The sequence below is a fragment of the Fringilla coelebs genome (genome assembly GCF_963513975.1).
Source record: "Fringilla coelebs genome assembly, chromosome: 5".
In the NCBI taxonomy this organism is placed as follows: Eukaryota; Metazoa; Chordata; class Aves; order Passeriformes; family Fringillidae; genus Fringilla; species Fringilla coelebs.
In genome coordinates, this window is record NC_140033.1 from 36,760,317 (window position 1) to 36,882,628 (window position 122,312).

The 122,312-nt window shown below is 39.1% G+C and overlaps 1 protein-coding gene across 6 annotated transcripts; it reads right to left on the reverse strand.

The window, feature by feature from the left end:
* Nucleotides 1–6,435: 6,435 nt before the first annotated feature.
* KCNC2 (potassium voltage-gated channel subfamily C member 2) lies at nt 6,436–103,332 on the reverse strand (the record flags this gene model as incomplete). 6 transcript variants are annotated; one of them, XM_084206127.1, is made up of 5 exons in its annotated part: nt 8,357–8,493; nt 12,331–12,498; nt 14,432–14,563; nt 14,891–15,821; nt 102,700–103,332. In XM_084206127.1, 5 exons carry the CDS (start codon nt 103,330–103,332, stop codon nt 8,357–8,359), a joined length of 2,001 nt encoding a protein of 666 aa, XP_084062253.1. The 6 variants fall into 6 exon arrangements, with proteins under 6 accessions (XP_084062255.1, XP_084062257.1, XP_084062253.1 ...); XM_084206129.1 differs by lacking the exons at nt 8,357–8,493; nt 14,432–14,563 and adding an exon at nt 6,436–6,545; XM_084206131.1 differs by lacking the exons at nt 8,357–8,493; nt 14,432–14,563 and adding an exon at nt 7,607–7,668.
* Between the last annotated feature and the right edge of the window lie 18,980 nt (nt 103,333–122,312).

The following is a 122,312-nucleotide window of genomic DNA, read 5'->3' on the forward strand; positions in this document are numbered from 1 at the left end:
CCAACTGTGGCAGTTATACAAAAGATGCTGCAGAGAACTGCAAATTCATTCCAAGCTGGGCTGGACCTAACTGCAAAAGACAACATCTCCAACAAGTTTTAGTTGGCTTAAAAAGAAGTCTCAGTCCTGTGCTCCTGTCCTCGTCATTCAGGTCCAAGTTCACTTACCTTTTCTCTTCCCAGCAGCTCTCATGCAGGCTACAGCTGCACTGTAATGAGGAGACAGGCAAAGGAGCCATGGGGGTAAGTCCTGAATACAGGATGGGCAGCATTGAAGCTAGGAAAACTGCAAAAGACAGACAGCAGTGAAGGCACATGCAAAGAAAACAAGGGAATAATCTACATAGTAGGTTCAGTCGCCTGCTGAAGGAAAAAAATAAAAGCAAACTGGTAATATGAACTCTGCTTAAAGCTTCTAACATAGCCAAATGCTCTTCCACTAAGAGTTCTTGAAGTACACCTGGAGCTCACATGACAGGATGGTTTCACCAGAGACTTCCACTAAAAAAAGAGAAGCAAGCTCAGGAGTCAGGGTGGGAACATGTTCATCCCATGAGCACCGGCGCATGAGCTGCCTCCCAGGCAGGCTCTGGTTGCACACTCCTTTTTCAGAAGAACACAAGTGCTGAAAATGAAACTGTTTCTGAGGCAGTGGAGGGGAAATGTCCATGTCTTGGCACTGCACATCTGCAAGAGCAAGCAAAACACTGTGAGAGGCACTGCAGCGGGGCCATGTTACTTCACGCCACAGTTCCCATGTGAGGACAGAGACAGATCTGGATATTTTTCTGTCAACAGACACTCACAAAGAACAATTTATCAATTTGACCCATAATGAAAGAGGCATCTAACACAAAGGTAACATCAGTTTCTAGACATGAACCATCCATCTTCTTTATCTCTGGAGAAAAAAACCCAAGCAGCTTGCTTAGAGTTTGCACCAGGTGTGCACAGAGCAGAGGTGCTGCCAAACACTCTGCAGTTTTAGATGTGTAGATGTGGCACTTGCAGCTGGTCTAGTGCTGGACTTGTACTTGCTGTGTAATCAGTAGGATTCAATGATCTTAAGGTATTCTCCAACCTAGACTATTCTATGATTCTGTGATGTTGACAATAAACATCCTGGAAATGCCCATGCCACAAGAATGTTGCTACCCAAGACCTAGTCTTGCTTAAGTAAGCTAAGGACAGTTTTGCAATTCATGTTAGAGAGGTTATTTGACACTAGGACCTTGTTCAGATAATGTCCTGTATTGAGGAAACACTTCTGTAATTACAGATTGAACTATTAAATTTGTGCATGTGTTCTTCTCTGAGCACAGTCCTCATGCTCTTAAGGTCTCTAATTGCTCCATTATTCTGAGATATAAAGCACAGTTCTCAAAGTTTAAGTAGAGGTTATAAACAGCAGTAACAGAATAAATTTTGTTGCTGTGATTTCCAAACAAAACTAAGAGGAGTTTCAGAAATGTAAGAGTTACAGTCAATGTTATGACACTGACATAACAGGGAAAGCTGTGTATTTTTATTTCTATGTGGTCACAGCTTCACGTGGCAGATTTCATAACAAGAAAACCATGTTGTTCAGTGCTCCCTCTACCCTGCTTTCCAGTGTTCCAGTTCAGAAAAAAGCCTTATGCTAGAAAAATGCAAAAATTGCATCTAAATAATGGCATCCTCTGAAGACAATCAGACTGCCAAACTTCATTGCACCAAAAACATTCAAAGGCATGAAGAAAATAAGATTTTAAAACCTTGGTGCTGCATTTAGTCACAAGCAAGGAAATCCCTGTAAGGAACTGAAAATCCTTTCTATATTTAGCATCAGCTTAATAGGATAATGTGGCTACAGTTTAGTAGTCTTCAGATTGATGGAGTTTTGCATTGTTTCACTAAAAAGGCCAGACTTCTTCAGGAAGTCTGATCTTGCTACTTTTGCAAATAAGCTGTCTTAAGGTAAAGAAGAACAGCTTCCCTCTTTTGGTATTTCATTGTCTTATGCAAGTCTAATACTGCTCTGAGGAGGCCAACACAAAATTGCTTTCCATGTTTTAAAAAGGTGTCCATACCATTCTGCAAAACAAAGAGTTGTTAAGCTACAGTCGTCTTTTACAGCTTCAGTATTTCCCAGGGTCTATCTCCTTCTGCATAGAACAATTCATGCTTACAATCCCATAAGAATCAGAATTACTATGTTTGAAAAAGACCTCTAAGATCATCGAGTCCAACCATTAACCCAGCACCCCTTGTTCACCACATCCACCAGTCCCACATCTACATGTCTTTTAAATACCTTCAGGGACGGTGATCCCACCACTTCCCCGGAAAGCCAGTTCCAATTCCAATTTAAAGCAGTAGTCTCTGACTTGCTCTAGTATCTTATCTCAAAATCCCATTTGAGGAGGAAACTGAGAGCTTCATGTGATACGAAAACACAGCAATGCTCTAACCAGATGCAGAACAGAAAAACAACACATCCTAAAAGTTTCAGAATAGCCTAGCTGTGCCCAGTTTAAACTGATCTCCAGTCTTCCACCTGCAAATAATCCAGGAGATGTTAAATGAAATGCATAACATTTTTGTGACAAATTTTCAGAAAGTGTCCACCTCCAACTTCATTTTTTTAAATATGCTAGAATATTGCCATCTGCGAATGCGAAGCTGTGAAAGCATGAATCTGAAATCTGTCAGCTGTTCATCAACATGCTGGTAATAAAAAAATGCAAGTGACAGAAGGTTGGGTTTTGGGGAGGAGGTTGCGGAGGGTGAGGGAATCGTGCCTATTTTGCCAGAAGGCAATGAGAAGCTGCACCTAAACCAAACTTGGGAGCCAGGAGCTCTGCACCACTCATGCCTGGCTGGAGAGCATCCCAGCCTTCCCATGGAGACAGCATGTGACAGATCCCTGTCTCTGGGGCTAGAAATCAAGCACCTCTGCAATTTCAACACGTCCGAGGGATATTCACTGTAGTAGGAGAGAAATGCTCGTAATGGCACACCAGCTAGGTACCCAACACCCAGCACTAACAGTACTTGCTCTCAAGCCAACTCTTGACTTTTAAAACCCACCATTGTTAAAATAACTTTTCTCTTGGGAAACGAAAAAAATAAAGTTTCTTGCCAAGGGGAAGATAATGTATTATAAAAATATTAACAATTCTGCTAAATTTGACCTGGTAGAAACCTTTCTGCTTTTATATAATTTCTTCTCACTCAGTATTCAAAGGCCTTATAAAGGAATTGTTCAAGCCATTGCTTGTAATACAGCATATTAATAAATTAATTTTCTCTTTCTAATAGCAGTTTTCCATTCCAATTTCCTTTATCTGACTTCTGCATGCTTTTTTTAGATGATAAAATGCTCTCTTTCATATAGTTAATTCATTCATGACTTTTAAAATTCATATTTCACATAACTATGCTGGCAAGTCTGCTCACACTAGATGGATCCCTCTCCCCTACAGTTTTCAGTTACCCATCTGAAGAGATTCCTTAACTTCCCTCTCTTTTAGAAGCTTTAATTCAATCCAGACCTTTGGTAAGAGAACTTTTATGAATATCAATTTTTTCACACATGAGAAAGCCCCTTTATTCTACAGGATTATATTAATTATCATTAGCTGCATGCTTCTTAGCAATTCTCGCACCAGTTTGCAGTACACACCTATAAAAACTCATCATGCAATGTCTCAATTTTTGCTGGAACAACATTTTTTGAGTGCTGAATGAGGCTTCATAAGAACAATAACTGCCTTCAAAGTCCAAACATCTCGTAATCTGCTCATCTCCAAAATATAGCACAGCTTTTGATCTTGGCACAAACCCTGATGTTGTATTAGCTCATCTTTCAAAAGGATGCTCATTTTTGATATCTTGACTTCACAATTTAAAAAGGCAAATGAGTAACAGTTTCTCCTAAATTGTCTTAGTAGATGTACTGCTAGTAAATTCACAGCTGTTTTCTAGTTTTGACTTCTAACCCTTAAGTAATACTTAAACAAGGATTGAATAAGTTTTAAGACTCCTAAGTCAAGCTCAGAGATGGCCACAAGCACCCTTTGGTACCCACATAGCATCTTCCTGTTGCTCAGAGATGGCCACAAGCCCCAGAGTACCCACATAGCATCTTCCTGTTGCACCAAATTTCCTCTCTCCTGGTGCAGTTTTGCTTCTCGTCATTCATCTACTTTCCTTTAAAAGATGGCCAAAACCAGAAGTGAATGAGAATGTGCAGCCCAATCTTCATTTTGTACCTGAGACACAGGAACTGCAGTACCCTGAAGAGCAAGGTTTATGTTCAAAGCCTTCCACAGCCTGAGAAAGTGAAACCTTGATGTCCCACCTCTCATAAAAATGCCCTTTCACCCCTTCCTGGGCCTGGAAACAGGTGAGGAAGAGGAGGGGGCCACCTTTTTCTTCTGAGAATAGTCAGAGTTGGGTTGTAGTTTCAAAACACATGAACAGTTACCAGACTCACCATCAGCTCGTCCTCCAGGTGTATTTTAAAAGAAAGCATTTAAATATGGGCTTGGTTCTCTAGCAGAAAAACAATACTGAGTCCAGGATATTCTGGTCTCAAAGTCCGGTGTTGGTGGAGATCCATCCAGGCCCCTTACCATCCAGAGACAGTAGAAGGTGTCAGACACCATCTGGCCATCAGTGTTTTCTACAATCTTGACGGACAAAATGCACCCCCTTGTCTGCATCCCATCTGGGGATCATCACTGCCCCTGTGCAGCACTGAGGAAAGCCAGGCTCCTCACTCTAGGTGCTTGGGGCAGACATCACCCTGGGTGACTGGGGCTGGCTGTGAGCCTTGTGCTAGATGACCACTACACCTCTTCTTCCCTTGGGTACAGCTCACAATCACAGTACAGGCAACTTTTAACCCTTGGGCAAACAGCACAGTGAGCTTTCCTGACACATCGTTATAACACATTTTCTAAAATTGAACACCTGTTTTCTGATCCTGTTTTCTGGAACTTTTCTTACATTGCGGCACATATGCCAAAACACTGTGTTACAGCCTCTCAGATCATTTGTAAAACTGTACTAGCTACCTCACTGCTCTCAGACAATCTGCTTGTGTATTTGGGGATTTCTGGTTGCCACAAATACAGTATATTAGAAGCTTTAAGCAACCATTTATCACCTCCTTTTTTAGGTTTGACTTCACACCAGGATGCAACAAAACTCCCATCAGACTTAAAATACCCAGCCTGACAGAAACTTCCTCATGAGGCACAGGGTCATTAACAAGCTGATAAATTTTCAGTTGTTGCAGAAGCCAGCTCATGCTAGCTTTTGAATTAGCTCCTCATGCATTTCAGGAGGCTGGTTTGAGAACTGGGATGGCCAGTAGCAGGCAGGGGACCGATACAGCTAAAGAAAGCTCATGAGCCAGTTCAGAAGATATGTTCCAAGTTCCTCCCCAGGTCTTTTGCCTTTTATTCTCCAATTCAGGTATTACATTTCCACTGGTTTCCACCAGGATTGTGCATGCACCTTGACATGTTCACAGAAGTTCCACGATACAGAGTTTCACAACTGGGACAGGTCCCTACAATCAGGACACCAGGGTGACAAAACAGATTCTGGAGAATTTCCCACTGAATAGGATGGAGAGAACATAATTACCACATCGTAGCACTACAATGTCTCATAAACATAGAATAGACTAGATCCATTTACCACAAAAATCACAGAAAATAACTTATCAAAGAATATATATATATTTTCTGTAAAATATACATTTGTAGAATATAATTTTAATACAATTTTTATACTTATTGATGTTGGGTTTGCAACACTTCGAATTAAAAAAAAAAAACCCACAAAATATTCTTGCTGCCAGAATTTTATTTCTGATAATACTTATAGTTTGAGGTAACAATGAAAGAAGACTGTGTGCTGTGAACAAAGTTAGTGATGTTTGTCTGCAGTCACATTTTTGTTATCAAAGTGAAAAGTAAACTTAGGACTTGGCAAGTACACTACAATTCATAACAATTTAGGTCATGGCAAACTGAGAAAGCAAGGACTTAGGCAAACCTACTCTGTTCAAATTTGTGACTTTTGTAATATATGCCATTAGTATGACAGAAGTCAAGACAGATGTAGTTTACATCACTATCATTATTAAGCGTGTGTCTTTGTATGATCCACAGCACAGCTTACTGCAGGAACCAGGAATAATAGACACAGGGGTGGGGGTCTTTGCATGGAACCTTAGCAATGATGACATGAATTCAGCTTTCCTTGATATAGATAAAAACTGATTTTCCATGCACACACGTTTTATTTACACTGACTCATCAACAGTGACTAGTCACCCCTTCCTCTGGCAGCAGTAATTACGAGCGGTCTTTCATCTTCTTTAACAAGCTCTGCTTCGCACGCAAAGTCTCAGTGAGCTCCTCAAGGTGCGAGTCGTTTATCAGGGCCCATTCAGCAGCAGCAGTCTCTTTCCAGTACAGTCCTTGGTATGGCTAAATTCCATTGTCCCTTTTTCAGCAGTCAAAAATCCATGATAAATTCTGTACAACACTGTAGTTAATATAACAGCAGCACCAGATATTGTATTAATTCATTTGCTAAAAGCTGTTTGCAATTATCTCTCTATTGACAATATTTTACCAAAAGTAAATCAATGTACATATCTAAATATCAGAAATGTATACTTTGATAACTACATTATTGTACAAGAATTCTGACATGCAGGTCATGCTATCGGGCTTGGCTATATACAGAAAAACATGTTACATGGTCAACAATAAATTTAATTTCTTTTCCTAACAAAAAAGTAAAACATGACAGTCAGGTATTATTCAACAATTTCAAGGATCACTTAAGATTTCAGTCATTATGGTCTTCCCCGTGTAGTTCTAAAACTCTACAGTTTAAGGGTAATTTTTCCTCACCAGCCCAGAACCTCAAATTTGCCATTGCATTAGTCCTGTTGCATAAACAGAGGTTAATATTGAATGAAAAAGCCACTAGAGGAGATACAGTTTCAAAATTGTAATGAATGCTGGTTGCTGGGAGGAAGATTGATGCAATAGGCAACCGGTCAGTGCTGAAAAGCCGCTCAAAAAACCTTAGGAGTGCACACGAGTTAGTCTAGACGATACTAGCTGCACTTGAAAAATATGTATATTTCTATCTATACATGGATGTATAGTCCATATGAAAAAAGAAAAGGAGAAAAAAGTGTTCTTAGTTCAACTCAAAAGAGGGGGCATTTTAACAGTATCTCTGTGCTTTATGGAGACAGATGGAGAATACAAGGAGACAGGTTGCAAAACAGACAGACAAACAACACATAGGACAAAGCGCCTCAAAAAACATTGACTGAAGAAAGTTTTGAAGCCCACTGGCCAGAGGTATAAGGCTGGTCAAAAACCCGACTTGAGAACTACTACCCTCTTACAATGGTAAAAAAAGCCCCCAGTAACGGTTTCAATTTTACTTGGTACTCAGCTTCTGAAAATGTTGAAGAACCCTGAAGTAGAGAAAATACTACAGTACCAAGCAGCACTTGCTAGCTTAAAATTGCAAGTCTGGATGGCGTTTACCTTTCTTGCATGTTTTGTGCCTTCCCCAAGCCATTAAGAAAGAGATCTGGCTTCTGCTTGCGTGTAACCAGTAATGACAACCTCTTTGCAGTTATCTGTGTGCAAACAACCGGAGACATTCAGAACTCTGATACAGCAATCCAGTACCGAAATAAGTTAATCGCAAAATAAAGTCGTTTATAAACAAGTAGATAGTTAAAAAAATAAAGGAAAAGGTTAAACACAGAAAAACAATCCCACATGCAGACCAGTTTATCAGTGCTTTCATTTCAGCAGGATGGTAACAATGTGAGAACACACATCTAGAGCCCTCTGTGGTCTCCACGATCCGCAACACTCTCGTCAGGTGATGGAGACAGGATGGTCCATGCAAATGAGCAGACCCTTCAGAGCAGACATCTTCAGAATGGATTAGAGTCACAAGAAATGGAGGTTCAATGGAGTGATTGATAATTACTTGGAAGCACATTATTTTAAGTAAATCTCCCTGAAAATATGCTTATTTATTGAATATATGCACAACAGCATCCACTAACTGTCCTTTTATTGCCACAGGAAAGTAGGACAATATAGTAGATAAAAGGAGAAATGCTACCTGAAGTAATCTTTAAAAGCCAAGACAAAAATCTTCAGGTACCCAAGTGGCTTTTCTTACTACTGACAGCTGTATCATGCAGGAGTTAGACCATATTTGTGGAGCCTATGCTTAATGCTACATTTATTTCCAATATGTGGTAAACAGTATTTGATTTAATACTATGTAGCCGATTGACGCCATCTGGTTTACAAGATGGAAGGGATGGGAGACCGAGAGCGCCTTAGAGGACAAGGTGAGCTGTAGGGTGATGTTACTGGAGACAGTCGCAGAGCATTGCCTGTCAAGCCAGCTATGTTGTTTAAGCTCCGAGATTTTTCATAGCCTTGTATGAGAAAATGCACAGACATCAGTTGAATTCAGCCAAAAAAGAGACAAAGACAAACAGTACAATGTAATGTAATCCAAGGAGCTATCAGGGACTCAGAGGGAATCTGCCTGCAAAAGAACTCAGTGCTGAGACACATTACTACCAAAAGTTAGTAACAAATAAAATTATTTACAAATTAATGCATCCACTTTTTCCCCAAAAAATTAAACAGACCACCACAAAAGAGGTCTGACCTGCTCTTCTACATCCCATCTTGCACTTATTATCACACTGTGGGCTTCAGCAGGGTTGCACAGAGAGCAAGATAAGGGATCCCACCAGGGTGACTGAGCTATCTGGCTAAGCATAATCAAAAACCCATTAAGACAGACTACAGAAACTGTCAGAATTACATAATCTCAGCTACATTCAATTCCTAATATAGTACAAGTTTTTCTTTAAAATAAATAAACCAGAAACCAGATAAATTATACAGTATGTGTAAATCGGTTTTGCAGAGGACTGAATGATAATAAAAGAAGCTTTGTCTTCAAAAATATTAACCCTTAGGCTTTGCTTCTAATTTTGAAGTCTAAAAAGACAGCAGAGCTTGACGTATTTGTAAATGCCTCCTGAATGGCAAACTTAAAACATTGAATTTGTGCTTCTTTTCCTTGATGATTTGAACAAAATCAACGGTATTAATTCATATTAGCAAGTAGTAAATTATTAATCATTAAATGAGGCAACCACATAATGCTTCACAATTTGAAGGGAACATTGCACTTGCAGATATTTCTGTTCACATACACTGTGAGGTCTAACTACCCACTTTTTGCTACTGTGGATTGTTTTCACTTCATAGAGGCTATGCCATAAACCAATGAAAAACCACTGCTCTTCACTGCATCACTATCTTTATACTCAAGTATTTTCAGCAGCTGTTGAATAACCCCATTTGTTAGGAAACAGATCTGCTCGTCGGCCTGAAGATATCAGCAAGGAAATACAACAAAGATTGAGCCAGGCAGGATCTTGCTCCTGAAGAACATGGGTACATGCTTCAGTGCAAGCATGAGAAGTCTCACTGATTTCAGTGGTACTACTTATTTCTTTGAAGATAAGTATCATTTAAGCATTTTTCAGGTTAAAATATTCCGGTCTAAATTGCTTATAGGGAAATAATGAGACTCTTTTCCCCAGAAACCTTAAAATGCAAATGACAGTAAAGTTAAACACCACATGGAATGTCAGCAAGGCTTTTTTTTTTTTCTTTTTGATTGAAACAGTTACTGGCTCAAATTCCAGGTCTCTAGGTAACAGACAGTTAATAGCATCTTTAGGAGAAATCATATCTTAGGCTCTCCCCTTATGACAATTAACATATTCCTTACCCTGAAATCTGCATACTGTAAAACTATACTTAAAGCAAATGTATAACCTCATGTCTGCTAAAACATGGTGCAATGTTCTCTCCAGATGGCAAGGGCAGGCTAGACTGTGATACTACACAGAATTCTGATACATTTCGGAAACAGCCTCCAATTTCTGAGTTTCTATCAGTATTTACACAGACTAGAAAGAATTATGTTTGAAAAGGGAATCAAAGAGAAGCACAATGCTATTATATATATTTAAACTCCCTGTAAACATAAAGCTTATTGAAAAATCAAAATAATCAGGTAGCTTTTTCACATAGAAACTAGAAAAATAGTTTTAAAGATTATTTTCTTGCTACTCTTCTAATGATAAAAGGAAAGAACTGAGAGGAAGATGTTGACGATTATAAATAAAGTAGAAACTCCTAAAAAATTAAAACAAGATACACAAGATGAATAGTGAGAGATGCATGATCCAAAATCAGTACTTTTCAGGTATTTGAGTGGATCAGGTCTGAATCAGTATCATCTTGGAGATGGAGATGCAAGACGCTCAGAATAAATTATAACTGAACAACCAAGAATCAACCAAGGAACAAACCAAACAAGAAGAATGTACCAAAAGAAGGAAAGAAGGAAAGGGTAAAAATAAAATGTGAAAATAGTAGACTTGATGTGTGAATGACATTCAAGCATTCAAACCCATTTGTATATTATTTGAAGATATTTTCTGCTTATGGGCTAGCTTCCCCACTCTGTATAAAATACACTCCAAAGCCAGTGACTGAAACATTTCAGCCTCAACTAAGATTATCATCAGAGCCAGGCAAAGAGCACATTTCTCATCAAAAAACTGTCCATTCTGAACTCAAGCCCCAGTTTTCCAGTAAAAACTACAAAACCTACAAAAATGACCAAAAAAAATCTTTTAAATCTAGATTTACAAATAAAAATGTTCCAGGGTAAAATAGGTTTTACAGTTATATAAATATGTCTTTAGTGGCTGATGGGTAACTTCTTTTATTATTTCTGATCTGCTCTAGTCATGGTTACCACCATAACTTGCTGAGTGAAATCAAAAAGCTGATCATGCAAGATGCCATGGTACTCTACCTTTTTCAGGTGTTCTTGACCTCCTCAAAGACTCTTAGCATTAGAGATATTTTAAATAATCCTAGTTGTTGAGAAGACAGTGAAATATATGCTTAGTGAAAAACGAAGTAAATTTGTGCAAAAACATGCTTGCAATGATTTTTCATTTAAGCTACACATTATATGCAGGAGTATGTAAAATGCCCGAGCATGGAGTCATACTCTGCAAATGCCAGACACGTGGAACTGGTTGCATATCTGCCTTCACAGGTTTAACCTACTGAGCTTATACTTTGAAGTGCAAAAAGAGCATTGGCAGAACAACCCAAGAGAACTCCTTTAGATACATGGCTGGCTGGGACAGCTGTGTTTGCTATACACCAAGCAAGTTAGAAAAAAAAAAGCCAGAAAAATCTTGGGCAAAAATGTTTGTCCAGGGCCACACGGCTACTTCAGATGAACTCTGAGGTGAACAACTACACTTCAGCACTCAGGATTGCAAAATCTGTCTGAATGATACAAGGTCAGAGGAATATAATTTGCCAAGAAACAAAAGCAGCTCCTATCTAAGGAAATGGGAAGATTACTACTGGCACACTGATCTTAGGGCTGTGTCCTGATGTTAGGTTGGCAGCCACAGCCAGATGTGGCCTGCTGGGGTAGAAACAATGTGGGAGATACAAGCACAAAACAGTTTTGCAAACTCCACCTGGGTGCTCCCATCCTACTGAGCAACAAGTAATCAGATTTGAAGAGGCTAAATAACTAGAAAGGCATTTTTAACACCTTGAAAAGTTAAGCATTGTTTTACTACATAGCTGAATTATGAATTATGGCTGGGGCAGACAGTAATCTTTTAGCATCAGTGGTTGGAATTGCCAAGGGAAAAAAATAGGTTTTGGCATTATCAGCTCAAAATTTTGTTTGAAAAAAATCTAAATAGCATCTCAGGATATGCTTTTTTGTGTTCAGAAACGTTGCTTACTTCTGACATGTCAACCTTTAAAGTGTATTCAGCTGTCAATTTTATTAAGAGCAGACCACAGCTATAATATGATTAATTTGTCTTTTAGAATGACAAGTTATATTGAGTGATGAGTGATTGAATGAGCAAGGTCTGAATTGCAGGTTTTTCCACTAGAGATTACAGGCAAATGAAGACACAAGTGAAATGAGGGTCCAACATCAAGCACATTTTTTGAAGACTAAAGGGGATGAGTGTTTCTAAAAGGAAAAGAATGACTAGGAGTAAAGAAAAAAAGGTACATTGTGAATACAGTCTTTCCTCTTAGAGCATTGTGCACATCATTTTACTCTAAGGTTGTTTTTCACAAGCACATTGCTGAGTAACCTTTTATGATCTAATGAAAGAAGTCCATACCTTTCCTGATCCCTCCATCAGTAGCACACGTGTAATCACCTGTTGTCAGTAGGAAACATGTTCCCCCTCTTCTGTTTTTGTCTCTTGTACTAGAACGTCTGATGGGAGGGAGCCTTTCACCAGGTGAGAGTGGCTGCTCACTTCCTGCACTGTCTTCACCTGATAACACTGGTTAAAGCACCATGCCCATTTACAGACAATAATGAATGAGGAAATGAGACATCACAAAGAGCTTACGCTGAATGCCAGATATTCCCATCACTCAAAAAGTAGATATAAAGTAAATCATTAGAAGAAAACAAGATTGCAATTCATCATTAATCAGTACAAAATGGCAAAATACATATGCTTTGTTCAAGAATAAATGATCTTTCAACTTTCCTGTTCTTCTTCTAAAATTTGTATAAAATTAGATCACACTAACATGAACTAAGAAATAATGAATCCAAGGCTCAGTTATTCACCTACTCTGGACTGTAACTTATCAGAATACAGTCAGCCTTGTATATGTCAAACACTTATTTACTATTTAGGCTATCATTTTTGCTAAACAAGAGGTCCTGTTAGGCATTTTTGTTTAGAATATAAAGTTTAATGTTTTAAAGCCCTCAAAAGGACTATCTTTTCAATATTTGGCACTACACACTGTTTATTAACACACTTAGCTTTCATTTCCATATTTATTACACTTGCACTGCTTGTCATCGTAAGTACCCAACATTAAATGCTGTCTTGGTCTCTGTACTTTATTTTGTCAAACGGCAAAACTTGTACCTCTCCTGATTTGTCACTCCCAAAGAACTCTCTTTTAAAATTATCTACAGTTTCAAATTCAGGCCACACTTCAGGAAAAAAAAAAATCTCTTCTCAGTACAGCACATAACTTCAGCTTTACCTTTGCATATAAACCTCAGCATGTTTTTTTCTGAACTGGGAATGCAAAGGGCAGAATTCAGCCTTGAAGTTTTGCACAGCAATTCATAGTGACTCTAATAACATTCTCTTGTCAGAAATAAAGCTACAGTGCGTGATGTGAGCGGTGGCACTACTGAAAAGGAAGATAACTCTTTAAAATGGCTCCTTCTTGCATGTCTGCTTTCTCTCTAGCTTCAAGGACTATAACCCCTTGTAAATAAAGCTGTAGACACAAAAAAAAAAGGGTCTCTTAGTGAGAGACACAGTGATCACACTGCGCCGTCTCCATTCAGAATACCTTTGGCAGGACCTGATGGCATGAAAAAGCTGTTATCATTCACAATTTAAAGATGCTATCTCAAAGTGGGTATCAGTCAAAGCACTGAAAAATGAACTATATCGTACTGTCAGTCTGAGTATTTTCAAGTGTTCCCATCCTTTTAAATACATTTAGGATGTTCAAAAAACTGTGTTAATTTGTGAACAGTAACTCAGAGAGTGAAACCGAGCTTCTTTGAACATAAATGCTCTTCAGTAACAGAGCAATAGACCGAAGAAGGATATTGTTCAGAGATGGATTTTCCAGACTCTTCTTTTTAAAAGCTATATTTCAATTACTGAATTACACCAGTCATGAGTGGTTTTGCTCTTATTATTCTTTAGCAGCTTTACAGCTGGAGTCTCATGACTGGTATGTGAGCTTTTAAACAGATTGTGTTTGGCTTAAGAATAAATACACTTAAGAAACAAACAAAGAATATCCTTGCTGCTAAACTATTTAATTATACTGAGAGGTAAAATTTACTCTTTAACTGCAACAGATTTGGAACATGGAGCAATGGCTTGGAGGGACTGAGGCTGTCATTTGATATGCAATTTCACTGAGTAAAGCACAAAATACTCCTTATTCATCATTTGGAACTCTAACAAATAAGGTAATAGAAATCACAAAAATCAACTGTAATAGCGATGATGGTGCTAAGGGCTGTCATTTTCTTTTTTCTTGACAAGATTTACATCAGCTATGCTAGTATAATTTAATGAATAGTAAATATCATGCAATGTCTCATCTAACACAGATGAAGGAGATTCTTTTAGCCAGGAAGCAGAATGCCAAATGGAAAGAAAACTAGAAAGAAAATTTCTTCCTATTTCCTTTGAGTGCTGGGCTTTGGATGTAAAGCACCTGCTCCTTTTAAATGACTGCTTCTTTGTAGGATCTTGCTTAACAGGCCACGATGTGGCACAGGCAAAGCTGACACAAGAGACAGACACTGAGGCAAAACACCATGGAGTCCAACAGGGTGGGACACGGTGGCTGCTCAAATAGTCACAGTCATGCAGAAAAACAAGAAACATCCATACAACGCAACAAACAACAGGCAAAAGAAAAGGTTGATATCATCAGCAGGAAAGCATTCTCAACAGAGCAAGCAAAACTGTATAGACCAGCTACATAGAGGTTTGGGAACATCACTATACCTATTTTTGTCCTCTATGAGACTGACACACGCAAATGTTGGAGGGGAGAAGGGTGGGAGCTACATCTTCTCCTGGCAGAAAGACTGGCTGCTTTCTGACCCCTACCAAACATACTGGTCTATAAAGTGTTTTCAGAGGACATGCATTTCCAGTGGGGTCCTACCTGATGATCTGTTGTGTTCCATCAGCTGGTTGTCCTTGCCCAGGCAGATGTCGCCCTGCGTGCTATTGCAGGCCATGTTCAAGTCTGTCTTGCAGAAGGTGGGTGAGCTGGCTTGAGGAGCAGGAGGGATGTGCTTCTTTCGCTTCCTTGGCAGTTTCTGCTTTGCCATGGCCAGGGAGTAGTACATCCCAAAATTGTTAACTATCACAGGCACGGGCATGGCGATGGTGAGCACTCCCGCCAGCGCACACAGGGCTCCCACCAGCATGCCTGACCAAGTCCGTGGATACATATCCCCATATCCCAGGGTGGTCATGGTGACTACAGCCCACCAGAAGCCGATGGGGATGTTCTTGAACTGGGTGTGTTCACTCGCTGACGGGTCGTTCGGCTGGGCTCCCACCCGCTCTGCGTAGTAGATCATAGTGGCAAATATCAAAACACCAAGGGCCAGGAATATTATCAGCAGCAGAAACTCATTGGTGCTGGCTCGCAGAGTGTGGCCCAGCACCCTGAGGCCCACAAAATGCCGGGTGAGCTTGAAAATCCGGAGGATCCTGACGAACCTTACCACCCTGAGGAAACCAAGCACGTCCTTAGCAGCTTTGGAGGAGAGCCCACTCAGGCCCACTTCTAGGTAAAAGGGCAGGATGGCCACAAAGTCAATGATATTCAAGAGGTTTTTGACGAATTCAAGTTTGTTGGGAGAAAAAATAACACGTACTAAAAATTCAAATGTAAACCATACCACGCAGACTCCTTCCACGTATGTCAGTGCAGGATCTGTCTCAATCTCATACTGTAACACAGCTTCTGTCCCGTTGATGACCTGCTCGGTTTTGTTTATTATAGTGTTGAAAGCCTCGTGTGTTTCCAGGCAGAAGGTTGTGATTGAAACTAAGATGAAGAATAAAGAGGCAAAAGCGATGAACTGAAACACAAAGAGATAAAAAAGACATCAGAACCACACAGGTCTTAACATTAATACAAATGATGTCTGCGTTTTTACTAAAAGTTTTTTATTTATAGTAAAACTTTTACTCATTCTTCCCCAAATGGCTGACAAATTCATACACATAAAAATTTCCATCTAGGCCAGAGGAGAGCAGCAGACAGCTCTCATACACACTTCAGGAGTCCACGAGCAGGAAAAGTCTTGGCAATGGATTTTGCCAGTCATGACAAAATACAACTCATTAGGAAAGGGGAAATGAATTCTTTTATCTGTGCTAAACTGTCTGAATTTGATTCAGTTGTCAAGGTTCCTTTCAAGCAGTCCCCGTACACACCAGCCACAGCAGTACTTACACACGTCCAGCTCTCACACAGCGGAACATGTGGGCTGACCCTAACAGTCTTGAGATGATGGTTCAGAACTCACACCTGTCTTGAAGAGCACCTCACAGGGATCTAGGAGAAATCCAAACTCTTGTTTTTCCTTTAGATTTTCCTTTAGATTTTAGATTTACAAATACAGGATATTTACTGATAGAAAATGCCTTCTGTTACAGGCAGAGTTGGTTGCATAGCCTATTATTTTGTAGTCATCCATCACTGATTCTCTCAGGCAGCACTAAAAGTAAGCATTGCAGAACCTCACACACTGTGGTGGCAGAGCTTTGTCACATTCTTAGGATCCACAGTCCTGTTAACCAGGTTACAAATTCAGGGCAATCCAAACAAAAAGGGAAATATAAACTCAGTTCTAGTAGAGGCACATGAATTGATAAAACTCAGGTAAATAACCTGGAAACAGGCATCAGAAAAGATTATTTAGGACTTAAAGGACAGACTGCCTGATCTTCAACTCAGCCATCACAGTCAAGCATTGAATAACAGAGAGCATCCAGGACAGGTTCTCAAAAATTAACACTGAGCCAAACAGCTAGAGCAGGAGATAGATTTTCTTACACTGAGGAATATACACCAAATGAAAAGGTGTTTTGAGGTCAGCTGCTCCTTTGCTAGAATATGACATTACAATGACATTACAACCATATTAGCTAGCATTCAAACAGCAGTGGTGTGGTACATAAATAACACTAGTTCTTATTTTGAATTTGCACCTTAATAAATGTTTTATAGCCAATATTATTCTGGGGAAAAAAAGCTTTCTGGAGACATGAAGATTTTTGAAAGTGTTAGGGGCCCAAGGAGGCAAAAAGATACTTATAAAGGTTAAAAATATCTAATAACTAGTTACCACACTGAAATCTTGAATGTCATTGGAAAAATCTAGTTGCAAGGCAGACAAAATAACAGCCATAAGCAGGAATGCCTCTGTTCTGCCACTTTAATCCAAGACACAGCATTGTGGCAAAACTGATTTTGTGTGCTTCGGATATGAATGACTGAATTTAGTATTAGCATTCATATTTAGTGCTATGTGCCACAGGAACTCATTGGGGCTCGTACAATACTGAATGCTGGTATTTTTCTAGCATGGAACATTTGTTAGACAATAAAATATTGTCTCCACAACCTGTAAAGAGAATTCCTTTTATTCTGGAAACAAGCTTAAATTTGCAGTGCAGGTTTGGCAAATTTATTACATTCAGATTCACGAGCTGGATCTATGAAAAATCCCATATAACTACCTATATCAGATATTTGCAGGTTATTTATGGCTTCCTTTCCCCAGTCAAGGAAAGAAAAGTTATTACACCATGCCCTACAATTGCAAACACTCTAAATCTGTTACCTTTCAAAAAGTACTGACTCAGAGACTGAACTGAACACTTATCATCCAGTCTGGACTTCTAGCCACAAGCTAAGCAAACAATCTTACACTGTCTGATTTTTACTGAACAGGCTTTTCTGCCTTTGCCTTAACTACAAAATTGCTGTATGCTCATAGCTCACAGCACCTGACACCAACAAACACAAAAAAGCCTCAGTCTTGTGTGAGACAACTTGTGAGAGTCAGCAAATACAACCACTTTTATAAAACCTAAGCGAATTAATCTCAGCAGATCTTTGCAAAACTTCTCCACAAGACAGAAAGAGAATGTATAAGACTCTAAGCCACTGGTGGGCTAAGAATGACCCTTGGGTGTCTCCTAGAGCATCCTCCAGAATCCTTCTACACAGTCAAGGATGGAAAAAGCAAACAAATCTTTGGAGGCTGAGTCACTGAAGCTAAGTCAGCACTGCAGTTTGTAAACTGGGAGGGAACTTTTGACAGATAAAATTTTGGGCAACCTCTTCAACTGCAACACTGGTGATTTCAGACAACTGTGAAAATTTTTTTGTCTGAAAATAAAAGAAAACTACATTCAGCCTGACCAAAGTAAAATTTACCAACAAGCGAATAATTTAGCAACAACTCAGATATGACAAGGATTAACTGTGCATTCAACAGTGCAGTGAACCCAACAGTATGTAAATAATTACCACTGTTTTCTGGACTGTATTTCAGAGTCCATTCAGGTTCAGAAGCCTTCTAAAAAATGCCAAATACCATGAGAGTAACTACAGGTAGAACTGCCTGACAAGCTATTTATTACTGTTTTGCTTAACATTGACACTGCATTGACATTGCACTTGGCAAGGCAGATTGAAATTTTTAGCTGTGCACCTACATTCAGTGTTTTATTATCCCTAAAGGAAAAAGACATTCAGTCATGCCCAAAATCTATCCCAAAGACAGTCATGTTCCCGAGGTTAGAACAAGGACAAGAACACACTATCAATCTGGGGACAGATTTCTTTGTAAGCCTGCAATAAGCATTCATAGAAATGTAAAACAATAAGATGTACATATTTTGCCATGCAGATGCATGCCATCACTGATTTTGAGCAAACACACACACATTCCTTTTATCTCTCATTGCATTTGGTTCTAAACTGCCAGCTCCTTGGATCAGGACAGAGCTTGCATAGCACCTAGCAAGATGAAGCCCCATACACAAGAGACCTACACTGCTATTGCAATAATTAGAGGATTCAGAGAACATGCAAGAAGTAAATGCAAGGACCAACGCAAGCAGGAACATTTCATCAGTCAAACAAAAAAAGCTTAGGAACCAACCTTATATTAACAAAGATGCTTTGTTAGTATTATGTTACATATCAGGAAATGTGTTGAAAAGTTTTTCATACACAACTCAATGGTAGAAACTAAATGAAATCATGTGCTATCCCCATTTATGCTTTCCTTCTCCTTCATCCTAATTCCAGCTCCTCTAAAGCAATTAGCCTCTAAAAATACATCCAATTTTGTCATGTGGGCAAGCACCACATTTCAGAAAAAACTTTTGAACCACATTTGAACTCACAGATTCTCTGGTGGATGTGACCAACCAAGCTCTATTCCTCAGTCCTGCAACAGTTCCTCAGTCCACAACAGCCAACTTTCTCTTTCTTTCCTTTTTACTCTTATGAAGCACAAAAATCTCAAAGGAGCTAGCTTGATCATTATTTCAGAAAGGTTACACCAAGAGACAATTTTCTGTTTGAATCATTAGCAACCTTTCACTGTGAGAAGTTCTGAAAACTTTGGTTTTGACTAGTTGCAAGACAAGTTCAGCCTTGTCTTGAGAGAGCAAAACATCTTATTCACCCCTTTTTTAAACTAAAGATTGTAGCCCTAAAAAACATTTTTTGAGAGTCTTCAAAAAAAGCTGAAGAAAAATTTTCAAATAATATCTAAGTAATCGTGATATTTTTCTCACTTCTTAAAAAGGTTTTTTTGGTTTTTTTTTAAAGTAATTGCTTTCTCTTTGCTTCAATGGATGTGATAAAATTAACTTTCTTCATTTAGGTTTTCTTTTTTCCTCCTGAAGGAACCATTTTTCTAAATGACAGAATGGTTGCAGACACACTCTGGGGCCACTGTTTTCAAAATTGAAATTAACACAAATTGAATTAATAAAAAGTTCAGTCCATTTCTGACAGAAGAGAGCAGTTAAAAGTTACAAAAATGTTCAGTATGTAATACACAGCATGTAGAGCATTCCTTATGAGGCAGTTAAAGATCTCAGGAGGATGCTGATTCCCTCTGCTCACAGTCTGAAGGCAGTGTGCACCCAATTTTCTTCTTGTGTGTCAGCATCACACATTCAGACAGAAGAGATTCCATCTCCCAGCTCGTCTAGTTGACAGGATCACCAGCCAAGCTCTGTTGTTAAGTTCTACTAATGTTCACACTAAGTGGATTAATCATCTATAACTTGATTTTCAATGAAGCACATAAATCTAGAGTGTGAGGTGCCTGCAGATAACTTGTTGGAAGTTATAAAGAAAACTTTATGATTCTTACTTTGAATTCAGTGTTTCATGGGGGACTGAGTAGCTCAGAGCTTAAAGCAATTTCAAGATTGACCACCAATTCCAGAACACCAAATTGAGCAGTCTGTGGATTAGCAGAACTTTTATGAGTCCAAAGTCATGTTTTACCTTGAGTGCCTAGAAAAATTAAGGTCACTAAAAATTGTGGCTGCAAATGACCTGACAGCAATCTTACCTCATAGGCCATGTCTGGATTTCCCAGTAGGAAAAGGCACAAGGTCAGAGGATGCTGTGGCTCACACCTGATCACAAACATGTTTCCTTTCCAAGCAAACCCAGACATGGGACTGGTCATTATCCTGGGATGGAGCCAGGGCCTTGCTGAGCCATTCTAAGGCTCAACATCTTAGAGCCCAAACAAAGCAACAGTGGAGCTAGAAATTGATCCTCCCACTCAGGTGTATTATACATATTCATAAAATCAGACAGACCTTAGTCCATATTTAAAATAAGTTTCTTCTGTCCATCCCACACCCTTAAATAGGCACTTATTTCTACACAGTTATTTAGCCTTCCAAAGTGAACAGGTCATAGTCAGTGAAGAGGTTAATGCACAGCAAAGTGTTAATAGTCACAGTCATCCTTACTTCTTGCTTCATATTTAAGTTTTGAATGAAATCTCTCACCATATTTCAGTATTTTCCAAAAAAAATATATCCCAAAAAATATATTTCCCCAAAAAATATATATGTATCTTGTTTGGATACAACTTGTTCTGGGGTTGGATCTCAACACCTCCTCCTTCAACTCCCCTCCCTGTGTAATGTGTATTTTCTATCCTGAGCACTTAATAGCAGCTTTTAAGGATCCTCTAGTTTGAGTTACATTCCAGGACACGGAAGGTTTGCCCTTGACATACTTGACAATGGAAAAAGAAAATGACTGAATATTTAACAAGCCCTTGAAAATACAACTCTTCATATTCTCTAATGCAGGTACAGAATTGCCTTTAAAGAACTAAATGTTGCTTTAAATAAATTTCTTCGCAGGCACATTATGAGATTTAATACATGTGTGTTGCTAGAGCTTAAAATTATTTTCAAAAATCAATATTCCTCCCCGCCACACTCACAGACTAAAAATACAACTATTAAGCATCCAAGAAAAGAGACTGTGATTTTTTTTTTCTAAAGAAACTAACTCTCATGGTTTTTTCACTATTATAACTAAAATCCTACTTTCATTACAAAAGGTAAGAGTTTACTGAACAACTTATTTTTTCTGACCAAAACAAGAGTAGAGGAGTTTCTACTCATGGGTTCTTTGCTTTCTTAGATCATTCATGTTAACCAGAATCCTCAAAACTGGGTAACTTCTGTTGGACAACAGAAAACTTAAATGGAAAGCAGTATATTTTTTGTAGTACCATACTCATTTTGATTAAGAAAAAAGTCCAAATTTTGGAGATTTAAAAATTATTCCCAGCGATGTCTGTTCACATCTGTTAGTTTAAGCCTCATCTTTTCATATTTCAGAACATAAACCAAATTATTTGAAAAAAAAAAAACTGATTCAGTTTCTTCCTCTTACTAACCCTCTGACCATAAAAAGTAAGCTGATCTATGCATTACATGCACCCACTCTCACTGACTGCAAGAATTTAGTCAGATATATGCGTTACAAAATTTTATTTTACAAATTTTCTTCACATGTATTTTAAGATTCATAGAGCTATTTCTTAGGCTAAATCAGTTAATAGTTGTTATACCAAAATTATATACTTCCATCATAAACATTATAAGCTGATAGTGATTTTTTTTTCTCTCTCTCAAGGTTCAGGAAAGAAAACTATTTTTTCCTATAAATCTTCCATAATTTTTTCCTGTAATATTTTCCAGAAGCCTTTTTTATTCTTTCAGGAATTCAAACTGTCAGCTTCTGAAATCCCCCTAGCTCTGCAGGGGGACTGAATGAGACCCAGTGAAACAGGGAATGGAGCCAAAATAATGTACTGTTTCTAATCAGTCCTAACTAACTTGTAATGCTGATTTTTTAATCTAGTTTTATAGCTGCTTAGTCATATAAAACAAAAAAAAAATCCCATAAAAAATCCAATACATTTGAGGCATTTGGGCATTCATTGAGAATATGACTCAACTGTGAATGTTACTTATGCAGAAAAAGGAGCTTCATTTGTAAAGTACATGGCATGCTTCACTCAAAGTAGCAACTAACCTTGGTAAAGAAATCACAGAATTAGATACCACTTCCAGCTTTAAAGAGAGTTCTTTTTGTTTAGATTTGACAGATTTTCCTCATTTCTGATTTCAACATGATAGATTTTTTTTCCCTCTGTTCAATTCCATCTGGCTATCAGGAGACTGTTAAAATCCTAATGGGATTTTAGAAGGAGCTCTTGTGATGAACTTACCTCTCTGTATAGTTTAATGTTCTGTGTGGCAGAACTTCAATTTTAATGTGCATTTTACATAAACCCAAATACCTCACCAAACATGCCATCAGTCTCTTCACAACTCTTCTTCTCAAAGCTGCTATTCTTCCTTTGCTGTAAGTTGCCTTAGGAAAACTATCATTTCATGAAAAACTAAAAAGAAGGCATGATGCATTTTCAGTGCACTGTATCTCAATATACTTAGTAAGAAAACAAATATCATCAAAACCTACTAACCAGCCTACTGGCATTTAAATTATAAACTCAAGGCAAACATACTATCAATTTACTTCACCACTCATAAATCATAATCTCTCATATTATTTCTCTCCAAAGATTAAGGACATAGCATTTTAAATAAACCATCAAAAGACAAACAAAAACATGATACATGAAGCATCAGGCACTAAGACCAATTTTATGTCTTTAAAAATCTGTAAGACATCCTCCATCTGGGGAATAATGCGAAATGTCTGGGTTTTTTAATTTCTCCATAAAGATTTAACAGCCTAACCTCAGCACTTCAATTGGGAAACTCTGGTCATCACAATATCTCAACCAACATCAAGCCACAGTTAGAACAGTTCCTGCCAATATTTTTGTTTTTATCCTACAAAAGATAGGTCTACTCTTTTCAAATCCCCAGTGCAGTTCTACCTCATTTGTACCCTCTCTTGCTAACAACATTTGGCATTCAATCTAGCAGTTAAACTGCTGCTGTTACAATTCTACACATAGTCATAATTGAATGAAAAAAAAACCTGTATGTCAACACATTTTTATTGGTATACTGTCTAAGAACATGTCCAATGTGTAGGTTTATAGTGCAGTAGTATTTACAGCTGAGAGGGGCTACTGTCTGTATGTGGTAGTGAGAACACAAATGTTCTCTTGCTTGCTCATTCTTTTCTCATTTATTATAGTTTTAAAAAAATGTTGCTCTTCATTACCAGCTGGAGCACAAATAAAAAGGTTATTAATGCATCCTTTCATATTTAGAAATCCAGGCACAAAAGTAAGTCACTCTAACTAAGCTGTTAGGTAAATCAGCAGTCTAACACCAGTTTGACCCAGATACATGTCTGGCTCAACAAATCTTAGTCACATCTACATTTTAAAGCAGATCATAAAGAAAACCAGAGTTACAAATCATTGAAAACTCATTTACAAAGCTACCCTGATTTAGGCATATGCTCTCCTGCCCAGCATGGAAAACTTTTTCCTCTGCCAAGTAACTGGAAGGAAGACTTGAGCAAGAATTTCAGTGGCAGGACTACACTTCATGCAGTGGGAATCCCGGGGACAGGACTGATCTGCTGCCCAGGACGTTCCCTCATACTCCATCCCTCACTGCCTACCAGCCAAGATTACTAATTTCCTAAATGACCACTGTTGTTTCCCACTAGGCAAATCAAAATCATCTGACTTTGTTGTCCCATGGAGCAGCTAAGTAAAACATGCCCCACCGACACACAACATGCATTCCACTGCCTGCTACTGCCTCTTGGAGACTCAGCAGAAGTCCTTGAACAGCAATGACACTGCCTCCAGAAGCTTCCCTTTCCTTTCACTTGAATTTGTGAAGCTTGCTTCACTTGTGATTTTTCTGGGCTGTGACTGTTGCAGCAATGTTTTTGGTTTAACAGCTAGCTGTGTGCATTATTTTAACTAGGCTTGGCATTCATATTCTAGCAATCATTTTTTAAAAAGGCGCAGCAAGGCTCACTTTGCCCTTGTCTCACCGAAAAGGTCTGCATGGCTATGTGGCTTGATAAGCAAACCACTGCCACTCATTCATTAAACATTGCTATAAATCAAACAGGCAAAATATTTATAGCAGCTGCAAAAACGCAATGGATGTTCTTCCCAGAGTCAAAGCAAAGGTGAGAAAAAGGAATTCACGGCTTGTATTCTGGTATAAGACATTCAGAGGTTTCTTACTGCTAAAAGTGCACATTCCAAAATGAGCTAAAATTGTCTGGAGGGAAGAAGAATGCAGATTTTGAAGCGTGTGTTTCAGCCAATCCCAAATTTACATAATGTGTCAAATTAGCCTCCCTGTTTGCTTTGTTGCCCTTCTCTAGACTACCCGCTGTTCACATCATTACAGGAAAGATTAGGCTCTGGGACCTGGCAACTTGAAATACTACACAGGCAGTATTTTTCTTTCTGCACTTGATTTATCATGAGAAGTTCTCATTTGCCTCAATGGGTCAAAACTGGAAAAAAAATCTTCAGCATAATACCATTTATTATTAATAGACTTTTACACCCATGCAGACAAATGGAGAAAAGAGAGACATTCTTAATATAAATTAATGAAAATTCTATTATAATGTAGTTTGCCTAGTACATAAATCTCACATCCATTCAAATTACAGAAACATTTTCATCTGTATCATCTCCATCTCACTTAAGCACTCAGGCTCATTTATGTCTATGTTTCCTCTCCCTGAAAACAAGTCTGATGGCCTAATTTAAAATTACACTTGGGTGAATTCAGAAGAGATTTTGAAGCTTGACGTCCATTAAAATTTGTCATAGAGCCCATCCCAGATTTCATCAGAGAAGCCTTTTCACTAACTCATGTAACCTCTTTCTGCTATCCTGAAGCTAATCAAAACATTCTGGAATTATTTACTAGTTTTCCAGGCCTGTGTCTTTCCTGTACAATATAGTAAGACTTCTACTGCCAGTGCTGGAATGAAAACTACCAAACTACTTAAAAATTGAAGGGATGGAGTAATTTCCTAGCTACCCAAAAGTGTATGCAAAGTCCTCAAACTGCTGATTAACAGGTCTCATTTGACTGGAAGCTTTTCCTTCCATACACTATTCAAGTAGCACTGGGTTAGTTTTTCATACCTGCACCACAGTAAAAAAATTGATTTAATACTAACTAGTACCTCTGCTTCATGATTGCAACTTAGTTATGGGAAAGCAAAACCATAAGGAAGAGGATGCCCAGACTGTGGCGTTGCCTAACACTTAATTGCTTGGTAGGACAGTCCTAATGATGTGCTTCCAATGGAGCAGGCTTTGTGGAGTAATCTTGGCCTAATAAAAACAAACCATGAACACAGAAACTTCCACCTGTGGCTTCTTACAGGAACTGCCACAGTTGCAATCCTGTAGAGAAAACCTCTCTGCCCCTTGCACTAGCAGGGTACCAACAGCAGGAGTAGTTTGACTGAGAAATTTCACTGGCAAAGCGCACCGTCCCAAGACTCAGCAGTCTCCAGCTCCCTGGTTCTACCTTGAAAATCCTCTAGGAAGCACAGATTTCTTTCCCCCCACCTCAGATGCCAAGAGTTTGACCCTTTCTGCATTTCCAACTCCAATGTGTCCCTGCCCTGGGGCTTTCTCTTCCTGTCCTCCTTCCCTCCCTTTCTCAGCCCCAGCTCTGTTCCTCAGGTTCACTGCTGGATCCCAGATTTCCTTCCTCTCTTCTTCTGAGCAACCTGTTCTTACCTCCTATCCACATCCTATATCTCTAATCATAATTATTCTGTATTTCCATACGCAGCTGATGTGCCTCTGCTCCTCCAGGCCCCAGACTCAGCCTTCACCTCACATGCTACCTGTTTGTCCCAGGACACTTGCTCAGTTTGCTCAGTTTGTTAGTCTCAATCTCTTAATCTTTCCACCTCACTCCACATTTCTGGACCTTCATGCTCTTGTCCTTTACATAAATCACAAACACCTTCCTGTTTTCCATCTCCAAAAGTAAGAGATCTTCCTTCTGCTCCAGTGCTGATACCACGCCATGGTCCCCTGCTCCAGCCACCCACTGTCATGGATCTTTTCTCCTCATTTTGCAACCTCATCAGGATTTTTATGCCAGCCTGCACTCCCTGTGCAGTTTCTGTGACTTTTATATTTGTATATGTGCCTGGAAACTCATCTGATTTTTCCAACCGAATTACTGGCCTAATGAAAGATATTTTTTTCTTTCAAAACTGGTTTGACTTTGAGATCAAGGCTTCCTCCCCTGCATCAATTAGATTCTAGGAAAATGGAAGGGAGCAATAGAGCTGACACTAATTTTAAAAATCTACCTTCTAATAAAATTAGAATAGCTCCTCTTTAACTATAGAAATATTTACATCTTTCTATAGTTAAATCACTGGACAATGTATAAAATAGAAACAGTATCTCATCTTTACCCTTTTCCTAGGCCAGACAGGACAGCATCCTTGCAACTCCCTCCATGATCTCACACTACCCTCTGAAAAGTCTCAATATTTTTTTAAAAATAAATATTTGAGATACCTAAATCAATGCATTTTAACACTATGGTACAGGTGAAAGAGTACCAGAAATACTTGGAGAAGAATTCCAGGTCAGAAGGGTGTTTTTATGAGGGAGGGAAGGGTAAGACTGCTGAAACTCCTGAGCTTGATGTATGTGAGTATATTTCAAGTTCACAACACAATCACATAGATCAAAGCTAAATTTAGAGACCGTGAATTATTCATTGCAACTGTAGTCAGCTAGGCTTATCTGAACCCTGAGGAACCAAGCATATCACCCCAGATAACACTAGTTCACATGTTTTTTTCAGACCTATCTTTTGGCTCCACAGTGCAAAAAAATTGTATTGGTCAACCTGTTACCCAGAATCTTGTTGAAGGTTTTTTAAAAGACAGGTAAATAACTATATGTAGCTTATTTCCACTTTCTAATACATCAAAATTCTATTTAAACTTGTGTCTAGGAATGCAGAAGTGACAGCTCAACTGAGCAGAGAAAGCAAATGTAAGAAAGAGAAAAGCCACCAATGAAACAGTTATTAGGATACTCAGACAACTGTGACATTCAGATTTCATTCTCCTTTCAAAGCAGACACTTGAACTGAGATGAACAATAGTTCAAGGCTCTCCTCTAGAACCTGGGAGAGGCACACGAAAGAGATTGCACAAGTTTATGAGAGGGATTATATGACACTGGGCCTGTGATAAGAGAGGACTGGACTCACAGACCCAAGAGGTTCCCCCAGCCCGTTGCCCCCATGAATATTTCCAAATCCAATTTACACATCTATTTAATACACTGATTATGTTCTAAGCTATTGCCATTGCAAGCGTTAGCACCGACTCTGAATAGCACCATTTCAAACGTATTCCTATTATTTAGCTTAAACATTCTCTTAGAGCTTTGTCACCAGTTTGCCTGAGGGACTGACACTAATACTTACACTCAGGGCTGGACAATCAGCACAAGGACAAATTCCAGCAACATCCTGCTGAAGATGCCTTTATTCAAGAGCTTGCTGTTGATGAGCAGAAGCTTGCTAGCAGCAGAGGGGAACCATACAGGACTTGCTTTGGGACCTCAGAAAAACCCAGGAATGAATTCCTGTGTCAGACCTGTCAAGCCACCATGGCATATATATTTCTTCACAACCAGGTTCTGATATGGACAAGAGCATTCTTCCCAATCCAGTAGGGCTCAGAAGAAGCCTTCCCAAAGTGCCAGGGAAAGCTACTGTCTGTCTACTGCTTATGACAACTCACGTCTTTCAGAGGTATAACAGCTATTCAGAAAATAAATATCTTTATCCTTGTGATTCCAAATGCCACTTATTTTTTAATTTACATTATTAGCTTACTTAGGAAAAAATCAATACTGAAATACACACAGCGGACCCATTCCAGGCTCTTTTAATTACATTCTCCACACAAAGAAGTGTGGGAAGTAAAATAAACTTAATATAATTTAAAAATTGGATGTTCTGGATGTCCAAAAGTCACCTACAGTAAAGCAGCCAGCATTAAGAAGTACTCCAATTATCATTTAAGTCTCAGAGTGAACACACCATTGAGTTGGCTGGGGAAGATGTTTTTCTGTGCAACTAGGGTTTTGGGCAAGCTAAAGGCAAAGAATTCTGCACTGGTTATCTTTACAATGGGCTGGTATTTTTATTTATTTATTTATTTATTTGTTTATCATTTGGGCTGGTGTCTTTCCAATGATTCTCACAGCAATGAATTTGCAGCATTCAGTGCAACCTTTGTATTAAGGGAGTTCTCTGGAGAGCATTTCTGTGGTGAAACCAGAGTTAGGAAATCAGGCAGTAAAGGAGATCTTTGACATGTCTGGAGATCTTGTGGATGATTATGCACAAAGGATGAATTGCCACTGCTGCCACTACCAGGCAGATGATGCTCACTGGAGACCTTTTGGGAATGTAATCTGCAGAAGGAGTGGCACGCAATGCTGCACTGAGGCACATTTTGCAGTTTCTATTCCCAGTTTAAGCTCCACATGGCATATTTACTGCTGGCACTTTCCTTTCAAGACTAGTTACATCTGCCTGCATACTTCTCGTTAAAAAAAGAGCAGGTTACTTGTACATGGAGTTAAAAGTGATGTCACTGATGAAATATGCATGTAATATACCAGCAGAAGGTGGTCACTGGTGGTGTTTATGAGGCAAACCAAAAAAATCAGCAGGGTGCCAGTGTAGTTAACAGCCTCCTAAATCCACTTCTTGACCATTAAGACTCTTTTTTCCTTAAAGTATCCCTTCAGAACTGTAACAAAACTGCATTAAAACATCAGCAGTGGTGTTTTTCTGGAGAGGGGGGAGTTGGTTTTTGGACTGAAACTACTTGGACAGATGATGATCATTAAAATAGTTTAAAGCTTATCACTTGCAGTGTTCAGGATTACTTTGCCAAGCAAGAGCAGAGACACATTAATAGACTGTATGTAACAAACCAGGAAGACTGTGGGAAACAGAAGAAAACTTAAATGCATGAAAGCATTTTTTCTAGTTTGCAGCACATAGCAGACAGTACTCATTTTTAGGAATAAAAGGTTGGTTCTTCCTTTACTGAAGGAGATGCTACAAGATAAATGTTAGCCCAGTCAGTCAGATATTTCCCCTGCCCTCAACAGATGAATAGCTCAGAACGAAATCATTCAAGATTTTGTGTGCAAGACTTACCAAGTATTCTATGTCTATAATTAGATTTGCAGTACAGGTTACTTATACATCACTGTGTTTGACCTGCAGTTTTACATCAGGCTGCTCTAGGACCTGTCTCTCAGTTCAATTATGAATTTGGCCCCTGGGGTGCCAGGGTGCCAGGTGCTAGGTGAGCAAGGTACCAAGACTGAGAGTAGCATCTCCACCCAACAAATGGAAGAATCTTGTGACTAAGGGAATTTTTAGCACGGCAATAAATACATTCATTTGATCTCACAGCAGCCGTGGTGACTCCCATCTGTGAACCCAGTCTTCTCTAGAGGAAAACAATGAAGTTACTTTCTAAATTAGTACATAAAGAGTCACCTATACTGGATATTTTTCATCCTCCCCAGCTCAAGTACTCCAGAAAGATTCATGATACCACTTGTACTGTGTGGGCTTGGATTTTGAATCCCATGTGCCCATAGTTTTTCCTGATTCTGAGCTCAATTCCATTCCACTAGAGATAGAGCAGGCAGCTCTCAGGCCACAACACTATTATAGATTGTACCAGTACCAAAAAAAAGGACTATTTCTAGCTTCGTCATATAGAACAGAGATGAAAACCATCAAAGTTCAGATAAAAATAACCTGTCTCCCACATCTATGCAGTCTGGTTGCTTTCGAGACCTTCAGGCCTCTCACTTCTCTGTCACTGCATTCATTTCATCTAGAAATGAAAACTCCCTAAACTGTGAATGACATCCAGTTATAAGTGAGGGTGTTTGGATAATTCTCTGTGCTTGAGTTGATTTTTTTTTTTCCTTGGTCCTTCACCTTCATTCAAGTAAAGTTGAACCCTCAGTTTCTGCAGCAGTACCACACAGAGTGGACACAAAAGCAGTGCCTGGTGAAAGCCGTGAGCAATTCCAGTACCTTCCCAGCTTACTGTGAACGTTTGGAGGGACAGCACTCTGCATGGCATGCAGGATCTTTCACTGCCAACTTCTTGTGTGGAGACAAAGCTTCTGTCTCAGGCAACACAATAGATGCCCTCAAACCTACAGACATGAATAACACTCTTCTAGGAATATCTTTCTTTAAGCTGAATGTAGACGTTGATACAGACTTAATGAGTGAATAAAGCACTAAAATATTTCAAAACTTTCTGTGGCAGTGGATCTTCCAAGAACACTAAAAACTGTCAAACTTTTTCCTCCCATAAGTCTCAATATATTTCTGGGTGGGAGGACATAAAGAAGTGTTATACAATATCTGGAAATGTTCCAGTTTGAAAAATTATAATGTCTGGTCAACTCCCTTAGTTCTAGCACATCCTCTGCACACTGCTACTTCAATTTCTAGAATAATGTAATACAAGAGGTGAAAAGCTGCTATTATTAAGACAAGAACTGCTCATGACATTTTCACTGGGGATTCCAGTCTCCTCAGGAAAGAATTTAATTTCTTCACTCCCCTGTCTCAACCCCCACAAAAGAGGTGTCCCACCAAAAAAAAATCCAGTATCCAGGGGTCCAGATGCTCATGGGGGTGATGAAAGACCATGTTAAAGTCTCTCAGGAGTCAATGTGTGCCCAAACTGCAGCCTTCCAAAGTGAGACGTCCACCCAGATGAGAAATCCACCCTTCCTTGCCTTCCAAAGGGCTAAACAACTTCAAACCCCAAAATTTATTTTAAAAAAGTGTTTTCCAGTCAGCCATAACCATTATTTTATCCCAGTTCCCAGTGAGTAAGATTTTCTAACTGTAACACCCCAACATATTCTCTCTCATTCTTTTCCTCTCCATCTCTTCTTTCTGCATCAAGCACCATCTGAAGTGACAGACAATGCACCAGCCTTTTCAAATCCTACTGGGAAGCACATGGGAAAGAGAAGTATCAAAACCATCCAAAACCACACACAAAATATAATAGCAAGCAATTAATTAACCTGTCAAGAGAGAAGCAGACATTACTGTTCTGGTGAGCTTTTTAGATTGTGGGTTGTTTCCTCTTGCCAGGTGCAGCTGCAGTGATAGCAGGGGGGAGCTCACAAAAATACTATACTGCCAGTCCAGAACAAAATCTGGCCTTCAGACAAATGGCCTGGCCAGGCACTCAACTCAACTCAATACCAGAGCTTTGCTCCAGAAGAAATCAGACAAAGCAAGGGTGAGCCTTTTGTATAGGTTTGGGGTTTTCATTTTTCATTTTGCACAGCTGGCACCAATACTATTTCTATTGAGGAAAAAAAAAAAAAAGCAGCTATCTGGAACTGAAATGGAACCAAATATATGTAGCTATTTAGGCTCAACCCTATGAAATACTGAGCACCTCCTGCAGTGGAAACAGCTCTCACTGTTACCCACATTAACATATACAGCTTTCTCTTTTGGCCCACTCTGCAAAAACTTTCTGGGATTTGGAAAAGTCTCTATGTTACATGAGGTTACATCACTACCAAGATTAAGAAGGTTTGTTGAACTTGGCCATTGCACAAGCCTCCTTATTGTGGGGCCTTTCTTGTTCATAAGTTCACTGTAGTTTATTCAGAAGGTAAATGAGTAGGACGCAGCTAATCCTTCAGGTACAGATAATTGTGGTGCAAAGTGCACATAGTTATTCATTGGTGGGGGGTGTTTTTGGTTTGGGTTTTTTTTTTAGATTTCAGCCATAAAATTTCAGCTGAATCTCAATATCAATAGGCATCCTGAGGAACAGATACACAATATAGCCTCGGAAAATATTCCAAAAGCTATAAAATTATGGATAGCAAGAGCCTGGGAAGCAAGAAATATTGCCTCTCTTAGCAGACTACCAATATGGAACAGGTTATGAGAGTACTTTTGGAAAAACAGAGTTATGACCCCAACTGAAATACATGTCAGGACAGCTAAGATGGAGTTTTGATCACTGAGCATAGATCTACCATTTCCCATGTCACATGTAGGGATTTCATCAAACATTTTGGCTACATGCTATCATGTCATAGAATGCTTCAGATACGAAGTCTGAAAATGAATGTTTCAAAACTTCGCATTAACAGTTTCTTTCAAATGAATGAAAAATTTTGCAAGATATGACCAGAAAAAATATTCAAATATCTATTTTTAAATCCTTTTCCATTTACCACTAACAACCCAAATACACAGATGTTAGAAACTGAGGATGAAGCCTGAGAAGGCTTTTGTGCACTTGCAGATAGACCTGAGCCCATTCTAGATTAACCGACCACTGGTATATTGCCTTATCCACTGTCACAAACCCATGACCACACTGGACAACCAGAACAGGAAAAGTTGAAGTCACTACCTGTACTGGTTGAGTTAAAGTATTTTTTATTTTATTTTACTTAATCTGATAATAGTACTGTCTGAAGACATGATAAATATTTGCTTTCTGTTGCTCTCTGTTACCAAAATATGCACACTGCAAGAGCTAACAGGCCACAGTGTGGCATTGCTATAACTGATTTGACCGTGAGGTTCTTGAACTTTCCAAGGAAAGCACATAAGGTAGGTGGAAACCTTCCAAGCAAATTGAGTCAAATTCTGTGTAGACAGAGCCAAATATTAAAACATTTTTGTGGTTTCTTGGCTGAAAAAATGACAAAACATAAAACTGGCTCACGCAATATAGGGTCAACTTCCATTTATGAACAGATGCACGTGGACATCAGAAACAGCCCATTTGAAAACTTGGGCCCGTGAAAAAACATAGAAGGCAACAAGGCAAGTCACATGCCAGAGCAAAAGAACTTTTACCAGTTGAATGTGCATTTACAAGGCACACCAGGGAGGCAGGAGGCCATCAGGTGAGACTCAGCGCGGCATACACGCATCCACATTATAGTGCAGCAACAGCATGCACAGGCAAGGACATCTTTCCCTAGTTTCCTTCAAATCCAGGCTGCCTGTAATGCTCCCAGTATCAATGACACTATTCCAGAAATATAAGCTGATTCAGGCCTCTAGTCCTTTAGTGCCTGATCATCACCATACAAGACCTGATTACAAATGCAGCTGCACTGGTGCAATAACAAAATAACTTAGTACAACACAATGAAGTTCCATGCTGTTGGAATGGAGAACAGAAACCAAGCAAATCTCACAGAACTGGGGAAATGAGAGAGTAAGCCAAAAAAAGTAACCTAGGCTGGCAATGTCAGACCGCCTGAGACAGTGACTGCAATTCAGAGCTTGCAATGAGGCACATGCTTAAGAATCTGTCTAAGATAGCAATAAGCACATAGATTCTGGTAATGTGACGCTGACTCCACGTGCCCATGTATGCATAAATTCACTCAATGTGCATAGACTGCCGCTGTACTGGTCTGCAGCTACAGGGGGCAATAAAGTTATAGAGAAGCCATAAAACAAAACCTGACATCATTGTTCAGAACAGGGACTTTAGGATCTTTCTTTTACACCAAATAAATCTGGAAAAACTCAAGTAATTTCAAAGAACCCAACAAATACATTCAGTACAGTCTTGTAAAATATGCAGACACACAGCAAGATCCTGATCTGTGTGACAAGGTATGTGAGAAGGCTCCAATTCTCCCAGGTCCCGTTAAATATCTCCACTAAGCTAATGGCATGGTAAAAGCATTCACTGAACTAAATCTGGATGATATGTATGCATCAAGCCTTTGGAATCTTTACATACCAAACCAGCCAAATTTAAAGTACTCAGTTGTCGCTGTAAATCAGGCATGAGAGGATAGGTTGGTGCAACAGAAAACATCAGTAAAATAAAACTTACCCATTTGTCCCCAAGGCACTTTTACGCGCACTTTTACTTTTAAGACTATGACACTGCCCTTTTAAAGATTACTAGCTAGAATGACTTGTAGGAGACAAACAGTTGATGCTATTTCCAAACATTATTTTCATAAAGTGAGTCCTAATTTCTAAAAATAGTGCTAATAATTATGCCACATAATGTAGCTCAGTACAAATGAAAAAATGAACACAGCCTTATTCAACCTCTGGTGATATTCTTATCTTAGATGCAACAGAAGTTGATGAAATGCCAGCAGAAATGTTCTGAATTAAAGGCTGATTAGAAGCCTCATTTTGATCTTCAGCATGAATTTACTCTGAACCTCAGGCTAGACTTGAGAGCTGCTATCATATGTGGGCTAACTAAGCTCATGGAGGAGACAGGAGGAATTCCTAAGTTAGGAGTAAAAGGAAGGCTCACATACTTGATATAGAAAAATAAAACTTTTTTTCAATTCAATATCCTTTTATTTACTTTTTAGTAAGTAACATGCAAATAGGGCACTTTACTTCAGAGGCTTGCTGCCACCATGCAGTATTGAAGGAGCACTTCTTCAGAATTTCCTGTTTGTCAGATACATGCAATTTGGACAGTTGGTCTAAATCACAGGTAAAAAACATAGCGAGGCAAAGGTTTAAATTTTCTGCAGGTCTTCCTGCTCTGTGTGTGTAAGTGTTCTTGTGCGTGCTTGAATATTCTGCGCAGTTCAAACATATTTTAGATTTTCAGCCTACATTCTCATTAAGGAGAAAATTCTAAGAAATGAAGAAAATGCAAGAACCAAGAAAAGGTAATAACATGTTTCATGTTTTGACTACTGTAACAGAGATTTTCTTACAATTGTAGAAATACAAAATAAATTCCAGCATTCAAAAGTTTATTTTCTCAACCTGGTGGACTCAATGAAGAAGTAAAGAAGAAGGAAGAACCCACCAGGTTCTCCAAAAGCAACACTAAATATTGGAATGAAACATTAAAATAGGAGCTAGTCTACATGAGGGAACATGTCAACAAGCGGGAGCTGGAGGGGACCTTTAAATGAGCTAGTTTTAGCCCAGCAGTGTAGAAGTGCACCACAAATAACTGTAATCCCTTTTCTTAGAGCCGACCTTCAGTCAGATGATTATTTACAGTTTTACCCCTGGGAGAAGTATCCTCATTCCTCAAGTAGACAGCCTGGTTAAGGAACCTATGGACAGAACCTATGTTCTGATCACTAGCACCTGTTTAACATAATAAGCCCTTCACACGTGTTTTGGCAGTCACTTGTGCCACAATCAAAACCAAGCTTTCCATAAACATCAACCAGCTCCCACAGAAAGACTGGGTTTAGATTTGTAGTTTAGACTCAGATTACTAACTGTGTGTAGATGAGATCAGACACTTTTAGTATTGCACAGGCATGTCTGCAGGTGCTGAATTAACACTGAAAATTCGTGAGGAAGGATCTGATCACAATTACCATAACTGGAAAACACTGAATGAAAGAAATGTTTCCTTCTGTTGGTGCATTTGGGACTTGCTCTTGTAACAAAGGACAGAGAGAAAGAGCTGCTCCTTAGAAGGCAGTATCTCTCCCTGGTAAATGTACATAATTGAAAAGATGCCATTGCTACAGGCTGCTCTCTAAGTTCCTCAGCATGCTAGATGCTCAATTCCTGTTGGTTTTAGAGTACACCTAAAGAGAGCCCATATTTTCACCAGGAATGTTAAAAAATCATCTTGTCTTTAACTTGATCATGCAGTAGGCACTTAATTTGTCTGCTTTCCTAATGAAAAGGTAAATAAATATGCCATAAACCTCCAATCTGCAGTCCTTCTCTCTTGCCAGTATGTAGTTGGTTTCTCATAGCAACAACAGCCGTGCCATTGTCAGCAACAGGCCACTTGAGTTACTGCAAGCCTGGACTAATTCCACTGAGTGTAACAGTCCTGTACCTCCAGTCTTTCATCATAGCTGTGCCCCTGGTGCCAGCTGGAAAGCCTGGTTCGTTGTGGTTCAGCAAGTCAAAGGGCAGCAAATAGCCCTGGACATAAGGTCCTAGTCCCTAGTGGGACATCCCAGTCCCTCTCACCTTCTCTGGCTCACCTCCCTCGATGCTGCTCCCATGGGGATGCAGGAACTTGTAGAGATAAAACCAGATAGCTACATGTGCTCCAGAAACCACTAAGAAATAGCTATGCAACAGTGAAAAAAAAGGGCAACAGAAACCCAGGTTGGTTCAGCAATTTCAGAAGTCCAGATTCAAAATGGTGTGTCAGGAGCAGCATCTGACCCACCATCAGCTCACTGTGATGATATTAAATCTTTTATCTTTGTAGCCCCTACTTCATTCTTCCTTTTGGCCATCAGTCATGTAAATTACCTGATTTACTCCTGCAGATTATCAGGCCATTTACTGGTAAAACAATTTTCTGCCCATGACCTTCTCCTTAATGTCTAGTTGACCTTGTTCAAACTCCCAATTAAAGATTCTTCCTTCACCAGAAAACTGTTTATATACCATGTTTTCAGTATAATAGCACATCAGTCAAAATGCCAGCAGTCACTAAATGCAGGTTTCATGCTTCACACTAGGTAGCTGTTTGTTTCTCTAGCTGCCTATGAATTTCACAGCAACTAATAATGCATGAAAGCAGCTAAATAGGAGGAAAATTATAACAATATGAACTATAATGAACATTTTATTGCAGCTTACATTGCCAACATCTGGAATTCTGGAAATACGACTGTTTAAAACACTATTATTTCAAATAATGGCACATAACACAGTGAATTATTCCATCTTAATATTTGACTCTAAAAGAAACTGTCTAGATAAACAACATGCAGCATTCCAGAAGACACAGATTTAATCAGAAATCAATCAGCATATGTGCCCTTTGAATTTAAAAATGAAAAACTGTCACTGCAAGCTGAAAATTTCCCAAGTTAGATTTCACCATAGTTACTAGCCTGTTAGAAGAATAAAAAATTTGATCTTAAAAATCCCTGTAACCAATTGACTACAAGTGTCAACTTGCCTTGAAAGATTAACTTAATTATGTAGAAAGGGGGAACCAGAGCTTGTAGGATTGGTGGGATTTAAAACTCTTTGATGTATGTTTCTTAAGTGCTGAAATAGGGCAGTTGAAACCACATATAATACTATGAAAATGTGCTTTGAAATTCGTTGAAAATATGAAGTGCTACAGAGCTGCTATTACTGTATCTAAAATGTCCACGCACAAACCATCTTTGAACGGCAAACGTTACAAAATCCTTAACCAGGCTGGAAGTTATCTCAAAGATGTGCTTTTAAAGGATGTTTTCTAACATCTTGTAAGTCCCTGCTACTGTAGAAATAATAAATCTCATCAAAGTTAGTGGAAAATAGGCTTGCATTGAAAATCTAGCACTTGCCTATTTTTCTCAATTGGCATCTCTGTGCCCATTCCTTCCAAGCTAAAAACCTCTACCTTCCTCAGGTTCCTAGGTTAATAAGCCCAAATTCAGAGGTAATAGTCACATGTGACCATGTGACTTACAGTCCTCAAAACTATCAAAACTATGATATAAAAGAATCTCCTTATCTGTCCTCTGAACTTGGAGGTGCACAAAATTACCAGCTGACTCCTTATTGTGTCTTCATAATTTTCTAGGAAACATAGAGGTTCTCCTTATTAAGAGCTGCCCCACTTGGGGAACTTTAAGGTCTATGTTCTCCTTAAGCTCACTGGGGCTCCAGAAAATAGATATTCTCTGACATTTACCATGAGTCCGCACAGAATTCCTACTTTCTAGCCTCTTTTTATAGTCAATAGAGAGAGTGGGGCAATTCTGAGTTACCATACATCTGGCCCATGAAGAGGTCTCCTTTAGAACAGAACTCCAGGGCATGAGAGTGGACATCTGACTGTGGATTATGGAAGTAAATCAGTCTGAACAACCCTGTGCACACCAACATTTGAGAAAATGCATCTTCACTTCGAATGCACTTGGGATACAAATACCATTGAAACAACCTGAGGATACTTCATATTCAGAAAGCAGATTTCTTCAGACAAAAGACTGATAGTGACAGCAATTGTACTTAGAACTGTTAGGCTTCAGTTACCCTAGTTTTGAGGAGAGGGAGAGGACAGATATAAAGTTTACATAACAGAAGGAGAATCTGAAACACTGAATAGGAGATTTTATATTGGAGAGAAGATTTAAAATGTTTACAGTCTTGTAAAATTTCATTCAAAAAAAATCAGTGAGATTATTTTACCTCTGTAATAATTTCATTATGACCAGACAGCATCACATTCTTCAGAGATCTCTAAAAGTCCATTAATTTTTTTTAATTTCAAATCAAAATGTTTGCCTCAGATCCCAAAACACAACAGAATCATTTCTGCTTGTTGCATTTCAGACTATAGTTATACAGTAGCTATAAATTTATGTCCCAAAAAAATTTCTGCTAAATTAGGAATTAAACTGTAATATAAGAGCAGGTTTTCAAATACTTTTTCCCAGTACACTGTTAACCCAGATCAGAAGAAATTTTTAGCAAGAGAATGACATTGCAATTTCATCAGGAAACAAAGTGTGACATCTTAATTTGATCTTGAGATACAGTCTATTTGGTTGAATGACTGGCCCATTTTTTCTATTTAAAAGCATTTATACAACCTAGGGTAGAGAAGCAATCAGTTATTAATAAGTCTACAAATGAACCTCTATCTTAGGGCCACAATGCACTCTAATGAACAAATATTCCTATTTTAAATACAAATTGAGAAATATTTTGCTCTAGAGAACCAGCACACAGGAAGGTTTAAGAGAAAAGTATCTTTGATACAGTATGATTTAAAGAGTGCTTATAACCTCAGGGACCAGTGACATTTCCTGTTACACTAGCAAAATTCTATTTAACAGGGGCAAACCCATTAAACCAGAGATTTCCTGGCTATTTCTCAAGCTAGACATCATGACTAAAAGAACATGAGTTCCCCAGAGACCTACCAACAAGACTGGATTTTCAGAGATTGCTTCATTGGAAATTCAAAGGTGTCTTAACACACACACTCACGTGAAACCTTTCCAAAGACTTTGGGGCTGAGAGTGGGCTCTTCAGAGGCACTGAGAGCTGCTGAGAGCAGGAGTGACTGCAACACAACAAACCTTTTCCACAAACATTAGCAAACCAGCACACCTCTTTTGCATCTTGGTTTTAAATATTAAGAAACTGACGCTCAATAAGGTGAAATGAGTTTACTAGCAGGAGGCTGGAGTGAGTTTCCCTCCCATCCCATGCTATGCAGCCAGGTGTAGTACCCTCGCCAGTCACTTATATCAATTTTCAGAAGAATGTCTCTAACTCACTAAAACTGCCATCAGATTTTCTGGTTTACCCAAATTCAGTCTAATCTGGCTACTTCCCACTCTGATTACAGAACAAATAACAAAGCCTAATTCTCCCTCATGTTCCCAAGGTAGAATGCCACTGAATTCAAAGATAAAAGTAATTATAGAACACACAAATTCTTTTATGAGAAAAAACAAAATAAATACTTTCTTTTTCAAAAAGATTCTTCATGTTTTCTCCATTGTATCAATGCTTTGAAGATATGAAATGCTACATAGCTGCTATTACAATTATTGTAGCTAAAAATAAGCTATTTTGGTATCATAGAAAAACTAATTAAAAAAATACATACCACAATACTCTATCTCTATAAAAATGCACTATTGAATGTTTTTATGAACTTGTTTCACAAAATACATATACATAGCCAGTATACACAGAGGCCCCCTTCAAAATATCTGATAAATGAGTCAATAATATTCACAACCAACGTCCTGTTTCCCAGATGTGCTATCATTACTACATTTTCCTAAGTTGGATATATTTTATTGTGACATATTCTGCATTTCTTGTTTGAGGACTTTATATGCATGTAACAACAGCAAAAATAAACAGATGAACAGAAAAGAGTAACCACTTAAATATGCCTACAACAGGTGGATGATTATTTTGCTACTTGGTGAACTTTTCCTGTGTAAGAAACGGCAACAGGTATAAACTAACATAAGCAGATTTATAAGCACTGAGTGCAAGCATTAACTGAAATATTGTCCCTCTGGATTGGAAACTTAAGTTTTCAGATTACTGATCTTTAGAATCACTGATAAATGCATCTATTTATACTCCTAGGTTTTCAGCATATGAAGAGAAAACTTTGACTTGTTGCCTGGCAGATGCACCTTTAGCCTTTACATTCTCTTTTTTGTTCTGGAACACATGGGAAAAAATAATTATAATGAAAGTTCAAAAGAAGCAAAAATGCACTCTTTAAATCTTCAAAGCTTAGAAATTATTAGCAATTAGGAATTAGAAGCATTTAAATTAATGAAATTCAAGTAAAAATAAAAAAAAATTTGACAGCCTTTGAAGGCATTATTTAACTTCATTCTCTAACAAATAAATACGACTTTCATATAATAAAAAAGTATCTGTGATAATTTCCTTTTTATTTTTACATCCTTAGCCTACACATACAAAGACCGCATCTTCCTAGGGAATTATGAATGCAGGACAAAAAAAAAAATCGAATGTTCCTTGGTTAAAGAGGAAAATCAAAGCAAAAAATTCAGTACCTGATCAACTCCTTTCCCTATTGCTTCAGAACTGATAGTGAAAAAGAAAGCCAGCACTCTGCTCTCTCACTTGATTCCACCAGTAAGCCTCCCAAGGGGAAAGGATGTCTGACTCATGAACTAATGCCTTGGGAGTTCTCAGAATTCTTAAAAGTATTTAGTTGCCTTACTCTCCTTGTCCTTCATCCCTAGACATCACATAATGTTAAAAAACTGCCTGAGTCCTAACAGATAGGTTTATATGTGAGTTGAACTGCTACAGTGTTCATTTTTTGCCATTCACATACCAAACAGGGATTAACTATCAATATGCTGTAGAGAACTAGAAGCAACTTCAATTTAGGGAAGGGAATGGTGGTACAACATCGTTTGGTTTGACTTTTAAATTTGCTCTCAGATAATGAAAATTCCTTCAGTGGCAGTTTCATTTTAACTGTAAATTTCCCATACATTTATAATTCCATGAAACTTTCTTTCTCTCTCCAAGAAGGCTTATCTTTACCTCTCTTGTACGGACTGTGTCCACCTGCTAACAAATATTTAACAGTAATTAATTAGACATCAAACCAGGTGCCTTCCTTTTGCAGATCAAAAAATAATCAAATTGTGCTTGCCCTTGAGACGTTGTACATCAAAGAGGCTCTTTGAGCATGCTAAATGAACAAAGATCAGAATGATCAGCTCACATTTCACATGAAGAGCTGTGATATTTGCAGCATGCTTCATTGGCTTACATTGGCTCTTTGAGCATGCTAAACGAACAAAGATCAGAATGATCAGCTCACATTTCACATGAAGAGCTGTGATATTTGCAGCATGCTTCATTGGCTTACTTACTATTACCTTTCTCATGGTTCGTGGGGTTGAAGGTGGCATTTCTGACTCACCACCAAAGCCAGCAGGAAGCCAATGGAAAGGATGAATTCCATCAAACATGCTACCATATAATGTAAAACAGCATTCCTCCCCTTGTTTCATCTGCCACCACTCAGTTAGAGGGCTGAGAAGTCTCTATATTTCAGGGTTCAAAGCTCAGAAGATAATTGTGACAAGCCCTCCCTGAACCTTCTCAGTAATTTCCACCTCTGCAAGTTATAAGGGCAAATTTATTTGTTGCTTCACAGGCAATTTCTCCTCCCCTTCAGGAACATGCCTCTTAAAATATGGAGGGGGGAAGAGTAGAGAAGATGGAAAAGATAAATTTTTCCTAACATTCAACAAAACCCTGTTTTTATACAATCCTCTCCAGAACTGTATTTTCCTTGCAGGTCTTCTCAATGAAACATTGGTATTGTTGATAGTCAAGGAGCTGTGAAGAGTTAAAAGAAGGTCAGAGAAGCCAGTAGGAAGGAAAAATGCAGCAAAAGGGGCACTGCCACAGAGCTGGAGGGTGTAAGTATCAGTACAACTCCAGCACTGTAATTTTGGAAGTTCGTGCTATGAGCAGTCAGCAGCTTGGGTAGTGAAAAGCACGTCCCATGAGACAAGCACGCAGGAGGTGAGGCACACTTCAGCCCACGGAACACCTACATGATTGCCCATGACATGTCAGCATCTGGCCCTCAGAGTACATTACCATGGTGAGTAAGATCATTCAGCAGTAAGGTTTACACTTCACAGGAGGTGCTTCACAGCATGGGAACAACATGGGCATGACACCAACTGGAATGGCTTACACAAGACACCACGAAAGTCAGGACGTTGCCACTCTGAGAACATCCATTTGACTAAGGGGGTTAGATGGGCAAAAGAAGTGAAAGAAAAAAATAGAAGGAGGCAGGGGAATGTTTTTGCCATTGACTATGAAGGTTGCATGTAAGATACCATTAAGAAAGTTTCAAAGGACAACAGATGGTTTTTGCACAATTTCAACTCTACTGGACTCTATTGTGGATCTATCATTCAACTATTGTTCCATTTGTCACGTAAATGAGGAATAAAGGAAGATATTCAAATGCTTGCTTTGATTGCATTTCCTTTTTGGTATTGAAATGGTTGCTTTACATAATTTCACACACCAGTGGACTCACTATGATACTCATTATGAAATAAAGTATGAAATAATGAGTTATAGAAAACACACATTTCTGCAATGGTCTCTTAGGACACATGCTTGGGGCTAGCCATAAAATCACCTTTCTGTTGAAGGCTTTGGTCTTGAATACTTTCTTCTAAATTATTCCTTAAGGCATTGACATACACACAACCACAAGGATTAGAAAGTTATGTCTCCATTCCTTCTCCATACCCTCTCTGTGTAAAAATATATAACATGTATTTGAAGTGACAGTACATATACCATCTCAAACTAAATCATTTCAAATTACCATCCCTGTATAGACATGCATAAAGGCATATTTCTCACTTCCAAATAAACTTCTTCTGTATGTTCCAATACAATATTTGCAATCCTATAACAGATCCCTTTCTATATGAAACAATTTTCTCTCTATGCCTCTACTGTATTAAAACCAATCCTCCAGTTAAATAAGGAGAAAGCAAAGAAAGAAGAAATGCCGCTGGCTGATCCCAGTTATCAAAAAATATTAGCCAGGATGGACCCACAATTTCACCTATTAAGTAGCTCCTATGTACCCTCTGCAACCCATGGAGTCAAAAGCAGTCTTCCTTCCTAGCAAGAGATATCATAATAGGCAAAGAAGTCTGATATTGAATATGGGGGAGAAAAGAGACAGGAAGCTGCACAGTTTTCTTCACCTCCTTCTGACTATTTGGGAAGAGCTGAATCTGCTGGCTCTCAGCTGTGCTTCCAGCAGGGAAGGGCGCAGTGACCATCCCCTCACCTTGGACAGCGGCTGAAAACCACAGTTTATTTTTAAACACTTTAATAATAGAAGGCTGAAATAACCTTCTGAGGTCTGAGCTGGATCCAGCATGCACATCTGACGGCACGATAACTCACAGGGCCAGCACAGCTAGTCAGAGGCACTTTGAAATAGACTTGATTGAAGTCACCAGCCAAGTGCTAGGTGCATTTTGAAGGCAAACCCCTCAGGCTGTGTCTTCTCACTTCTCCTCTGCCCAAAGCACCGGCTCAGTGAGCAGGCTCTGAAGCAGCTGCAGCCAGAGCACAGCGACTATTAATTGCAAAGAGCAAAAGCCATCACAACAGCCAGGGGATGAGAAAAACCTCAGAAGTCTTAGGCATGAGGAGCTGCTAAAGGAGAAACACAAAATAGCTTTAGGTTACATCATTTCCTCTCAAAAAGCATAGAGAGAGAGCAAATACCACTGAAGAACTGAAGGTAAAATGAATAAATGCAAGAAAAAGATCCCGTTTGTGCTCAGGTCATTGGCAGCAACTTGGTTTGCACAAGATACATGATGCTACATATTTTGTGAGCAAAGGAAGGCTTGGTTAAAAAAAATCCATAATGGCAGCCACAAAGCAGGGCTTTCATACTTACAGTTCCTCTGCTGTTTTATAATACATGTGGACACCAGTTAACTTTCAGCCACTTCCCTCTGTGCAGTTAAAAGAATTACCAAGGAATCACTCATTCTCTTCACATAAAACATAAGGTTCCTCAGATGATCCTTTGAATTTGCCAGTGTTTTCATCAGAAACACTGCTTTTCTGACTTGAATTTTCCCAGCTCACGCACTTCTTAAGTCATTCACTTCCAAAACTAATTCACAGCACAGCTGCACAAAGCTTCGTGGCAAAACTGCAAAGGGAGCAAAGTCAGAGGGAAAATGATGGGACCATGACAAAGCAGGAGTGCCACAGGCCAATAGCACATATGGCTTTGTCTGATAAACCCTTGGCTGTGGCTGGTTATTGAAATGCCTGAATTTGGGTGATGAACTCTCCTCTCTTCCCCCCCAACTTTGTGATTAGAGGTGGAAAACAACAGCAACCTAAGGGCAAACAAGAGTTGCTGCATTAAGAAGCTGTTCCTCTCTCACTGTAGCCAGCCTGTGCCTTTCCACAGCAAGACACATCCTGAAACACCCAGTGATCAACAAAAAATGATCTATTTTCAGCAATAAAACTTCCAGCAATATTTACCAGAATAATCAATCTGCCACAGAATGATCTATACTAGTTTTGCAAAATACTGAGCATGTTACATTCCCTATATTGACAAGGATGCTAAACAGTGTCGCCCCCTACAACAAGCACTTAAAGGCAGTGAGAAATTATAATTGTCAAAAGGAATGTGACAGAGCAGCATTCATGAACAAACAAACGTAACCAGACTCTTCTTCCCTCCAGGATAAACCAGATATGATTGTGACCAGGAGTCACAGAGGTCTTAGTCCTGATTTAATGCAGTGAAAACATCATTATCTTACCAGGCTCTAAGCAGAAGAGATGGAAGGACAGAAAGCCACAAAAAAAATCACCCTGAAAACTGCACAGGGCATCATACAGTGATTTACAAAAGACAATTATCTTTCCCCTGCTTCATGAAAAGCATTTTTCCTTAGGTATACCTGTGGGGAGATAAAGCAAATTCACACAGCTCCTTTGGGTTTCAGTGTTAGCTGTTAACACTCAACTCACAAACCAGAGGCCTTCAAATGGGAGATGGACAGCTAAAGTTGCATCTTTTTAATTTTACTTCACACCACTTCCAGCATCTAAGGCAACACCTTAAAGGTTGTTGACTTGGCTTAGCTGTACAGCTGGAGATGGTGCAGAAGAGAGAAAGACTTTTTTTCCCTTGCTAATGAAATTCAGTAAAGCCTTCATTTGCATCAAACTGACTTTTCATTGATGAATAAAGAGGGAATATTTAAAAAATCCAGCTCAAACAGCTTATTCCAGCAATGGAAAGTGACAGCATATGCACACATATAATCACATGGGAAATAATAATAGTACGTCCCAGTGCACTGCAGCACATAAGAAAGCCAACTGCCTAAGGGATATGTCAAGAATGATTTATTTGTATACAGGGCTCTCTTTCCATGTGTCACTGCCTGATTTCTTCACCAGAATCGCCAAACCTTGGTAGAAAACAGCTATAGTTTCTTCCCCTTATAATTTTAAAATAATTTGAATAGTCCTTTAAGAGAAATACAGGATTATCCTCAGCAGCAGAAAAATTGGAGGGAGCTGTTTAAACTACTTTGTTTCCAACTTACATTCACATATGTAATACAATAAAATGTTTAGATTCTACCAAAAATACCAGTATTTTATTTGAAAAAGACATTGCTAATTCAGAAATTGATGGAGGACTTTTCCTTTCTCTCCTGTAGTTGTTATCTCAAGTGACTTTTTGTTTAAATATTTTCCATCTTTTGCAATGTGATTGTTTTGATTCTGTATATCTGGTATATTATTTCAAACCAAACAGATGTATGGACAATATATCCATGCATAATAGTTAAAAAGTGAATATCTTCTCATAAGACTACTCTCTCCTTACTATCTTCTTTTACTTCTTTGTTTCCCTCATCCTCCATTGCATCCTCCCTGAAAAGTTTAAAGGAACCAGAATCTACTGGACAAGGAATTGAAAAACCGGCAACATAAGGAGTGGTAACATCTGGCTTTCCCTGTAATAATTCCTTCTGGAAGTGTGTGGTTAGTCAGAACTTTGACAAAGATTTAGCAACACTATCTGCAGTATGAATTTTATCCGATGCACCGGAGAGAGGTGCTTATGAAATAATGGTACCTCATTCAGTCGTTTGACAGATAAGAGAATATTGTGTTTTCAAATGCCCAGTAGCATTAACACTTGAAATTGTCAGAATTCCTCCAAAGGCAAAGGCATTGCTCCTGAAAAGGGTCCTAAGTGTTCCCATTACATCTTCCTGTGCTCTACCAGCCACCAAAGCCCTTAGAAACACAATCCTGCTTCTAATTTCTAGACTTACCGAAATTTTGAAAAACATACAAGTTCTCATCATATTTCCAGGTGACTTTTGAAGATCAGTGAGCTTTAAATTTGGTCTGGCAAAGTCTGAGAAAAATTAACAAAAGCATTATGCAATAAGACCACCTAGTACGTAAAAGCAATGAGATAATACATCATTATGGTGAAACAGAACAGCCTGCAAGAAGACAATCTTCACACATTCAAAAGATGGCCTATATGATACTCATCTATTGGTAGCATTAAATGGAATAGATGACAAATGCATTGAACAGCTTTGTTTTCACAGATTTTCTTGTTACTTTTGGGGAAATGAGGACAAAAATTATACTCATAAAATGACATAATATTGATCACATGTTGATCTAGTTGATATAGATAAATAGAAATGTTCAATTCTTAATACCACACATAATTTTTAAGCAGACTGCATTTGGTATTCTCATTGATGATCTGCCTACATTGTGCCAGAGATACAAGCAAACTACTGCTATTGTTTCCTTGACAGCATCAAAATTGTCAGCAAAGGAGTTTGTGGTCAACAGGAAAGAGAAAATTTGATGAGGTGAGATTCACATGTGTCTGAATCCAAGGGAAGGAGGAATAGTGCTCCTCTGTCAAGTGAGTCAGGTAATCACACAAGGAATTACACTCCAAGTGCATTCAGTGAGCACACAGGCTATGTGCTGCAGCACTGAGCATAGCTTATCCATGTGGGAGCTGCAGACTTTCCTGATTCCCAGATCAGAATTTAAAGAATTGTTCAGCAAGGGAGGAGTTGTGATTTACCAGAAAATCTAAAGGCAGAAGTACAGCACACAGAGGAGGACACCATCATGGCATTATTCAGAGAGGCAGTGTCGGGACATTGCTCCCTGGATGTGAAATGTACTGAAAGGTAGAAGTGGGAATCTCTGCATGAGCACCCACATCCAAAGTACTTCTAACTTTACTTCAACATATATGATGCAGTGTGATTAGGTAGTGACATATTCATTAAAGCAGTAACTATCATTGCCATTCTCCATGCTACACCCCAGAAAAGAAATCAAAGATATAAACAGTTATTCAGGTTTACTGATGAGCTAGAGTTGAGCAGGGTAAAGAATTTCAGTTTCCCCACAGATAAAAAAATACTGCATTCATTTTTCATCAGCCAATTTGCATAAAGAACAACAAAAGTATAAACAATAATCACACATTTTATTTCCAAAATGTTGTGGCCACAAGCTTTCCTTGCAAATTTCATAGCCTGAGTTATCTTCCACCCATATTAGACAAATGAGACAGGGATGACTATGCATTGTACAAATTACTCCAGATAAACCTCTAGAACAAACTATATGTTCTGAGCTAATGCTTTTTAATCACAGGCTGGCATCAGCAGCTAGGAAAAGTCACTCAGCTGCAGATAATGACTGGGATGGGTGTCAGGAGACAGTCCCCAAAAGTCACCTTGCTTCTTGGACCGCAGAGGCTGAGCTGAAGACAGTGAGACAACCTTCCCCAAGCCCCTTAACAATGTCTGAGATACTGAAACCAGCAGCAATTTATTTCTGCCAGGTTTCTGATGCTCTGCAGCCTCACAACAATCAGGCTGGGGTATGTTTTGCCTCTTTTCCATATGCCCAAATAACCTGAATATGTTAGCTGAAAGCTTGAAAACAAAATAGATGCATGCAGCTCTCCTAAACATGCAAACATCGCAGAGATTATGCCAAGGGTTATCACTATAAATGTACCACAGTCAGGATGCAATCAGGCACAGGTTTGCTTTATTCATAACTGAAATGTCACCACACCATGCAAATTTGAATATATGATGAAGAGAGAGGTAGTGTGTGCAGCATTAGCTATGCTTAATAAGTGATACCCCACTTTTCTTAAGCTCTTTTTAAGAAGCTTGGGAGACATCCGTTCATCTTGTTATTTGAGGGCTATTAAGCAGACATTAAGGAGTTGTAAATACTCATAAATACTGCAGCTAAAAGTTTCTCTACATATTTTCATAAACTGCCACCAATTCAGCACAGAAGGTTCAGAACCTACAAATCAACTACTACTAAATTCTTTATCTCTGCAACTACCAGAACTCATTCAAAAGTTAAGATGTGCACCCCCAGATCATTATCTAAACGATTTCTAGGCTTTACATTCAGTTTCTCTATTTTTTTAATTTATACTGTCCTTGCACTTTAAAGGGCTTTTTATTTCTCTAATAAATATGAAATATTTTACATAAGGAAGAAAATAAGCCTGTATAAAAGAGACATTTCTTCAGAAACAAGCAAATGTACAAATCTCACAATTTTATGACTTCTACTATACAGAAAGATGCAAATTAACATGTCATTTTTGTAAAGTACTTGTGAAAATAGAAAGAGGAAATGGCCAATTTTTAAGGAAGTCCTTGTAAAATTTGCCCTATTCAGAAAAATCAAAGTAAAAACCTCAATAAATTACTTAATACACATCCTAAATATATGAAATCCAAGGATTCCTACCTTCTGCTATTAAAACATTTGCAGTAGTACTGAGCTTTAATTGCAATGGCAGCAGAATTACACAGACTCTGAAGTGACAAGTCCCTGCCCCAAGAGTTTTTGGCATAATTCAAATTCCAAGAAATCAGTAATAGCTTAATTGCTTCAAAATTTTAGACTAATATATCCATTTGATGTAAGCATGTGAAAAATTTCTGCAAAAGATTAGAGAAAGTGCTATTTAGTTGATTCAAAGTTGATTCATTATAAAAATATACCTTTGTGTATAGTTATTTCTACTTGCACCAAGTTGGATAGCCAACAAGCCTTAATTAATTGCAATTTTCACAGAGCATGATCTCCAGGGACATTGGAGTCATTTTACATTACAGCAATTAATCCATTAAACCCTGTAGCTTTATGCTTAAAAGGCACACCATATCTACTACTCAAGCAGAATGGAAGGAGATGGCATGGATTACGTGAAATTAAAACAGTTACACAGTAGTTGATTCTTTCTCTCTCTTTAAAATACACCAAAATTACATATAAGTACATACATGTTCTAATTTATGTGTTATAGATAAAAATGTATTATAAATAAATATATGCTTTACATAGAATTTATATACACACAACCACTCACTCATTGATAAAGACAACGTTCCTTGCACTTTCAATGAGCTAACATATTCAAAAACAAGAATGTGGGTTCTCATGCTCATTCTTAAAACATATTCATGGAACCTGTATACAGGAAGGTTGGCACTATGGAAACTTGCCTCCCTCCCAGCTTATTGAAAGTAGGCTTTTTCTACAGTCAGGTAAAGCAAGGCTTTGGCAGTGCTCTAACACAGCATTTAACCAACAGGTCCTGCCAACCAGTTTCTTCCTTTTCATCCTTAGACCTTATCACAGAAATTATACTAGAAGAGTAAATCTGGAAGGATTACTCTCTCCTTTATTCTTAAAAATAATTTTATGTGGAATCCAAAGAGAGGACAATTAGCATACACAGCATACAGCAGGCATTAATGATTAATTTTAGATGCCTGATCTGTAGAAACCTAAATCTAGTTGGTCTTTATAGCTAGGGGAGAGAAATAAGCATTCTTGGAAGACGCAGTATAGTATCTCAGCCCTAAGATTTTTTTTTCCCACCATTGCAGAAGGGTCCCAGAACATGTAAACTGTTTGATAAACTCATTTCTACAGAGAAAAACTGGGAGAAGTGGGAAGCTTTGCTGGAGACGTCCTTTCTCTGTATGTGAAAGCAACACAAGTGCAAGGAGAAGCTGACATGAAGGAACTAACTAAAGCAGTTCCAGGAGAAATTTTACACCCCTAGAAGCAAAGCACAATCTAAGTCCAGGGCGGTTTAACTTCAGCAGCTGCAGAGGTTCTTCTCTGTCTTCTCAAAGGAAAATGCGATACAAAGACCAGCAACCACCAGGCAATGTACCTGCTAGAAGGAACTGAGGATTATGGACGATAAAGAAATCGGATCCATGAGCATTTCCCTCCATTTCTTAGTAGATGGACCTTTTGGGCCTTATTGTGCTCCAGACAGGACCAGATGAGCCGAATAAGGAAGGAGTAATGAAGCCAGGAATATTTTCATCCTGCCTCAGAACTACCCTATGCAGCCACATCTGAGAGACAGGCACTTTGGGTGCTGATATCAACATTAGCTTCCTTATTTTTATGAGCTGTGTTGTTAAGAGATGCTCTTGTGCAATTTGTATGCCAAGGTTACAACTTCTGTTCTTTAATTTTTTTGTGAATTCTGTGAGTTCTCACTTGCCATTGGACCCAACCACGCACTTCAGTGCTGGCCTTAAATTCCTCCCTAGACACTGAGCTAACCAGCTTTCATCTGGAAGCTCCTCTGCTTGATGTGAGTTAAATGAAAAAAAAATCAATAGACATTTTAATAAATCTAGTCTTAAGAATTAATTTACTGAAACTTTTAACTTTATTCGTTTAGCATGACCAATCCAAGCAAGAATGTAGGCAGATATTGTGCATTACATTTCAGAATGAAATTCTCAAAATCAGCAGGTAACCATGGAATGGTTCCCACACTGATTTATTTTAGTCTGCAAACAAATGACTGGAGGTCAGTTATAGTTTTCTTTGGCCATTAAGAAGAGGGAAAGCACACATGGAAGCTCAGCAACCCAGTTTAGTTTCTGGTTGGATACACCACCTGGCTATTTCAAAAAGAAATAGAAAACACTTGTTGTTAAAACATGGAAGTGCTCACAGACCCTTTTTTTTTCCCACAGCACTTGGGAAAAGAGAGGAAATGATTTCTTAATTCCTGCAGTATTTTTCCTACAGAGTAAAAACATTGTCACTAAGCTCAACTAAGATTACTCAGACTGGGTGTATTTTCTTAGTGTTTTTTCTCCCTGGATGATTAAATACTTGGACCCATACAAACTCATGTTCCCAATGATTCTTACCAAAAATATCAGCAGAGTCAAAACAGACATTTTCATGAGCTATGAAAAATTTATCATTAAACCATTTTTCCAAATTGATTGTATATTTTTTCTGCATCAACTCTTACATCTCTTTAGGCTATCTGACTGCTACTTGGTTTTGCACTAGCACTTCACTCCAAAACACCACTCATTTTTCAAGTCCTGAGACTTGTATCAGCCTGCAGAGAGATGGACACATATTCTAATAAATACTCATTGAAATAATTCCTAGAAATTTGTCTTTAAAGTGTTTTCTTAGGAACAAACGAAGCTGAAATGAAAATTTTGAAGTCTACATTCAAACATCTTTAACCGGTCTTTTCAATTCAGTTTCAATGTTTAGATATTTAGATGTGAAATCTGCCATGGAATTTGCATAGTCTATAGGCTTATCTGAGGGTGAACTAAGTATCTGGCATGGCAGACAGCCTCAGAAATATTAAGATGGTTATTCGCACATAACATTTACAGCTCATTAAATAAAATTTACAGAAGAGACAGAAAGTCACAGCTTCCATGTATAGTCCAAGCCTGAGCCTTGGAGCAGAATTTCTGCTATAAGTAGCACTACCCTGCCTGTCCTTGTTTTCTTATTAGAAAGATTTTCTAGCTAGCAGAAATCCCCAACCATCATGTGTTTTTGCTTTAAGCTCAGATTTTCACAGGCAACATCTCACTTTGAGTCTAACTTTAGCCAAGGGTTACCTTCCTTGTGTTCTAGTCAATCTTTGATTATTTACCACAAGGTTGCAGGCAGCATCTTTCCTCCAGCACTTACTGTCCTTATGTAGTGTAGACAATTAACATTTGCTTAAGGGACTTCAAGGGAGAACTCAGTCATCCCCTTTTGCAGTAGACAACAGTTCAACTAAATATCAGCCCTCAGGAAAGCTTCATAAAAGTAAATCCTAACTAAAACTTTTTTCAAACGAAAAAAGATCATCCAGTTTGGTTTATAGGCTTAACAGTGTTTCAAAGGAGTCTTTCCCATCTGCATAAAAGGCTCCTTCACACCATGTGGCTGAAGGGGGAGCTGGGAATTTTTCTGAAAATGGATCCAGGAATTTGCTTTGACTTTCCCTGAATTTGTCATTTCCAGAGACAAAATGGTTCTCCCTTTTTCCTCCTCCATTAGGTTTCCTCAAGAAGGAAAGCCAGTGTGAAACAAAGAAGGGAAGTGACTGCAGAGAGGGTTAGCAGCAGCTGGAATCACTAGCATGCAAAAGGCTGCTGAGAAGCCATGGGGAAAAGCCTAATTGAAACAAATAGGCTTCAATTTGAATGAACAGAGTCTAAACCTCAAGTGTAAAACATGTCCAAGTTCTTCTGTCTAAGGAGTCATGCACACACCCAAGTGACTGACCTTCTAGCTTGGATAGGTCTGCAGGTAGGATTGTACTAAGGAACAGGATGGATTCGGGTCAAAGAACCTGAAGTACCACAACAGCCAGGATCAAATCAGGAGGAGGAAAGTAGATACTAAAGGTTGCATTTTTCACAGTATAAATCCAGGTAGGGCTAATATATACCCTTGAATACAAATCTGGTTGCACATAATACAAGGAAAAACAAATCAGTACGTTAGGAGAAACACAAATACTTTTGTCAAGCTTCACTCTGATCTAGGGATGCCTTCAGGAAAGCAATATGCTGGATGAGGAGTGTTGGATGAGGAACCAAGAGCAGAATTACTCTTTCACAGTCTTTGGAGAGAGGCAGCATTTCAGGAAGGAGATTCTTATCCTTTGGAAACTCTTTCCATGGACTGTGGTGAGAGCGCAGACACTAACGAAATCCAAACAATGTTTAGTTGGATTAGGCCAGGTAAAGACAATGGTTTACTCACTGACCATTTCTACCACCAGTGTGAAGAATAACACATTTCAGTGACCCTCATGCACAACACTGGACAACTTATATCACTGCAGGAATAAATTGTGCATGGCCCCCACGCCACAAGCCATGTAATATGAGAAATTAGGAATTAAATATTTACAAGATAAATTTGCACTTAGTTTTATTTCTAACCTGTGTGCATATGCATCATCATGACATCATCATCATCACGACTATCCCAGAGAGATTTACAAGAGGTTTATGCACATGACGTTCCAATGAACATACCTGCCTCTGCCAAATAAACAAGTGTAGAGCTTCAGGAATAGCTCTTGAAAGTTGTAACATGAATTATCAGAAGGTCTAAAGGACAAAAGTCACTACTATTTTTATTTTTTTTCTGAAAGGTTTCATAGATTTCAGAGGTACCATAAACAATTCTGATTATTTCCTAATCTTCACCCTGGAGAATCCAGGAGACCTTGTAACTCCCTTCAGAAGCCAAGCTGCTGGGACTTCAAAAAAAAAAAAAAAAATTGATTCCCCATGAGATTAACAGAAACATGGTGAAATCACTGGCTCTCCAGCATAGGTAACAACCCTGAGATAGCATCAGATGTTTTTCAATGCATTAAGAGCAAAAAGGAAGAAAGATAATTGAAAGCCCAGATGTCTTTCAAGCTCAGTGTGAATCTGTTACTGTAGTTCTGAAAGAGTAGGCGAAAGATGTTTTACAAGCCTGACATAAATTGCTAAGAATAATCCTACTCCCATTCATAAAAAAATCCTTGTTTTCTATTTCCAATAGCTGTCACCCAGATACCTGCCTCCTAATTTTTGGGCTTAAATAGTTGGGGTGGGAGGAACTTTATGAGAAAGCTGAAAATCTTCCCCTGATGGATTTCTTCTCCATTCCTCTAGAGATACATCAAAAAACGTAACTACAGGCAACTGCCCATGAATTTAGATTATTAATTTTCCCTTCATATTCATACTAGATGATGCATATGGAGTTTCAAATCTTCATGCCTGGATAGCCTTCTAAAGTTTTATGTAACACAATATAAGATCAGTATGGTTCAACCTACACTACCATCATAACTACCATTTTTATGGACAGGGTCTCTAGAAAGCATTTTAACTTGCATGATTTTCTATTTAAGTCACTGCTTTCAAAAAAAAATTCATGTAAGAAACCACTTATGACTAGCTAATAAAAACTGTTCTAGTCAGACAAAGACCTTTATGTGAAAACAAAGACGTTTATGTGCAAATAATCCTTTTTTTTTCCCCCAGGAAATATAGCTTTTCAAATTCCCATTTTGAAAAGCCAACTTGAAGCTCACTTGTTATGGTTCTTTTCCAAAGTCACTAATAAACAGGACAAAAATAAAAATTTTTAAAGGCAAAGTTTGAGGAATTTAATTTTTTCTTGTCTCAATTTTTAAGACATTTCTGTCTTCTGCACAGTTAGATTTACGTAAGAATAAATTAAATAATTTATTTCAACTAATTTTTACATAAATGAAAGGAATGTCCACAGTTCTAAGAGTGGAAGGAACAGAGACAATTAAATATTGTAATTTATTAAGTCATAGAGCTTCATAACACTATCTGTAGCCTATTACCCACACCATGATTCTTTACTTGGTTCTGATTTAGTTGCAGTGAGCAACTTAGGTCTGATAAGACAGCTTTTGCATCTATGAAGGAACCACTTTGACCTGGGAAGGACTGTGAAATAGCTTTTGAAGTTGCCATGCAAAAAGTGTAAGAACTAACAAGTAAAGCAGGTAAAACAAGTAGCTAGGGAAATGCCTCAGATACACTTGATCAAATTTTTCTTTATGTAGAAATACACAAAAAACCAGATGTGTAGGGATGCCTTGTAAAGGACTGAGATTAGTGTGTCAACAGATCTAATAATAAAGATCACAGCTTCTTTCATCAAATTAAAAAAGAAAAAGAAAAAAAAAGATGATTGATTGGCCCATTCACTTTGATTAACACCATGAGGCTGGGCCAATGCACTGGACTGATTCATTCCTATCATTCCTACTCTATACATTATAAGAGATGTGGACTGTATAACCTAAGACTCATTCAAAGTTACAGCCAGGCACAGGAGAGGCATCCTTTTTGGCATAAAGGTACAATATAGAATCATTGAACCGTTTAGGTTGGAAAAGACCTCTAAGATCACTGAGTCAAACCATTAACCCAGTATGGCCCAAGTCCACCAACAAACCACATCCTCAAGTGCCACAGCTACACCTCTTTTAAAAGCCTCCAGGGATGGTGACAATTATCTCACTGGGCCACCTGTTCCGGTGCTTGACAATCCATTCATTGAAAATAATTTTTCCTAACATCCAATCCAAACCTCCTCTGGCCCAACTGCAGGCCATTTCCTCTTGTTCTATCATGGCTAGCTGGAGAAGAGACCAACTCCCACTTGGCTACAACGTCCTTTTGAGTAGTTGCAGAGAGCTATAAGGTCTCCCCTGATCCTCCTTTTGGCCGGGCTAAACAACCCCAGCTCCCTCAGCCACTCCTCATCAGACTTGTGCTCCAGATCCTTCACCAGCTCTGCTGCCCTGCCATGGACTTGCTCCAGCACCTCAATGACTTTCTCGTACAGAGGGGCCCAAAACTGAAGACAGGACTTGAGATGCAGCCTCACCAGTGCTGAGTACAGGAGGAAAAGGTGGAATGAATTTGGTTACTACTTGGCTTTGAAATCTACACTGATTTTGTGTTAGGAAGGCCGGCACTTTGAAAGTTGGCTCATTCCTCTCTCTACCTTGCACACAGTCCCTTGAGTTCTTGCAAACTTGAAAAGAAAGATTAGAAGAGTATTCCTTTCTGGATCTCAAAGAACCTTTGCCTTTCACCTGTTTCATGTATCTATATTTCTTAGCACAACAAAGTTAGTAACTACAGTAATATGCTAGGAATAATATTTTCTAACATAAGGTGCTTGTCCACTTTGATAAAGCCTATCATGTAATTAAAAGAAGGGTGATCCTGGTACTTTCAGTATTTTTTTCCTGGATGAAGAACTAATTTGGTTTCAGATTTTACTTGACGGTACTTGTTCCCAAAGAGGTTACTCATGGCAAAGACAGCATCTTCCTGATGACGGATTTTCCACCAGAAAAATACACGTGGTATTTAATTTTCTTTTCACTAAGGCAATAAATCCTTAGAGACACTTTAGTAAGTAACATGCATCTGATTAATTCATTATTCACTTATTTTTAGCTGTTTGTTTCGTTTGCACAGACTGGCTCTTAAATATTTTACCATGGGACAATAAATGTTCTAATCCAGAATAAATAAAAAGCAGCGGTATGCTCAATCCTAATGGGATAGTTACTTTATAAAATATACCATTTCTTTCCAGTAGAAAAATATGACTAATTGAAGACAATTGTATTGAAGGATATTTACTTTTCACCATCTGCTCTAATAAGAAATTAAACCAGATTCAAATTTCAAAGCCAAATGCTTTTCTCAATCATCTTAACCAAAGTATTTCCAAAGAACTTCAGCTCCCTATTAACCCAAACAAATGATCTCTGAAGAACTCTGAAAACATTTCTAAAATCAAACAGGTAGGATAGCCAGGAAGGACAGACCATCCATTAAAAATCTGTGAAAGTTTAGTTAATTCAGGGGTTTCCAAATAAGCTTTTCAAGTTCAAGCCATCAGCATTTCTAAGTTTTACTTTCTTTGAAAATCTAAAATAGTTTATATTTTTAGATAATGCCTGAAAATTACTGCTGTCGTACATTTCTGATAGGAATTCCACATTCCTTCAGTATTGGAATGAACTAAATATAGACTTTCCAAGTGGTCTCTCTTATGTGATATGAAAATGACATTAATTTCTAGTTTTTTCCACTATTTTTTATGACTTGTAAAAGTTATGATTTACAAAAATGAGCCACTCAAGAGCTTTATACTCTAGATAAAAAAGTAAGTAGCACTGTAATCAAGTCAATTTAAATAAGGTAAATTCTCAAGTTGAAAGAAATTGCAGTTGTTTTCATCTGACACATCCACTGGTCTCTAAAAATTCTGCGGCCTTGAATTAACTGAGCTTACCTGTACACCTTTATCATGCCATTTTAAAGACATAGAAACAAAAACATGCAAAAATATTAAATGACTTCTTAATCTTCTGCTACAGCTGCAAATAAAGATCATTCCTGATTCTTATTTCTTTATTTCAGTTATAAGCTATTTCCTTTTCCTTCTAAAATAATTTTTCATAAATAGAAATACCAGTTTTTTCAAAACATTCTGCCTTGCTTCTCTTTCACTATTAACATCCCAGATCACCACTACCTTTAGCCTTTCTCTGTTTAGGGAGACAGGAGTAAAAAAAAAATATCAACCCTTGTACCTTTTGCATCATGGTCTAGCAAGAAAAACCAAGGAAAATGAATTTAAGTTTGCCACCCCGAAACCCAAGCGAGCTACTTACGAGCAGCTATTATTGAGCAAACCCATCTCTGTGGCAAAAGAGACCAACAGAACTATTTGATTTTTAAAAATGAGCCTGAAGTGCACTAGCCTCATCAAAACCTCACAATTCAGTGATTGGAAGTAAATTGTCTCAGTGTGCAGGGGATAAAATGTTTATGTTCATAAAATATTTTATGAACACAAATCCAAATATTTTAATATAGCTTGTATTTGCAGATTTGACATTACTGCATGTCTTTACTAAGTCAGAACAGCAAGATCTAGAGGTCATTAGTACATGTCAAATCTATCAAGCCTACCACTTCTGTCTAAAGTATAATCCGTCAATATAAATTTAATTAGACTATTTTGCCTTATCATAAAAATCCTTCACAGTAATATTTGTAACCCATTTATGGCCTTTATCTTTATGGAAAGTGCTCTTCAAGAAATGGAAATGTCAAAAAGCTCTTATTTGAAGCCATTACATTGAAACTACTTGATTCTATAGGGTTAAAGACAGGGCAGTGCAGTCATGGGTTTTTGTTGAGGTCATATTTAAGAGGGAATTAATTTTATTTTGCTAGAGACAAGACCAGAACCAGAACACTTCTACATGTGGCCTGACACCACTGAAACCAAAGGCAAAGACTGGTCTGTCTATTAAAGAAGGCTGGGTGTTCTCACTGAAAACACAAAAGCGATAGTAGCAGCAGTTGTATCATCATCATTATTATCATTTTTGCTCTTGTTTCTACTGTTATTTACACTATAAATCTGTAATACTTATCAGAATATTTTCACCTTCCTTTGGGTACTCCAGAGAGTGCCAGGCTTAAAAATATGCCAGGCTTAAACTTTTATACATCTGCATCTCATTAGGGTCATTTTTCTGGACACGTGAAGTTAAGACTCTAGCCCTACAAATTAGTCTTATGTTTTTCAAAGAAATATGTTTCTTTTCTGCATGGAAATAAAATCTTTTTCTTAGAGGAGATTAAATATTAGCAGACAAGGTACTGTTCATGTGTAATTTTTCTTTCAGCTATAGGAGCATATAAAAATGCTACCCACCAAAAAAAACCAGTAAATTATGCACGATATAGGTATTTGAGAACAGCATCTTGCTTTGATACACACGAGAGATCTTTAATAGACCAAATCACAGTAAAAAAAAAAAATTATTGTAAAGGCAAAGCAGCAGTAATGAAAAAAGTCTGCATTTCTACGTGGCCAAAAACCTCAATACCAAAAAATAAAATTTAAGAACTCCATTCATACTTAGATCATCAAATCTCTTAATTGCTAAAGGAGATGCTCCAAAGAAATGAAACTGATTGAGCAATTATATGTACTATAAAGAGCAAGCAGAAGGGAGGAGGAGAATTTGCTTGGGCTGCTTGAACTTTTGCATGCCCTGACTCTGGAAGTGTGCAAGCCTCATGACTTTCTTCTGCAATCACACACAGCAGAAACTCTGAGCAACCCTCCAGGGCTTGTGCATCCCTTTGAAGCATCACAGACCTTTTTGGTGCATGGAACTATTGATAATTATTTCTGAACAGTCTTACAAATCACAGTGTGACTCCAAAACCGACAACTGAAAATGAATTATCTGCTGCTTACACATAGAACAACTTAAATTTCATCTTACAGATCAAGATGACAGGAGCTTACCCTTTTACTAATCTGATCTTGTTAAGAGTTGCTGGTCAGGTCTTCCCCTCCAGCTCAGCACCTGTACTGGAGAGGCTCTCCTCAAAAAGCACCTGCGAAAGTATTCTCACAAAAGATAACTAAAGCTGAAGCAGGAGTAATTTTATTTTTTTTTAGGTAAGTGTTCCTCACAGTCAAGATCTTAAGCTGTGTAGTATTTCATGGTAGTTATTTTGTCATTTTTCCTGTTGCTAAGAAAAATATATCTTTTTTTAAAATATAAGCTTACAATAGGAAAAAAGGTTGTTTTCCTACTTTACCTCTATATCTGACAATATACCATGAATTTTCACAGTCAAAAGCTCATAGGTAAATTTTCAATATGGATTCAGGAGACAGGCCAGAAAGTCACCCTTCCCCTCACTTGAAAGGATTTTAGTTTAGCCTGCACACCTGGTATCAAAGGTTTTCAAACTTAATATGAGATATCACTTATCTACTTAAGCAGTTTCTAAAAGCCACTTTGAAGACCTTATGTGCTTTTCATAGCTGGAAAACCTGACCCTACACCAGCAAAGAAAACTGAAAATAGTATTTGTTACTCTTGCTGTCTAAAAATGGAAACCTCTTACTTACTATCGAAAAGCTCACACTTATTTTAAAAAAGTCTAGATTCCTCAAATATTTATATTTCCATCTTGGCAAATACTGAGTATTTTTGGATTTATATATGGAATTTGTTATATTTCATGCATATAACCTGGGTTCTTCATGTAAGCATAAACCTTTTAAAGCACAGCTCTCCTATACCAGGGAAATTAATGTGCTTGATAAAATTTGCCTTCTGTGCAGTGCAAATTATTTTAGTACTTACCAGTATGGAGTGATTTTGACGAAAATATAAGCTACTAAAAAAAAATGGAATTGCAATGAAAAAAACAACAGCCAATCTAACTGCAGGCTACAGTTACGAATTGTTTTGGTTCTCACTGTGTTCAAAGTACCTGAAATGATTCTTTGTGCTCTGAAAAACTATAGTGTTTGCTGGTAAATGAAAAGAAGGCATTACAAAAGGCTGCAATAAGAAAATACTGAAAAGAGAAAATGAGGCATTGCAGACCAGAAACAGGGAAAGCACTAATTGTTGAACATGTCTGAGTAAGTCATCAATGCTTCAATATTTTCTCTATTCTGTATTTTTCTTCCTAAATGGAAAAATATATATTTCTGGTTTGAAAAGAGGGATGGAAAAGCTGTGAAAATGAGAACTGACATCTAATTGACTTACTGGAACTGAATTGTAAAAGAAAGACAGAAGAGAGCAACTCTTCTTTCCAAGTGAAAAAAAAAGGTCTGATCACATGGCTTTTTCAGCTCAATAATAAATATGGCTGAGATGGGAGCAAATGAGAGCAAGTATGCTAGTCACTACTCATATGCTTTCTTTAAATTTATATTTTCCCCCAAAATCCCAAATGGAAAGTTTGCACGCGGTACAGTAACAGGTGCAATACAAGAACTAGTCAACTGTATCTATTTTGGGGTTTTTTTTCTTTGTTTGCTCCCTTTCCACTTTTGCTCTGGCAAAGTAATCATTCATCATTAGAAAATATCATGTATACTGCTGTCATAACCCAAACTCTGATTTTATGAGTCTTGAAAGAAGACAGAATTCCACTCTATAGGAACATCCATGGAAACAATATACATAGAGTTTGGGACAAAACAGAAAGTTAAAGCCAGCTTCCAAGCTACTTTCTACAAAAGTCCACCCAAGTCTAAATACATACAGAAATACTCTATTTTCTCTCTCAGAATTAAGTACAAATTCTCTCCACAAACTGTCCATTAAAGAGCATCAACAATATAAATTATCACAGCATTATTTTCAACATGCTATGCACAGCTGAAGAGAAGGGATTTGAATAGAATATCTGTCTCAGCTTTAATTACAGTGTCATTTCCTCAAAGCTGTAATAAGGTTCATTTCCGCAAAGCAGTTCTCCATTTTTCCCCTTGCTTATTTTATCTCAACAGCAAACGCACAATTAAAAATTTCTTAGAATCAGACCAAATGTTTCATGTTACAGAAAGATTAAACAAATCCTATGAATCCTTTCTCAGGTGAAAATTAAAAGGGAAAAGAATAAGAAGAAAACAAACTCAACACAAAAGAAGAAGCTGTTCCACTGTAACAGTTGGAAGAGAACAGGTTTATTTTAAATATTCTAAAATTACTGGAAATATAAATTTTTCCTAACTATAAATGTTGCAAAATCACTTGGAATTAAGGTACTTCTGTGTCTAGCACCCAAGGATAGCTGACTACATTAGCAGAATGGTTCACACATCTGTATCAGATGTTTCATCCACCTTTGTATCCTAAATCCCTTGCAAACAGCAAATGAAAAAGGCTTTGAAATACTCTGCTCACTTTAGGAAGATCTAAGTCTGAATCATCAAGCCTATGTTTTGGTTGAAGGTCCTCCTTCAACCAGTACCAACCAGGGAACAGCACCAGAAGTTTGGCTCTTTTCTCATGTCACGATTAGAGGGCTACATCCCTCGAAACAAACTGAATAAACAAAGACAATACAGACTTTGAGGCTGAGCATGAACTTAAGCCCCAAGCCAACACGACCAAAGAGACTTCAAAGTTTAGACATGACAGTATAGAGACTGCTATAGACTGCTATTTCAGACTAGTGAAAAATGTATCCCACCCAGTAAGATGGTGTGGATCTATTTCGTATTAAAGTCAAGTCTCCAACAGAAGAATACAGGTGGTCTTGATGCCTGAAGCTGACTTACTGAGTTTGGAAAGCAGTAAAAGAGATTTGCATTATATACAGAAAAAGAAAACACAGCTTTCTGCTATGTAGCTTTCTGCCTCCTAGCAAAGCCAAAAGAGGAGGGAAAAAACTAGATTTTTCAAGGTGGATTAAGAAGAACCAGGAGAAAGGCTTGGCAGCAAAACATAAATAATGCAAGCGTGAACAAGGAAGACTTTGTGTCACTGTTAGAAACAGAGAGGAAGTTAAGGAGGAGTCTAGGCTTGGGGGAAAATCTGTTTGCTGGTGTGTGAACAGAACTGTTGATAATCTACAGACTGGACATACTGGATGCTGATACCCGGTGCTACCTGACTGTGTGGTCCACAGCTCTGCTCTGGAGGCCAACTCTGCAGACCCTGAACTGGTGTCCTTGTACTCCCAAACTCCTTAACACAAAATCTGCTTCCTCAGATAAGGGAGATCAAGTGTAAACTGCAACAAAAAACATTTTTATTTCTAATGCATTACGCATTTGATGAAGCAAAGTTAAACTAAAAATTAAATTTACTCTTCCCTGCACCCATCATCTGGGATGTGTAGTCACAAACTGTTCAAATAAAAGTTCTTCTACTGCTTCATCAAATTGAATAGAGGTATTTTTTTTGCTAAAGTACAATGTGGCAGAGTAACTAATAAACATCACAAAACTGCACAAAACCTCTTACTGGCTAATTTGTTGCTCCTGGGAAAAATCTACACACAACAAACATTTTTATATGCATGGTTATTTTCTATTTATATTTAGGTTTTGACTAAATGCACTAATCACATTTTAAATGGCCTGTTATGAAGAGAAGGATTTACCATATTGTGTTACTGTCAACACAGAGCAGTAAACCTCTCAAGTACACAAAATTCAGCCTTGCTTGTCTCCTGCCCTGTTTAAGCACTGTGCTGCAGTACTGTTGAGGCAGGCATCATTGCTTTCTGATGACTCTTGCCCACAGGACGTGAGAAAAATCAAAGTTTCAATAATATTTTTTAATCAAGACTCACAGTCAATCAGTAATTTTGACTGAAAATTTTGAACATTACAGCAATCTAAGGCTTGTGAACAAAACAAAATCCTCTTGCTGTAGGAAATGTCGCAGCTGTTGATCACTACAGTATTACTGTATAATGGCCAATGTGGAATTGGCCTGCTGGGTTTTGAATACTGCTAACGTAGCTGCAACTTAAAAATAAGGAGATAAACTTGCAAAAGAGCACTTAAACAGCACAGAGGTTAGAATCATAGAACCATTTAGGCTGGAAAAGATCTCTAAGATCATTGAATACAACTGTTAGCCTAACACTGGAGTTCACCACTAAACCATGTCCCTAAATGCCACATCTACACCTGGTTTAAATGCCTCCAGGCATGGTGACTCAACCACTTCCTCAGGTAGCTGTTTCCAATGCTCAACAACCCTCCTGGTGAAGAAATTTTTCTTAAAATCCAATCTAAATCTCCCCTGGCACAACTTGAGGCCATTTCCTCCCATTCTATCATTGGCTGCCTAGAGGAGAGACTGACTCCCACCTGGCTACAGTCTCCTTTCAGGTAGTTGCAGAGAGCAGTAAGATCTCTCCTGAACATCCTTTTCTCCAGGTTAAACAGCCCCAGCTTTCCCAGTTGCTCCTCATCAGACTTGTGTTCCAGACCCTTCCCCAACTCTGCCGCCCTTCTCTGGACTCGCTCCAGCACCTCAGTGTCTTTCTCATAAGAGAAGCCCAAAACTGGACACAGACTCAAGGTGTGGCTTCAACAGTGCCAAGTACAAGGGGAAAATCACTGCCATGGCCCTGCTGGCCACACTATTTCTAAAACAAGCTCCAGTACCACTGGACTTCTTGGTTACCTGGGCACACACGGGTTCATGTTCAGCTGCTGTTGACCAACACCTCCAAGTCCTTTTCCACCAGGCTGGTTTCCAGCCACTTTGCCCTTGGCCTGTTTGCTGCATGCAGTTGTTGTGACCCAAGAACAAGACTTGCTACTTCCCTGCTCAAGCCTCATGCAACTGGCCTTGCCCCATCTGCAGACCCTACCCTGCAGCAGATCAACACTCCCACCCAACCTGGAATCATCAGCAAAGTAACTGAGGGTGCACTTGATCCATCCCCTCATCCAGACCATCAGTAAAGATATTAAACAGGTCTGACCCAACAGTGAACCCTGGGCAGCTCCACTAGTGACGGGTTACCAGCTGGATGTATCTCCATTCACCACCACTCCCTGAGCTTGGCCATCCAGCCAGTTTTCATCCAGCAAACAGAGCACCTGTCCATGCCATGAGCAATCCCTTTCTCCAGAAGGATGCTGTAGGAAATGCTGTCAAAGGCTTTAGTAAAGTCCAAGCTGACAACATCCACAATCTTTCCCTCATCCATTCAGTGGGTCACTTTGTCATAGGAGATCAGGTTGGCCAAGCAGGACCTTGCCTTTCATTGACCCATGCTGGCTGGGCCTGACCCCCTTTGTCCTGCATGTGATGGCACTCCAGACAATCTGCTCCATGGCCTTCCCTGGCTCTGAGGTCAGGCTGACTGGCCTGTCATTCCTCAGATCACCCCTCCAGCCATACTTGTAGATGGGCATCACAACTTCCAACTTATGCTGATTCTATAAAAATTTGTAACTGTCACTGGGATTTTTAAAAAACATATTTGAGTCGAATTTTCTCATGCATAATCTCTTACTACCTGGACAAAAATGGATGCATCTTGTTTCCAAGCTATACCATTTTGCAAAGTAAAAAACAGTTCTATTGTCCTGTTTCAGATCAGTCATTACTTTTCCTTCTATCCTGGCCACAGGATGCTTTCATTACTTATGGGCAGGGTTTCAGAGCTGTATTGCTGGAAAAGCAATAACCAGGTCATGCAACGTTTCTCCCAAATATAGCACTGACGTACACAACGAACATGGCATAAAGGCCACCATGGTCAGTGGCAATGCTGGAAAGAATTTAGATCATCAGCTTTGTTCTTCACTGCTGAATGTTCATTTGGGAGCACAGCACCAGAAGCGAGGCACGCAAGGTGCACCAACTCGGTCTGAAAGCCAGCCACAGGAAGAAGTAAAGCTGCACCTATGGCCAGATGATCTTCCAAACTCTGCTGAAGCTCAGCCCAGCCTAGTGGTTGATATTCAGCTGAGCTCCTCTGCTTTTTATTCGGACAGTGCCCATTTCTGGCAGATGGCAGTTTACATAATGATGACAAATGTGAGTGAGCAGCTGTCATCAGTGCTCATCATTTATGCATCCTGCAGTATCAGCAGTAAAATACTCCCCTGCTGAAGGGGGGAAAATATTTCAAATCCCCAAAATCAACACCTAAAATCACTCTCTCTGGCATAAAAATAGCAACAGGAAATAGTAATCACCAAAAAGTAGTGACTGGAGATCCAGGAAAAAGATATCCTTGACTATTTTGGGACTACTTGTCCTCTCCTATGGCTTATCACTCCCATAGGAAAAAAAAAACCTCTTAAGTATCTTCATGTCATTTCAAAGCAAAGCTTTTCATCTTAGCTCTAAATACCTTCCTAAAGCATTTTGTAACACGTGGATGACAGATAGATGAATTATTCTTCCTGGCAACTATTATTCTTCAGTCATAATAACCTCTATCCTGGTGGTAATACACAGGTAACTGTTAGCATTGTCTTTGATGCCTGCAGGAAAGGGCATCTGCCTTTGCCCTTAGCAGTGCAGGAAATGGTTTTTCATTCAGGCTCCCTCCTAACAGCCACATTTCAGCATTTGCTAAAGCTTTGCAATCACACCAAGGTCAATGAACTGGCGCTAGTGTATATAAAAGCTTACCTTAGCTCATCTTCTTAGCTTCTGCCTCTCCAGCACCATGAAGAAGAGGATCTATAAAACTAACCACTAAACATTACTTTGCTAATACCTACTTTTCCTCTTTCTCTTTATGTACTGGTTCTTTTTATTAAGTTTACACGGCTGTTAACTCTTCATGTTTACAAGAAAACTCACAGTAGTTTAACAGATTCATTCTGCCATCTTAATTACTGCCTTTTACTACACTACCAGAGACTCTGTGATACAGTTCCTCGTACTTTAGGGTTACTACTCTAAAACTGGGTTGGTGCAGTGTCCTTCAAAACCAAAACTGAAGATGATTTTTAAAAGACTCTTACATCAAACTTTGTCCAGCTACAAAAAAGATACGCATTTTCTGTCTGTGTGCAAAGCAAATAAGGTTAGGCAACAGCCAAATAACATACCTGTCATCAGCTGCCTCCTATCTTTTCCAGTTCATTCCCTTTAAATTAAAAAAAAAAAAAAAAAAGGCACTGGAGCTTCATATTCTATCTCTCAGAACACTAAAAAAAATGGAATTTCCACAAACTGCCACTTCAAGCCAAAATGGGTTCTGACTCAATACAATCTGCAAAATTTAAAGTGGTGCCAATACACTTCACATATTCCTCTCATTTTCTTCTTTCACCATCCATTAGCATGCAATATGAAATTCTGCTTTCTAATTATATTTCTCAACAAACACTTGTTTCTCTTAGCAAGTTCCATGAAAAAGTGCTTTCTCTCAGCTGAGAAAAAAAGTTTTTAGACCTAAATTTATGGCCATTCTGTTTTGGTGGGGGGTTTTTTTTTGATTGTTTGTTTTTTTGGTTTTTTGGTGGGTTTTTTGGTGGTTTTTTGGTTTTGGGTTTTTTTTTGGGGGGGGGGGGGGGGGGCGGTTTGCTTGTTTTTGCTCCAAACCTAGTCTGATTCTAGATTTTCCAGCTGAAAGCCACAATGAAGAACAGGTGTACCTGAAATCACGGTTTGCAAATTGAAACAATTGTAGTCCATCCACACACTGTGTAGTACCCAGCTCACCCACAAAACACATTGGCTCCTTTGTCCATTAAAATGCAGGAACTTGAAAAGCTATAATTTTGCATAATTCATAAGCAAACAAATTCCATCTGTCTTACCTTCAGAGACAGTGTTGATTAGGGGGCATGAATGTAATGAAGTAATACTCAGTGGTACTCTGCTGGTACAAACATATGCTGAGGAAAAAGCCTAAAGGCTTTGAAGAGTTGCAAAGTTTCAAGCTTATGTGCAAAAAAGAAAAGCAATCAGGACCTGAAAAACTGCAGGAGGAGGAGGACTCAAGGAGCTCCTGCCCAGCTTGCAATACCATAGCAGAACATTTAATCCTCATGACCACCCTTGCAGGAAAGGTGGGCACACACACAGAAGGGAAAAAAAACAAGAAAAAGCATGAGTGCAAATGGGAAAATGCATTTGTGTCTTTCTAATTGCAATACTCATCTTTCCTGATAGATCTGCAAAGCAAAGGTCCCTTCAAGGGACCATTTGTACAGCCTTCTTCAGAGTATGCAAATTGGAAGAAAGGCAGCACTGAGATTCCTGTTCCAAATACACTTCAACAACACACTACCTCTTCAATAGGCTGTCATAAAACCTTCACTTCTTGCCTCCAACTGCTCTCTGTGTAAACAAACACATTTTATTACACACAAGGCACAGGCACAAACTATCCTAACTGCTCTCAAGCATACACTAACCAGTGTTTCAAATCCTCAGTTTCAAACGAGGAGCGACGGATATCGTAGGTATTCTCTTACTCCTTTTAAGGGATAACACACTTAGAATACTATTGCACATTTTAGGATTTACAGAAGGAAAACACCAACTGATGACAACTCTCCAGCTGGTGTAGACTGTCTCTTCCACTGATTTCTCCCCCCTTCAGCAGCCATGAATTGTGCAGGTGCTCTTGGCTGTCCTACTGCATGTGCTCTGCTCCAAGGGACAACTTTGGAATTTGATACCAGTTACTAGCTCTTCCATTCTTTTTAAAAGACAGTTAGGAAGTTGATGGCCCCTTACAGAAGATCTCCTGGCCACCTCAGAGCTACAGCTGCAGACTGATTGCCTGGTTTCAGCACCTGTACCAAATAAATGTTGGCAGCTGCTGAAAGGTTTCCTTTTCCTCCAACAACATTGCATACAGATAATTTCTTTATTATTTCTGAGTAATCATTCCATTCTAGATACCATGCATGTGACTTGACATCTGGGGAACTTGTACTGGCATGTTCAGTTACCTTCCCTGATATCTTGCCACAGAAAAGAGAACTCTGATTAACAAAGAGAAATGAGAGTGAGATGTAAGTTAAGCAGATTGATGGGTCAGGGGAGGGAGGGAGACAGAGGGAAGAAAGAAAACTTTTTTTTAAAAAAATGAGGCAGAGTGCAACAGAATCAATAGTCCTTGGGAAGAAAATAAAGACATGAAACAGTATTTTAAAACTGCATTGCAATAATGTGAACAGATCTCTGTCAACAAGCAGCAAAATAAATTCTAGCATAGTGACAAAGTAATTTCCCAGACAAAAATTAGTATGTATTCCCCCTAACACACCTATAGACTTGAAGGAAAATCTGTATGTCAGCAAATTTTACCAGCCTAAGGCTCTCCTTCTCCAGATCAAACAATATGATCCATCACAGCAGCACTCTGCACCACAGGTAGGAAGAATTCATTTCTCTGACTTGTCTAGATGATCAACATAATTAAATTCATAGCAATTGTTATCAACCTACTGTCTCTGTTGTTACTGTTTCTCATCTGACAAGGGCTTACACAGCCAAAGCCTTTCGTATTTCTTCCCTCTGTGCCTTCTGATCTCACAAAAGATTTATTTCTACCTGTAAATCATGTTTCTCTTCGATCTGTGTTCTAGCAGAACTACAACAGCCTGAACACCAGAACTAGGACAAACAGCTTATATAGGGCAGCTCACTTCTCTCCAGCTACTTGCTGTCAAAAAAACATTTGCCAACATCCCAGGCTTCTGCTTCTCCCCTCAGTTCAGAAGGTTACAGAAGAACATTACAGTCCACAGCAGCAAAAAGGGCTCAAACTGTATTTCATACTGAAATTCAGCATTATAGTTTCAGAACTCCCTTTGTTTTTGTTACAAACTGCCCCAAGACTAAAGAAAGAGTCATACTCTGATCTTAGCTCTCATCTTCACGAAGGGAAACTCCAGCTGATGAGGTCTGCCTCAGCAGCAAGTTGATGGGAATAATTATAGAAGCGTTTTGGGACATAAATGCTGATTCATCCATATGAAAACAAAGCACACAAATAAAAGCAATAAACAACAACCACAACAACAACAAAAAGTCTTATATGTTTGCTACATACTTACTTTTCATCTCACAGAATTAAATATTCATGGCCTTTCCAAAGCTAGCTGCCTACTACTCAGGAAAAACTGTTAAATATGTAGCAGGATGATACACTGTGTGAGCTTCATTCACTTAAGATATTCAATTTTTTATATGATGGCTTTAGGATTTTCATGTATTTCACAGTTTTCTGCACCTCGGTTCTTTGCCAATGCTTGTCACAAAAGGCATTATATCACATGGAAAACAGACAAAGAAGGCTGGTGAATTTCCTCTGTCTTTCCAGCTCAAGCAGAAACACTGCTAAAAGCATCAGAATTTATGTAAGACAGTAGGGCAAAATGCTACTAAGGAAAGCATTTCTTTAGAAGAGAATAAATATTGTGAAGTAAAAAATAAAAACCACGTGAGGAAATGTAAGCTGAGAAGAAAATTTTAGCAAACCTCTAGTTTGAAAACTTACAGAATTAAATATCTTCATCCTAATTCTGATGTGAATTTCAATTGTATGAGGAATACAGGAGAAATCTGCACTTCTCCCATTACCATCTATTATCTATCCTTACATGAAGTCCATGATAAGTACTTTAAATAAACTGGTCATGCTATCAATGGCCAGACTGACCTCTGGCCCCAAGAAGATCTGACCCCACCTGTGACCCCAATGAAGGACCAGCCTCAGGACCCTTCCCCAGACATCAGCATGTGCAAGCCCTGCAGGTGCACATCAGCTCACAGCACACTCCTCTGTCAGCCCAGGAGCTCCTGTGATGCTGCCTCCTGCACCCAGAGAGAGGGGACAGCTTCCAGTTTTATGGTTAGAGGGTATGGGGGCACATTGCAAACCTTCTGAAGGCAGCAGCTTTCCTTCCAAACACTGCCTGGACCACTTCTCCATTCAGAAGGTTTTGAAGCAATTTTTCATTTCTCTTGACAAAAGAAAATTTCTATCATAAACACTCCCATAGCTCACAGACAGGTGATCAATACCATTTAGGTAAACAATTCCTTCACTGATGTACATTAAAGAGCAATCATTAGTCAACTCTTTTAACAGCTGCAGCCTACTAAATGGCAAGAGAAGTTTAAAATAACTCATTAAACATGGGAATCTGTTAATATGTTTGAATAAAACACCTACTGAATGAAAAGGTACAATATTTGCAGACTATGTCAACACAAAGTAAATTAGCAAATGCTTAAAGGGACTGAATATTAAATAATTTAAAAAACCAAATATTCCACACTGGTGGTAAAAGTATCTTGAATGACCTTTGTAGGTATTTCTACACATGGAAGTTGCCATTTTTTAGAACTAAAAAGAACGAGATATTTTTCTATTTGTATTTTTCCAAAAATAAAGTTTTGCACAAAGCAATATTCCGCATTACATTCTCCACTCACAAAAAAAGACATTAACAATATTAATGAGATAATAAAAATCAAATACTCAGAAGACAGAAACACCAGACTCACTTGCTCCCTCTCCATTCAAGGAACAGAACACGTTACCACCACCATCAATCCCAAGCCCAGAGGTCAAGTAGGCAAGTGTTACTATTGCAGGCAAGCAAACAACAGATATTTATTTTGATTTTTTTAAGATGTGATCCCAGGCTGCTGCTAACAAACATTTTACCATACTATTTAAAAGAAATCAAACCCTTTCCAAACAAAAAAAAAATCTCACACTTCTGTCCTAGGAGACCTAAAACTCAAAGGAAGTGACCCAGACCCCATTCTACGATGGAATTAAGATGATAACACACCAACCAACCCACCCACCCACCCACTCTTAACTTTCAAACCTGGGTGAGAATGTTCCCCTACCTTTAACAGTGCTGACATGTCTGAGCATGTGAACATGACAAACTGTTCAGGGATCAATGACATACTGGTACTTCGCATAGCATCAACACATACCACCAGGTTTTCCTATCTACCTACTTGCAGACACCCTTGTATGCTTAAAAAAAAAGGAAAAAAGGAAAAAAGGAAAAAAGGAAAAAAGGAAAAAAGGAAAAAAGGAAAAAAGGAAAAAAGGAAAAAAGGAAAAAAGGAAAAAAGGAAAAGAAAACCCCTTGGGGAAAAAAAGGAGAAAAAGGGAAAAAGCCCCTGAGAAGACAGGATATACACCAGAAGGCCCAGGGACAATTCCAGTAAGCTGTGGGCAGTGACTCATACACAAAGGATAAACACTGTCAGTACCTGTCCTATCTCCTTTGGGGGTATCATCAAGCTGGACACCCACAAACTCAGACTACTTGGTTCAATTTCTAGCAACACTATCACCCAAGTCCATCCATAAATTTACCAAGTTCTACCTTAAATAATTTTTTTCTTTGTGGCTGGATAGAATGAGTTCTAGTTTCAGCAAAGCCCAAGCTAGCCTAAATCAGCACTGCTTTTGCCCTTAGAGTCCACAAAAAAAGCCATACTGCATAAAAACCCTGACCAAAAAAAGGAAGACAAAGATACATAGTTTCTCCTGGCATCTGAGCATTTCTCCCTTTTAAGCACTGCCATCCATGGCTGTCATCTTCATGAAAGATCCCCAACTACCCCCAGATGAGCAGATATTCAAGGAATTCCTAGTCTTGCTGACTTCCTTATAAACAGAAAGATTTCACTCTCCTCTCATTTACACACATGCATTGTGTCCTGACCTGCCACAAGGGAATATGTTGAAGTGTAAGGGCTGTTTTCAATCTACTTCTGGTACCTCTGCTCTTTGGAGTCATTTGCTGTAATCCCAAATCCTGACACAGAGTTATAATCAAACAGCAGGCAGTTTAAAGGACCAGATTTTCAGGCTCAGCAATCAGACTGGTTATAATCCACGGCAATGCTTCATGATATCTAATCATATACTCTGCAGCTTCTGAAGAGAGGGGATTTTTATTTCCCAAAAGAACTGTAATTATCCTTCACAAAGCCTGCAGACTTCTTACAGTACAACAGCTGCAATGTCCTGTTGCCTTAACTCTTGGACTGTCTGAGTGTGTATATATATATATTATTTTCAGAGAAGAATCATCTCAAAGCACATATGTCCCACTAGAGCACCAAAAAATTATTTATATGAAAGCTCATGCCTCTATACAAATCTGCAGGCTTAAAACAAGCAGAGCATGATATTTCCACCTAATTCTGCTATTTCCTCTTTAAGTAATTATCAAGCCACAATTTCTACTTATCTGAACAGCAAGTACACAAGTTTTATTCGTAAGGCTGTTGGAGATGCAGAACGATTTCACAAATAAATATTTTTCTTTAAGCAGAGAACACGAACTAGTTAAATCAGCAAACCACGCATTTGAATGTCTTAATAACAGAACTGTTTGTTTTCCACTAAACTGGCCTCAAATTTAATATTTATTTGGAATGAAGATGTGGCTGTTTTTCTTAACCTAGCACTTAGAGGAGAAAAGCCCTCACAGCAGCCTTTTATCCTTGCACCATAATGCAAAGCCTTCCAGAGGAAGGACAATTTATGGAAGGCTGGGGCTGCCTCCTGGGGCGAGGCAACACAGCAACCCACAGGATTCACACAAGCTTTGAACCCAAGCCAAAGTCATCAAGAGCTTTCCATCAGAACAAACCAATTAAAACTGAATCTTGTTATTAATATACCTTGTCCATGATATTTCTGAGCAGAAAGGATGTAGTGACATCCTGTAAACCATTACTTATCAGAGAAGCACTGACATATCCTCAATTGAGGACAGAAGTAGCAATTTGATTGCTAAATAAGCTTTGAAGAGCTGCTGTAGTAGCTTAGGAACAAGGGTAGAGAGTAGTGGTAGAGTTATTAACGCCACCCAAAAAAAGTTGTCCAGACAATATGATTTTTTCTGACAACCACAGATGACCCCAAATACAAGAGATCAAAAGGCCTGAGCTTTGGGAACAGACACTTGCAGCCTCTGAGCCCAGTCTGCTTCAAATTGCTTAAACTTTCTACATAACCGGGAAATGGCTCAGCACTGCAGAAACTATAAACAAAAACATTTCTTATTAATTCAAGATGGATTTTTATTGCTAGTGTGCTGTGCTCATGGTTCAAGCAGATTTATTAAAATGTTTGCCACTGTAAAACAGGAGATTGCACATGCATTGCTCGGAGTAGGCAATTATAAACTCATGAAGGCTACACAAGCTTTAACAGAGAAAAATGCTCTCGACCTTTGGTATGGCAGGCAAGATTAGTAAGGTTCTTCCCCATGTTGTGAAGCAAACATCCAGATGTTTTCTTTTCTGTGCTGTATTTCTTCCCTGCTGAAAGTAAAATACCCCAGTATTCCACCAGCTGAAAACTATAACCAGCTGCTTGTGCAAGAAGAAGGTGCTGCTTCCTCTGAAACAGAAATTTACCTGTCTTCCAATATAACCAGTGTTTGTTTATTTTTAATCAAACAAGTGATAATTTCTTTTAAACACGGAAAAATCATCAAAATGCAACACTAGTAAATCGCACCAGATGGAACATTAAGAATACTGATTTCCCATATGGTCTTAGAAAAAAACTAGATCTTTATCTTAGTGCTTTAAGCCTCTCCATACAAAAAACTTGATGCAGGTAACCACAATGATTCAAGCCAAGTTTAGGGCTGTCCCAGCTCAGTCATGCATCAGGGAAAATGAATGCCTGACTCTTCTCATATCTGCCCAGAGACAGGGCAAAAGAAGCTGGCACAAACTGGAAGACAGAAAATTATGTTTAATGCAAGAAAAATGCATTTTACTGCAAGAATGGTCAAGCACTGGCACAGGCTGCCCAGAGAGGTGGTGGAGTCCCCATCCTTTGATATCCTCAAACAGGATACATTACTGAGCAACCAGTTCCAGGCTGCCCTGCTTTAAGCATGGTTTTGGACTAGACAATCTCCAGAAGCCCCTTCCTACCTCAACCATTCTTGTGATTGGACTGGAATTTATTTGGATCATTGATTACCGTAGTATGTGTGCCATGACCTCAGCCCTCCTGCTAGCCTAAAGCCAATAAGCAAGCCTATTGGCTCAACTCTGACTTAAAAGCTCCTTCATGACCTTAACTGGGCCAGAACTGTAAACACGGCCGTGTTACATGAGGAAAATGAAAAACATGTGGCTCAAACTCCTACCAGCGTTAGAAGTAAATAAATACATTATCAGTATTGCAAACAGATTATTGTATCATTGAATTATACAAGTAGCTATCAAGATAAGAAGTAAGAGCATGTAATCAAAATCCCAATCAGGTCTAGGAAATATCTCCATCAGTTTGTGACAGTGACATTTAAGAAGAAGTTGGTACTACACCTAAAATTGTTCAAAGTCTCATAAACAGCACCATATTTTGGGTTCCATCCCACACTAAATTAATTTCTAAAGGTTTGCAGATATACCCAGCAGAACTCCATGCCAAGCTCTTAAGCAACTGCCTCTCATGCACTTTATTTTGAATTAATATAAAATAATCATTTCATGACCCCTAAAATTGACAAAATTAAAATATTCTCCCAAGCCACTGAATAGTCAAAAGAATAAATATTTTTTAACATCTGATCCATAAGCAAAAACCTAAGAACATGAATCTCTATCAAAAGTTAGCCTTGGAATTTTTGCATACAAACTGAGACTTTTTTTTCCTACTTAATAAAGGATAATGATACAGAGGAAAAAAACCCCTGAAATAAATTAAAGTAATAAGAGCTTTCTGATGCATTCAGTAAATAAAAAAGACAAGTTCTATTATGGTGTAAGCAAAGAGTTTCTCCACTAAACTAACAACTATCCATTACACCCAGTTTACAGCAATTTATAAAACAAGTGATAAATGACTATTGACCTCTGTTCAAGCAGAAATGACAGAGCAGTTTAATAAGCTGAGACATTATTGGCATTCAAAACAATTTGGCACAAATTCTGGGTTTTCTCCTTGTTAACCACAACTCTGAGCCTTGGAGAACATCAGCAAAAAGAAGCCAGAATATCATCTAATTCTTCCTTTGGAATAAAAGAAGTCACATGTGACAGCCGTTTTATTCATTGCATGCAAGATAAATACAACCAGGTGACATTTCTCTTAACTCCAGAACTGTGGATGCAATAGATCCATGATTTCCCTTCTCAAATATTTCATTCTCAAACATTTCAGTGCTGAAAGATTCAAACCTATTCCCAATATTTGCATCTGATCCAGACCAAAAAAATACAACTAGCACAAAGCAGAAACTCATGCTGCATTCAGAACACAAGCAAATAAAACATGTGAATAATCCCTCCTGCAATTTCACTGTAGGTAGTACTTTTTTGACATATTTCACAGGCTTAAAAATGGGCCAAGAGGAATCTCCTGCAGTTCAACAAAACCAAGTTCTAGATGATGCACTTGGGATGGAGCACCTCTGCTATTAAGAAAGACTAAGAGAACTGGGTTTGTTCAGCCTGGAAAGAAAAGACTCCAGGTGACTTAAATGCAGCCTTCCAGTACCTGAAGGGAGCCCACAGGAAAGATGGAGTGAGATTATTTACAACAGCAATGAGTGGCAGGACAAGGTGCAATGGTTTTAAACAGGAAGAGATGTTTAGGCTGGAAATCATGTAAAAATTCTTGACTGCAACAGTGGTGAGGCCCCAGAACAAGATGCCCAGAGAAGTTGTGAATGACCCATGCCTGCAATTGTTTCAGCTGGACGAAGCTCTGAGCAGCCTGGTCTGTGGCAGGAGCATTGGTACCAGATTACCTTTAGGATCCCTTCCAACACAAACCATTCTATCACTCTGTGAAATTGGGAAGACCAGGCCATTTGCCCCCATACCAACAGAGGGCATTCAGTACTCCTTATGTTTGGACCTAACCCCACTATGTGTCGGCCATCTAGGCTTGAAGACAGTGATTAATAACATTAACTTACAAAAAGGGCTTCTCCAAGACTTCTACCAATTCCAATAATCCCATCAGCTTGAACACGTCAGAGGTTCTTACTCTGCCTTATAAAACTCCGTGGCATCCCACCTGACATTCAAATGTGACAGTTTTAATTTTCTGTTGCGTCTTGACACACTTGGCACTTTGCATTTAACACTTCCACCACATGGGAAAAGGACTCCGGCATGGTTGATCAAATATATCAAGTCACAGCAACTTGCCTTTCTCTCTCTCTGCTCCCTTGGCACTTCATCTGCTATTAAAAAAAAAGATAATTTGGAAAACCCCAAATACCTGATCTGTTATGGTGGAAGTTTAATTAGACCTAAACTAATTTGAAAATGCCAGCAATATCTTTTTTGAAGAGCATTTAGGTATACTCCATTTAATAATAACATGACATGAAGTAAGTAATGAAATTATGACCGTGGGAGTAAAAATTGTTTTAAAAGAAAGACTATTACTCATACTAAATACCACATGTTTAAGTGACTGGCATTGCATTAATAATTATAGTAGTTATCACTCTTCATTGAAGAGAAAATATATTCAGATTACTAGCTCTATTTAACACAGCAAAAAGAAAGACGGATTTAACAAACGTTATTGTGGAGTTGGGGTAGTCATCTGCCAGCCTCTACTCCCATCATTAGTAGCCAACTTCTATTCCCATCACTAGCAGTCACTAAAAGTCACTAAAATATGGCTCAGTAAATTGTTATTCACACTACCACACTTTATTGTTAAAGCTCCAGATAGATATAAACAGAGAATTTAAGGAAAATTAATTTTTCATCTGTTTTTGTTCTTCTCACCTTATTCTATCTGTTCCAAAGTAAGAAAAATTAAACATTTATTTTAGTTTCCATTGTTTTATAACAAGTAGATTTTCCAGATAGAATAGATGGACATAAAAACCCCTGCTGTTTCAAGTTCTATTAATTATCAGTAATAGATAAGCCAGAAGTGCCTTTATGTTGGCAGACTTCTTCAAATAATCATTTACTACGATTAACCTGGTTTCCTTGGGATTGAAAGATCTCTTTAGTGCTTTTCCCACTTGCCCATTAGACTGCTTGGTACTCTTTAAATGCCAGAAATTCATGAGCAAAAGAATGACTGCCTTGCATATATCCTGAAACTATACAGAAAGCAAAACACCCATTTCTACCAAGAAAATTAATACAAATCTATTGCAAAAAAAAAGCTATTGATTGCAGCCAATGCAATCTTATTTTCACAGGTGCAAGATCAGATTCTTCCAAAAAAGAGTGCCAGCTTATAATCATACTAGAAATGCTATGAAGCAGACTCTGTCTAACACTCTAGAAAATTTGCCTGGAACTGCTTGTTACTCCTGGGATGGCCAGAAGAGCAGAGGTGCTGCATTTGGCTCTTTCAACCACACACGGGCATTTTACAACTCACCTTTATGCTCTTTCCTCACCACAGCTACTACTGCTTCTCCTTCTCTGAAGAAGTCTCCTTAACACAGAAAACAACCAGGAGGTTCATTTTGCTCCAAAAATCCCCCCACGATGTATATTCTGCAGAGTCAGTTGAAAAAGATCCTTATGTGGGTCATTGCTCACCTCCCTCTCTACTGTTGGTTCAATTGTATTCAATATCCAGATTTACCTGGCCAATTATTAATTTCTAAGGTAGCCAAATCAGCCAACAAAACAGGACATAAAGGTCATGTTTCAAACTCCCAGGCAGAAGACCACAAGCTGAATTATCACACTGCCCATTTCTGCATAGCTGTCAAAATAATCCTGGCACTGCTCCAACTCTGGGCTCATAATCTGGTCATACAGATATCAGGGGCCGCTTGATATTTTCAGTGCTTCTTTCCTCCCCCTCCCCTTCTCACTGAATTATTTGCAGCTTCGATCATTCAAAGACCTTGTTAACCTTAAATATTCAAGACACATGCTTCCATTACTTTAGCATTTCTTTCTCCCTCTAGCAGAATTGCTCTGAAAGGAATTTTTCTATGACCCTGTGAGTACCAGGGAAACACACTGTTGCATCTCTCCAACCCTTCAGTAACATCAGGAATGTATCCTGGTAAAACATCTGCTGAAGACAGTTAACCTTGGCAGGGATGGGAGCAAAAGTATTAGTAACAAAATGAGCCTACATGGTGGGCATATGTGTCTGCTGATGTTCCTGTACAGGAGGCCTTCACCTCAGACTCTGTCCATCTTCATTACTCCATCAAACAGATCACTGAACTGAGTTAACTCATATTTCAACTCATACTACAGTGACTGAGAAACAGCTCTCATACAGTAAACATAAGGACCGGGAAAAATTTTGTTAATAATAAAAAAAAAAAATTAAAATACTTAAGGATTAGGATTTTTTTTTTTAGCAGTTATTTCTTCACACAACACAGCTTTCATTTATTTATATAAATTTTATTTATATATTTATTTATATCTTTATTATTATTTATATTAAAAGTTTGTCCATATATTTATTTCTTTATAAAGTTTATTTATGTTATAAAGGGAATTCCATTCCCTTTCTGTTGGCAATTGGGCTATTTTTGTTAAAATTCACTTATTAACTCAGCAGAACAAAGCTCACCTTAGTAAGTTATGCACATTAATAGCAGTCTATTATCCATGTCGCCTTCTTATGAATCAATTAAGTTGAATGTCCAAACTTTAAAATGAGCAGAAGAGACATATTTCTGCATAATGAACTCTGAGAAAAAGTCAACAGATGTTCGTAAAGTCTCACTACATCTATCTACACAGGCTTTTAATGAAATATATTCATGTTTATATAAGAAATCTCATCTATATTTTTCTAAAATTTGCCTCTACTTGAGCCTGAGATTTAATGAACTCACCAAGACCAAAAACCATACCAGGCTTTGGGTTCTTTTTTAAATGCTTTTCACATCTCTAACTTCTACTGAAATTCTTAGCCCAGATTTACACTTCTCCTTTCCCAGGACAACTGTTATTTGAAATTAATGAACCTTCTCCTGACAGCCACGCAGAAGTTGTCTGAAGTGCACATGGCTCAGGCACCCTGGTACACGTTTCAGGCAGCCTGAACCCACACCACCAACTTCTCTGACCTGAGCAATCTGCTGGTTTTGCTTTGGGTGTTTGACATCCAAGCGTGGTTTGCCCTTTATTGCTGCTACTGTAAAAGTCCTCCAGAGAGCTCTAAATTCTGCCTGCTTTCTTCTTGGTTCCCCAGAAAGCTTTAAATGCCTAACCAGAGACAGTCACTTCAACAACAAAAATAATGGACTTCTCAGTTTGAGGAACACACAGGAAAACTAAATGTTAAAAGAGATCAGTCCATAATGGACATTTTTCTGGTTTTATTTGGGGTTTAGTTTTTTGGTTGTTTTTTTTTTTTCTCTCAATATCAAAATATTAAAACCTATCTTATAATTTTTTTCTGATTTTTAGTGAGATTTCTACTGAATATGATATTTCAGAATTATCAGCCAATTCAAAAAAATTCAAAACGCTGCCCCTTCCCATTATTCCTCCTTCCCCAGATCTAAATTATCCAACAATAACAACACAAAATTTATGAATACATTCTATCTCCTCTAAGCTGCAGTTTGGACAAACTTATTACTAGCCAAGTAATAATAATTACCCAGCATTTCAGCTGCCTTTCATGCATTTGAATGTACTTCCACCTATAAAGGACACTCACTACTGGTAACATTACAGCCCTGACTCAGGTAAGTATTTAAGAGCATAAAAAAGGCATTTTCCTGAATAAGCACTAACAACAAATGGTGCAACATAAGAAGGCATGACAAATTTGGAAGAAGAAACAGTTGAACAAATATAAAATATACAGGAGATAAAGCCTGGTTGATGTCAAGGTTTTGGAGGGTATTTCAGAAGGTTTCTGTTATTATTTTCAAGTTTTTCAGAACCTATTTTCAGATCTTATTTCAGGTAAAAAAATCTTGCTACCATCTTCCATAAGAAGACAGATCTCTCAATTAAGATGAAGTATCTTTGGCACAGGCACAGATTATAAATGTTTATATTTTCCCTGCACTTATTTAGATCCCTCACTGGATTATTTATAAACCAGTGCGAGTCTTTCATATGGATTCTAGATACCGAGGTACAAATTGGCTGGCATCTTCTCTTTTGCTGAACAGGCTTATAAATCTTTATTTGTGTGATAGAAATCCTAAATGATGACTGTGAATTTGATGTGGCCAAAACAATAGGATGCTGCACCTCCTTAGTCACCTTTCAGACTCATAAAAAAGCCTAAAGCTTGCTTTGCGACTAGAAACCCTGGAGCAGGGAGAATTCATGACTGCCCATAGAGACTGCAGGGCAAAAATGTTCCAACCTCCCAGCCAACTCTTCCTGGTGAGCTATTGCTCTCTTCAACATCACTATTTTTACACAGTTATTTAAATAGGAACACAAATAACTTCAGTCTCCATTCTGACTCCATAATTTTCCCTAGCTCACAACACCTCTCCCACAGGAGTCATAGGGAACTGCTTTTGTCACTTTGCGCTTTTAGCAGCTATGCAGATGGACAACGTGATGTAAGAACACATTAAAAAAATTTAATCAAGACAACACAAAACCCTAACCTATAATTCGAGACCACTCTCTAATTTTATATACCACTGGGAAATGCATATTCCTCAGATTTATGTGACTAGAAATATACAATCTTCTAACAATGTCTACTGTTATTAAAGCGATGACAAAATACTCTTGCAATTAAGAACAAAACATGAAACAAGCATGGATGGGAATGAAATATGGATTTTCTCATCCAAAACAATTATTTATTTATTCTACAACTGTCTGGCTACAGAACTGGGATTTGAACTTTAAATCCTGAAGTGTGTTGGTAACGCCACAGAATGTGGAAAGATGCAAGGAGACAGGAGCAAAGTCTTGGTGTTTCATGCTTATGGCTTCAGCTCAGTATCACTGGAATCTGTTCTGGCTAAACTAAAGCACTGAACTAAAATTAAGCCAAACCTATACTAAATCCTTCCAGCTCCAATTTAAGCCAATTTTGCTCTCCTTGGTATGGGCACTGGAAAAGCTATGATGAAAAGACATTCAACAGGAATTTAGGCAATGATCCAATGATTTATGCAGAAGATGCAATGAGCCTGGCCCACCCAACAACACAAACGCCCTGGGAAGAAAAGCAGCACCACTGAACTATTCCTGCTCCTGGATGACAGCCACCTGGATGACAGCCACCTTGTGAGGTGGAACTTTGCTCTTGGCCCTGAAGAGCCACTCAGAAGGGGTTCACCAGAAGGAGGAGGGCACTGATGCACTGGCAAAGCTCAAGGGACAAAGCTTTGGGTAATCTCAGGAGGGAGGAATACTGAGGTGTTTTTGCAGCCCAGGATAAATATAAACAGGTATATTTTTTTCTGCTCTTGTTTGTTTTTTTGGTTTTGCTTTTTTTTTGTCTGCCAGCTATTGTTGAAAGGGAGTCATCAGGAAATATTTATACAGCTGTTCAATTCAAGACACAGTTTTTGTGCCTACTAAGACAATTCTATTTTACAGAAAAACAATAAAACCTGGTAAAGCACAACACAAAAGCCACATAGATTCTATAGTGTTGTCTTCATAAGACTAGAATTTCACAATATAATTAATGAAAGCATTATTTTTTTATTATATCAGTCTATCTGAATATTTAGTTTTAATCTAAGTCCTTAAGTTACAATCTTTTGAAGTTAATAGACTTACATTTTTTATAAGATTACATAACCAGAAGAATAAGATCTTTTTTCTTTTAATGTGTTAATCAGTTAAAGGGTTAATTATGTTGATGCTTATTTGGTCAAATCAGGGCTTCAGCATCTACTGAAGCAAATGAGATAGTTCATGCCTCTTGACATTAACGCTTACCTTGCCTGACTCCTGACTAAACAAAATATTACTTTGGACCCAGAATTAAACATAAGCTCTGCAACAGGCTAACCTTCGAAGTTTGTATGTCCTCAGGTCAAAATCATGAAATAGAAATTTCTCTAAGTCAGATCTTACAGTAAGCATAAATATTTTAAAATGTAATAATTCTTACTTTACTTGGGAACAAACTTAATTAAAGAAATACATCAGTATGAGGTTAATTTACCACATAAGCATCCACCATCCAGTAAAGCAGCAAACCTGGTTCTCACAACTCATCTCATTTGCTAGAAACTATAATACAGATAGGAAACAAAAGATGCTGAAGTGATGCTGAGCAGCTACACATTGCATGAACAGGTCAGGGTCCCACTGGCAAGAACTGTTGCTTTGAAATTTAAATTAAGGAATTTTTTTTCATATTTATGACATTTACAATGACATGCAGACAAGCAATCTCTTTCTAGAAAACTAGAAGACAGTCTTCTCTGAAAGGGGTGAAGTCATTAATTGCAGTTAAGACAATAAATGTTGGCTTCCAGCTTCTGGAAGAACAAAGCTGCAATAGGGAGCTGCTCTTCAGAAGCAGTTTTTCCAAGCTTGTCCATTTATTCTGGCAGTATTTGGAGGGCAGTTCTTGGTCTTTGACAGAAATTCTGTGTTTGTACTCTGACACTGCTGGACACTACACAGCAAGCTGTCCATAGAGACCAGTGTGCACATTAGTAACCCCAATAAAAAGTCAGCTTGGATGGATACCAATCATTCTGATACCCACAGCAGTGCTGAGAAGGCAGCTTAATATGTGTAATGAGAAAATCAAGGTCATCTTTACAGCACCACCTTGTTATTCTTCATTTAATCACTGAATCTGTTCCTTTCATCTACTCAAGGGCTTTGAAAGTTACAAGAATACTTTCACTTCCCACAGAGGTAGAATAGATATAATCTAATGAAAGGGAAACCCTTTTAGCACAAAATAATACACAGTATTCCCAAACGAAAGCAAGTCCCAGTCCACACTGGGATCCTTGCTTTTCACACCAGATACTGAATCCATTGCAAAGTTTTTATGGAAATATAAGAACATAAAAAACCAGTAACTACCTACCAACACGTCTTTACCATGCAATGGAGTTTGGTGAACAAACTGTAGAGGCAGCAACAGCCCTCACAGTCTTAGTGAATAGTATCACCCAGCACTACAATCTTGTGTCTTAAGTACACACAGAGGATGGTGTTACTGCAAAACACAGAATTTTAGCATTCCCTAACTCAGACTGCTAACTGTACAACTTTAATAGGTGCCTTTTACTGCAATTTCTACATTTAAAGCCTATATATTGTGAGTGTACACAAGACCCACAAGAAAGTATGTGTCCATTACCTACAATGACAGATCTGAAGATCTTGGTGTTTCTGTTCCCCAGGGAGAAAGAGGAAAGTATATAAAAGCTGAAATTGTATAACCTACTAGCCCACTCAGCACAGAGGGGCACATTCATCTCCTCAAAGTGAGCAGGGATACACAGCAGTGCAAAGGAGAGAGTTAATGAAGAAGAGGGCAATAGGCAAGACTCAGTCCCAAAAGCTTCTTATATCAAAAATTAAAACAGCAGAACGAGAATTTACAGTTAGGGAATTGTTCCAGATTCACGAAATAAAAAGAAACTAAACTGAGCTACCCTGATGCTGCATAAGCACATTGTCCCTTCCACTTGAACATCACTTCAGCACTGCTAAGCAGGTGTGTGCCTACTGCAGCCTCTTCCCAGGATTCCTGCTGAGCCCCTGCTTTACTTTCCCTTTGAACAGAGACTATTTACATACCTTTTAGAATCAAAACGTGCTGTCATCCATTTTGACTGTGATTGCCATTCTTTCATGCAGAAAAACAACTTCTATGGTTGCTGGTGTTTTGGTTTGTCTCTTACTCTGTCACCAAAAAAGGCCTGAAAAACAAAGCCATGGACTTCCGCAGGTCTACCCCGTCAGCTGTCCATGGCAGCCCTCTCAGTACTGCTCTCACTGCCCCACACATCACAGGAAAACAGACCTCACCCTGTGATCCTCCTGGGTGCAGTCCACCACAAAAACATAAAGCTGCTACTTACTACCAGAATTTCTCTGCTGATTCTGAACAAATCCCAGCCTCACGTAAATCTTCCCATCTGATGCAGCCATCCCAGCCTCCTTGGCTTGGAAATGCAGAAAGTGGGGTATGCTGAGGGAAATGGAAATCACTAATAATGAAGTAGTAGATCTAGAAGTCTGCCCCAACAGGGGTCATGCAGCAAAAGCATATCCCAAGATAATTCAATGGCTCTGTTGTGCATTTGGGGGGGCATGGCAAACAAGGAGGGAATTTAGCACGAATGTGAAGAGTGAAAAAAAATCAATTGGTGGTTGTGTGATGTTATAAATTGCAATAAAGTATGCTGGCAGCTGTCACAGTTCCTACACATTAACATTAAGAAGATATGCCAAAATAGAATAAAAATGATTTTACTGACTTGATGAAAAAAGAACATCCAAGCCCTCTAAAATATGCTAGACTTTGATGAGGTCACAAACTTGACAGTGAATTGCATTAGGAACTCATTACTGTCCCTACCAGGGCTCATGCTGTGCAATCCAAAACACACACAAGCCAAATGTGTGCAGGCATATGGGAACAACAGTCTGCACATATATGGAATCTACAGCTGGAAGAGGCTATGGCAAGGACTTGAAAAATCAAAGTACTGAACACAAGCAACGAGTATCGCAGAAGTAGCCAAGAGTCAGTTCAACCTGATTTCACTCAGACACTTTAACCTCAAGAAAACCATTTCCAGTCACACATCTGTATTTCAGACATCTCAGGCAGTCAGAACCAGAACTGATAGCTCAAGGCATGCAACAGTGGTCTCCTAGAATATCTTACGAGGGTCAGAACACTTTAATATCGCAAGTGACCCTTACAGAAATCACAGAGAAATTTCTCCAGTTTAGCTAAACTGATTTGCAAAGTAACTTATTTACATCAGAGACAGCCTCTACTACAGTCTGTTAAGTGTGGGAAAATGGGTCTGGAAGCCAAACTAAGCTGAATGAGTACTGGGCACTCTTTAACTGATTGAAGCATAGTCACAGAAACTTGCTACATGGATTTAGGGAAATCAGCTTTAGCTAACAATTTAGTTAGATCAGTGCCAATTCTACATTTAGGCCACAAATACAATTTTCACTTGCACATTGTTTAGTTCACACTAGTAGAGCTTATGGGAAAACAAATGCGGTCCAATGAAGTAGAGAGCACAATTGCCCATTTTAGCCATACATATAGCAGGATTACATTTAAAACACTCAAAAGAGAGTTTACTGTGTCCAAATGAATGCATCTCTCTCAGCTATTTTCAATCATCTAGGCCTGTACCAAAAATTATTAAAAAGATGGGGAACTTAGATTCCTAATATTAGATGCACTGGATTACACCTCCAGGCCACACAACAGAGAAATTATATACCACAACAAAGAGAGAGCTTTTCAGGAAGACTTTGTGTAGAGGATTCTGTAACAGGGATAGAACAGACCTGCAGATAGGATTAAAAACTAGATGCAGTTCTCTCTGCAGTTTTAAGATTGTAAAGTCTAACTGTGTTTGAAAAGAAAATAGTATTGTTCATTATACTTAACACTGAGCCTATCTATAGAGATTTGTGGCTTTTTTTAACAATACTCAATAAAATGGAAAAAGAAGGGGGTATGGACTTTGCCCATTTATTCTGTATTACAGGATCAGATATCTGAACTCATGAGATACACCACTAGCTCTACAGATATAAAACCCACACTTACAGGAAGAAGCCTTGCTGATGAGTCTTTCTACAGAGGAGCAAAGGGTTACCTAAATTTAGAGAGTCCTCAAATAATAAGGAGAGAAAAAAAAAGGGAAAAAACCAAGCAGAAAAATAAGTGAATTAGAAAAAGTAGAAAATAGCCTAAAGAAAATTAGTTTGTTCCAAAATGTAACAAATTTATGAAATAAGGATGATGATGATTCATATGCTTTAATTAAAAAAAAAAAGTTAAGAAAAATCTAAATTTAGTGGAGACGTAGAACTGTCTCTGACTCTGCACATCTAGGCAGAGTTTTCCTTTCCACACAATTATCGGTAAGGCATTCTAAAGTGAATGATGAAAGGTGTCATAAAATCATCATTCACACATACCAGTTTTCAAACATTCGGTTGTTCCACTTCTTCCTGTTTGTTCCAAAATAATTCAGATTTTCATGAAGTAGTCTGATTATGAACGCAGACAAAGCAGATTATCAAGACTGTCTGACACTTTAATGCCATCACTTATCATTCAGGAGAAGGGGTATTACAAATCTCCAAGCTTCGGTTTTGATTTTTACTGTCCTTCCTCTCCCTGGGTCTTCATCTTAATTGAATGGACACATAAGTCTCCTAAACCTAATAATAAAAATGAAAAAAATGCACCCTAGAAGTAGAGTCCTTTTCCTTTTTTTTTTGTAAACTTACAATGTGGCAATCAGAATTGTTTGATACAGTGTTTATGATTTTAATGTCTTTTTATATTCACTGCACACAGAAGAGGTGGTTTGCTTCACTGTTCACTTGGTATGCCCCTCTACTTGTGATACTACATAAAGAAGTCATGTGGCTTAGTGATCTAGAGCTGGAAGTCCTTTGCTTGGCTGTAGGAGTCTTACTTTATTTTCAACGGGAATTTCAGAGTGAACTGCTTCTGCTATGGATTAGTGCCACAAAAAGTGGAATCATCATTCTTAGTATCAATGCTCTTTCAACAAGAGCCCTAAAATAGGTGGTGAGATGTAGAAAAAGCCTCCATTTGAGTATATCAGCTCAGAATGTATAAGACAGTCCCTTTAGGATAATTTTATTCAAGGCCATTTTGTAAAAACTAATGAGTTTGAAATTAAAAATAAAACTCCATGGCACTTAGTGGTTTTCCTGAACTTCAAATATTAAACATTTATCTTATTAGCCTCTCTTCTTCCTACATGACCTATTTTTTACTTTCCTGTGAACTGAAATAAAAAAACAACTCTGTGTTCAGTTTTCTTGAAACTCACCATTTAAATAATATTCTTAATATTGCTACATACAGGTACACACTTAACTCAAATAGTTTATCTAACAGTCAGACCTCAATATATGTTATATATTTAACTTCAAAATCTCTTATCTAAAAAGTGACAGATACTGCACAACAGGCACCATGTTTAATCAAGAGTTATTAAGCACAGAATCAGGATTGTGAGCTATGGACTCTCCAGAAAATAAAAAGCAAATGCATGTACAGGATCCCATTCTAAAGCTTACAGAGGCGCACAAAAGTTTTGCCATTCAGATAAATCTTCAGAGAGATACATGGTAAATGCAAAGATTTAATATATTGCTTTTCAAAAGTAAAAAACCAACTGTTCAATTAAACCTAAGACTGCAGCTTTGTAAAAATGGACACTGAGGCTTCTCCCTGCCCTTCTCCTTTCTCTTCCCCTGCCAATACTTTAATCAGCTGAAGAATTCCCAAGGACTGCGATAAATGCAAATATTTCACCCTACAAAACTGTTAACGTGCATTATTTCTTCCCTAGGCAGCAGAATAAAACAAATCCAGAAGCAACTATAACCAACACAACCTACATTTCAGGGCATCACCAGTTCCAAATTTCTGGAGCTGTACTTACTTTAGTCTTGAAACAAAACACCCTCCCTCCAATAGGCCTTTTCTTTTCTCACTCTTGACCTTTCATTTTATTTAACTGCCATTTCAAATGTATCACTTTTCTTCACTTTCCCCCAATTAGATTTCTCCTCTAAGATCCTCTGTCCTCAAGATCTTTCTGTATTTTTTGCATATTGGTTTCCTATTTACAGGCACACTTCCATCCCGTAGCACGTTTAATTTACCAGTCTGACAATTCTCCCTTTGTCCAGTATTCCTTGCACATTGTAGGAAATCCTCTCCTGACTCAGAGATTGCCAGACTAATGCAGGAAGCAGTGAACTTCTTTTAAGCACAAAAAGCCTTGGCTCAACAGAACAGCAGTATGAACTCCAACAGAACAGTAGTATGATCTTCAGGAAAAGCAAGGTGAGTATTTATCTAGGTAAGTCTTGAAAATCCATCCATTTATTAGGGTTTTCACTCTAATAAATATCAAAGGAGTGAAGAAGAGCCTTCTTAACAACTAGTGCCAGACTCAGTGTAAAATGCACTGCAAATCATTATCACAGCTACCAGCTCGTAGCTTTTTCAGGGTCAAACTAGTCACTCATGCCAGCAATTTGCAACAAGAAATACATAGAACTATTTTTTCATCATTTTTAAACTCCTATTTGGAGGAAGGTTTGGGGATTTTTAAGATACACAGTGAACATGAAACCAGACCTGTCCTTAAACTCCTGGTTCAGAACCAGCTTTGCCAAATTCAGAACAACACACATCAGCACAGTACATGAACAAAAGAGAAAGTGCATGTGACAGACATGAAGTTATAGTGCTATAAATTTTGTCTTGACAAATACTTTACAGTTGGTTACTGACTGGGAATGTGCACTGAATTCTAAGTAAAATGGTGTATGCTGGTTTAAGTTTTGGTATTACTCTGTATTAGGCATCAGCGCTGTAATCCAGCCCTGTATTACACAGCTATTAACAACACACTAGAAAAGAGTTTTCAAACCTCAAAAGCCTCAGGTGAAATCCCCACAATACAACCATTTTCTGTCAAAAGTACAGGCAGCCATCATTTCAGGTAGAAACAGAAACTGGGCTCACTTGTTCATCCTGCATCTTGTTTGTTCCAAAGCAATTAACTGAATGAAGAAATTACTTGCCTGCCCACGATCACAGCAGACTTAAGGCCTGCCAACTGCCATCTTCTGGAATTCATTCAGCCAATACTGCCACATGCTTTAAGCACATCCTCAAATCTTGGCCAGATATAACTCAATGTTAGTTTTGTTTTGCTTTGTTACTCCCCAACAGAAAACACCACAGTTAAACTATTAATGAATTTCCTGCAATAACTCAGTAATAGCTCCCTTAAAATGTATTTCTCGATATAGTAACTCAGTACAGCTTCCCCTTGTGAGGGAAAAGAGAAAAAAAAAATCAAAGCATAAGTGTCCCCAGAAATCTTCAAAACAACACTTCAATTTGGATGGCAATGCTCTTCCTCTTCATGGCTTTCAGATTAGATAACAATTCACATTTCTGATCAATAAGCAAAATGTTTGGCATTGTTTCACAATAAACTGTTAAGCAACATGTTACACATCTTGCTCATGAAAATGCATTCACCATATATAGGACAAATTCATCCAGCTCTACAGAGAGAGCTTACAGCTACAGCTCTTGCACATGAAAAGCAGGACACAAAGATGTTATTTCAGAAGTAAGGATTAATTTCTGTTGAAAAACTCTGATACCAAAATTTACAGTAACTCAATTACAACACTGCTGTAAGCTTAGCCAATACTGATCTATATAATTAAGTACAAACTGTTAACCTATTAAATTAAAATGCAGCAAAGAATAGCAACTAGCTTTCAGTAACTAATGCAAATGCTCCTGAAATACGAAATTAGGTGCTACTGTAAGTACTGATGCCCTTGGAAACTTACCCTCTTTTTTGGGGGGTTTCAAATGGGGTCAAAATGGGCTTTTTTCCTGTATTCTTCAGGTGTAGGATATAAGCCTTCTTCTCTGAATACACTATTCCAACTCTCCTCTGCAAGCACTATTATCAATACATTGAGGATCTCCTCTCATACTCATTAATGCATACATTCAAATTAGTAAACAGTCACACTTTACTTCTACCTTAGAGCCACTGAATAAAAAAAAAAAAAACAGAAAAAAAGAAAGAAAAAAGGGACTGTTAAATGATTACGTATGCTTAAACAATCCCCAACCTCCTTTAAAAATTACCTTAGCTCTCATTTACACTATATTTCACAGTCACAAACAAAAACTGAATTCCTTCTTTTTCAGAAATTCTGTTCTTTGAACACTAATTGTTTTTAAATTTTTTTTAATTTTATTTTGCAAGGTAAGAGAGCAGTTGTATCTTCTCAGTTTCCAGTCAAGGGTGAAACACAGCAGACATAAAGCTGGATTTCCAGAACTCCCTGCTAGCACTTTAGTTCCTGATACCTCTTCAATCTCAATGTCCCTCCAAGCCTGACCAAATGAATTCATTGTCACATAATCCCTACACCATTCCCACCTTTCATTGTATTATGACATTCTGCATCTTCTGCTTAAATGTTGGTTTCAGAGTTTTATGTTTCTTATTAGTCAATAATCCTCACAAGAAGCAGAGATGTATGAACTTAACTTGAACTGATCCTCTACTCCTTTCAAAAAAAAAAAAAAGAACTAAGGGAAAAAGTCAGATTAATAAGATTAATAATAAAACAGGCTGTAATACTTCAAAGATGAAAAATCACTGTGTGTGTTATCAACGTGACCTGATATAAATGATTGCCAAATGTGATTTTATTTAATATATGCCCTTACTAAAGCTGAAGGAGGCAAAACTGGATCCCCGGGAGACATGACTTTCTTAAAATGTCTTATAAAATATCATAAAGAATGTATGCTTTGACAAACAAGAATAACTTTGAATATTCAGCCCTGAGAGTCACCAATGCAGTTCACAGAAAATAAGATGTCTTAAGTTATGTAACTCCTTCAGGCTTCTCCCACGTGCAGTGAGACAGCGTTTATAACAAATGGAACACTACTCCTCTTATCAAACATGATTAATTACTGTAACCAACATTGCAATATATATGCATATCTAGTAAGATTGATCCATCACAGCCCAAGAAAGCAAGATACTCATAACAGTCCACAAAACTTTACTCAAACTTACAGCCAGGAACTGAATTAAACATGTAAAAGCAACATTGAATTAATGATGAAATAGAGGATGCAGCCTTCTTCATTAAAATCTTCAAGGACAAATTGGGAAATCAAAAAAAAACTAAAAGAAAATCTTAGTAACTACCACAATTACAGGTTAGAAACACTTATGTATTAGTTAGTTTATAAATGTATGTTTGTGTCTCTGCATGCACGTACATCTATACACACACACAAAACACTTGCATCCACATTTGCATATATATATGGATAAGAACACCTGAAGTCTGAAAGCATTCCCAACATTCTCCCTCCTGTCTCACACTCGCATTTCACCCCATTTTCACATTTCTTCGGTGCACACAATTGTCACACTACTTGTCTGAACAGAAGAATTACAATGAAAGTTTAGGTCACACACTTTCCTTTAGCCTCCACTTTTTCAAAGACTTTCCCAACCACAGACAAGGCTTGGGTTTCTGGAGACAACATATTACTCACCCTGTGATTACAAAACTGTAAAAATTACCTTGCATTTTAAAACTGCTTGGCCAGTAAAAACACAAAATAAGATTTGCAAAGTTTGTTCATTATAATTACTAACAGGCACCTCCTGAGCCTTATTTGCAAGGAGCATACAAACAGCAGCAGTCCAAAATAGATTTTTAGTATTTCTTCACATTTTAGAAAATTAGCTCTTCATATTTGAAGAAAGCAGGTATCTTTTCAAAGAGTAATGTCTTCATCTCACAAATCTGTCAGGACTGCATTCCAAGAGAGGTTGCTCTAACGAAATACGAACCCAACACAAACTACATCTCCACTTCTTTAGAGACTAATGGGTACATTTCTGCTACCAAACACTAAATTTAAATGTGTTTCAATTGTTGAGAATACAAAGTCATTGAAATTTTGCAGAGTTTTCATTTTGGTAAGTGAGGCAAGCTATCACACTTTCAAAGAAAAACTGCTAACACAGCGACTAAAGTAGATAGGTATCTACAGCTATCATTGCCCTTCAAGCCATAGCAAAATGGTAAATTTTAATACCAAAGCATTGGAAAGGGCATTGATTCAGAAGTACTAGCATAGCTAGTCATTGCCTCAGTGACAGTGCAAGATGCTGAATGCAACACAGCGCAGCTGAAGAGTGAGAAAGCAAGTAAGAACCAATTCTGAGAGCCTTCAATGATAGTTCTAAGAGACACTGCTGTCACAGCTCCTGGATGGAGGCACAGACTGTACCCACTTACCATAGCTGTTTCAAAAATGTCATAATCTAGTCATTAGGGAAGTAATTTTGAAAAGATCGAAAGATCAAAGCTCCCGTCTCAACAAAAGATTAGGGAAATGCCAATTGAAGCAAGAAAAAAGTTTAAGTAGACAAACCTGCAGTTCATAAAAACCCAGCATCTTCCATCCTTAAAACAGTGAACATAGTCAAAAGAAACACACATGCCACCTGAAATATCTTTGCCAGCTTTAAGGTTTGACTGGCTATATTTGACAAGCCAAGACAATGGAAACACGTTCTTTGCTTCAGTCCATAACAGCTCTTTTTTTTTCCCCCAAGACATAATTGTCCCTGTAATTAAATATTTATTTTCATTTTTAATTCCTCCATTTCATTTTTTCTGCTATCAAAGCACCAACTTCAAAAATGCAATGACTAACCAAGGAGACCTTGTAGCTGCAATGCATCAAGCCAGTTTTGGTGACCATTCACAGGTCACTGCACTATTAGTTTCACATGCCCGTTTTGGAGACAAATGACAACCGCAGCCATTCCTTTTCCAAGCTGCACAGGTTTATCACCTAGGCAATCAGGAAAATAACTCTGTCTTGCTGTTAAGAGTCTCAATTCTCAAATTTGAAACTATATTCAAACAGTCTCTAAGACAGCCAGCAATCAAATTCACTGGCCAAAGGATTAAGATGCCTAAAGAATTTAAATCAATTTAACATACAGTATTACCAGATAATGAAGAGATAGTGAGTTATACAACAAAACTGATGTTCAATACCTACACTGAAATCCTACCGTTTGATTTTTACCCTAAGAAAAAAGTTGATGTCATTTATTATATGTCTTTTACTATATACACTTTTGGTTTTAAACAATGAAAATATGAAACACCATCATTACTAAATAAAAGGACTCGATTTTCCATTGTAAGGGAAAGAAGGTAAGGTTGGAAAACCAGAACTTACTTCTTTAGAATAGGATAGATTCTTTCAGTCGGAAGGGTCCTACAACAATCATCTAGTCCAACTGCCTGACCACTTCACAGCTGAATCCACAGTTAAAGCAGGGGTTTAAGGGCATTGCCCAAATTCCTCTGAAATGCTGACAGGCTTGGGACATTGACCACTTTCCATTGAGCCCTTTCCAGTGTGTGTGACCACCCTCTCAGTAAAGAAATGGTTCCTAGTGTCCAGCCTAAACTTCTGACACAGCTTTGAACCATTCCCACATCCTGTTACTGGATAGCAGGAGATCAGCACTTCCTTCTCCACTTTCCCTTCTCAGAAAGCTATAGAAAGGCATAACTCCATCCCAACTGAGTTATTTACCATTATTTAAAATAATTTTGCAGACCAAGGGAAGAATGTTCAAGGTAAAATTCAGATGTGCTTGTGCATCAATTACATCCTAAAATTCAAATGAAAATCTGACGGTAGGTGTCAGATCTAGAACTGCAAATACGAGAAAATTTATTTCCCAAATGAGACCAGAAACGAGGAAGACAAATAAGGTTCTTCTCCAAACCATATCTGGATTAAACTTAGAATACTGAAAAATTTCTGTCACAAAAAAGACCTGCATAACACTTTCAGATGATACTAATAAAAATATCAAAATTATCTCTTACAGCTTTTAACAATTATCCTGGGAAAAGGAGGATACTCCTGAAACCAATTATTCAACATAATTGCCATTCTTATTAGTAGGATTACCAACAGCCAATAAAGACTATTGCTCACTTGAAAAGTTCAGAGAATTTTTAAATACTTATGTAAAAATAAGGACTATTGAGGACACCCTCTTTGATATTGTCTAAGAACTAGAGAAAATTTATATGCAGACATTTGCATACTTCAAAAACATTTTTATATTTTCCTGTAATAGTTTTTATATCTACATTAATAAAAACATTAAAGTTTTGTTACTGCACAGGCTTTATATAAAATATTAATTACTACATATTTGATTATCCTCAATCTTACAGTTCACAGCATACAAAAGCCTAATATATTTCGTGAATGTTCACAATCTGAGAAACCACTCAGGCCAACAGGAATTCGACTAGAAGACACTGTTATTCCCCCCACTCCTTAAGAGTGCCCAGCAGCAGCAGGGTGCTGCTGGGGATGGTTAAACTCTTGCTCAGGGCTGCACAGGCACCAACACATCCCCTTGTAAAACTGTCAGGGACTCAGCCTGTGCCCTGCACAGTGGCAACAAGATGTACCCAGCACTTCACAGCACTGTTCCACAGCCCCCCTCTCCCAACTCCACTACATTTCATCTTCCCCAATGCAATTTTCTCTGCCATTAACTGAGTTTCAGCATTTGATTTCTGTTGCTCTAAAATCCCAGGTATTACTAGATCCCTAATATTGGAATAGCCTTGTGCTTTTATCAAAACAAGCATTCTAGCAGCGTGAAAGTCATTGCCAAAGAAGAATTATTTCTCTTAGGGTAAGAATGAAACAGTTAAAAAGAAGTTTACTGCTCTATATCTACTATATCTTTAGTACCCTAAAAATTATCCAAGCCAAATGTACAATCTTCAAGGGATATTTATCCTTTTATAAAGATTAGGCAGAGTGGAAAATTTTAATTCTCTATGCTATACACTAATGAAAATGTAAACACTTTAAACTATACTTACTTAAAACTACACTTTTTTCAGAAACAAGCTTAGATCATATTGCGTGTCATACTTCATGCATATTAATGAACTCTACCACACTATTCTGCATTGGGCTAAGAGATGTTCTCTGTTTACAGCCTTTTGCTGGAATATATCAAAGAACCAGTATCTAAGTTTCACCTAGAAACACTAAGAAACTACAAAAGGCTGTCTGTAACAAGAAAGAACTGAATTATCACACTACTGTAATAATTAACCTACTGGTACAAAGACCAAAACCACAGCAACACCTCAGAAATTTTCAACTTAAAAGCAGCAGAGGGAACAACAACACACTACTATAATACATAATTAGATGATTTGGTTTTTAAGCTTCAAGCCACCACTTCAGCCAGGAAATCTGTGAAGCAAATCACAAATCACAAGACACTGTATTTCATGTGATTAGATGGCACTCTATTTTTAACACTTCCGATTAACAGATGGAAGTGGAGTTTTTCTTTCAAAACTGCTTTAGTCATCACAAAGTGCCAACAAAGATGTTAATTAAACAAATTACTAAAATAAAACAAAAAATCCCAAAGACGTGATTCATGTTCATTCCCTACAGCTATTTCTATAGCATCTGACAAAATTACCATTTAGTTGTGTCAACTTACACACGTATACCACTACAGGGAAAAAATGTACCAGGTCATCAGTACAACTTGAATACCTTTGATCATGTTGATAAATATCACCAAGCTAAATTTATACTACTATGTCCTTGCACATTACCCCAACTGAAGATTCTGTTCACCAGAATAAATTATTTCTGACGTGTGAAATATTCTCATGTTCCAGCCCTTGCATCAGGGAGAAGGCTCTTTGGAAGTAAGACTGGACATAGTTCCCCTATTTCCTCTCCACATAAAACCATTGAATAGCCTTGCTTAACATTTCTTTAAAATAAAATTTTTATTCCTATGTAATTACTGATTTATACTGGAAAAGTGTGTGCTTCTGAAAGAACAAGAGTATGTAAAGGAACTGCATAACTATAAGAAATACACTAAGCAGACTGACAGCTGATAGCTTGATATTCTGAATATTACTATACCTGCATTTTATTTGCCTAACTAATTTACTCACAATTAAAAAAAAAAAAATCCACCACCAAAACCCTGCAGAAATCCCCACAAATTTTTACACTGAATCAGTGAGTTCATGTAAACCATGCTGACAGAAGTGAGGTCTAAAGAAAAGTTTAAAATTAAAAGGGAACACACTACCTCCACTGGGTGCTAAATATAGAGAGCATAAACCCTCTCTTTCCAGTCACGGCTGAAGGAAACTTTCCTTCCCTAAGATGAGCCACAAATCTGAATCACAGGACAAGCAGGAACAGTTCATTTCTGGAGAAATGAACAGTGCTGAAACAGCACTTAATCACGAGAAGAACTTGTTTCTTCTATCTTAAAACTATTGGACATCACTTTTATAAGTGATTATTAAAACATTAAAAATGTATAGAGGGAGTCTTTCCTCTTATTCTTCTACCCCAGTTGCAAGGCACCTTCATAGGAAGAGAACAATCACGTTCTGCCAATGATCACTGAGGGAGAGAAGGATAGGCAAATTTTACACAAACTTCTCTTATAGTATATTAAAGTCCCTACAGTGAAGGATAATAATCAAGGATATGGAAGTTGTCTGAGTCTGAACTTTTCTGATTATGACTTAAAACAAATTCTCCAAATCAAGCAAAAATGCTGTTTTCTTCACAGGGTATTGATTAGTATATTTACTTTGGACTAAGTACCAAACACCTTAAGAATAAAAGGACCTTGAAGATACCAGTTTTCTTGCACCACCTGCTTCATATTCTGACTGCATCACATGATGCGCATGATAACGTGATTCCTCATCTGACAGTAGCACTGAAACCTATACAATATTCATCCCAAGTTGTGAGCTATTCCTCCCACCACCATCTTAATCAGTTTGAGAATAAATTCTCATCCTCTAAGTAAAGCATTTAAGAATTTTGTCACTGTAAACAAACATGACGAATACTACATTCTATAATAACTACATAAAAAAGAGAACACTGTCTGCCAGATTTCTCATTTTAAAATATTTCTCACACTGTTACTATATTGGGCTGTGTCTAATTAGCTGATTTCCACTTCCAGTTACACCAAAGCAAATTCAACCTAAGTCCATTAACCAAATTATTTTAGAGTCACTGAAGGACAATCTGGCTGTATGCACATGCACATACCTAATAGCATCTATTTCTGAAATGATAGGACAGATCATCTCTGTGTCATTTATGTCAGAGCCATGACAAAATCCTTTTCCCAGATGAATAAGTGACAGTGAGAAGGCTGTTTTCAATGGGAAGAGGAAGCGAAGAGCTGGCTTGTTTCCATGGAAACACTAGCAGCATCAGGCAGAACAGCTGTAGAGGAAGAGGCAGAAGTTAGGAAGGCAGAAATCTTGCTGATTTTACCTCACTGATGTCAGTACCATCAGAAACCATTTACACTTAGGGAAGATCAAGCTAGTTGATTATAAATCATGTATTAAGCTGAAATTTCCTATCAGGACTTTTAAAAGCCAGCATGCCAGAAGTAAATTAATAAAAATTACTTACAATGTGATTTGGGCAGCCCATGTATGCGTGAATCTACAGAGTGTATGAATATCTGTAACAGTAATGCAGTATGACTTTTGTCATTAGGAACACATCTTGATGTGTCTTTAAAAAAGACAGCTCCCATAGCAAAAATGCTTCAAGCAGAATGACTGTTTCTCACTAATTTAATGTAACTGACTATTTTCCCACATGTAAATAAATCTAGTGTTTTGATTACCAACAAAAGGAGTACCCTCTCTGAGGCATCAACCTTAACTAATTCCTTTGTACCATTTTCAGACAGATGTCTGCCTAGCTAATAATTAAATGGTAAAATCTAAAATATACCTGTTACCTCTGAATAAAAGACAGTAAAGGTTTCCATTTATGTATTAAAGGGTTTCCTATCAGTTAAGATAGCTAACCTTTGCTATTCACTATTAATCTACAAACATATATTCTGAGATCAATGTATCTCCACCACTCTATTCACAGTATTTCAGATTGATGCAGCACTGTTATTTCCACCAAAAATAAAGCCTGTCTTTCATCAGAACAGGCAAAGCCCTAAAAATATAACTCAATTCAGTCATTCACCATAGTACATGACAGGCTCCCTAAATCAAGGCTTTCTTGACAGATATCAAAACAGGTATCTAGGTACCTGGAGAAAACATAAGCAAGCCACCAAATAAAGACATAAGTTATCTTTGTTAAGAATGCTCTCCAGCATAATTTCCATGTCTTCAGCCTCTCAAGGGAATCTATGAAATCATATTTTTCCCCTCTCCCATCCCACTCATTTCAGCTGTTTCTTCCCTCACTGAATGTCCAAAGCTGGTGTAGATGCAATGGGTCACTGAAAGGAATCTCTGACAATTTAACATCATACAAAGCAGTAGACAGGGGTGGTATTTTTTCCCTCCAAAAATACCACCCACTGCTCAAATACAGCTCCCCATGTCACTATGAAGCAGCATCAGTATTTTTAAGAACACTTTCAAGATATATCTTGATGCCTAGACTGCAAGGGTTTTGTGGGTTTATTTGCATTGCAGTGAATATTTACTTACAGCAAACTTGAAAAATACTTGCTAATTAGGATTTATATTTCCTTGTAAACCAAATAATGATGATCTTTCCTAGAGATAAAAACCATTGCAAAGGGACTGTGTAAGTTGCCCTCAGCTGCTGCAAACAGCAGTGCCAGCTCAAGTGCCCTGGGCCATGCTGACTCCTACACTGCTTAACTTAAGGGGCACACTGGCCCCTTATCCACAAACAGATTTACAGTCTTCCCAAAACATGAAGGATGTATAGCTATGGACCTGGTGAATTTCAGGGCCATTTCTGCATTCCTGCACCCAGTACAGCAGTAATCCATAATCCTTAGGAAAAATCAATGACAAATACTAATTACTTCTTTAAACAGCATCATTTTTCAACTATTATTCAAAAGTAAAAAGGCTTTAGGTAATTACTTTGAAATATGATATCTGAGATGAGCACTGGCATTCCAGTTCCTGCTGGACATCTGCAGACACTTTTTGAACTCAGCACTTAATATTGCCTCTTGTGCTTTCTTACAAACGACTTAAATGTATCTTTGCACTTCACTAAAGCAAACAAGTACCTGGAGCCACTGGACACCAAAATCCCTGACAGATAATAACCAACAAAACAGTGCACAGGTTTTAGTCAGGTAAGAATTAGGTGTCTGTTTCAGAGAGGTTTTAACCAGCGCACAAAAAGTCAGTCGCCCAGCGCTCCTCCTCCGATGAGAGCACCTTCTGCCAGTAGATTTCCACACCTACATTAAAGCATTGTGTCAAACAGCCTTTTGTGAATGATCGTTCCATTACGCGTGGAGTGAAAGGAGTACGGCTGCACTCTCTCAATTCATTTCACGCTCTATGAAATCCAAAACGAGAATATGAAGACAGAAATAACATTCAGACCTAACTCCTGAACTTGGGAAACAAAGGGAAGTGTTGCAGGTTTCAAAGCAATCATATATCACGGATTATGTTTCATATTTACAAGCCCCATGTTTAGTAGATGTCGCTATCTGACTACCAAACTGCGTGCACTAAAAGTTGAATTTTTTTAGAATCTCAACTAAAGTAAACCTTCTTGTCAACAAACTAGTTCCACTATTTATATAACATCACTGGATGGTCTTGCTAGAATAATCTTGTGCGTGCACTATCCCCAAAGAGGTTACCATGGCAACTTATATTTGAATTTCTATAAATTTCTATTTTTAGAGATCACAGTTTCAAATAAAGAAAATCACAAATATTAAGTACCATTTCATTAACAGAAAATATTCCATTTTTATCAGCATCATAATTCCCCAAAAAAGACACTAGTGAACCTAAATCAGTAATACTAAAAGAAAATAATTATCACAGTTCTTAGGAAAGTTTACCACTAAGCAGCCCCACCATAATCTCAGTGGCGTATGAGTCAGTAACTAACACTGTGAGGCAAAGATTGATGTTCACAGAGTTTTGTCTTGATTTCAGTAAGCCCAGGATTTCACTCAAATGTTTTCAGAGTTAGTCATCATCTCAGCTGACATAAAACAAGAGTATATTTGCCAGAATACTGAGAAAATAAGGGCTCTCGTTTCAGGTGTGGAAAAACAATGTCTCAGTTGCAAACTAAGGTTACCATCACCTTAAATTACTTTGTTCAAGAGTGCTTACTAAGTGCATGCGAGTCCTTAAATACAAATTCACTTTAATGCTTTAAAACTCACCAGAAATTCTCAAAATTGTCTCCCCACCCGAAAGATCAAGCATAACTCTTCAGAAAATGAAGACAGAGATTTAGACACTGTTGTTATGGTTCTGACACTGCCTTATTCTGGCTGCCTGGGTTTGAAATCAGAATAAAACCAGTAAAGTTATAAAAAGGTAAATCCTATCTATCTTCTTAGAGATTAATACTGCCGTGCTGCAATTTCCTACTATAGTGTTAATTACAGTATTCCTTTTGGAAATTTGAAATATCTTCACCCAAGCCACTAATGGTTCAGGATGACCTAGTACAGATGGAAAAATTGGAAAGCAAGTGCCTAGAGCTTCTATCAAAGACTGGACTGAAAACCCAACTTCAACTCCAAGGCACAACAGTATGCCTACCTTCCTACTTCTCCCGATCTCTTCCATTGAACATTTACTCAGTACTCCTCAGTTCTCCAGCAAAGTTGAGCAGGAAGATTCTCTGTCATAAAAGCTGCAGTTTTGACACTGTCAGCAACTTTCCACAAGACAGTAGGTGAAAGAAAACCTGCAGGGCAATCACCACACACACTACAGTCTGTCAGGTAACTGACAGCCAAATTTTCTTTAGGATTCCGACAGCTGAGATGCGAGATGTGGGTATGCACTGAGGAGCAAAGATAGACACTTCTGGTAACTTTTCTTCAGAAGCCATTCTTTATTGAAAACATACTTTAAGAATCAACTGGAGCCAGCTGTTGAGGGAAAACATACTGGTAGGCAACCTTCAAAAACATAAACAATGTTGGCACTCAGTAAGTGACAGTAGTAAGTGTGAGGACTTTTACTGTCTGTTTAACTTACCTCAATAAGCTCATAGGGTGAGCAGGCAGAAACTGCATCATGCCATGGGGTACAATTCCAGAAGTCACTAAACCACACACTTAAGCACACATCTAAGAGACTGCCAGCAGAATAGGTGCAACTGATTAGGAGATGACACCCACCATAATCACACTTTCTACAGAATGAGGCTTAGCTCTGAATACTTTGTGGAAATCCTGATAATACGCCACAAAATACTTATTGCCGTTTTATAATCGAGCATTTCCTGTTACAAGTCCTTTGTCTTGTATTGCAGGGAGGATTTGCTGGTGGTTGCTGTTCTGGTTAAATTAGAGACACCACTGCATATTTCTCTCCAAGGAATTACACCTATTTTTTTGCTCCAAAGCCCTGAGTTAGAAGGCAAATCCTCATCGCCACTGACAACTGCAATGAACAGAGAACTAAAATCCAACTCATCAAAGTACAAAGTAGTGAGCATAAAAACCTAAAATCCCCATCTAAGTAAAAGAAAGTCAGTATGATCACTTACTCTCTTGTCCCCAGTCCCTCAGTCACTGAGCCAGGCAGGGTCACCCTGAGAAATCAATGGAGGAAGAGCCAGGGTGACCCCCTGTCACATTTACTTTGTTGAACCAGGATCACCTACCAGTGCAGACAGAGCAAAGCTCAGAATGGACTGAGGTCGCTCCCCGGTGTCACTGCCACCACCTGACCCCAAACCTGAGACCTCAGGCCACCTGCCCCGGCCCCAAACGCACGTTCAGGCAGGCGCTCAGGGAGGGTGAGGGTGCCTTGGGGCTGCTCCTGCTCACACCCACACACAAACATCTCCACCAGCGAGTCATCCCCTCCACACCCCACACAGGCCAGGGGGTGAGTGTGCACTTCCTTGCAGGCTCCTCGGGGCACAGCTCCCACCTCACCCCCGCAGACTCCCATGGGAGGGATGGCAGCGGGACCCCCATGCTGCCTGACACTGCCTGCAGATGTGCAGGGGACAAGCATCACCACCCCACGCGGACCAGCGTCCCCCCTCGCAGTGGCCCACCAAAGCATCACTTCTGCACGGACACCCCAAGCGGGGCGAGCCTCCCCGTGATGCCGGCTCCCGCTCGGGGACCCCGGCAGCCCCTCGGCCTCCCCAGCGCCCGGTGGGAGCGCCGGCCGGCGGCGCTTACCCTGGCGGCACGGGAGGAGTAAGGGTCCTCGAAGAGCGCCCAGACGCGGGGCTGCAGCCGCCGCCAGCGCCCGCCCTTGCCCTCGGCGGCCGCCCCCACGTCCTCGATGCCCAGTCTCTTGGCGGCCAAGTCGTCGTCGTCGCCGTCGGGGGGCGGCTCGCCCGTCAGCAGGTCGGGTGCTTCGAAGATGTCGAGGGCCTCCTCGGCGTCGCGGTGCTGGCGGTAGGTCATCCAGCAGCAGGGCTCCACGTCGGTCTCGTCGATGCCCCAAAAGGCCAGCTCCTCCTCGAAGAGCGGCCCGCAGACGTCGGCGGGGCAGTGCAGCTTGCCGGTGCGGTAGTAGTTGAGCACATAGGCGAAGACCCCCGGGTGCCGGTCGAAGAAAAACTCGCTGGCGCCGCCGCTGCCCCGGGCGCTGCAGCCGCTGCCGGGCTCCGGGCAGCCGCCCGCCGGAGGCGGCGGCGGGTTGGGGGGCGGCGGCGGCTCCTCGCCGCCCGGGGACTCGCTCTGGGACTCGCAGGCGAGCAGAGCCAGGCGGGTCCCCGGCAGGGTCTTCAGGGTGCTGCGGTAGGTCTCGTGCCGCGTGCCCCCCACGTTGAGGATCACCCTCTCGTTGTCCTCGAGCTTCCCCATCGCTCCGGGTGGGACATGACTGGGGAGAGCGCGGGAGGCGGCGGCGGGGATTGGGAGGGGAGCGCGCCGGTCGCTGGGCGGGGGGCAGCCGGTCGCCGGCAGGTCCGTGGGGAACGAGCCTCTGCCTTAAACGCAAAGAGAAGAAATCGAGGAGAAGCCCCACAAGCACCACCGTAGGAGGACCGTTCCCCGCGGCCACGGCCTGTCCCAGACCCCTCCCAAGATCTCCCGCGGACCCGCACTCCGGGAGAGCCCTCCCGGCCCGCCCCGCCACCCACCGCCGGCCAGCTCCGCACGCTCCTCAGCGAAGGGCTGTGCCGCCTGCCCGCTCCGGGCACAGCTCCGGGCTGCCTCCCGCTTCCCCTGGAAGCAGGCTACCGAAATGGCACTGCTGCTGCTTCGACCGCGTATGGATCCGCCACCGTCCCCACCCCCTTCTCCCTCGCGGGGCTGTGCGAACCGAGCTGATGGAACAGAAAGTGTACGGTTAATTATTTAATGGGCATCTATCTTTTATTGTCCTAACAGCTTAACGAGGGGGAAAAAAGAAGGCTTAGATATTTTTCTCTTCCTCCCCACCCCCACTGTGGGAGGGAGGAAAGGATTGCTTTTTGGGAAGAAATACAGAGCACCCCATCAGCGCAGGCAGCAGGCATACTCTAGGAAAAGCTGTCTGTGTGGAGCTCGGCTCGCTACTTTCTCAGACAAATCACGAAGGCGAGCGCGCATCTCGGGGAAGGGCAGGTGGGATCAGCGCCGCCGCGGGTGCCTCCCGCTCCCCGCCAGCCCCGCGCTCCCTCCCGCCGCCCCGCCGCTACCTTTGCCGGAGGAGCGACACCGGCTCCTGTTCCCGGGCGGGCTCCGGCCCCAGCCGCTCTCCGTGCCGCCCTGCCAGGCGAGACTACTTGTTGTCGGTTCGCGTGTTTCTCCGCGTTCAGGTGGCTGTTTCACTTCCCTCCATGCTCAACTCCGACAGGCGTACCAGCGGCTCCCGCCGCCCGCGCGGAGATCCCGCTCCCCTCATTTTACAGGGGGGATGCGGCCGTTCCACGTCGGGGCTGGGAGCGGGGACCACCGGCGGAGCGCAGAGCCAAGAGCGAGAACCAGGACGGCCGTAATTCCACTGGCGCTCCGGGAAGACGAGCCCAAAGGTGAAATCGTACCTCATTTGGGGCCGCAGCTCCGCCCCGGGGCGGGGGCAGGGGCAGCCGAGCCAGCCCTACACACCCCTCTGGTCCCGCGCTGCCAGCCTGGGGGGCGCAGCGAGGCGGCAGCGAAAACAAACGCTGCATCTTTCCCAAAAAGACGCCACCCCCGCTCCTGATACATGGACATTTGGTTCTCTTAAGTAAAACACGCGGGAAGGGAGTGGGGCTGAGAATAGCTCTTTTTCGGAGAAATGCGGAAAAATCAGAGGTAGCTACAGGTGGCTGCGGAGAGGAGCTGCTCGGCCCCCAGGAGAGGGTCACGGAGCGCCCGCAGAGCCCCGGCGGGCGCGGCAGGGAATGCGCGGGGTGCCCGCGACCGCGGCGGCGGGGAGCGCCCCGAGTCGGGGGGGCCCGAGAGCCAGCTCTTGCGCCGGCCGGCAGCTGGGTTTGGGGATCCGGCTTAAGGAGAGGGCCTCCCGTTTCCCTGTCGGCTAAGAAAAATAAAGAGCAGTGGGTGCACTTCAGATTTCGTGCACTGCATAGGTGTGAGGTTGGGTGTGGCAGAGGGGATGGAATTTGAGAGTCCCCAATAATATATGAGGGTAACCAATGCCTGTGCACTATAATACATGAGAGAGTCCCATATCTCTGCCTCCAAGCCAGCTGAGTTATATACTACAGCCTACACTGCTGCCTGGTTTCAGCTGGGTTGGTCAAAGGGAAGGAAGCTTCCAGTCCCAAAGAGAAGATGTACAACACGAGAGGTGATCCCTCTTGCCGCTTCCTCAAAAGAATAAAAAAGTCTTCCTCCACGCAGAGGGTATTCCCTGGCCTGGCGGAGGGCAATGAGTGGAATAATGGTATCTGAAACGTCCTCTTTCCGCATCAGAGCCTTCGGCTGGGCACTTGCTGGCGTCTGGAGGGCAAAGCTCTGCTGGAAGCAATGCTCTGAGGACACTCTGCTTAGACCAGATTGCTTTAACCCAGATCTGTCTATATGTGGCATCCATGATGTAAACGCAGGTTCCCAAAGCAGCAGTAACTTTAAGAAATGGGTTTTGGAAGCTTTCTCCAGATGTACATTTTGAAGTTCCTAAAAAAAAAAGAGTAAAATCTATCCTGCCAAAGCGGATATAATCAGTTAGTGAAAACCCTTGGAACCAAAATTAATATTCAATTACATAGTTGTAAATGCAGTGGGAAAGATTCTACCATCCTAATGCCACCTATGGCCTCTTATGCCATACTTGATTTTCTTTGGAGATGGGATTTTTCTGAAAAAGAGACATAGAGGAGGAGTAAGACAAAAAGAATATTCATTGTCTTCTGTCTGACCTATAAGAGGTTTCTGGAGAAATGCAACACATTAAAGCTCTGCAGCATTCATCCATTATGGAAAACCATAGGGTGGCAGTAGCTGCCAAAACACTACACAAACTGTATCATCACAGAGTACCAGGACTTCCTTCTGAACTGTCACTGTCTGCTCAAGTCCCACATCAGTGCCCAAGTTAAGAAGCTGACCCCTCCAGAATAAAACACACAAAGCAAAACAAAAGCCCCAACAACACCAAAATCAACAACCCCCCCCTAAACCCAGCCCCTCTAACCATCCCCCAAAAAACCCCTCACAACCCACCCAAAATCCTAAGAAGCCTGAGACTAACAATGGCATCTCATAAACAAAATCTTCACAGTTATACCTGTAATGCCATTGCCATAAAAAAGGCATTTATTATGAGCAACTGGTTGACACTTCAGACTTATGAAGCATGCAGGGGGTTTTATTGCATGGTAGGAATAAGCAACAGAAATAATTTTTCTAGCTGGTAAGAAAAGGAATGGTCTCTTCCATAATATAATAGTCCTTCAGTCATATAAAAAAATTCACATTCTGTATCTTGTCTGTTACTAAATAGAATGCTGTTAATTTCTCTGTCATTCTTCCTTGTAGTTTCATCATGTGGCAGACTTCTCAATGAAGGATGAAATTATGTTAGATGTTGACTTTCCAGATCTGAAATTTTCTTGAATCACAGTATCCTAGACATAGTGACATTTATGAATTAATTTCCTCCTTACAAGAGTTTGACCTGAATTTTTGCACTCCTCAGCGCTTCCAGTAAGAGTGAAAGCATGAGACATATGTAAGAGAGACAAATCTGTCTGTGGAGTGAGCCTTACCATGAAATATGTCTGCAAAGGGGCAAAAAAAACCCAACAAACCCAAAAACTATTTACACACATGCTCAAACATTCATTTAAAAGATAAGTGGAAACATTTCTGTAGCTCAGAATTTGGGGCTATATTTGAGGAACTGAGTGATGCTGAGCAATGCACAACTGATTTCCTTGCTGGCTAATAATTCATTTAAAAAGGGAAAGGTCCTATGTTATGGTTTTCACCATCAAAGCAATAAAATTAGATGTAATGATCACTGTGAGAAAACCAGGGCAAATGAGCATTTTATTTACTAGGAGCAATCATTCTTTGTGCAAGCTTGAGTACTGTAATGCAAATTCATTGGGTTACCAGCTGTCTAATAACAAGAGTAAATGAAAGTAGGGATTTGCACAAAAGAAAAGCAAATTTGAGGACAAACACAGTTTACCTCAGCTAAAGTCATACTCTGAACCACCTTCTGGAGGAGATCTGTCCCTGTACACTAGTGGGTCCCTGGGAAGGATAACCTGGCCACATAACATCTGCCATCCTGAGGAGGGCATGAGGGGCTGAAGCCACCAAGTTTTTCTAGTGCAGATCACTATTTCATATTATTCATATGATGTTGAATTGGGAAACAAAATCAATCAATTTTGTAATCAAAAATTATAACTGAAGACAGTGAAAAGATAAAATATGATCTATTTATATCAATCATTAAGTAAATTATTTATTTTAAGTATCCACTGTCATTAACATTTTATTAAGCCTCTACTTGTTTCTTTCATGTATTTTGTTATTTTCCCTTATTTATAATCATCTCTACTATTTACAATTAAATGTACTAATTCATTATACATCTTGCAGAACATGGCAGCCACTGAAGTACACTGATGATCAGTCAGAATCTTACTCTGAAACTTCAAAAACCCCTGAATTAATTGATTAAGCAAACATCTCTGAAATAGAACTGTAAGGAGCCATGGTGTAGTTAAATTGGATGAAGTTCAAAACAAAGCTAGCAGAAATATGTCATTATTTTTAAATTCCAGTGCAGGATTGCATTTTTTAAGGCAGTTGAGATATAAGCTTGGTTTGATCAATAACACAGAATTATTGAAAAACATCTTATTGTAGAGAAATATGAGTAAAAGTAAGATTGGACAAGACAGACGTACAAAATGTGAAAGCTGTGATGGAGTCAGCCTCCTCTCAGTCCCACACTAGTGCACAGGAGCTCTCCATGTGAGAGGCTTTATACAGACAGGTGTGCTTCATATCCTTTCTCCTACATTTCAGCTCCCTGTGAAATTCTGGGGAATGTGGTATCTCTCATTAAAAAATGAAAACCTGGAAAACATTCTTGTATGTTACACTTATCAAGGAAATTAAAAATAGTGAACACAAGATTGGGGTCTCCTAAGAGATGACACAGTGGAAAAAAGTACAGGTGAGCACTAATTGCATTGCCTGATTAGGAATCCCCAGTATGATCCAGGCTATATGGTTAAATCTTTGCCTTCCTTAGTGGTGGGGATGGAATTCTAAAGTGTGTGCACATTAAAACTGGCTTTGGGTTTCTCTCTTCAAAAGAAAGGGAGAGGTTGGTGTGTTCAAGGGTGAAAATGCCCCACCTCAGGATTGTTTTGCCTGGGATGCTACAAGAACACACATAGGCAAGGGCAGCCTTTCCAACAGATCACCTCTTCCAGGCTCATAATGGTTCAGATGCAAGGAACCTGTTCTCACAGGTACCTGCTCTCACCTGGTGAAACCCTCCCTTAGGAACTGTCAGCATTTGACTGTTCCATGACATCAGGGGTAAATAGCACATGGCCTTGCCCAGTGTTAACCTCACCAGAACCTTCAAGGCACTGCCTTTTTTCCTTCAGGAAAGGACACCCTGGGGTGTCCTTCCCCCTCCCAGTACTAATGCCAGAGGTATTAGCAATGCAAGATGGTGGAAGGCAAGATTACTCACCTGATTCTGCTGTGATTCAAGTGTCTTCGTCAGTGCTGATTCACGTTTGTGGGATGCAGATTTTCTCAAGAGCTTTAGGATATTACATTCTGCTTATAAAATGAGGTACTGCCTCAGGCTCTGTCCACACTTACGTTTTTTAGTGTCCAGTGCTAAAATAGTTGAAATGAATTTTTTATCTATCCTGAAAATTTCCTTCGATTTCAGGGAAAGGTCAGTGATGTGTTTTTCTCACTTGTAACTAGCCAGCACATAAAGCCACTTCTAAGCCACCTCTCAGCAAGACAGTGTCTTTGTAGAGATCATTAGACAGTGAGAGCAGTAGTGAGCTCCTCCACAGCCATTTACTCCTTAGTTCAAGTGTAAATGCACGGACTGAGCTCCTTCCAGATGCTCTTAGTTCTTAAGGAGACTGAAAGAAGCAGGTCTTGGAATGTCCTCGTCAAGCATACAGAGACCCAAGAGACAGGAAAATGAATGCAGTCCCTCCAAACAGCTCTCATGTACAAGCTTTCCTCATTCAAAAGGAAGAAAACTTTCTGTTCCTATTCGGAAAGCGCAGAGAGATGGAAAATGGGGAAATGCCAAAGCCATGGATCTTGTCTTACAGCATGGCCAGCAGTCAAGGTAGCCTCCACCAGTTTGGAGGAGTTTCTGTTTCCTGGCAATGTAATGAAATTTTTGGGAAATTCTACTTCTAAAATTTCTGTGACTTTCTATTTTTTATCCCTCATTAATTTTAACTGAAGTTTTTGGGCAACACATAAATAATAAAACTTCGTGTCATTATAATGGGGGCCTCATCTGGTTGCAAGTCTTAAGCATTCATATAATATAAATAATAAACAATCACCTAGATTGCAGGACAATTAGGTTTCTTCAGCTACAGAAGAGGGTGCTCTGAAAGAATGAAACTTGTCTAAACAGAAGTGCCTTACTATCTAATTTTAGAAGTCTCTTCAGAACAGAGACCAAAAATTCCCAAACCAACCACAACCACAACAACCCTAAACAAAACAAAAACTTCTGTAACTTTGCTCTGAAACATATCAGTTTGCTCTGAAACATATCAGTTTCATCTCATTGGCAAAGACTGTGTTAAGAAACAGCCAGTTTATGTATACTTTATATGTACCACTAAACAACCTTGCAGAGAAATTTAAAATGATACTTAGTTTCTAAGTCTTTGAAGTGATCAAACTGGCTTGGATATATTTCGACTTGTAGGGAAAAAAATGGAAAAGAGACCTTTACACTTTTATTTTGGTAAATTAAATTATCTATCATCCAGCATATGCTCTATCTACTACCTAAGTGATATTCAAACAGTTGTTGAACAGCTAGTCTGTGTTTTTAAAAGATTAGGTCCATTCAGTAAAATATTCTGGAAAGAGTCTTATGTTTCAGTTAATGCTAACTTTTACTAATCTTCTAAAATCAGACATAATCCACATATGACAGTGATTTATTTGAGGAAGTCAGCACACCCTCCGTCACATGCTACCAAAAGCAAAGGAAACACACTGTAAGGACTACAGAGGTTTTCAGGTGACTGGCATTGTTACACCTAATTTCTGTGTTTTACCAAAGTTCAGCTGGAAACCTCATCTATCATCTTCCTCCTCCCCATGACTAGCAATCTCCATTCTTTTCATTAGTTTTTAGGAAGAGACCATAATACAAATGCCTCAAGAATGCAGGCATTTGCTTTAATAGAGCATCTTCTGAAGATGTTTGATCATTGAGGCAACCTGGAGCAGCAGCGATTTAATTGATTATCGGTGTATAGAAGATACTTTGTAATAATAATTTTCTACTATTGATTCAAAGTTTAATTAATAATTTTGTTTTGCAACGCTTTTGTCTTCCCACTGTGAATAGCTATAGTTTACCTGTTAGAAAGGCAACTCCAAGAGTTCAAGGCACAGAAGTCTCCCACAAAGCATCACTGACTGAGGCAGGCAGATTTGAAATCAGATGCCTGACAAGTGAGGGAAGCAAAGAGGTTTCTTCTTAGTTTCTGCAGTCTTATATGGCAGACCCAATCTCAGTGCATGCAAGATTGATTAATTTTGACTGCCTCCATTCAGCTGCAGTCAAGTTTTTCCTCTCCTAATTTTTTTTTTGTGCTACTTTGCAGACAAGATTGCCCAAATCTGGACTGAGCTGTCTACTGCCATGGAAACAGAACAGCATTCTCAAGAGATAAACACTGCATCTCCTCTGCCTGTGCTTCGGTCTTGCTTGCCAGGGTTAGAGGTGCTGCTACAGATTTCTGGTATGACCCATAAACTGGAACCATTCCCCTACCAGACAGGGGAGAGCCAGATAGGAATCACCAGATCCACTGCAGGTAGGATCAGCAGCATTTCCTCCTCAGAGACAAGGTGCCAGTGAGCCTTAGCAGTGCAAGGTCATGCTGAAGTGGGAAGTCTTTCCAGAAACAGCCTAACTAACTGTGAGTTAGTAGCCCTTCTCAGTATTAGGAAAGTAATACAAGGTAGTAAAACTGCAGGTTTCTCTATGTCTTTGAACAAGTCAGGTTATCAGCTTAGTCACAGAGTAAAACCACACTGGTCACATTGACTGTTGCACTTAGCTGTCAGAGGACATGTCATGTCCATGCTGACCTTGTAAACATTTCAGCAACATTTGATACCCTTGAAATCTTTTCCCAGTTTGTTTTGAACTGCAATCCTCTAGAAGAAGTATGCCTTCCTTAAAATAAAAAAAAAAAATAAGAGCTGGTTTGTACCAAGCTGGGGTAGGTGCAGGCTGAGGGGCTGCTGTTGCAGTGAATTCTGTTAAGTACACCACCTGGGTTGGGGACAGGAGGTGCAACAAAACCAATGAAACACTAACCACAGCCACCTACCTGTCCTGTGCCGTGGGTGTAAGTGGAGGTGTGGAGAGATGTGCCTGGACTGAAGGAATGGGGCCATCAGGGCATAAGCAGTCTTATCTGAGGCCCTGCACACCTCCTGCAGAAGGAACCCAGAATAGAGACACGTCCTGGACTGATCTGATCTGCCCAACCACAGAAATGGGGAAATGGGGATCAACCTCTAACATCTCTGTCAGATAGGAAGAGTGAATACACATTTCACTTTTGCTGGTCACTATAGCTGTGGTGATTTCCATAAACTTTTACATATTCAGAAAGAGAATGATGCATGCCTTAAAGTTCTGGAAGGTTCTGCTTTTTCTTTGGAATAAGCAGGCAGCCTAAAGAGTGTGACAACAGAGGTACCCTAAAGCAGCTGCCTAAAGCAGCACACACCTGCCAGGGACTAACTGAGACTCTGCCACAACTCTCATGACACCTTTTCTTGAGAGTGGATTGCTGTAAAACCTCAATTTCCTTCCAACTTGAAAGCACACAGGCTAAAATATCCTGAAAGTTTATTACTCCTTTTTAAGAAGACATTTTCAGTTCAAGATCCCAGGTCATATGCAGCAGCTCCTGGTGGGAATTCAAGGTGCCAGTTTTGTAACTTTCACCCTTCTATTAGCTTGCAATTCGGCCTTTAAGAGGACTGGCAGAGAGACAGAAGCCAATCAGCTATAGTTGGGAACACCATTTAAATATGCAAGACAGCTGCTTGCAAGGTGTGCACAGGGAAGCCCCTCGCTGTCGTTGTGCCCCACTCAGGTCCTCATCTGCTTTTTCTCAAGATCAAGGTTCACAACAGCACGCGCACAAAGCCAGCAAAATCCTCCCTATCAGATTTTTTTGCAAATGTTAATTGTCAAAATGGAAGAAGTATTCTCACATCATGTAACAATTGCTTTTTTATAAAACTTTATGCAGACAGAAAATATCACATGGGAGATTCAAAGGCCCTCTCTAAAAAATAATGGCTTCTAAAGATGTGCTTGCAAATCACCTAAACAAAGAAAATCCTTATAATATTTTTAACCCCTACCTATCTAGGGACCTGCCTTAGTGTTCCTGCTAGACTATGCAGAGTTGTAGATTTGCCCTGACTTTTCAATAATCTTTTTATACCATAAATGGCTGCCATAGGCACTTGTTAAGCAAGATGCAATTTGCTTGCTATTACATTAAAAGTGAGCTGTTTGTATTGTTTACATAGTATTCCCTGTCTCCCATCCTCATGTCTTCCCGGTCTCATATTTTTTTCCAACTCATATTTTATATTTTCTGAGGCAAGGATTATATCCCAATGTAGTAGTGTGCATTGTGTCTCGCTCTGGCCATGACACATCTTTTAGGCTCATCAAAGCTAGAAAGCACATTAATGAAACAGTCACAGACATGTCCCAGCTCAAAGAGATTCAGCAGCAAAAGGGGAGGCAGAGTAGAATAAAAAATGCAAAGAGAGATGCTCTGAGAGCAGAGCTGCCAACTTAAATATACCTTTAAATTTCTCCCACTCCTGTGACTAAAAGATTGGTACTCCTCTTCCCTAAAAGGAAGCTCTAATTTAAAATCTAACAGTATCATAATTAATGTGAATGTTATGCTAATCCTGGGAGGGGAAAAAAGGACCACTGCTTATCAGGTTCATTTACATGTTTTAATAACTCCTTGGCTTAGGCTTTTAATACTAATTTTGAAAATTTCTTCGGAGGTTCCATGTGCCAGCTCCCACCCTACAGCCACCCAGCCCTTCCCTTAGGCAAAATACATTCAAGATGGGCAAGAAGTCCTATGGTTCATCATCTCTCCTAAAGGAAAAAGCATCTCCACATTCTGTTTTGGTGACAGGAAAATCAGCTTCCTGCTATAGAGTGGGCATAGGGCATTTCCAGAAGCACAGCTATGACACCAGCCTCCATGTACATTTTATTAGATCACTAAACTGGCACCTACCATGCCAATTCTTGCCTGATGCTTCTGAACACTTTTTATCAAGACAGATATTAGAAACCAGCAATTAAAACTCAGTCTAAACTGATGTTACCCTCATTCTGGGATGATTTGTTTTAAAAAAACATCTTTTTCCACCTTTCTATTGCTCATAGATATGTTAAGAATTCACAGCCTACATTTATGCTGCTATCAAATAGTCTCTACAGCCCAAGAATACAATTCAATCTAACAAAGTATCAAAAACACTGTCTTTGAAGTTGAAATGCAAAGGGACAGCTTGTAGTCCATGTTTATTTGGAACTAATACAGCTGCACTTTTTAGTACTCCTTTCATTTTAGTGAAATAAAAATGCAATTAAGCCAAAAAGAATACTAAAAAGTTAGTAATCGTGACATAATCCTGACTAGTGTCTAAAGCAACCTTGTGGACTGCTCCTTCAGGGTGAGAGGCAGTTCACAGTTTTATGTATTATTTATGGTAGTAACTTCACAGGGGAGGAGGGGGAAGGCACTGCAGACATTAATACAGTAGCAAGTTGACAAGGGGGCTGAAGAAAAATCTCACCTGGAAACAGCAGTCCTCCACTATGTTTACTGAATAAAACCTTTCACTTCACCAGGTTAGAGGCAGCCTAACTTAAGGAAAAGAAGAAAGGAGAGGAGCAGGAAATAATAGACATCCTACATCTTGAACATTGTTGTAGAGAAGCGAGCTTTGGCTTGTCTTACCTGGATTTCTATGCATCAAACTGCAACAAGGATTACTACACATCTTAAAGTCTAATAAAGATATTTTCAGCTGACATAAAGCATTTTCCACAGATTCCATTTCCATATGGTATCAAAAATAAGCAATGGTAAAGCCTTTACTAATAAATACCTGCACACATAATCATATTACATTTATTCAATGTGTAAGAGACTATTTACATACAGCATCTGCCAAAAGCTGCTGTTAAACACCTTTCATTTCGGTTTGGCTGCCCTTTACCCTTCCCCTGCTCTTAAAAAAATAAGGATTAAAAAAATAAAACTGTTCCATTTTTCTTTATTTTCCATTAAAAATTCCATGTTTATGCTGTGGATTTCACTAACAGGTATCCTATGAAGCTAAACTGGGAAGGAGAAATAATACTTCTAGTCAGGTAAAGATGATGCAAACCTGTTAGAAGCCTGAAAAGAAGCATAAGCACAAAGCTACCACAAAACTGAGACACTCACACCAGATTTTCCAGCAAGAACATCTCCCCATATCTCAAAACATGGTAGCATTCACAGTTTCACCTCAACTGAAATGATGCAAGAAAAATCAGTTCTTGAGAAGAAAATTCATGAGTTAAAATCACAATGTCATCAAGACTTAATGAAATCAGGTTGTGAAAGGAAAGAGAGAGGGAGGAAAGACATATGATATAAAAGTGAGCTCTATAATGCAAGTACCTCACTGGCAAGACCTTGACCAGAGAACTGCACTTCGTGTAGAACATTGAATTCAACACAAGCAAAGTACCCATTGGCACTTGTGGGGGAAAAATGAGAATGGTCTTCAATCTGTCCTGTTAATGCAATTTTCCTAAACAGCCATATTTAACAGACTTCAGATCAAAGGGGATGTAATAATAGTTTTCAAAGCTGTTACATAAGGGAAGGATGGGATAGCAGGAACTGTAATCAGCTTAAACCATAGCAAGAAATATTCAGGTCAATCAGCAGGCAACTTGTACCAGCAATAGAACAGATTACCTGGGAATGTGGTGGAGTCTCCATCACAAATGAGAAAGCAGCACAAGTGGGGCTTTTTTTCAGATAATACAGAATAGTGGAGTAGACAACCTTGTAAAATCTCTTGCAGACAGATCTCTTCTGACTTTATGGGAAGGAAGGGTATTTACATGGACCAATACTACAGGGTAGGTTTTGCTTTATGACTGGTGTTCCAGAAGGAAGAGAGAAGTCAAAAGATATGAATGAACAAAAAATATTAAAGACTAGGAATTCCATTGCAGCTACTATTTGCTTTTATCTGCCCTGCCTCCTCTCTTTTTTCCCCAGAGACTTTTCTTGTTGAATGTTAGTTCATATTTTGATTTATTTCTGAACATATTTTAGCATTATGGGTATTACTGAAGAAGCTCATTTCCAAGAATGATTCTCCCAAAAGAAAAAGTTGGAGGCATACCAAGATAAAACTGGAAAGAGAAATGAGAAATCTCATAGTCTCAAACAAGTGGAAAAGTATCAAAAAATAAACACAAAGAATATGGAAAGTTAATTATCTGGCACTGATTGATTCCCTTCTAACTGCTCTGGTTTTAATAAATAAATAACTGAATTTTTGGAGTGCCTATTTCCTGTGGTTGCTTGGATCTCTGCAACAATAATATCTAGAATGGATGCCTCTCAAAAGCATATGAAACCTGTAAAAAGTGGAATATCTTGATTTAAACTGTGTTGCTACATCAGGTACTTTCAAAATGATTGTTCTAAGGGAAAAATAAAAGCACTGGTTTAACTTCTGTGGCTGTTTCCTTTGGTCATGAAACACTGAGAATGGAGAAGAATTCAAGAATGTCTAGAGGATGAAAACAACTGCAGCATTCACAACTGAAGCCTGCAGTTAATCACTGCATCTGCAAGGCAAATGCTATTGTCAAAAGAAATTACTTCAGGGGAATAATTTTACCACTGTGAGTGAAGGATTTAATTCATGCCAAGACAAATCATAGGATCCCAGAATTAGACACAGGAGTGATTAAGTGTTCACTTACTCAACACAAGTTGTAAGAAAAAAGGAGTGTTGCTTTAAGATACATCTCCAAAGCTGTTAGTTTAGCTTCCACTGATATTAACCTCTGCTTTACCATAGCAGAATGGGGTTTCCCCATGTGAAGTATATAGCAGTATAAAGCAGCTATCATTCAAGGCATGCTCATCCCAAAGCAGGTTTTGTGACCCCTCATCTGGGCTACCCAGGGTGCTGAGGATCTCATCCTCAGCCCCCAGCCACCATTAGGGTCAGTGCTAGGATTTAGAGAGTTCCAAAGCCTGCAGCTCCAGGGATATCTGGTCTGGAAAAGGCATGCCAAGGGGAGCACAGCTTAGCATGAGCATTGCTCCTTTCACACCTTTCTAATCTGGGCCTCCCACTTCCCTCAGGCTCAGCCCCAAGCTGCACTTAGGGTTGATTACGGCTGACTGCACTGGAACTGACTGCTAGAGAGGCTATGGAGTCTTCCTCAGCGGGGATACTCATGTAGGACGTGGCATAAAACAGAAAGATGTGGAAAAATAGAGGCTGAAGTGTTCAAGGAGGGATCGGGCTTTGGGCAACCTGGTCTGGTAGGAATATCCCTGCCCAAGGCAGAGTGTGTGAGAGACTGAATATTATAGCTGATGTGTGATGCGATGGCTTCAACATTGTGGACTTTTTGCCCATTCTGGGAAAACTGTACCAGGAGGCTCTGAGCACTGAAGCCCACCCCTCCCCAAAATGCCCCCTGACAGGAAGTTTGGAGTGTGAGTTAGCAACCTTAGGGAAATTGAGATAAAGGCGACACTACTGTCCAGTTATCGCAGGTCTAGGCAGAAGTGAACAAGGCTGAGGAAGAAGAAGGAGAGGCAGGAAGCTTTGCCTCTGCCCCCACCAGGGCAGCCCTTCTCACCAGGGCTTGTGCCTGCTGACCTCAGCTGTCCCAGAGGAGAACCTTTCAGGTCTTTGTCCACTGGGAAGGAGTCCACTGAAGAGATTCCTTGAGATGACTCAAAAGGGCAGTTTGAAAGCCATGTTGAATGTCTAGAGGGAGAATTCTCATTAGTTAGATACTTAGCACACCATCTTAAAAACCATTTTTCCTTCATTTTTCAGAATTTCCCAGCTTCCTTTTTTCTCCTAAAACTGGGAGTGGAAATTACAGTAAAAGGTCAGAAGACAGGAGTTAAAAAAAGCATGCACAAGCCAGCAAAAGCTGTTAAAATATTAAACATCTTTCATGAGAATGGAGCAAAAAATCAAACCACAAAAAAATGGCTATTACTTTTCTTTTCTCAGAGCTGCTACTCTGGGGAGACTGCACACACTAAGTTCTGACATTGGCAGCAAATGCTGATACTGAAGTTTCTGTGCACATATCCAGTTAATTCCACCCAATATGTAACACATGAGAGAGGAGGAAAAAAATACTCAGAAAAGAGGTAGTCAGATACCACAAATTCCAGGTAAACACAACAGATGTTCTAATAAACATTAAGAAACCTGTGATAAGCATCTTTTTTTTTTTTCCCTCAAAGGTATTTTTTATCAACTTTAGGCCTCAAGTTCCTCACAGTCAAAAGGGATACCACAAAAGTACAGGAGTCACAAATTAAAAATATTTTATAGGGTCATTATGCGAGTAATGTCTTACCACATTTTTTTCCTAAGTACCTTCTAATCTGGTTAATATTTTGAAATGTCCTCTGTGAAACAAATAGCCTAAATAGACCTCTTGCATCACTGGAGATATCTGATGGTTACAACAGAGTAGTTCTGACTCAACTTCTCAAAGACAAGATGGTTAACAACATGCAAAGCAAGTACTGAACTATCTCAGTCTCTGAATTGCTAAGTATGAAGAAAAAGGATAAACTATCAGAGTAATAGCAAGGAAAAAAAAATATTTTTCTACCTTCCTTTTTTCTGCCACAGAAATTTGCCTGTTTTCTTCAACACACCAGAAATCACTTCTAGGCTTTTTTACTATGTAGAGATAGTGTGCTCATAACCAAACCAAAACAAAAATAAAGCTGCAAAAAGAAACAAAAACAAACCAAAAAACCCCAAAAACGCAAAAAACCCTTCACACAATAAAAAAATACACAAACAAAAACCAGAATAACCAATAACCAAAAACCAAATAACCCATGCCCATAAAAACAAAAACCCAAACTCCAAAAGTAAACAGCACGTCCCTACAAGCACGCAGTGGTAGATACATTTTTAATCTTTTTGTTGTTTTGGCCACAAAGATGCACACAATTTGATCACCTGGCAGTAACCTCTGGAAAAGGAGTTTTTGAGTGTGAATCAGTAAAAATGCCTCTTCTCGGCAACAAAGCCAAGCCTGGTGAGGATTCTGTATTTCCATTAGCAGACAAAGTGAAGCTACTGCAGGTTTGCTCTTTGTGTGCCTGTGCTTCGATTTTTCAAAGTGCTCTTAAACATTCCAGCTTACAGTGTCAGTGCATATTCACTTAATGAAGTAGTTACAGACTTAAAAATAAGGAGTTAAATCACTCAACTAATTTCTGCTTGTCTTCTGGGAGCCTGCACATCTAATAGGACAAAATACATTCACACCATAATGCACTTCTGATGTTCTCAAGTACAGCAAATTGCTGTAACTTTTTATAAGAAGTGTAAATCATGGTGGCATGAAGACAACTAGTTTATTAAACAGTGAGTTTCAGTGAAGAATCTTCTTTGGGAACCCCACTTTAACTAAGAACACACTCTAATGTGGAAAACATGGGCAATTCTTAAAAAGATAGCAAATGTAGAAAGTTTTATTTGAAATGCATTTAAAGGCAGTAAACACAGCAGACATTTCCAGATGGTTTTAAAGCTACAAAGCATTGATTAAAGGAAAGGATTCAGGTTCATTAAATGTTCACAAGTACATAAGAGCAAGTCAGAACACAATTATTCAGGCCATTGAGACAACTCTTAATGAAAAATCAGATACCACAGACCTTGGTTTGAATAGTTACTGTGTTTTTCTACTCACGGTAAGCATGGTGGGCAAACCTTGGGAAGAATTTGTTTGAATTCTTTGCCACCATCTGAAGTTTAGACAATGAGAAACTGTGGGCAGATGAGATTGACTTTTGTGAATGCCATTAAAAATTCATCATAGACATCACATCTGATGGGGCAACAACTGATCACAGAATCAGTAAGGTTGGAAAAGACAGTAAAAGATCTCAGAGTCCAACCTTTGACCAAACACCACCATGTGCTAAGTCATTTCTTGAACACTTACAGGGATGGTTACTCCACCATCCATGGTGGAGTAGACTGTTCCAATGCTTGATCACCCTTTCAGTGAAAATTTTTCCTGATGTGTAATCTAAACCTCCCCTCATTGCAGCTCGAGGCCATTTCTTCTTGTCCTGTTGCTGGTTACCTGGGAGAAGAGGCCGACCCTCACCTGGCTACAGCCTCCTTTCAGGTGGTTAGAGAGAGCAATAAGGTCTCTTCTGAGCCTCCTTTTCTCCAGGCTAAACAGCCCCAGCTCCCTCAGCTGCCCCTCACATGACTTATTCTTTAGACCCTTCACCAGCACTGTTGCCCATCTCTGGACATGCTCCAGCACCTCAATGTCCTTCTTGTAGTGAGGGGCCCAGAACTGGTGAGGTGTGGCCTCACCAGCAGCAGTACAGGAGGACACTCACTGCCCAGGTCCTGCTGGCCACACTATTGCTGATTCAGGCCAATTCAGGTGACCTTCTTGGCTGCCTGGGCACACTCTGGTTTGTGTTTAGTTGCTGTCAACCAGCACCCCTGGGCCCTTTTCCAGCAGGCCACTTTCCACCCACTCTGTTCTCAGCCTGTAGTGCTGCATGGAGTTGTTGTGACCCAAATGTAGGACCCGGCATTCAGCCTTGTTGCCCAAGTGTAGGACCCCACACAATTGGCCTCAGCCCATTGATCCAGCCCAGATCCTTCTGCAGAGCCTTCCTACTCTCCAGCAGATCAATACTCCCACACAGTCTGCAAACTTACTAAGGAGGCACTTGATGCTCTCATACAGGTCATCAATAAAGGTACTAAACAAGACTATCCCCACTACTGAGCCCCAGGGAAAACCACGAGTGACTGTTCACCAGATGGATGTAGCTCCATTCACCACCACCCTTTGGACCCAGCCATCCAGCCAGTTTTTTACCCAGCAAAGAGTGCAGCTGTCCAAACCGTGGCCAGCCAGCCTCTCCAGGAGAATGCTGTGGGAAATGGCATCAAAGACTTTACTAAAGTCCAGGTGGACAACTCCCAAAACCTTTCCCTCATCTACTAGGCACGTCACTTGATCGTAAAGGAGATCAAGTTGGTCTTGTGTGTGTAAATGACCTTGTAATTAATAGAAATTACATAGTTAGCAGGTTTCACATAATTACCACAGTACTGCTTCCATTTTCAGGAAAAGTTTGGCCTTTAGGATTTATCTTAGATTATCCTGTTAGGGATCTGTATTCAAATAAAAAAACCAATGGAGGACTATGAAAGCTATGTTCTTATAACAGCACCTCATTTCCATGATAACAACAAAATAAATTTGCAGTAGATTTGACTTATACAGCTTCTTCTGACAAGCAGATCCACTTAGCAAACCTCTATTTGTCTTGAATTTTTCCATTCCATAGGAAAAATGTGGAACAATTTTCCTAAAAGCTTCACAATAAAATTAAACATTGCATAAAGAAATATGTCAATGCCTCATTTCACAATCACTTTTATTCATTAAACTGAGCAAGAGTTTTATCTGTTGGTACAATTCTCCTAAGTGAAAATGTCTAAATAGAGCATGATTCTTTAAAAAACTAACAAAAATGCGACTTGGCATTTTTTCAGCTATTTGAACGGACACATTAACGAGCAGATCCCTCTACAACCAGCTAAGGTTTCCCTTCTCAGAATTACCTGCCCTTCTCAAAATCACCAGTTCTAAGAATACTAATTAACAAAACCTTTCCAGAGAGAGAAATTCCAGCAAGAATGAGGAACAAGAAAATCATAATGAGTCAGAATTCTTGCTCAGAATATGCATTGAAAAAATCTGCTTTTCCCTGTAAAAAAAAATATGTACAGACTTTTGCAGCCCCAAAAGACCCCCCAAGATCCCTCATTTGAGGATTTAGAATAGAACCTCCAATACTTGTTACATTTGAGACCACGGTCAAACAATCCAGACATAAAAACACACAAGCTATTAGAACAAGGAAGTATTACATCCAGACTATGCTAGTCAGCCACAGGGGACCAAAGTCCCTCATTTCAGCATCCATTCCAGCAATGCCCTTTAATTCCTATGAAACACAAATTCTGTCTCAGAGGAAGATTGTTTTAACAACAGACCTATCAATTCAAAACCAGGCAGTCAAGCTTAGAGAAAAGTTATATATTTTAATTGCATAGGCTTAAGAAATGCAGTTCAACATACAGTTAATTTCAGTGATAGGTGTATGAAAATCAAAGTTTCTCTCATTAACTGTGCATTTTTATTTCTTAACACAAAGAATTCCACAGAATTAGCAAGATGTATTACATTGAAAAGCATACCTGTCAGATCATTTTAAATAGCAAAGAATATTTTAATTTATAATTTAATTTTTGTGGTTGCAGAGGTGGTTGTTTTGGGCCTTTTTAAAATACTTTTCTGTTTTGTACTTTCAGAATAGGTAGGGAACGCTATATATCAGTTTGACAAAATATATAATTGCTACATTTTAGTTTAAAAATCTCAGCAATATCAAGACAACCGATATTTAAATATAAATTATTTGTTTTGAAAACCATTTAGCAAAATACAGGAAAGGAAGATATGCATTACAAAATACACGTGTGATTACTAAAACCCTTGAGAACAAATGCTCAGTTTTGGATGCCTGATCAAAATGACAAAGCAAGATCAGTCAAGAGGGTGCACAGGGCAAGGGGCTAAATGCTGTGAACATCTCTGCACTTTCAGTACAGCAGACATCCTCAAAATTGGAAAAGGATGACCTGCTCTCTTTCAAGCTAAGTACCAACACAAGGAAAAATAAGTGAGACAAAGAATGTTAAAAAAAAATTTTTGAAGGAAAGCTACCATTCAC